Source organism: Natrix helvetica (assembly GCF_964273705.1).
Source record: "Natrix helvetica genome assembly, chromosome: 1".
In the NCBI taxonomy this organism is placed as follows: domain Eukaryota; kingdom Metazoa; phylum Chordata; class Lepidosauria; order Squamata; family Natricidae; genus Natrix; species Natrix helvetica.
The window spans coordinates 28,594,579-28,716,443 of record NC_138548.1 but is presented as its reverse complement, the minus strand read 5'-3'; the positions used below and the strand labels follow the sequence as shown (position 1 = coordinate 28,716,443).

General features: G+C 42.8%; 1 protein-coding gene across 1 annotated transcript; it reads left to right on the top strand.

The window, feature by feature from the left end:
* Positions 1 to 49,218: 49,218 nt before the first annotated feature.
* LOC309384041 (maestro heat-like repeat-containing protein family member 2B) lies at positions 49,219 to 119,113 on the top strand (the record flags this gene model as incomplete). The annotated part of the gene is made up of 45 exons (XM_081937200.1): positions 49,219 to 49,261; positions 54,012 to 54,148; positions 56,399 to 56,561; positions 58,595 to 58,693; positions 59,850 to 60,001; positions 61,577 to 61,717; positions 61,896 to 61,988; positions 62,694 to 62,822; positions 64,216 to 64,302; positions 64,674 to 64,743; positions 66,511 to 66,627; positions 67,180 to 67,253; positions 68,836 to 68,958; positions 72,274 to 72,384; positions 73,841 to 73,979; positions 75,470 to 75,510; positions 76,799 to 76,931; positions 78,554 to 78,600; positions 81,820 to 81,927; positions 82,292 to 82,411; positions 83,451 to 83,576; positions 85,334 to 85,486; positions 87,553 to 87,579; positions 89,806 to 89,928; positions 90,947 to 91,026; positions 92,197 to 92,332; positions 96,723 to 96,818; positions 98,827 to 98,928; positions 100,087 to 100,210; positions 101,555 to 101,664; positions 102,319 to 102,471; positions 102,955 to 103,109; positions 103,674 to 103,836; positions 105,928 to 106,115; positions 106,319 to 106,456; positions 108,049 to 108,160; positions 109,957 to 110,103; positions 110,154 to 110,236; positions 110,456 to 110,702; positions 111,542 to 111,697; positions 113,035 to 113,166; positions 114,996 to 115,101; positions 115,442 to 115,507; positions 117,317 to 117,489; positions 119,051 to 119,113. 45 exons carry the CDS (start codon positions 49,219 to 49,221, stop codon positions 119,111 to 119,113), a joined length of 5,286 nt encoding a protein of 1,761 aa, XP_081793326.1.
* Positions 119,114 to 121,865: the final 2,752 nt, after the last annotated feature.

The following is a 121,865-nucleotide window of genomic DNA, read 5'->3' as shown; positions in this document are numbered from 1 at the left end:
GGCTGTAGAGAGATACCTGCAAACAAAAGGATCAAGGCAAGTGAGCACAAAAGCAGTCCGTCCCCTCCCGTCCCCCCAGCACATACGCGGCTCCTGCAGGTGCAGGAGACATAGACCAGGTGGCTGAAAAGCTCCTTTTGTCTGAAGCTGTCAGGGAGGAGAAACCGATTCATCTCCTGCCCGATTCCGAGACTCTCAGTTGTCTCAAGACATCTCTCACTCTTCATCCCCCACCCCCCACCCCATGCCACCCACCCCAAATGGCCCAATCAGGAAGTTGGCAATGGCACGCCTATATACTAAGCTCCATTAACGTGGTCCAAGGTTTAAACACTTCACGTTGAAAGTGGATAATTGCTGTTGGTGAGGTTTAAAGGCTGACACAGGTGCCTTTGAGGAAAGGTCAGAAGTCAAGTGTCTTTCTCCTGGAGAGACTCTTTCTGGTTTGGTGTCCTCTCACCCACCCCACCCCCAGCCTTCATCCCCCCCCCCACCAACCTCCTTTAAAAAAAAAAAAGAGAGCAGATTTCTTTTTATCATCAAGAGGCCCCCGCGAGGCTTGTAAAAACTGTTATTCATTTGGACGTGCATGTTCTGAATAAGAGAGAAAAATGATACCACATGTACACCCGGTCCCTTGAAAGAAGACCCCCTCCCCAGCAAACCTGCACCCTGGTGGTACAGATTGTCACCCCAGCACTCTGCAGGCCCTGCTAATTAAGTCATCCACTTTTCAGCCAAAGCAAAGATGGGAAGAGAGTTCATTTCAGGGTAAAAAGGGCTCCCCAAAGTGGGGGTGTGTGTGGAGAAGCAGCACTTTGAAAATCTCTGATGTTTTCTGGCAAGAATAGAGCTGAACCAGCAGCTGGTCGATTAATGTTTGCAACAGGTTGCATCACCCCATGTCTGGTCTTTTATACCCCATGCTTAGATATCACAGGCCAAATTCATCAAACTCTAGAATTCAAGAGTTTGAAAGAGCTGCACAAGGTATCAAGGGAAGCGTTTTGCTGGAGGCAAGAAATCTACAACGAGGATAGGTAAGCAAGTGCCTTCTAGACCTTTAGGAATGCATTTCCCATAAATAGAAGGGAGAGGAGAAATATGAGAGAAAGAAGGAGTGGAAAGAGGAGAGAGGAGAAGGAGAGATGTAGGGGAAGGGGAAGTAGAGAAGAGAGGGATGGCAGAGGGAAGAAAGGAGGTAGGGAGGAAGAGAGAGGGAGAGGAGATAGGATGGAGGTGAAATAGGGTATAATATGGTGTATTGAAAGCAGAAGAGCAAATGATAGCAGTTCTGGATCAAGGGAATGACATAATAATGGACAATACAAAATAATTTCTGTTCTGTTCTGTTTAATTTCTGTGAAATTAAAATAAAATAAAATTTAAATTTAAAAAAACTTTTTCAAAAAAAGTAAGAAATACATTTCCCATGATCCTTTGCCTTTGAGTATTTTATCTAGACCCGATGGGTGATGCCAACAAAACAATTAGAGAGTTGTTTAGCCCTGTCCTACTGTCTCTGGGAGATAGCTATCCAACCTGTTAACTGTTTCCAGCAAAGAACTTGCAAGATAGTCTGTTCCATTTTCAAGTGATTCAAAAAATAAGTTCTCAACAGTGTCCAGACTTTGATTTTAATCTTTCCCTGTGATGCAGTATTAAAGATGTTCTGTGTGACTGCCTCTAAGCTATCTGAAGTCTGATATCAAATCCCTCTCCTTAATCCTTGGCCAAATCCTTTTTTACTTGGAATGTAGACCCAGGCATGGGATAGAAACAGTGTTAGTCACTCTACTTCACCATGTCCCAACCCTGGGTAACTTACCAAACATTGGGCAAAAGTGGTTTTTCTTTGGGAAGTGACACAGGGATCCATTAATCAACACAATGGAGACATTTACATTGACTTAAAGATTGCCCTATGTGCTAAAATATATTCAAACTCTCAAAGTATCCCTACTGAGATGAGAATTACCAATGGGAATTTGTTAAAATGCTACAAAGATCATTCAATGATACAGTTTTTAAAAATAATTCAGGTAGTCCTCAAGTTATGACCAAATCAATCAGTGACCATTCAAAGTTAAAATGGTGCTGAAGGAAGGGACTTACAACTTGTCCTCAAAGTTCAATAAGACTTTCTGATCAGTGATTTTCGGTAATGAAGGAAAAAGTTTGGCAAGCACTGCTAGTTAAATGCCTTTATCTGAATGGGCTCTGAAGGGGAGAGTGCGTCCTTTGCCATGGGGTTTTATTGGAGCAATCATTGGTGTTCAATACTGTTTACTATGGTATTCATCTGGACCACCTCTGGGAGAAGATTCTTTAGCTCTTGAGTTGTTATTGTTGTTAGTTGTGAAGTCATGTCTGACCCAACTTTCACAGCTATACATTGCAACCGAGAAAACCACTCTTGAGTGGGTGGTTCTAATTGGTAGTTATAGACCTCTATAGACCTCCATATAAAGGAAGGGTAATTGAGTAAATGGTTTTTCCAGGGTGCAGTGCTACAGGGTTCGGTTCTCTTCCTGATACTATATAATATCTATACTGCGAAAAGTCAACTGTCAATTCAGAATGACGTATCATCAGTATGGCAACAATGTTCAATTGTCTCACCATCCCACGTCATGTTAGAGTTGAGCTAATGATGAGAGACTGTTAGAAAGCAGATGGGAAAAACAAGTTCAGAATAAATCTGAGCAAGACAGAGTTGCCATTTCTAGGACCACAAGCTTCAGCATTAGTTCTAGACACAATTAAAGGTCATTACAAGAAGTCCTCCTGCACTCATGACTGTTGCTAAAAGAAAAGGTGGAGGTAATGCACAGTTATGTTCCTTTACAGACCAGGGGACTTTGGCAGAAAATGAATTACCTTTATCTCTACACGTCTGGATTACTGCAGCTTGCTGTACGTGGGGCCGCTCTTGAAGACCATTCAGAAGCTACCACTAATGCAGAATGCAGAGATGAAGCAGTTTGATGGTTGAATCTGTTATTGCAGAATGTCATCTGTTTGTAGTTTCTACACTGGTTCCAGTGGGATTTTAAGATTAATTCATGGCACTTCTTAGTACAGTGAAGGCTAACTTTTTACGTCAGCACATGTTGACCTGCATGCTGGAAATAACACACAAAACCATCCCATGACGAACATGCGGCCTTGCTGTCCTTTGGAAGTGGGGGAATGTTGAAACCCGGAAGACCAGTGTTCTGTTGTGCTTGTGCATGCCAGCACCAGAACCTCTGGTTTCTGGCGCATGCACACACCCGCTGAACAGCTTACCATCGCGAATGCCTCCCTGGAAACAAGAAATTTGGGTGTGTGATGGAATGATGCTCTTCCAGGTTTCATGCTCCCACGTGCACGAAGGCCAGCTGGCCGGCATGCGTGTGGCCACAGGAGCATGGAAGAGGAGCCAGTGAGGCCGCACATCCTGCATGGGATGGCCTTGCATGCCACTTTTGGCACATGTTCGATTTGCCAACACAGGCTTAGTATTTATCCATGGTATACTGCCAGGTTACATTAGAGACTGACTTGTCCAAAATCAATTTTTTCTCTCTCTTCTCATGATGGAGAAGTTTTGAACTAGAGTGGATCTGCTCAAGGCTTCTCCATCATGGGAAGCAAGAAGCATGCGGGGTGGAAAGGCAAGTCTTCTCAATGATTGCTTCAACACTATGCAATATGCTGTTCCAGAGATACAGTTTGCACCCTCGCTCTTGGCATTTAGGAAAGCAGTCAACACTATTCATTAAAACAGGCCTTTGATGTCAAGGCCCAGCTGAAAATATTAAGAAGCTTCTTGTTTATATTAACTAAATGGGTGGAAATAGGTTTCTTGGAAGGGTTGTTTTTATGTTTTATCTGCTGCCCAGAATCCTGCAATGTAATAAATACATTGATATTTATTTAAATACAAATACAATAGCAGAGTTGGAAGGGACCTTGGAGGTCTTCTAGTCCAACCCCCTGCCTAGGCAGGAAACCCTATACCATTTCAGACAAATGGCTATCCAACATCTTCTTAAAGACTTCCAGTGTTGGGGCATTCACAACTTCTGGAGGCAAGCTGTTCCACTGATTAATTGTTCTAACTGTCAGGAAATTTCCCCTCAGTTCTAAGTTGCTTCTCTCCTTGTTTAGTTTCCACCCATTGCTTCTTGTTCTACCATCAGGTGCCCTGGAGAATAGTTTGACTCCCTCTTCTTTGTGGCAACCCGTGAGATATTGGAACACTGCTATCATGTCTCCCCTAGTCCTTCTTTCTCTTAAGCTAGACATACCTAGTTCCTGCAACCGTTCTTCATATGTTTTAGTCTCCAGTCCCCTAATCATCTTTGTTGCTCTTCTCTGCACTCTTTCTAGAGTCTCCACATCTTTTCTACATCGTGGCGACCAAAACTGGATGCAGTATTCCAAGTGTGGCCTTACCAAGGCATTATAAAGTGGTATTAACACTTCACGTGATCTTGATTCTATCCCTCTGCTGATGCAGCCTAGAACTGTGTTGGCTTTTTTGGCAGCTGCTGCACACTGCTGGCTCATATTTAAATGGTTGTCCACTAGGACTCCAAGATCCCTCTCACAGTTACTACTATTGAGCAAGGTACCACCTATACTGTACTGTGCATTCCGTTTTTCTTGCCTAAATGTAGAACCTTACTCTTTTCACCACTGAATTTCATTTTATTAGATAGTGCTCAATGTTCAAGTTAGTCAAGATCCTTCTGTATCTTAAGCCTATCTTCTGGAGGGTGGGCTATTCCTGCCAGCTTGGTGTCATCTGCAAATTTGATGAGTTCCCCATTTATTCCCTCATCCAAATCATTGAGAAAGATGTTGAAGAGTACTGGGCCTAAAACAGAGCCTTGGAGTACTCCACTGCTGATAAAATTTATTGGCATGTTTTCTTCCATTTCCTTATAATACTTGCATTTCTGATTCTTCACCCTATTTTGTAAAAGCTTGGTTACCCCTAGCAATCTATTTGTGAAGAAGATTAGATTTTTTTTTTTTTTTTTGGTAAAGGCATTGCTTTGGTTAACACTTTTTTTGTCCTCAGAATTTTGGAGGCAATAGAAGAAGAAGGAACACTTTGATCCTGAAATGGACCCATTTCAAATGTTCTGGAACTAGATCAACAACCAATTTTAGGGTTGGTCCACATACAGAACATTCGAAACACCTGTTTCAAGATTTTGATCACATTTCCATGAGGGAACATTTTGTACCCTTCTAGAAAAAGGTGCCAGTTTAAAAAAAAAATCTAATAGTGGTGGCTCAATAGCTAAGATGCTGAGCTTGTTGATTGAAAGATCAGCAGTTTGACAAAATACGGGCCCGTTTTTGTGAAAAATGGGCCGCTTTTTACATATTTTTCCCCACCCCTCCCCAAGGAGCACTCTACAAGCCTCCTAAAGGCTATTCATGCCCTTTTTTTAATTAAAAAATGGGCCAATTTTCTGGAAAAACAAGCCATTTTTGGGAGGTCTGCAGACTGCAAAAACTTTTTTTTTAAATTTGCCTCTTCAAAATCTTGGTAAGTATAACCCAGGGTCCAGGGCGGGCCCACTTAAAAAAAACAAAAACAGAACCGGTTCACAGCACTACGGTTCGGGAGAACCAGTCCAAACGGGTAGGAACCTACCACTGTTCTGAAGAGACCTTGACAAAACGGTCCATGGGCACTTTCTCCCTCATCATCACATGGACATTTGGCTATTCCAGGAAGGATCATGAAGAAGTCTCTACTCTGTAAAGACTCAAGAGCTACTCAGATGCTGGACTTCCTAAAAGTCTGGCGTGGGAAAAATAGAAGAGGGCCATTCTGCACATTTTAAAATCTAAATGCAAGTTTTGCTCAATGGTCTTTACAGATTTCTTTTCCAGGGGAACTACAAATACTAGCTGGACTTTCAATTCACCCCAAATCTGCAGGTGTAAGGAATTGAGATTCACCTCTTAGCAGGATCCGTGCTGAAATTCTGTTTAATTGCTCCTGGAGAAATCTGAGCATGGAGCCAAATAGCTGTGGCTTCTTTTGCTTCCTAAGACTTCTCATTGATTAGATGTAGCATTCCTCCTAGTATTTTCCTTAAAAGAGTTTGCCTCGTTGCTTGTTATTTACAGTGAAACAGGAACTTCACTTCTGGAAGAGCAAAAGGTTGGCCTGGGGCTTCTCTACTTGCTGTTGGTCCTGCCCCATGACAGATTGACATTAACCATGCAGGATCCTGAATTAACCTGATGGGCCACAACTTGCTAGACATCTAAACTGCAGTCATATGTTTGTGTGGTACTGAGTTTGTCTGACCCCTTAAATTAGTGCCACCTGGATGAGCCTCAAATGTAGCATTTGGCAGCATGTCAGGGAAACTCTCCTATTGTTTATGGCCCCTTCTCTTCTAAATGGTAAGATAAAGTTTTCTGAGTGTAAAGTGTCGGGTTCTGCCTTTAAGAAAGAAAGAAAGGAAAAAAGGAGGATTTCTTTGACAGATAAGACTCCCTCTCCAGGTTTCAAAAACATTTGAACATGTTTTCTGCCAGCACCTCATCTGTCTCATCCTTTTATCCATTATCTCACTTGTCTGCTTGCTCATCAGCTGTACTTGTTTGAACAGTCAGGCCTCAGAAAAGCTCTTTGGGTCAGATTCACGAGAGCTGCCGGGATGGAAAGTGGAAAACTTCTGCAACCTGAAACAGTCAATTAAAGTAGACAAATTGCACTGTAGTGATTATATGGTCCTTTCTATGATGCAGAGTCCCGATATTTTGTATCCTGGATCTTTAGGCACACTAAGTCCTCCTTAAACTCCCAGGACTGTCCACAGGTTTCAACAAAATTATAATATTAAGTAGCACAGAAGAGGATAACTATTAAGCCCAAAGGGAGCTTTAATTTAATGAGTAGGTGTATATTCCATGTTCGAGGGACGCGGTGGCTCAGAGGCTAAGATGCTGAGCTTGTCGATCAGAAAGGTCGGCAGTTTTGTGGTTCGAATCCCTAGTGCCGCATAATAGAGTGAGCTCCTGTTACTTTTCCCTGCTTCTGCCAACCTAGCAGTTCGAAAGCATGTAAAAAGGCAAGTAGAAAAATAGGAACCACTTTGGTGGGAAAGTAACAGTGTTCCGTTCACCTTTGGCATTTAGTCATGCTGGCCACATGACCACCGAAAAGCCTTTGGACAGCGCTGGCTCTTTGGCTTTGTAACGGAGATGACCACCGCCCTCTAGAGTCGGGAACGACTAGCACATATGTGCGAGGGGAACCTTTTCCTTTACCTATATTCCGTGTTCTATTCAGAAGCTCAACACAGTCTGTACCAAAGGTCTCCAACCCCTGGGCCACAGACTAGTACCAGTCTGTGACCAGTTAGGAACTGGGCTACACAGCTGGAGGTGAGTGGTAGATGAGCAAAACTGAGACTATTCCCCCCCCCTCCACTCCACAGAAAAATTGTCTTTCGCAAAACTGGTCCCTGATGCCCAAAAGATTGGGGATGCCTGGTGTATATTACTTAGTAATTCCTCTTCCCATTTTTCCCTACAAGAATCCTATCAAGTACAGTAGGTTGGACTGGGAAAGAATGATTTGCCCAAAGTCATTCATTGTGCTTATGTGGTAGAAAGTGGAAGAGATACTGGTCCATCCTACTTCTACTCCAATACAGTGGTGAAATTCATTTTTTTTTACTACAGGTTCTGTGGGTGTGGCTTGGTGGGTGTGGCATTGCTTGGTGGGCGTGGCAAGGAAAGGATACTGCAAAATTACGGAGACCTGGTTGGGCCATGAGGGGGGCTTACCCCTCGTGGAAATGTGCCCACCAGGATACCGTGCATTCCATCAGCCTCGGGCGTGGTGGGATAGCGGTAATTATACGGGAAGGTCTGGAACCGAGAGAATTCACTGTGCCACAGATATCCGGGTGTGAGTCTCTTGGTGTGAAATGGGGCCCAGGGAGTCAGTTGGGCCTGCTGATTGTATACTTGGCTCCTCGCTATGCATCAGTGGCCCTGCCAGACCTCCTCGAGATGATTGCGGGGATGGTGGTTGAAACCCCCAAGCTACTAGTTGTGGGGGATTTCAACCTGCCGTCGGCGGGCGAGTCATCCGAGGTGGCTCGGGAGTTCATGCCTTCCATGACAGCCATGGACCTGACCCAAATAATTCAGGGCCCCACACACGAGGGAGGCCACACGCTGGACCTTATCTTTGTCTCTGGCCAGTGGAAGAGTGATCTGGGAATAGGGGATTTAGTTATTGCACCTCTGTCATGGTCAGATCACTCGCGTCTCCGGCTTGACTTCCCAGGCGCTACCCCCCATCGCGGGGAGGCGGACCCAGAAGGTCCTAGATGGTTCTGCCCCAGGCGACTGATGGAACCTGATAGGTTCCAGACGGAGCTTGGACCACTTCCTGTAGCCCTGACCCGCGCCTGGATGGAGGACCTGGTGGCCGCATGGAACAGTGCAGCGGCCGGGGCCTTGGACCGGGTTGCGCCTTTGCGGCCTCTCCAGTGGCAGCGAACCACCCTGGCCCCTTGGTTTACCGAGGAGCTAAGGGTGATGAAACGCCACAAGAGATGCCTAGAGAGCAGATGGAGATCCTCCCGCTCCGAATCTGACCGAACACAGGTAAGAGCCTACTTACGGACCTACCTTGTGGCATTAAGGGTGGCCAAGCATCGATACTGCGCCACTCTTATTGCGTCCGCAGAGAACCGCCCTGCCGCCCTGTTTCGGGTGACCCGCTCCCTCCTTTTACAGAGGCAGCGGGAAGCCCCTCTGCAGGGTAGAGCAGAGGAATTTGGGGAAAATCTGCAGGACATCTCAGTGATCCAGGGGAGACATCGGAGGTGAGTCTTGAGGGGCCATTCTGGGAGGAGTTTGACTCTGTTGCCGCCGAGGATATGGACAGGTTACGTGGGCAACTGCGGGCCACCACATGTTTACTGGGCCCGTGTCCCTCCTGGCTTATACTGGCAGCCTGGGAGGTCACACGAGGCTGGCTCCAGGGACTAGTGAACGCTTCGCTGAGCGAGGGGTCCTTGCCGGCCGTCTTGAAAGAGGCGGTGGTGAGGCCCCTGCTTAAGAAGCCTTCTCTGGACCCAGTAGAGTTAGCCAATTATCGTCCTGTCTCCAACCTTCCCTTCCTAGCAAAGGTTGTAGAGAGTGTGGTGGCGCAACAGTTCCCTCGCCACCTGGAGGAAATTGATTATCTAGACCCGCGCCAGTCCGGTTTCCGGCCCGGTCACAGCATGGAGATGGCTTTGGTCGCATTGGTGGATGATCTCTGGAGGGCGAAGGATGGGGGTTGTTCCTCCATCCTAGTCCTGTTAGATCTCTCAGCGGCTTTCGATACCATCGACCATGGTATCCTATTGCGTCGGCTGGAGGGGTTGGGGGTGAGAGGCACCGTATTGCGGTGGTTCTCCTCCTACCTCTCCTGTCAGACACAATGTGTGTTGGCAGGGGAGCAGAGGTCGACCTTGAGGCCACTCACATGTGGGGTGCCGCAGGGGTCGGTCCTCTCACCTCTCCTGTTCAACACATACATGAAGCCGTTGGGCGAGATCATTCGAGGGTTCGGGGTTGAGTATCATCTGTATGCCGATGATACTCAGTTATACATCTCTACCCCGAACCACCCCAACGAAGCCGTCGAGGTGATGTCCCGGTGCCTGGAGGCCGTACGGGTCTGGATGGGTGACAACAGACTCAAGCTCAACCCTTCCAAGATGGAGTGGCTGTGGCTACCGGCACCCCGCTTCAGCCAGTGGGTTCCATCTCTGGCCATTGGGGGCGAACAACTGCCCCCCGTGGATAGGGCGCGAAATTTGGGCATCCTCCTAGATACCCGGCTGTCGCTGGACGACCATGTGACGGCCGTGGCTAGGGGGGCATTCCACCAGGTTTGCCTGGTGCGCCAATTGCGCCCCCTGCTGGAGCGGGACGCCCTTCGCACAGTCACCCATGCCCTGGTGACGTCTCGCCTGGACTACTGCAATGCTCTCTACATGGGGCTCCCCTTGAGATGCACCCGAAGGCTGCAGCTGGTCCAGAATGCAGCCACGCGGGCAATTATGGGCAGTACTAGGTACTCCCATATAACACCACTCCTGCGTGGGCTGCACTGGCTACCTGTGGCTTTTCGGGTGCATTTCAAGGTGTTGATTATCACCTTTAAAGCGCTCCATGGCTCAGGACCTAGTTACCTGCAAGATCGCATCCTACCCCACACATCCCTGCGACCAATTCGCTCTCACAGAGAGGGACTCCTCCGGGTACCATCCGCTAAGCAATGCCGGCGGGCGGTGCCCAGGAGTAGGGCCTTCTCTGTGACGGGCCCAACCCTCTGGAACGACCTCCCCCCGATATTAGAATCATTGCTGATCTCCGCTCCTTCCGTAAGAAACTCAAGACCCACCTGTTCCAATTAGCTGGCCTGGCCCAATCACAATCATAATCATAACTCATTCCCCAACCCTCCTGGCCGGTATTTTAAATTTTAAATTTTGGGGTATTTTAATTGGTTTTAATTATTAGCTTATTTCATGATCATTGTACAGACTTTTTGTTTAATTTGTTTTTTTCTGTGATTTTGTACTTTTGTTGTCTATAGTGTATCTTATTCCTGTCTGTACACCGCCCCGAGTCCCCTTGGAGAAAGGGGGCGGTTTATAAATCGAATAAATGAAATGAAATGAATGAAAATTTCCATTCCCCTCCCACTCTGGGGCTAGTCATTTGCCGGTTCTCTGAACTACTCAAAATTTCCACCCCTGCTCCAACACAACCACTATATTATACTGGTTATCCCCATTCCTTGGGAAATCATGTTAACTATATTTAATGAATTTAATTTTACTTTTCAATTTAATTGAGTTGGGTGGGTTGTTGTTTTTTTGTCCTGGATCCGGTTTGGAAAGATGGTTCAGAATGCAAATTTTCCCTTAGTTAAAGGTCAAATGTGGCCATATGCATAAAATGGCTTTGCCCTTCTAGTTGTAAATGTCTATGAAGATTCTCCATTATCCAGGTCATGTTTGTCCAAAAGGTGCTTTTCAAAAAGGCAATTGGACTTTCTTGTGTTTTTTTTTCTTGAAAACATTCCACTTCTCATCCAAGAAGCTTCTTCAGTTCACTTCAGAAGAAGCTTCTTGAATGAGAAGTGAAATGTTTTCAAGATAACAACCAAGAAAATCTAGTCACCTTTTGGAATCCCACCCCATGTCCTGAGATCCTGTCCTCCTCTCCATTGAAGGGATTTCCAACATTAATTCTGCTTGTAGTGTTTGCTATCATTTGTAACTCCTTCACTATTCATAATTTGTCCCCATCCCCTACTAATGTGTTGTTGTAAAGGATGTGCGCTGATGAGATTCCACATAAGAAGGTATTTGGATGTAATAGGAATATCCAAAGATTATTTCAGCAGATACATTTCCAGTGGGGAGGGGTATCAACCTATTCTCCAAAGCACTTGAAGGCAGGACAAGATGCAATGGATGGAAACTAATCAAGGAGAGAAGCAACCTAGAAATAACAAGAAATTTCCTGACAGAACAATTGATCAGTGGAATGACTTGCCTTCAGAAATTGTGGGTGCTCTTAACACTGGAGGTTTTAAGAAAAGATTGGACACTTCCGGTTCCGGCGGCTACGGCGACGGGCAAGCCTTTGCCCGCTCCCGCTCTCCCGGTGGGCTTCCCCCGTTCTGGGGGGGCACAGGACGCCCCGGAGGGGCGTCCTGCCGAGGGAGCGGCTCGCGGAGGGTCCTAGCATTGGCGGCGGCTGGTGGGGGCTCCTCCGCTTCGCTCTAGGCACCGGGGAGCAGTATCGGAGGGCGCGTAGGCGTCTCGCCCCATGCCAATCGGACAGCATACTTCTGAAGGAAGCAGCGGCGGTATGGTGAGAGGCTTCCTTTCTTCACTCCCTTGCTTTTTGAATTGATGGACTTTGTCAGTAATTTCAAAAGCTAAGCTTTCGGATTATTTTTGGAGGAGTGGCTGGAGGGAGGGGGATTTCCCCCCCCCCTTGGACAAGCGGCTTGAAAAATTTTTGCTCTCGCCTCCAGGGGAAGGAGGTGGGGGGAGAGCCCACTAATGATGCCTCACCCCAGTAAAAGTGCTTTTCATTGGACTTAGTTCCAGAACTTATTGATGATCTGAGAACTTTGTGAACTTTTAAAACTTTTTTTATGCCTCTGAGCCCAAAGCTGGCAGGGCAAGATGGCACACTTCCGTTGTCTTTATGAACTTTGAAATTTGACTCCACCTTCAAAAATCAGGCTTCCGGTCTTTGTCTCCGTGTCACCCAGAGGAATCTCTTGTGGATTGTCATTTTTTGAACTCTTTGGAGAGAAAACTTTTCTCTATTGCTACATTGACTAAAGAGGTTCCCAGCTGTCTGGACCATCTGCCTCCTGGCCTCATCTGCCTGCCCTACTTCTCCAGCTGTCCAGTCTCTACACTGACTGATCTCTTTGTTTCATAAACCATGTCTTCAAAAAGACCACCCCCTGGAAAACCTGGCTTTGCTGCTTCTGCACCGACATCTGCAACATCCAGCCCTGCTACACAGTCAAAGATTACAGAACTGATGCAACCTAAGAGTAAAGAGGTGGATTTGCAACAAATGCTTCAACAACTCATACAGGGTCAGGAAGAAATTAAGAAACAATTAAAAAAAATGAAGGAAGAAATTAAAGAGAATAAAGTCCAAATTTATAAGAACTCACAGAGACTGGACCTTGTAGAGGGTGGGGTGGCGGAGGCGAGGGGGGGGTAGAGGCTTTACAGAGGGGAAACAAAGAACTTGATACTCAACAAATGAAAACAGAGTTTGAGAGAATGTCCTTTTATCTTAGATTTCAAAATGTCATAGAAGCAGATGGGGAAAATATAAGGGACATTATGACCAACATTCTAGCTGAATACATACATAAAGATAAGCAGCGGATGGAATGGGAGATAGATCTGGCTTATAGAGTGAATTCAGCATATGCCAGAACACATAATGTATCCAGGGAGGTTCATATTAAATTTCTTAGGAAAAGCACAAGAGATGAAATTCTGGGTGTACAAAGGGGGCAGACACTGACATACCATGACAGGGAGATAACCATCTTGAAGCAGATCTCCAAAAAAATTAGGGAGAAAAGGAAAAATTATTCGCAACTGGCGAATAAACTATACCAGAAGGGGGTGTGGTTTAGATGGTTGATGCCTGAAGGGATGCTGATATTCTGGGAGGAGACAAGAATCAGAATCAATACACCCATAGAGGCACAGGCCTTTATGGAAAAAAATAAAGTCCACCTAGAAAAAACAGAAGACTCTACAATGGTCATACAGGACACGGGAGGGGCCGGAGCTCTGCCAGCAGGGGGTGATGAGGCAACATCAAGAAAGCTCAGATCACAAAAATGAATAAGAAAACCACATTGTTATAAACAGAACGAAAGTAATAATGAAATTATATCTAGTCTATATATTATAATTGTATAAATTGATTGAAAATTTTCTTAGATCTAATATGCTGACTTTACATGATCTTGTATTAATATTTTATACATAGATTTATCTTATGAGTTTGGAGGGAGGGGGCGTCTGCCATACTTGCAACTGCCAAAATTTGTATACCATTCCACTTACCCTTTGCCCTATAAATGTTTTTAAAAAACCAATAAAATTTTCTGGAAAAAAAAAAAGAAAAGAAAAGATTGGACAACCACTTGCCTGAAATGGTATAGATTCTTCTGCTTGAGCAGGGAGTTGGACTAGAAGATCTCCATGGTAGCTTCTGACTCTGTTATGCTATTTTGATTTTGCACAGTACAAAGACATCACACCAAAAGAATCGTAAGGTATTCCCAAGTGCACAAAACATTTAGCAAAGCAAGGTTCCGTAATTATCCTATAGGGCATTTGTTAGATATTAGCATATATCGAGATAAGTCTCCCCTCTGGTCCGCTACTACAGCGGGAAACAGGTATCCCTCTGATTGGTCGAGGGGCGTACCCGATCCCTATAAAAGGGGAACCCTCCGACCGCAGAGCAAGCTGGATCACTACTACTACTAATAAAGAGCTGTTAAGTCACTTCGTGTCCGCAGTCTGTCTCTCGTTGCCCAGATCTAACATTGGCGACGAAGGTGGGATTGAGAGACAGATAGGACGAAGAACGCTACCTCCAGAATCTCCGGATTTGATCCAGCCCAGGAATTCGGCAGTAATTCCGACAGCCATCTCAGATCACCGCAGCGCGGCAAATTCAAACTGAGAAGATGGCGATGCATGCTCCCCCCGCTCCTTTCGACCCAGCAAACGACGAATGGGAAGCTTTCATGATTCATTTCGAGTGTTTCCTCGAAGCAAACGAATTCACGGGGATCACCGACGCGAGGAAGAAAAACATCTTCCTCGGCTACTGCGGAAAGGAAGTCTTCAATACGGCCAGAGACCTCACTGCGCCTACTCCAATACAGGCAGTATCGTGGACGACGTTGCAACAAACTCTGCAAACTCATTACGCGCCAAAACCTTCCCGCCATGTCTGCCGCAAGGAATTCAACATGAGGACCCAGAAGGCGGGAGAATCCATCAATCAATATGTTGCAGCCCTACGAAAAGCAGCAGCTCACTGCGAATACAGGGATTTGGAAGAGCACATCTTAGAGCAGCTCATCTGTGGGATAAGAGACATTTCGTTGCAAAAGAAGCTGTTGGCAAACCCGAATTTAACCCTACAGACAGCGTTAAACGAAGCAAGAGCGTCAGAATCAGCGGAGAAATCATCGGTGACCATACAACGAGGGGCCAGCGTAAACCAGCCAGCACCGAGACAAACCAGAGTTCACTACGAGGACACAAGCCCTGACTACGAGAATCCCGAGTTCGAGGACAGTCACCTAATGCAGAGCAGTCACTTGAGGCCTGGGGGGAGACCCGGATCCCGTTTGCCGCCCTGCGCAAGCTGCGGAGGGAATCACCCCAGGTCTACTTGCAGGTTCAGGAACGTTGTTTGTTCGCACTGCAACAAACTTGGGCACATCGCACGAGTGTGCCGGAGCGGAGTCCCTGCCTCACGGCAGCCACCCATGTACCGCCAACAGAAGCCCAACCCAGGGGCTTGGCGAAATCAAAAAGGGCGCCCAGAGAGAAATCCACAAGTGTTTACCCAGAGAGAAAATTTCCAAAGAGCTGAACGAGCGTATTCCCAGAGAGATTACTCACAAGGAAGTGAGTGAGCGTATCCCCAGAGAGAATACACACAAAGAGCTGAAAGAGCGTTCTATCAAGACGCTCAACGAGAGTATTTTCAGGATGTTGACGATGAGATAGAGTTGACCCAGAGAGAGGAGTTGCGAACGTATCTCACCACAATACATCAGGTCCGCCCTAAGCGGCCAAAAAGGCTGAGAGTCACAGTCCTCTTGGAGGGCTCACCCTGCGAGCTAGAAGTTGACACAGGATCGACCCTGACGATCATTTCATGGGCATCCATGAAACAGGCTATCCCTAGCCTCAGAAAGAGCCAACTACACGCTCCAGACGTCCTGCTACGAGACTACCAGGGGAACCAAGTCCCCATCGTGGGCCAAGGCACATTCCACATCCGTTTCAAGGACATCGAAGCCCAGCTGCCCGTGACCATCGCCAGCGCGCCATTGCAGAACCTTCTGGGGCTTGATTGGTTTGAAGCCCTGGGGTTAGAAGTCACCGGAATCAACGCCGTGAGAAACAGCAGCGCTGAACAGATTTTTAAGGAGTTCGAGGATGTGTTCAGCCCCGGTCTTGGTAAGTATGTGGGTAAACCAATATCATTCAATTTAGACCCCAAAGTGGCGCCAATCCGACTTAAACCGAGACGAGTGCCTTTTGCACTCCGCCCAAAAATAGATAAAGAAATAGATAAGTTAGTGGAGCAAGGAATCCTTGAGCCGGTAGATCACGCGCGCTGGGAAACGCCCATCGTGACCCCAGTCAAACCAGACGGATCAGTCCGCATCTGCGCGGACTATAAATGCACAATTAATGTCGCGCTACAACAGAGCGCATATCCTGTGCCAGTAGTACAGCACTTATTGCACTCGTTGGGGCCAGGAAAGGTATTTGCAAAGTTAGACATGGCACAAGCTTACCAGCAACTGCCAGTGGATAGCGCCACAGCGGAGGCCCAAACTATAGTGACGCATAGAGGAGCATTCAAATGTAACCGGCTACAATTTGGCGTAAGCATTGCCCCAGGATTGTTCCAGAGCGTCATGGAACGACTTTTGCAAGGGATACCAGGAGTCGTCCCCTATTTTGACGACATCTTGGTGTCCGCTGCAAATGAGGAGCAATTAAACAAAAGAGTCAGATCTGTTTTGGCCAGAATCAGAGAAAAGGGCCTCCGCCTTAAAAAAGAAAAATGCCAAATTAACGTGCCTAGCGTAGAATTCCTGGGTTATAGAATCGATAGTCAGGGAATACACCCCACTTCAAAGAAAATTAAGGCGATCCAGGACGCCCCCACACCACGAAATCAGACCGAGTTGCAGGCCTTCCTCGGATTACTTAACTTCTACAGCGTTTTTCTGAGGCAGAAGGCGACCGTTGCTGAGCCACTACACCGTCTACTCCAGAGGAACGCACCATGGAAATGGGGACGACCCGAAGCTGCAGCGTTCGCCGGGGTAAAGCGCCTGCTCACCACTGACTCACTGCTTGTTCAATACAGCCAGACCCTACCGCTGGTATTGACCTGCGACGCATCACCTTTCGGAGTTGGAGCAGTCCTCAGCCACAGGATGCCCGATGGAAAAGAAGCACCCATCACGTTCTACTCCAGGACTCTTTCATCGGCCGAAAGGAATTACAGCCAAATGGACAGGGAAGCGCTGGCTGCCGTAGCGGGAGTAAAGCGTTTCCATGAATACCTCTACGGCCGCGATTTTGAACTGATCACAGATCACAAACCGCTGTTGGGACTTCTGGCGGGAAACCGCCCCACTCCGGTCTCCCTTTCTCCTCGCATGACCAGGTGGACTGTTTTCCTGGCTGCGTATTCATACAAATTGATTCATCGACCGGGCTCCACTCTTGGACACGCAGACGCACTCAGCCGTTGCCCATTACCTGACATTCTGCCAGACCCCACTCCAGAAGTACCGGTATTGCTCATTGACTGTTTGGATTCAGGACCGGTTTCTTCCTACGATGTTGCAAGGTTCTCCTCTAAAGACAATTTAATAAAACAAGTTCAAACTTGGGTTTGGAGGGGGTGGCCGAAGGGAAATGTGGGCCCGGAATTCAAAATGTTTTGGTCAAAACGGGACGAGCTCTCAGTGCTACAGGGATGTTTGTTGTGGGGGGATTGAGTTGTCATTCCGTATGCTTTATGTAAAAATGTATTAGATGCTTTACATATGGGTCATCCGGGGATTGTTAGAATGAAGGCGTTAGCAAGAAGTTACGTGTGGTGGCCAAACATGGACAAAGAAATAGAGGAGTGGGTGGCCACTTGCGACCCATGCCAGGAATCGAGACCAGCACCCCCGGAAGCGCCCGCCACAGAATGGGAGAAACCCAAAGCACCCTGGTCGCGAATACACATCGACTTCGCAGGGCCATTCCAAGGTCAGACTTTCCTTATAGTTGTGGATGCATACTCAAAATGGCTAGATGTAGTCCTAATGACTTCAACCACGGCAGAGGCAGTCATAAAGGTTCTACGGCGACTTTTCGCCACCCATGGCCTGCCAGATCTCCTAGTATCCGATAACGGGCCCCAATTCACGGCCATGCAGTTTGAAACATTTTTAGCAGGTTTGGGAATTCGGCATGCCCTCGTCGCGCCATTCCATCCAGCATCAAACGGACAGGCGGAGAGAATGGTGCGATTCGCAAAAGAGGCCCTCGCTAGGATGGGTCCGGGTGATTGGCAAACACGCATTGACCATTACCTCCTAATTCAGCACATTACCCCAAGCGCAACAACGGGTAGGAGCCCCGCTGAACTACTCATGGGTCGCCGCCTACGGTCTCACCTGGACCGGCTTCACCCGAATTACTCTGCCACAGCTCCCCCAGACTCTACAAGCAAAATCCGGTCTTTCAGAGTAGGGGATTCAGTTTACGCCCACAACTACGCAGGGGGAACATTATGGATGCCGGCAAAGGTCATTGGCATCACGGGTCCACGATCGTATCTGCTGGAACTAGAAGATGGGCGAAACTGGAAAAGGCACATCGATCAACTTCGGGGTCGCCTAGCACACTCCGACCTTCAAAACGAAGATGAGAGTTTCCTGTCTACAGAAAGTCAGCCACGCAAAAGCCCCATCGTAGGAAACGACGACGCCGGCGAGCCAAGCGTGGGACAAGACAACACGCACGAAGCAGAGAAACCCCCAGACAACGCAGCCGAACAGACTCCTGAACGCCCGAGCAACGAAGGCACAAGACCTCTAGAACGGGAAACAGGAAAAGCACCCGATCCTGCAACTACTTCGAACCAACCCGCACCCGGTCCTGCAACCACTTCAAACCAACCCGAACTACGACGTTCCTCCCTGAGCAAGACAAACACCCACATACCTAAAAGACTATGTTACCTACCGCAACGTTCCATCTAGGAGGGGAGGGGTGTTAGATATTAGCATATATCGAGATAAGTCTCCCCTCTGGTCCGCTACTACAGCGGGAAACAGGTATCCCTCTGATTGGTCGAGGGGCGTACCCGATCCCTATAAAAGGGGAACCCTCCGACCGCAGAGCAAGCTGGATCACTACTACTACTAATAAAGAGCTGTTAAGTCACTTCGTGTCCGCAGTCTGTCTCTCGTTGCCCAGATCTAACAGCATTCAATCTTAATTATCAGCATTAAGGAGAGAAGAAGAATAAAACAGTGATGGAATGATCAGCACTTGTCTTGGAGGCCCAGTTGCACCTACAGAAGTCAGCTTCCAGTAGCTTCTGGAAATAGTGAAAGGAAAGAGAAAGTCTCAAGTATGTTAAATCACGGAATCCATCATTCATTTCCTGGCATGGCTTTGGATGCTCTAAGCTTTTCTCCTCCTGTTGGAACCAACAGAATTTTTTTTTAAAAGGTGGAGTTGAGGGTGGGAAAAATAAATTCCACTCCTTTCCAGCTCCTGCTTTGGCAGAATAAACTGGGTGGACTTTGGATGTATTTATTGGATACTACTATTGTAGTTCAGTGTACTTCAGATTTGGCTACCCAGACAGAGACTAGAGTACAGTAGAGTGGTGTGGAGTGGCGTGGTGTGGCATAGAGCAGAGCAGAGCAGGACAGAACAGAACAGAACAGAATCAGGAGTGGGTTCCGGCAGGCACTACCACTGGTTCGCTTGTGGGCGTGTTGTGTGTGCGCGCACACTTGATGCACGCACAGTGCAATAAAAATTGTTCTGCGTATGTGCAGAAGCAAAAAAGAAGATGGTGGTACCTATGGTGCCATCCGGAGAACCGGAAATTCCCCTGAGATTGGAAAATATTAGACTAAATATTTTATTGGTCCAAGTGTGATTAGACATAAGGGATTTGTCTTTTGTGCATAAGCTCTCAGATGTGTATTAAATGAACATTGTGCTCTTTAAAGAAAACCCAACAAAAAGAAGCTTCTCTCGTTCTACTTTATCTTGAAGTACGTGAGAATTTGGCAATCATGTCAAGGTTGGATATTGCAACTTTCATAAATGTGTGCTGCAGTGGTGCAATTCAATTTTTTTTACTACCGGTTCTATAAGGTGTGGCTTGGCGTGGCTTGGTGGGCATGGCAGGGGAAGGATACTGTAAAAACACTATTCCCACCCCACTCCAGGGGAAGGATACTGCAAAATCCCCATTCCCTCCCAATCAGCTGGGACTCAGGAGGCAGAGAATAGAGGGGGGGGGGCAGTCAGAGGTGGTATTTACCAGTTCTCTGAACTACTCAAAATTTCTGCTACCGGTTCTCCAGAACCGGTCAGAACCTGCTGAATACCACCTTTGGTGTGCTGGTTATAAAGTCCTCAAATGTTTATTACATGACAGCAACAGTCATAAATTTGAGGATTAATGGTAAAGCTACTTTTTTAGTGCAATCCTAAATTTGAATAGTTGCTAGATAGGGCAGTGGTTAACTGAGGATTACTTGTATAGTATATAATAAAATTAACTTTTAAAAAGAAACCTAACTGGTTACTAAGAGAGAGAAAAGAGTATGAAGAGAAAAGCAATTAAAGAACAAAACCATATACTAAGAATTCTATGTATCTCAGTGTATAGACATGTTGACTAGATGACTATGGAAATGTATTTGGACAACACTGGCTTCCTCAGCTAAAAAATAGAGATGAGTTGGATACAACTGGACAGGGGAAGCCTTCACCTTTACCTTTCAATAAGAATAAGCAGTCAAAAAGTATATTACAGATCAGCATTTAATAATGCAACCACGAAGATTGTGGAAAAGATACTAAATTTTATTATGCATCTATACCTACAAAGTTCAGGATCGTCCAGACCATGGTATTCCCTGTAATATAAAAGCAAACATTGGACTTTGAAGAAGCAGGGTGGGAAAACTATTGATTGTTTTAAACTTGGTGTTGGAGAAGACTTCTGAAAATATCATGAAAAACCAGCCAACGCAACCAATGGATCATTAAACAAATCAACCCAGAGTTCTCATTCAAAGTACAAGTGACCAGGCTCAAATTTTTCCACTTTGGACACATCAGGTTAAAAAGCCAGTTCTCCAGAAAAGGTTCAAAGGTAGGAAAGGCGGAAGGTGGAAGGAAAGAAAAGGGATGACCAGCGGCAAGGTCAATGGATTCAGTTGCAATAGTGATGAGCACACCATTCAAGGATCTGAAAGAGCAGGTTAGGGAAAGATTGTCAGGGTGAAAATCTACCTACGTGGTCCCAAAGAGCATAAAATGACTTGATAATCGATCAATCACAATAAAAGAAAGGAAGAACAAAAAAAAATAAGATTTATCGATTAACTGTTTTTTCTGTATAGACTCTGAGTGGCTTTCCATATTAAAAGCCACCCTTTCAGAAGGGTCTGTGACAATTCACCGCGGCCAGCTCACCATACAACCAACTCATCGCAACTATCTTGTGGTGAGTTTTTCCATTTCACTTTCAGAATGCCAGGAGCTGGAAGAAGTAGGTTCCATGCCTACTTAAAAAAATAATCAGTTAAAAGCAGATCACATTCTGACAGATGTTAAACTCTTTCCTTTTAACAAAAATCTGTCAGGCTCTTTGGATTGTCAAGCTCACTTTTTTGTTTGGCTTTCAGATTGGCTGGATGATTACAATACAATAGCAGAGTTAGAAGGGACCTTGGAGGTCTTCTAGTCCAACCCCCTGCCTAGGCAGGAAACCCTATACCGTTAGTCTCCTGTTTTATTCTAGCTTTCTTCTAGATCTGTGATGGCAAACCTATGGCAGGCATGCCCAAAGTGGCACACGAAGCCATGTTGCCCGGCACGCGCTGGGCGACATGCCTGTTTTTCTTCCGGGTTTCTGGTGTGCTTGTGCATGCAACAATCAGCTGTCCTTTGCATGCACTGCAGTGCCGAAAACCGGCCTGTGCATGCACGCTGGCCAGCTGATCATTGGGCGCACATGTGCGCTAGAATCCGGAAGTTCAGCTTTTCCAGAGTGCAGCCTTGACAAGTGCGTGTGCAAGTGCAACATTTCCATGTGACCTTATCGGCACTCAGTGCTGAAAAGGATCAGCATCAATGTTCTACATGGATGGATGTTTTTTTAAAAAAAGCTGTTTGTTTTAGTTTTCATTTATTGCCTTATGGAAAGACAGCTGGGAAATTATTATAAATTATTCTAATGAATAAATAACTTGCATTCTCCAGCATGCAATCATGCACAAAAATGGGAGAGTGTCTACTTTGCTTAAAACAGATTTTCTTCCCTTCTGTTCACATAGCCATAGAGGTCGCATGGCCGTAAAGAATGAGTTTATTAAATGTAAGCAAATGTAGACTTTTTTCATGAAACCACCCTTGGATCCTTTGCTTCCCTTACTATAGGTATGATAAAATATTTGCTTTTATCCAAACTGTTCCTGCTTTCCTTGCATAATAACTTCAGCAGCTGTTCAAGAATTTGATGCAAAACCTGGATGAATTCAAATGCAGATGTGTGAGATGAAAGATGAGAAGTTGTGTTAGAGAAATCAGTATATATTTGGGCTCAATTCTAGCATATCTTCCTCCGTCTTTCCAAGTTATTGAGTCCCCGAGAAACAGGTTTTTTAATATGCAGATCAAAGCTGGATGGCTCTTCCTACACCCTCCGGTTTCTTCTATCTTCTCTGTTTTATTTATATTCTGAAATTAGATTATCCCATCTCCTTTTCCACCATCCTCTCCCAAAATTGGTTTAACAGGAATGACTGTTTCTATTGGAAATGATGTAACCTGAATTTCTTGTGTCAAGCTAAAATTTTGGCCGGATTAATAGTATCAGACCACACACACACACACACACACACACACACACACACACACCATGCAGTGGACAGGAAGAGGAGAGATACTAATGTGTCCTCCAGCTCACACCCAAGTACTCATAAACTTGGATTATGCCTTTTTCTGTATAATGTAATATGGGGAAATGATTCAGGGGGAACTCCAATGTGTAGAGTGGGAACATTTTCTTCCTTCCCAGTTTCACCTCCTCCAACTCTGGTCAGTTTATTGGTTCCAGAAAAAGGCCCTTTCAGCTCTAATGGCCTGGGTGGCATCTACTGGAAGCTTCTAGTCCATGACTTGGCAATTCCCTTCTCCCATTATTCTTATTTACCTAAGTATAATTTCCATTGAATGGCTCAGCGGGAATTATTTCTGAGCACAATACATAGCAGTGCTCTGCAAAACTCATAAAACAATCAGAATTCTGATAATTGGGGCCCATTTGTACTTTCTCGGTGTTGGGGGGGGGGGGGGGAAACAACAGCAACAACCACCACCAAAAGTGGAAGACTAGCAAATATTGTAAGAAACGTTTTTAAAGAAATTTTGGAGGCTCCAGGAGAAACTGGAAGGTGGATGCATTAGTGCAGTACTATATTGTGGGAAGGAACAATCTAAAATATGGAAGAGAGTTGTGAGTGGTAATTTAACTAATTGGTTAGGATTTTACAGAGGCGATAAATGGTTAAAATAATAGGATTTAGTTGATTATCAGTTCTGTGTTTATTCATTTCTACATTATTCTTTTGAATTGCTTGTATTGTTGAGTATCCAACACTCCGCCAAATTTCTCAACAGGAAAGTTCATACTATTTAAACAAATATGTCCAGTTTATATAGTTGATGACTGTTTTTGTTTATGAGACTCAAAACTGTAAACTGAACACTAAGTTCAAAAAGCATAGATCTAGAATTAGATCCCCAATTAGCAAATAACCACAATCAACTATACACTCCCTGAACAACAACAATAATAGTAATGTATATTATTAACAATAATAATGTATAAAGAAAATAGTAAGAGAAGAAATATCTGACCTTGATGAATCTAAATTGCCAGGACCTGACAGATCATGTCCCAGAGCTCCCGAAGGAGCTGGCAGATGTTTCTCAGAGCCATTGTATCATATCTTTCAAAAATCCTGGAGCACCAGGGAGGTACTTGAGGATTGGAAAAGGGCTGATGTAGTTCCTATCTTCAAGAAAGTGGAGAAAAATCAGACCCAGAAAACTGCAACCAATCAGTCTAACATCAATACCTGGGAAGATTCTGGAAAAGATAATGAAAAAACAGATCTGCGAACTACTGGAAGCAAATAAAGTTAAAACTAATAGCCAGCACGGGTTTGTTAAAAACAGATTCATGACAAACCAAGCTTATTTCATTACTTGGCAAAATCACTAAATTAGTAGGCCAGCGAAATGCTGTGGACATCGTATACTTAGATTTCAGTAAGGCATTTGACAAAGTAGAGCACAACCAACTTCTTGATAAGCTAGAAAAATGTGGAATAGACAACATCACCACCAAATGGATTTGGAGCTGGCTCACAAACCATACTCAATGAGTAATCCTTATTGGTACTACATCCACATGGAGAGAAGTAAGTAGCGGGCTACCACAAGGCTCTGTCTTAGGCCCACTACTCTTCAATATCTTCATAAATGACTTAGATGAGAGAATAGAAGGGGAACTCATCAAATTTGCAAATGACACTAAACTGGCAGGAATAGCCAAAACTCCAGAAGACAAACTCAAGATCCAAAAAGGTCTTGACAAACTTGAACAATGGTCCCTAGCCAACAAAATGAATTTCAATGTGGAGAAAAGAAAGTTTCTTTAGGCAGGAAAAATCAAAGGTATAAGTACAACTTAGGTGAGACCTGGCTCAAAAACAGTAACTGTGAGAGGGGCCTTGGATTCTTAGTGGATGGTCACTTGAATATGAGCTAGCAGTGTGCAGCAGAAGTCAAAACAACTAATACAATCCTGGGTTGTATAAACAGAGGTATAGAATCAAGATCATGTGAAGTATTAGTACCACTTTATGAAACCCTAGTAAGACCACAGTTGCAATACTGCAACCAATTTTGGCTACCATACTACACAAAAAGATGTTGAGACTTTCGAAAACGTTAGAAAGAGCAACTAAGATGATCAAATGCCTGGAGACGAAAACATAAGAAGAACAGCTGCAGAATTTGGGTCTGGCTAGTCTAAAGAAAAGAAGAATTAGGGGTGACATGATAACAGTATTCCAGGGCTTGAGTGGCTGCCACAAAGAAGAGGGGGTCAAATTATTCTCCAAAGCACTGGAGGGCAGGACAAGAAATAATGGTTGGAAACTAATCAAAGAGAGAAGCAACCTGGAGTTATGGAGAAACTTCCTAACAGTGAGGACAATTAACCAGTGGAACAGCTTGCCTCCAGAAATTGTGGGCGCTCCATCACTGAATGTTTTTAAGAAGAGTCTAGACCGTCACTTATCTAAAATAGTATAGGTTCTCCTGCTTGAGCAGGGGGGGGGGGTGGACTAGAAGACCTCCAAAGTCTCTTCCAGCTCATTCCATTCCATTCCAACCACATCTATACAATGAAGTTCTCAAAGATTATTCAAAAGAGAGAGAAAATAAATTTTAGGAAGATTTCTATATGGGATGGCTAGTTTCCACTCATTAGCGGCAATATACTAGGACTGGGGAGTATGAAGTGTGAAGTCCAACATATTTGGAGTGCACTCACTTGGGAAAGTTTAAGGTGTTAAATGTTCTATCCTCGACTTACGACCGGACGACTAGCAACAGCCAAGCTGCGTCTTAGCCAATCTTTTATATTAAAGCGGCTCAGTTTTTGGCAGAAACCTGGAAAATATGTGACAGAGACATGATTTGGGGCTTTAATTTCCATGAATAACAACGAACAGATCTTCATCTGAATCCAGTGTTATTGATAGTAATTATATAGATGACCCATTGTACCATAAGCAGTATAGGCACATGGGTTACTGATATTGCAGCAATATACAGGTTTACCTGGCAGCTTCAACTTCTCACCTTTGCCCTAGGGTTCTCTCCAGAATCTGAAGTTTCACTTACAGCAGTAGAGAAGCTGCAGAACTTTCTGTGCTCTCTCTCTCTCTCTCTCTCCAAAGAGTCAGAGTCCACCTGGGTATTTTGTTACACATCTGCTTATCTATTTTGCTTGTCAGAACGGCATATTTTCCCTTGATCTGCCATGGGAAACTCATTTAGACCAAGCAGGAAGGAAGCTGCATTGCAGGCAAGTGATGAAGGACTTGGCCCAAGACATTTTCCTACTCTTCCAGGGCTTTAACCAGAATTGTGCCACCATTGCGAATAATGAAATCCTTTTAAGTGCTGAGGTCACCAGCAGCATCCACTGGAGGGATGGATTACCCATTGGTTACAATGAGCGCACTTGCCCAAAGTCATTGAAGCCCTCAAGAGTCTATTAAAAAGCTTTAGACACACACCATTTTTTTAAATTGTAAATTACAGAGCCAATACAGTCTCTCAAATGCAAATATTTATCTATAGATCTTTCTTGGAGGCTGATCTAAACGAATGACCCAAGGCCTGTAAAAAATTTAATCTGGCCATCACCACATGAATGTCAAATTTACTTCACATCCCTTCTCTGTGATAGATTTTTCTGAGGCAGTTTTGACCTCCAATTTGGGGCATATAAGGCATATTTAATTGCTAAAGTGATGCCTAATCTACAGCAGGATCTGAAAAAGTCTCTCCAGACAGAGATGATCTTTGGTTTGTTTGCCAGGCAAATGGTGGACTAATACTCTTTCAGTCCAATGAATCATTCTTTCTCTTCCGTGAAGTTACCAGTTGGGAGAAAATCAAAATGGACATCATTTGCTGACTCAATCCGCCTCCCCACCAGCTACCCTATCATTTGTGATAGACTATATGGCCTAGAGATTGATGAACTGCAGCACCAATCAATTCCACTTGGGACCCTAAATGGTGAAGGATTCTGGGAATTGTGGTTCTACAGCCAGGTGCCATCACAGTACATTGAACTTTGACTCTCACCAATAGTAGTCATATGCGGGTCAAGAAGCAACAGTGAAAACTGGACATGGAACCACTGATTGGTTCAAAATTGAGAAAGGAGTCTGGCAAGGCTGTATACTGTCACTCTGCCTATTTAACTTATATGCAGAGCACATCGTGAGAAATGCGGGGCTAGCTGAATCAAAAATTGGAATTAAGATTGCGGGGAGAAATATCAACAACCTCAGATATGCAGATGATACCACTCTAATGGCAGAAAGTGAAGGGGAACGAAAGAGCCTCTTGATGCAGGCGAAGAAAGAGAGTGCAAAAGTTGGCTTGAAACTCAACATAAAGAAAACTAAGATCATGGCATCCGGCCCTCTAAATTCCTGGCAAATAGATGGGGAAGACATGGAGTTACTGACAGATTTTATTTTCCTGGGCTTTTCCAAAATCATCACAGATGATGTAGCCAAGAAATTAAAAGATGCTTGCTTCTGGGGAGGAAAGTTATGGCAAATCTAGACAACATACTAAAAAGCAGAGACATCACCCTGCCAACGAAAGTGCGTATAGTCAAGGCTATGGTTTTCCCAGTTGCAATGTATGGCTGTGAAAGTTGGACCATAAGAAAGACTGAGCAACAAAGAATTGAGGCCTTTGAACTCTGGTGTTGGAGAAGACTCCTGCGAGTCCCTTGGACTGCAAGGTGATCAAACCGGTCAGTCCTAGAGGAGATCAACCCTGACTGCTCTTTAGATCAGATCCTGAATATGAAACTCAAATACTTTGGCCATCTAATGAGAAGGAAGGACTCATTGGAGAAGAGCCTAATTCTGGGAAAGACTGAGGGCAAAAGAAGAAGGGGATGACAGAGAATGAGGTGGCTGGCTGGAGTCACCGAATCAGTAGGCGTGAGATTGAATGGAATCCAGAGGATGGTAGAGGACAGGAAGGCCTGGAGAAACGTTGTCTATGGGGTAACGATGCTTTGGACACGACTTCGCAACTAACAACAAATAGTAGTCCGCATAGTCACTGGCAGAGAATTCTGGAAAATTTACTCCAAAATATCTGGAAGATACTAGCAATTGCTCTTATGCATTAAATTGCAAGACTTTTAAAAAACATCCTTTTTCTGCTTGATCGCCTGAAACGGGTTTCAGGTCATCCTAGCCTAGGTCATCTGTTTTTCTCTCATTTGCACAGATGTTTGTTTCCTAATCAGTGGGTTCAAAACACAGCTGATGCCGGAAGCCATGTTCTAAGCCATGTTCTTTTTTGAAAGATGCCTCACGTGGTCTGTGTATTTCTAGACTTTGGATTTTTCAAGTGTGACATCTTTTATCCCATTCTTTCCTCTGGCAGAGGGGAGAACATGTGGCTTCCAGATTCATTTTCCACCCGAAGACAAAGCTGTATTTTAATGGTCCATTTCCAGTTAAAGTCTATACTTTAAACATTTGCCCCCAGATGCTGTGGGATCTGACAGGAGAAATAAATTAAAACAACAGAGGTAAGCACTGAAAGAACTTATACATATGTTTGCTTCATATCAAACGCTTGCAATGTTGGGTTAGGGAGCTCCTTAATGGAATTGAATTTGGATCAAATCTCACCCTGCTTACAGGTAGGCATCTGTACAGTGGTGGAATGCTGCCGGTTTAACAACCAGTTCAGTGAGTGCGTGCTTCATGCATGCGTCACACATACCCGCTCGCCTAAAGCACTTGAGCACAGCGCAAAACATCCACCATTTAGAACCTCGCTACGTACCTTCCAAGTCAGCAACGGTAAGTAGAACGGGAGGGGTGACAAATCAGCTGTGCCGTGAAATTGAGATGAGTTAGAAAGCAGGAAGTAAAGGACAGGATAGGGCGGGGCAGGTGGCTTGGGCCAACTGATCGGCAGAGCTACCGGTTCACCCGAACCGGCCTGAACTGGCTGAATACCACCTCTGCATGCCATAGATAATGAGAGAGGTGACCTTTGGGACAAGGATTATTTTGTAAGCCAAGAGAGTTATATAAGAGGGAAGAAAAAGTAAAACACAATCAGACTTGCAATATTTTACTATTATCGTCTATCTCAATAAAGATGGTAGAGAGAGGAAGGAAGATGACCTTGAACGAAATATGCAAGAACCATTACCTAGATCAAAGAGGTTGATGCATTTTTAAGTCTAGATAAATGAATTGACATTTGGAAAAGGCTGAGGCAGACACCACCCCGATTTACTGGAATATAAGAAGGGGGTGGAACACATTCAGGCTGCAAGATTCTGTTGTTACAGCCAATCTCAATAAAACTAATTTTAGCCTTCCTATGATTCCTTGACCTGGTCTATCTATTGAGTTGAGAGTATAGTTCGATTATTCTAGAGAAATCTGTCTCCTGTTCTGTCTACCCAAAAGGCTGGCATCAATCAATCTGATTGTAGCCCTTCAACTGTAGAGACTTAGGCCACATCTGTACAGTTGCTTTGCTATGCTTTCTGCTTACCCCAAAGCTGTAAGAAAATTAGACTGCCCCCATAGAATACCCTTATTATATACCTGGAAGGAACCACAACTTTAACATGTCCCATTTTAAACCTCATGACTCATGGTTCCTTTTGCTGAAAGTTCATCATCATCTTACAGTAGCCAATGTAGATACAGTCTTCTCCGGTTGGCCTTTCTGTTCTGACCTAGGCTTCCTGATATAGTAAAAAGCATACACTTAGACCCCAAACCCCTCTTTTTATTTCAAAGGCTGCGAATTATGTTCATTCACAGCCCATAATGAGTCCCAAATAGTTGTAATGAGTCCTACAGTAGGCTGCCAAAGTCTTTCGGGATAAGGCTGATAAGCATCCATCTTTATCTTCCTTGAAATGCTGCCAAAGACCTAGCTGACAATTAGCTTGTAAGGCCACATGAAACAAAGAGTCAAAACAGAGCTTCAGAATGTAAACTGACCAGCATGAACAAAGTTGATTCCTGAGAAGGCTCAAGTGCCTTTGCTCTTCCTTTATGCCCTATGGGAAGGTCCAATTACCCCCAAGCCTTACTCCCTAGTCATCCCTTTTGTCTTAACTGTTCTTGCCTTCTGGCAACTCTGCGCATGCGCACACTGGGAACAGGGAGAGCCTGTTCTTCTGCCTCGCTGCTGTCTGACTCTGGAGGCTCCGGAGGCAGCACATAACTCCCAGAGGGCCCTGGCCCCCTCTCTGCCTCCAATGCAGAGCTCTCGTCCGAGCCTTCCCCAGACTCCAGGACTGCCCATGCTCCTCCCCAACTTTCTCATTGTCCAACTCTGCTGCCAGCTCCGCAGGCCACTGGCGGACTACAACAATTGCATAATGCTGTGGTTACCCATTCCACTGATTTTTTTTCTTTTTTCTTTTCCATTGTATCACACACCTATTGAACTTCAAAAAGCAACCCTTGACTATATTGCCTACTGAGCAGAGCAAAGAAGTTTCTCATAAAATAATAGGACTAGAAGAGATGTTGGAGATCCTTCAGTTGAAGCCTCGATCTAGATGAGGAATCCTCAGATCATCCCAGACAAACGGCTACCCAACCTTTGCTTAAAAACCTCTAGTGATGGAGGAGAATCTGGACATTCCTCCTTAATTTGAGTATCTGTCAAATTTATCATTCTTGTCCTAACCTTGGATTCTTTGGAGAATCCACACTCCTGTGACAGCCCTTCAAGTATTAGAAGACTGCGACCATGTTTCTGTGGGACTTTCCTTCTAGGCAGAAGTTCTTCTGCATATTTGGCTGCCATATAGAGGCATCGAATTTGTGCAGACTCTGGTTAGTGCTGCTGAACATATGGAATTTCAGAAAGGGGCTTAGTTACAGGATTTGGTGTAGGAGCTGTAAGCTACTCTAATATGAAGTCAGGAAACAGCGAGGAATGCTACCTTATATTGGTAGGGCAAAATGTTGAAAGTCTGCCCAGGTTCTGTATGCCAACCTATTAACCATAGCAAACAGATTCATATCAGGCTTATTTTGTGCTTCTTTCTCACATGTTCTCCTTTCCCAGGACACAATAACCTAATTGCACCATTTGTGTGTTGATATTGCAAAGTTTATACGGTCATGTTGGTATCATTGCTGCTTGCAATAAATGTCTGAGCATCTATTAAACAATTTTTCATTTAAACTAGTCCAGATAAGTATTGCTGGACCAGCTGCAGCCTATGGGTGCATCTCAAGGGGAGCCCCATGTAGAGAGCATTGCAATAGTCCAGACGGGACGTCACCAGTGCATGGGTGACTGTGTGAAGGGCGTCCCGGTCCAATAGGGGACGCAATTGGCGCACCAGGCAAACCTGGTGGAACGCCCCCCTTGCCACGGCTGTCACATGGTCATCCATCGACAGCCGGGCATCCAGGAGGACACCCAAATTGCGTGCCCACTCCACGGGGGCCAGTTGTTCGCCCCCGATGGCCAGTGATGGAACCCACTAGTTGAACCGGGGCGCCAGTAACCACAGCCACTCCGTCTTGGAGGGGTTGAGTTTGAGTCTGTTACTTCCCATCCAGACCCGTACGGCCTGTTATAATCTGTTATACTCCTGGAAACTTCACCCAGTGGAAGTTATATTTTATATCTGTTGCTCATACTGAGTGGGGATTAGAAAAAAAAGGCATATTTTACATTTGATACCCATACTGAGAGAGGACTAGTTATACAGGGCATATAGTCTGCAAGTTTAATCCTATTTTATTGCATTAATTTTAATATCTCCAGAAAGATGTACCATATTAATTTATACAATTACACAAATTAATTTATATAATTAATTTATAATTATATCTGCAATATCAAATATGAGGTTGATTTATGTCTCTTTAAACAGAGTATGTATATCTATCAGCCTTGTCTGTGAGAATAAGAGAAGCACAGGGAGTTAGCTTAAATTTTTAAAGCAAACACATTTTAAAAATCTGCCGCTGGCCATCTAAGCAACTCTAAAAATGCCTGGTTAAAATCTGACGAAGAATGGCTGGTTTGTTTATTCATTCCCCCCAAAATAAAAACATGTACTTCCAGTAAAATAAAAATATAAAGCATGCATGCATGCAAGTGCGCAGACACACAGATACACACAGTCTTACACTTTACATACAATTATTCATGAAAATTATCTCACCACAGGTGGGAAGATATCCACCTCAGCCACTGCAGCTTCCCCATGAAAGTGCCACTTAAAACAGGGGTCTCCAACCATGGCAACTTTAAGACTTGTGGACTTCAACCAGAATGGGCGTTGAAGTCCACAAGTCTTAAAGTTGCCACGGCTGGAGACCACTGACTTAAAGGATCCAGGAGCACAAGTTTAGTAGGATTGTGACATGGCGCATAGGATTGTGGCATACCTTACCTGTCTCCATTGGGACATAGCTTACCTGTCTCAGATAAAAACCAGGAGGGTTTTATCTGAGACAGCACCAGACCCGTGAAATGGCCTCTCCTCCCACTGAGAGTGTCTTCATTTCTAGATTATTTTAGGTATCTTTCACAAACACTTAATTTTTTATTAAACATTTGCTACCATGTACTAATATTTGATTTTTTAAACACACATTTTAATTTTGAAAAAAAAAGCTAGATAACAAAGTATATAAAAAGTGTAATGCTATTTTATAATTATTACAAACTGATTTGGACCTTTTTAACATGAGAAGCAATATGAGATTAGCTTTAGTAAACATGGATATAAATAAGTAAATATACAGGCCTTAATCCAAATCCATAGTTTAAAGGAGAAATGTCTCCAAAATTTTCTCAAATTTCCAGGTTAGTAATTTTTCAACACTCATAGTCCATGCTTCTCCATTCTACAAAAATTAATCAACTATCTTGCACTATCCAACAGTAGTAAATATATCCACAAATTAGCATGGCTGGTACCATTACATTTCCTTAACGTTGGTCCTAAATTTAGCAGACTGGTTCATGATCACCAGTGGATGAAGAAGATAAATGAGATTTGAGTGGGTCGCACTTTAAAGGTTTGTCAAGGACAAACCTCTCTTTCAGAATACTTGATTTTGTTTTCCATTGAACAGGCATTTGCAGTTATTTTGTGTTATTCTTTGCAAGTGTTTTTCTCAAAATCAAAATTTTGTACTACATGATCATTTTTTCAAAGCAACCTTTCTGTGGGATATAAATCAAGTGACTAGAGAAAGAAGGGAAAGCATTTTTAAAAGTAAAAATTCAAGCAAGACTTCTTCTGGAAATAATAATTTGCTCCCAAGAATTCAGAGGCCAGGAAAGGACCAGCAGTCATACAGCAAAATGTTTTATTTTTCTCTATGTGACTTTCAGGAAAATGCCAGTAGGATGTCCCCTCTCTCATGAGGAGAAGGTGCAGGTGGAAGAAAGAGACAGTCCATTTCTGCATATACTGTATATTTTTTGATAGCCAAAGACCCTCCAGGCTAGTATTTAGTTCAAAGACCACCACAGTAGACAGTGGTGGCCCCAGGTACCAGCCAGAGGAAACCCAGATGTTCCTGGCAGGAAAAAATAACTAATGGATCTGGCATCTGAACTCAGCAGCTGCCAATAGGCAACTCATCTGCAGCTGCAGATGTTACTGTTGTAGCTGGCACGCTCCGGGGAAAGCAAGGAGTGTAGAACAAACCTGACACCCCAAGAGGATGTGTTTTCGGCTTAGCAAAGCACATGTTTTATATGCCCTCCCAGATACTGGGGCTTCTTAGAGGAATCCCAGATGTTTCTCAGCCCCTTAAACAAAGGCCTGTTGAAAGAATTCACTTTGTAGTGGCTTTGAAATCTGTGGCTCTTACCATGAAGCTCGGCTTACTTTACTTTCTACTTTTTGCTAACTTTATTTTTGTCTTTCGGATTTGACTTCGAGGTCTGGATAGTGGCACATTTGCTGCGTGAACCCTTAGTATTCATTCACTAGAGCATTAATGTACTTGGTTGCCCCTGCTGAAATCCAAACCAGCTGGCATCATATTAAACCAACAGGCAGGCAAGGAGGAATATTGGCAATCTTGACAACTGCACAAGAGTGACAATAAACTAGGAAAGCCTAAAGTAGCCCTCTACCCATGCTGGCTGGGGAATTCTGGGAGTTGAAGTCCACAAGTCTTAAAGTTCCCAAGTTTGGACACCCCTGGCCTAAAGGCAGCAAAGTGAAAAAGGACAATGGAAAAGGAAATATTAAAAGCTTGCTATATTTCTTCATGCATATCATTATTGATAATAATGGATAATGGAGGGGGAGAGACTTGGCAAGGGAGGAAACAACAACAACAATAGCCAGCCATCAACACTCTAATTAACAATTAAAATCCACACACAACCAGGCATCATATAAAACGTTTCCCGAGGATGGGCTCCAGCACAAGCCTGAAAGCTTGGATACATCTTTGGTTCCTGTGACTAAGCCAGATTGGACCCTGCAACTTTATCCTGGGACACCTATATTTGCCTTCATTTCAGGGAGGTCATCGTCCAAAATCCTCCGGGTGGTGCCAAAATAGGGAATACTCACTAGCCCAATCCTATTGTAGGAAGTTAGCACCCACCCAGTGGTGGTTCCGGATCCTGGTGCAACCGGTACGGTTGTCCACCACATGAACGCGCGCAGCATGCACGCACACTCATGCAGGGCGTGCATGCGTACTTACTGCCCGCAATGCTCCGCAATGCCTCTAGGATGCTTCAGCTGCTTGGCGGAGCGTTGTGCAAGACGCTGTATGCTCCATGCACGTAAGCCCCGAACAGCTCAAATACAGGTAAGTAGCACGGGTGGGCCCTCCGGAGCACCGTACTGGAATGGTACCCAGTGCTCCCAGCAGGCACCAGTATGCCCGTACTAGGGCGTACCGGTCGTATTCCACCACTGCACCCACCCCACTCCAAGAAAAATGAAATGTCTTAGGAAATATTAAAAGGGCAGAATATTTCCCCTAAAAGGGAGGCAGAAACTCAGCCCCCACCATCCTCAATAGCCCACAGCAAATGTCCTCACTTAAGAGATGAAGAGATAGCTAGGTCTATTCACAGGCAAATGCCCTCAGCCAAGATCCAACAAATGTAGGATTAGCCCTCTACCCATCTAGCAACAGAACTCACCACATGGCACCTGGGAAGATTACATCATCCAGCAAGGCTCAACCAAGCTTGGGATTCAAAAACACAACCTACAAAGTTTCCCCTGCATGGCCCCATGGGAGTCTAACAACCAATCAGAATACAAGCTCAAATTCAAAAACCCAGAGAGGGCATTAAACCCAGGAACTCTCAGCATCTCTTCCCTTTTTTTGCCAAGGACCTCAAACCATGTGATCCTGTCCACCATTAAAAACCATCTTTCCAAGCAGCCTCCATATTTCCCGCGTCTTTTATCCCACTTGGAACTGAACCCAGATGGACATTTCTTCCAACCTTATGTCTATTTCTCCGTAATGCAATTTCATCCTTGAACTTGCAGATCTTCTAGCCTAGGAGCATAACAGCATCCATCTAAATTAATGTTTCTCAACTTTAGCAATTTTAAGGTGCGGAGTTCAACTCACAGAATTCCCCAGTCAGCAGGAGTTCTGGGAGTCGAAGTCCACACAACTTAAAATTGCCTAGATTGAGAAACACTGGTCTAAACTGGTCTAGTGGAAATGTCACAGTACTAGGCTGCAATCTAACTGAACGAGTTACCAGAGGGAGCTGTTTGAAGCAGAGGAAGCAAGATCAGTCTCCATGTGAGCAAGCCAGATCTGGACTTGAGATGGGTAAGCATTTCATCTGGTTCATTTTTTTAAAAAGTACTTGCTCAAACTCACAAAATTCTTTCCCTTCCCAGGGAGGGAAAAATACAAGAGAGAGAAAAAAGGCAAGGGTGGGGAGGAGAATAGAAATACAACAAAGATGATTAAAACAAAACTGACAGATGTTTCCATCCAGGCAAACTGTCCTGAGTTCTTAATCTTTGCAAATGTAGGTCTGGTTCCCAAAATATTTTGATGTAATCATGCCCTCCCTTGCTGATTTATACAATACAATACAATACAATACAATACAATACAATACAATACAATACAATACAATACAATAGTAGAGTTGGAAGGGACCTTGGAGGTCTTCTAGTCCAACCCCCTGCCTAGGCAGGAAACCCTATACCGTTTCAGACAAATGGCTATCCAACATCTTCTTAAAGACTTCCAGTGTTGGGGCATTCACAACTTCTGGAGGCAAGCTGTTTCACTGATTAATTGTTCTAACTGTCAGGAAGTTTCTCATCAGTTCTAAGTTGCTTCTCTCCTTCATTAGTTTCCACCCATTGCTTCTTGTTCTACCCTCAGGTGCCTTGGGAAATAGTTTGACTCCCTCTTCTTTGTGGCAACCCCGCTCTCTACATGGGGCTTCCCTTGAAATGCACCCGGAGGCTACAGTTGGTCCAGAACGCAGCCGCGCGGGTAATTATGGGGAGTACTAGGTACTCCCATGTGACACCGTTCCTGCGCGAGCTGCACTGGCTTCCTGTGGTCTATCGGGTGCGTTTCAAGGTTTTGATAACAATCTTTAAAGCGCTCCATGGCTCAGGACCTAGTTACTTGCGGGATCGTATTCTGCCCCATACATCCCTGCGACCAATCCGCTCGCACAGAGAGGGCCTCCTCCAGGTGCCATCCACTAGACAGTGTCGGGAGGCGGCGCCTAGGAGTAGAGCCTTCTCTGTGGCGGGCCCAGCCCTGTGGAATGACCTCCCTCCGGATATTAGGAATACCTCTGACCTCCGCTCCTTTCGTATTAAGCTTAAGACCCACCTATTCCAAGCAGCTGGCCTGGCTCAACTTTGATCTAACCATATCGCTCCTGACGGGTTTTTAATTGGGTATTTTAATTATATTTAATTATTTAGGGGTTTTTTAATCACTGTATTCTAATTGTTTTTTATTCATCAGCCGACCTCCTCCTTGTGTATGTCTCGGTATATGTCTCTGTTATATGTTTGTTTTGTCCACATATTTATTTCATATGTTTCATTGTACGCCGCCCCGAGTCCTTCGGGAGAGGGTGCGGCTAAGAAATAAATATTTATTTATTTATTATATTATTTATATTGGAACACTGCTATCATGTCACCCCTAGTCCTTCTTTCTATTAAACTAGACATACCTAGTTCCTGCAACCCTTCTTCATATGTTTTAGTCTCCAGTCCCCTAATCATCTTTGTTGCTCTTCTCTGCACTCTTTCTAGAGTCTCCACATCTTTTCTACATCGTGGTGACCAAAACTGAATGCAGTATTCCAAGTGTGGCCTTACCAAGGCATTATAAAGTAGTATCAACACTTCAAGTGATCTTGATTCTATCCCTCTGTTGATGCAGCCTAGAACTGTGTTGGCTTTTTTGGCAACTGCTGCACACTGCTGGCTCATATTTAAATGGTTGTCCACGAGGACTCCAAGATCCCTTTTGTTAGATCTGTAGTGAGGAGACTGAGGCAGCTGTCAGTTCAACAGGTTTATTAACAGAACAGGCTGACAGGAACGAACAAAACGCGAGCCGGCTGACAGCTATTTATACTTACAGCTGTCAGCCGGTAAACCAATAGGAACCCTTGAATTCTCCCGCCGGCTGGAGTGCGCGCCTTGGCCAATCAGAGGGCTTCCTTCAAACGCCCTCTGCTGGCCAGGCTCTTCGGTATTCAACACCCCTTTCCCCCGGATTGCGCATGCGTAATCGTCCAAGTAACTCGGCCGTCTGCGCACGCGTTGGGAACGCCTCGGCATAGTTGGTATGGTGTCCGAGGCAGAAGGAGTGTCGGCTCCGCCCTTGTGACGAGGCGCCGGAGGAGCGGCCGCAACAGGCCCAACCCTTGGAGGTGGATGGAACAGAACAGGTAAGGAACCAAACGCACCGGGAACAATCTGCGCCGACTCGGAGCTAGGATTTTGTGTTTGGTTGGGCCGGCAGGCGGCGTTGATAGGGCCTGGCTGTTTCTGTCCACTGGCTGCAATTGCTGGAACCTCTGCCGGTCGTCGCCGCAACAGGTCTACATGGCGCCTCCAAGATCTCCCATCGTAGAGGAGGACCCTGTAAGAGCAGGGTCCTGTTACATCTGAGATCTTTCCGGGTACCCATTTTGGCTCCCCTGCAAAATTACGGGCGAAAACTTCCTCCCCCACTAGAAAGGACCTCGGGGGGGTGGAGGGGTGAAAAGGAGGGGAAGAACAGAGGGGATGCAGGCGGTCCAAAGTAGATCTGAGGCGGCGACCCATTAACAGCTCAGAGGGAGCTTTTCCCGTGGAGGAACAAGGGGTGGTGTGTTGGGTACGGAGGTAGGTGTGGATGCGTTCGGGCCAGGGAAGGGCTGCCATACGGGCAAAGGCATCCTTTGCAGAGCGTACGGCACGTTCCGCCAGGCCATTGCTGGCCGGGTGATACGGTGAAATTGGGGCATGGCGGATGCCCAGGGAGGTGAGGAATGAAAGGAATTCAGACGAGGTGAATTGGGGCCCGTTATCGGAAACGATAACATCGGGCAGCCCATGTGTTGTGAAAAGGGAGTTAAGAACGTGGATTGTGGCGGCGGAGGTGGTGGTGGTCATGGGGAAGAGCTCAACCCATTTTGACCACGCATCCACCACGACCAGGAAGGAGTGGCCATCGAGGGGACCCATGAAATCGATGTGCAATCGACTCCAAGGGCCCATAGGTTGCTCCCACTCGCGGGGAGGAGCGGTGGGGGGGCAGCCTGCACCCGCTGGCAGGCGGAGCAACCTTGCACATAGGAGGCGATGTCAGCATCCATAGACGGCCACCAGACATATCCGCGGCCCAGGGCCTTCATTCGGACAATGCCTGGGTGGCCGTCATGGAGGCGAGACAGTACAGAGGCGCGCAGGGAAGAGGGAATAACGACGCGGGAGCCCCAGAGGAGGCAATCCTGCACTACTGAAAGTTTGCAGCGGCGGCGAAAAAAAGGCAGAAGGAGGGGATCCTTAGAGTAAGCTGTCCATCCACGAGTTACGGCGGCCATAGCGCGGAGGACTACAGTGTCGGTCGCAGACGCCGCAGCTATGTCCGAGACGGACATAGGGAGAGACAGTTCGTCAATGAGGCAGACCTTAACAGTAGGAGCCGGGTCGAGAATGAGAACTGGCAAGGGGCAGCGGCTCAAAGCGTCTGCGTGGGCTATATGGCCGCCGGGGCGATAGGCAAGGGTGTAGGAATAGGCAGAAAGGAATTCAACCCATCGCAACATGCGAGGGGACAGGATGGGAGGGGTGGGGCGATCGCCGTCAATGATGCCTAGAAGCGGCTTGTGGTCTGTAATAAGAGAGAAGGGACGTCCATACAGGTAATGGTGGAAGCGCTTTACCCCCGCAACGGCAGCCAGCGCCTCCTTATCAAGCTGGCTGTAATTGCGCTCAGGCCTTGATAAGGTGCGGGAGTAAAACGCTATGGGACATAGGGAGAGGCATCACAAACTAAGGTTAGTGGAAGGGACTCGTCGTACTGGGCGAGGACTGGAGGAGAAGTGAGGGAGTGCTTGACAGCCGCAAGCGCTTGCGCCTCGCGGCTGCTCCAGCTCCAAGGGGCCTTGGAGTCCAAAAGGCGGTGAAGGGGCTCGGCCAGGGAAGCTTTGTGGGGAATGAAGGAGGCATAAAAATTTAGAAGCCCCAGGAAGGCTTGTAGCTCCGCTTTAGATTGGGGTGGGGGGGCAGCTAGGATGGCGTCAAGTTTAGCTGGGTCGGGGTGGATGCCCGCGGCATCGATGCGGTAACCGAGGAAGGTTACGGCAGAAACCCCCAGTTGGCATTTTTCGGCCTTCAAGTGGAGTCCCGCAGCCCGGAAGCGCTGTAGGACAACACGCAGCGTCTGAACGAGCCCCGCAGCGTCGGGGGCTGCGATCAAGACGTCGTCGAAGTACGGGATGACCCCGGGAATGGCATGGAGCAGGCGCTCCATTAATCCTTGAAAAATTCCCGGGGCCACACTGACTCCGAATTGTAGCCTGCGGCATTTGAATGCCCCGCGGTGGGTAACTATCGTCTGCGCAAGCGCGGTGGGCTCGTCCACGGGCAGCTGTTGATACGCCTGTGCGAGGTCTAGCTTGGCGAAAATGCGCCCATTGCCTAGGGAGTGCAGGACATGCTGCACCACGGGCACAGGATAGGGGTGCGCTTGCAGGGCTTTATTTAATGTAGATTTAAAGTCCGCGCAGATCCTCACGGATCCGTCGGACTTAAGGGGCACCACTATTGGCGTTTCCCATGGGGAGAAGTCTACGGGTTCCAGTATGCCTTGGCGGAGAAGCTTATCTAGCTCCGCGTCTACCTTGGCTTTAAGAGCCAGCGGCAGGCGGCGAGCCTTCAAACGGATGGGGGCTATGGAAGGGTCGAGGTTTAGGGAAATGGGGGAACCTGTATAGCAACCCAGGGAGGGGCTGAAGACGTCAGCGAACTCAGTTAGGAGAGAAGAGAGAGAAGTAGAAGAGGGCAGAGGAGAGGGAAGTAGGGAATGCACCCCCGCTATTGAGAGCCCTAGTGCCCTAAACCAATCTAGGCCTAGCAGAGAGGACAGAGGGTTTTTTACGATGAGAAGCGGCAGCCTGGCGTGGCGGGAACCATAGGTAACGTTAAAATTGCCACAGCCAAGCAAGTCAATGGGGTTCCCTTGATAGTCACGGAGGCGACAGTCTGGGGGCAATAGGCTAGAGCGCCGGATTTTAGGTAGCAAAGTGTGAAATGTGTCCCATGACATGATGGATCTAGCCGATCCCGTGTCCACCTCCATGGAGGTTGGCACTCCCTCTAAAGTTATTGGGAGATGCAGCTTACCTCGGCCCTCCGCAGAGGAAGAGGCCGAGTCCACCAGCCATTCAGGAAAAGCCGTGGCCGGGTCGCCAACGGTGAGGAAATTTTGGCGACGGCCAGGTAAATGGGCTGGATTATGGGAAGGGAGAGGAGGTTGTTGCGCGGGTCGTCTGTCAGGAGGCGCGGAACGGCACACGGCGGCCAGGTGGCCCTTTCGGCCGCAATTGTGGCAAAGGGCTTGACGGAACCGGCATTGAGAGCGTTGGTGGCGGCCGCCACAACTCAGGCATTGACGTTCGTCTCTGGTGGAGAGTGACTGGAGGCGGTCGACGGTCTGATCGACTTCTGTACGGAAAGCAGAGGCTGTAGAATGTGCGTAGGAGGCGGAGGAAGCCGTGTAGGGAGAAGGCGGCACATAAGCAGCATGAGGGTGCTGGCTGAGGTGGCTGAAATCCGGGGTGGATTGGTCAGCCATTTCATAGGCTCTAGCATCATCGACCGCAATTTTTAAAGTCAATTCTGGTCGTGCGAGAATGCGGCGATGCAGTTTTACGTCGCGGAGCCCATAAATGAACTGCTCCAGCAGCGCCTCTTCTAGGTCGCTGAACTCGCACAAGCTCGCCTCAGCTCGGAGAGCAGCGACGTACTGGGCAATGGTTTGGCCCTCTTTCTGGATGCACCGACGAAAGTACTGTCGCCGGGCGAAACGGGATGGCGCGGGCTCGTAATGGTGTTTGAGGAGAGTCATCAGGTCGTCCCACGGCAGCGAGTTTGCTGGTTCTGGGGCAGCAAGAGCCCTAGCAGTGGCGAACATCTCCGCGCCGCAATAGTTAAGGAAGATGCCGCGTTTCCTCTCCTGAGAGAGGCTGACGAGGTCATGGGCTATGAGGAAGCAGTCGAATCTTTCGAGAAACGCTTCCCAAGCCTCAGCCTCTGGCCTGAAAGGCGAAAAGGCCGCGTTGGTAGCCATTGGCGGCACTACAAAAGGGTCCGTGTCGCCCGTCCTCGTCGCCAGTGTTAGATCTGTAGTGAGGAGACTGAGGCAGCTGTCAGTTCAACAGGTTTATTAACAGAACAGGCTGACAGGAACGAACAAAACGCGAGCCGGCTGACAGCTATTTATACTTACAGCTGTCAGCCGGTAAACCAATAGGAACCCTTGAATTCTCCCGCCGGCTGGAGTGCGCGCCTTGGCCAATCAGAGGGCTTCCTTCAAACGCCCTCTGCTGGCCAGGCTCTTCGGTATTCAACACCCCTTTCCCCCGGATTGCGCATGCGTAATCGTCCAAGTAACTCGGCCGTCTGCGCACGCGTTGGGAACGCCTCGGCATAGTTGGTATGGTGTCCGAGGCAGAAGGAGTGTCGGCTCCGCCCTTGTGACGAGGCGCCGGAGGAGCGGCCGCAACAGGCCCAACCCTTGGAGGTGGATGCAACAGAACAGGTAAGGAACCATAATGTAGAACCTTACACTTTTCACCATTGAATTTCATTTTATTGGATAGTGCCCAATATTCAAGTTTGTCAAGATCCTTCTGTATCTTAAGCCTATCTTCTGGAGTGTTGGCTATTCCTGCCAGCTTGGTGTCATCTGCAAATTTGATGAGTTCCCCATTTATTCCCTCATCCAAATCATTGATAAAGATGTTGAAGAGTACTGGGCCTAAAACAGAACCTTGGGGCCCAGTACTTGGGGTACTTTAGAGTTACTACTCCCTACCTGCATCCCAAGATCCAGCCCCATACCTTTATCAGCTATACACAATTCACCAAAACACAATATCACACATACACATTCTAATATTTTGCAACATGCATCAATGTATTCAAATATTTTTTTTTCCTTGGGGCATCCCAAAACCAAATATAAATTGAGGATTTAAATTAAATTAAAATTAAAATCCAACACCTCCCCCTGCTGGTTTCTTTTAACCACGACATCAGTGAAACCTCTGAGCTCAATCTGTTCTGTAGATTTAGTAATTGAGGAACAAATGACATTAATGATGATCGGAGGGGGGAAAAAAGGACTGTGTAACTTGAAGCATCTCCAAAAATGAGCTCCAGGTACTAGCTACACCAGCAGATCCTTTGGGGCAAACATTAACTGCTTCGGCAAACCCAAATCTTGGACATGTTCAGGATATATTTTCCCATGTTAGGACAGTTATATTTTCATCATCCTTGAAAGGTAAATGAAGGATTGCAGCTGGGAAATAGAAAGCCTTGATGAAATGCCTGATCTAGGAAGTTCTGCATTGAATTAAAGCAAAAGGACCACTTAGAGGTAAAGATTTTAGGTTGACAGTGTAGCCTTTCTCCAACTGTGCTGCTACAAGACTCAAGTTCATTGGCTTAACAAGAGGCCAGATGGAAAAATCAAGGCAAAAATCTATCCATTGTTGGAAATCTTATATTTTGTTTCCTGTGACATTTACATTTGTCTCCTTTTTTTGTACCACCCAGGAATGGCTTTACTTAAAAATCATGGATACAGAATTTTGACATATTTTCATATATGGAAACATTCATACACATTTGCCTGCCTTTACTTCTTATATAAATGTCTTCCTCGTATAGGCTCAAGGAATTTTCCCCATATACTTTAAAATGAGATTTCCCCTAAACTTGGGGATCTTTTTTATATTTGGTACTATATTGCAAAGTATGGCAAAGTGTGGAAGTTGGAGAATTTACATTCCATTGTAGGAAAGCTGCATTTAGTTGGGTTTCAGTGGGGTGCAGACTATGCAGAAAGGCCTCAGAGATTATCCAACACATAGTGGCATGGTGTAAGATGCAGTCAGGAACAGCATACACTGAATGGCACAAACAAGTAGCTGTGCATTGTATATAGGAACATCTGAATAGTGCCATGAAGGTGAACCTATGGCACGTGTGGCAGAGGTGGCAAGCAGAACCCTCTCCGTGGGCAGGCGTGCCATCACCAACTGTTCTTCTGGTTTCTGGCATGCATATGTGGGCCGGCCAGCTGGTCTTTGCAGGTGCCGGAGCCCTGGAAATCCAAAGACCAGCTGGCTGGCATGCATGTGCACTGGCCAGCTGGTCTCCGGGTTTCCAGGGCTCCAGCGCATGTGAAGACTAGCTGGCCGGCATGCATGCACATGCCAAAAACCAGGTGGCCAGCGCATGCATGCACACTGGCCAGCTGATCTTCAGGTTTCTGGGGCTCTGGCATGTGCATTCCATTTTGGGCACTCAGTGCCGAAAAGCTTTGCCATCACTGGTATAGTTGTACGAACTAGATACTCCCAAGTCCAGCTGGGAGATCCCACAGAAAGAATGAGCAGTCTGAGATCCTGCGGGGCTTCCAGATTCAGATAGATATGCAGGTACAAACCAATCAACCAGACATCATAGTGGTAGACAAGGACCAGAATATAGCAGCAGTTATAGCTGTAGTGGTGCCAAGTGACTGCAACATCAGGAAGAAGAAGCGTGAGAAACGGGAGAAGAACCAGGGCCTGAAGGAAGTGCTGGAGAAGATGTGGGTGTCAGGGTTCCAAATAATACCCCTTAACACCGGTAAACGCCAAAGTGGTCCCAGTGTGGTAGGAGTACTTGAGGCGGTGACTCCTAAGCTGGGAGATCCAACAGCTTAGGCTCCAACTGATCCTAGGAACAACATCAGAGCTCTCTCTCTATATATAGCAGTGGTAGGTTGCAGGTGGTACGCCCTAGTACAGGTGTACCGGAGCCTGCCCAGACCACCGGGTACTGTTCCAGTACGGTGCTCCAGAGGGCTCACCTGTCCGCCCGAGCTCATTACCTGTTCTTTAAGCCTTTGGCGCTTCTGTGCATGCGCATGGCATGTACGGCACCTGCGTGACCCTCCGCCGAGCAGCTGGAGCGTCACGGAGGCTTGCGGAAGCGTCGCAGGCAGATACACCGCATGCTGGTTGGAATGGGATCCGGAACCCACCACATTTATATATATATTAGTCTTATTATTAATATGTATTTATATTACAAGCCAACTTCCAGACCATACAGGAAATAGCATTTTTTGTGTGTGTGTTAGGGATCACTATGCATGAAACAGTTTATCCACATGTTCTTCCTTCTCAAGCCCATGGCAAAGGCAAGCACACCTAAAGTGATGCAAGGTTCACCCAGCAACAACTTCTCTCTCAAGACAGAGAAGATGGCTGTGTCTAAACATGGAGCTCTGAACGATGACATCTGGAGAGCAGGCCAGCTCTCTGTTCAGAAGATCCACATCAAAGAATCTCAAATAACTTGCAAAGAACATCCCGGAGGGGACCCTGGCCTTGCAATTCACGTGCCAGGAGACTCGTGATTCAAATGAAAGATAATGCAGTCACCATCTGTCTGTGAGAATGACAAGAACGGCCTTTGGAGAAAGTTAATAGAGAATTAACACTCTGGGTTAAATGCAAAATGAAGCATTTGTCATGGCTCAATATATCAGTCTGGACAGTTACAATCCAAGTGGGGGCTTTGCATGGATCAACTTCTGGAAGAGTGTGTATGGTAGGAGTGTGCGTGCGCACACACACACACACACACACACACACAGAGGCTTCAGTTCCCCTACTAAAGGTTACACAGTGATTAGTGGCCTCTTTCTAGCATTTAAAACTCACTATCACAATGGCTTAGCAGTTAAGACTCTGAACTTGTCAGCTGGAAACCTGATGGCCTAGGTTTGAGACCCGAGTGTTGCAAGATGGGTGGGTGCCTGTCCTGCCCCTTAGCTCCTGCTTACCTATTAGTTTGAAAGCAAATGCAAGTAAATAAATAGGTACCACTTCAGAGGTGGGTTCCTACCAGTTCGGCCAAGTAAGTAGTAACTCGGCCACCCACGTCTCCAAACTGGTTCTATTGGTGGGGCCTATGGTGCCGCCATTTTGTTTTTTGCTTCTGCGCATGCGCAGAAGCTATTTTTTTCACTACTGTGCATGTGTGCATAACACGCATCAAGTGTGCAAGTGCCCGAAGCGCATCCCTGAGCAAACCGGCAGTAAAACAATCTGGAACCCACCCCTGTACCACTTCAGTGGGAAGATGACAGCGCTGTGCAATGTCATGCTGGCCACATGACCACAGAAATGTCTTCAGACAGCGCTAGCTCAATGGCCTTGAAACAGAGATGAGCACTTCCCTCTACAGTTGGCACAACTAGAGTAAAATTCACACGGACTCCTTTATGATGCCATAGGAGGTCAATAAATGACATAATTTGGATCAACAATCAATTTAGATGCCTTCATTTAACGCAAAGGACACACAAGTGAAACTTATTTGTAAGAAATCTGAAAAAATCATCCACACAAAGTGCGGAAGACATTTAAGAGCCTTGCTAAAAATCAGTGTTTCTCAAACTTGGCGACTTTAAGTCCTGTGGACTTCAACTCCCAGAATCCCCCAGCCAGCATAGCTGGCTGGGGAATTCTGGGAGTTGAAGTCCACAGGACTTAAAGTCGCCAAGTTTGAGAACCACTGCTAAAAATGTTCACAGAAATGATTAATTTTAGCTAATATTCAATAGTAATATACTTTTTAAAGAAACTTTCCCCTTCTTCAAAATCATGTGGTAGAGTGGTCTCTGTACTTTGTTAGCTCCTTCCCGTCTGCTTTATTTCCCTTTGTGTTTAAGCACACAAAGTACAACAACCCCCATATATGCTTTCTAAAATGTGGCACTGAGCCGCACTTTTTTGCATCTTGTTTCCAATTTTCATTTTATTAAAGACATGTCCTAACTTCAATGTACATCACAAAGGGGAAGAATAAAGCCACTTGGATTGAGTGCAACTGAGAGAGCTGGAGAGTTGAGGCAAAGGGAAGAACAAGGAGAAGATATTTATTTCTTTGGAGCAGGGCTCTCCAACCTTGGCAACTTTAAGACTTGAGGACTTCAACTCCCAGAATTCCTCAGCCAGCTTTGGAGTTGAAGTCCACAAGTCTTAAAATTCCCAAGGTTGGAGAGCCCTGCTTTGGAGAGATTGGCCTGATGTTCAAGAAGAAAACTATCTCATGATTCCATTCTCAGAAATGCTTTCTGAGTCCTGGGGCTGAGCTGTAGAGAATTTTCACTTTGGAAAATTTTCAAAAAATGTTCACTTATTCTTCTTACAATGTTTTAGGGACACGGTGACTCAGTGGCTAAGACGCTGAGCTTGTTGATCAGAAAGGTCGACAATTTAGCAGTTTGAATCCCTAGTGCTATGTAACGGGGTGAGCACCTGTTACTTGTCCCAGCTTCTGCCAACCTAGCAGTTCGAAAGCATGTAAAAATGCAAGTAGAAAACTAGGGGCAACCTTTGGTGGGAAGGTAACAGCATTCCATGGGCCTTTAGTCATGCCGGCCACATGACCACGGAGATGTCTTCAGACAGTGATGGTGTCAGGTTTCCGAAAGATGCCTAATTAATTCATGAGCCTTGAGCCAAGTTTCAAAATAAACCCAGTAATTTGTTAGGAACACCATTTTGGCAATACCCCATTGCAGTCAGATATGACCTCATTTAAATTATAGCTGAACTTTGCCCCTGTTTTTCCCTCCCCTCAGCCTGTGTCATAAATCACATTCTCCAATGAGGTGCACGCCTCACAAGCCTGCTGTAATAATCTGAGATCCGACTCTAGCTGAAGGTATGCGTGGAATGCGCTCTCCCCCTTTCCTCACCATGGCAACTTGATAACAGACATGGAAATGCTTTATGATTTGACAGCTGGCTCTTCAGCTTTGAAACAGAGAGGAGGAGCACCCCCTAGAGTCGGGAACAACTAGCACATATGTGCGAGGGGAACCTTTACCTTTACCTAATGTTTTAGTATTCATCCCCATCATCACAGGCACACATGCTTGTATCTTCCTTGACAAGTCAATCTTACCTATAGAAAAAGAAAGTTGCGGTAGAGTGGTGGCAGATATCTAGTGAAAGTACATTCACTTAAAACATCTCTCCTTAATCTGCACTGACAAACCATTCCTAATTAAGGGTTGATAGACTGGATATTTCTACAAATACTTTCCAGAAGTCCTCATTTTCATATATTGTCAAAAATGGAGCTATGAGAGGGTGCAGCATTTATGAGATATTTACACACTTCATAGGGATTGAATCTACCCAGTTTTGAGCCATATGTGAACATATGGCACATGCTTTAAAAAACGTGGGTGTATGTGGCTGATAAGATTAGTTCACAACTTTTCGTTTGTGGTAGAAATAACTTTATGACCACCATAGTGCTAGAAATCTGGGGTGGGGAGAGGGACTTTTATAAGCTTTGGAGAACATGACTTCATTTTTTAGGATTCAGAGAGTATCAGATCATGGATGTTATTAAATTTACAGTCCTTGGCTTCTAAAAGGTCTTATTATTTATTCATTGACCAGTGACTAGAAATGACAAAAAATTCTTAGTGTTTGAATGAGATCATGTTGGCCTTTGCCAATTAAAACAGCATCATGATGTTGAAATGTAATGATTTAATTTGCACAGTGATAGTGGAAGGCAGATGAAAAGACCCCTATAAAAATTCTTCAATCAGAACTGGCGGGCCTTTAATCATTTGGCTGATCCATTTTCTTCTTCTTCTTCTTCTTCTTCTTCTTCTTCTTCTTCTTCTTCTTCTTCTTCTTCTTCTTCTTCTTCTTCTTCTTCTTCTTCTTCTTCATCATCATCATCATCATCATCATCATCATCATTCTCAGCTCAAGCATTTGCCACCAGAGAAGAATTCAGAAGTTGTCTGTTTATTTAGGCAAGTATTCAAGATGATGATGATGAAGAAGAAGAAGAAGAAGAAGAAGAAGAAGAAAAAGAGGAGGAGGAGGAGGAGGAGGAGGAGGAGGAGGAGGAGGAGGAGGAGGAGGAGGAGGAGGAGGAGGAGGAGGACAAGGAGGAGGGGGAGGGGAGGAAGAGGACGAGGAGAAAGAGGAGAAAGAAGATGATGATTGGAACTGCCTCTATTCTCAGGTGCCACTTTAATAATTCTTAGGTCCTTGGTTGGAACTGATCTTACACTCTAAATCTGATAATACTGGGTACCACAAGAACAACAACAAAAACTTGTATGCTTGAGCTGAGAATGTGTTCCAGGATCTAAAATTTCATTTGAGATGTTTTACAATCTGAATCAAATCTGCCAATGTTTAGATAAGTGAGAAATGTGTATTTTGAAAAATGAAGTGGGTAATGCAGGATATGGAGAAAGACCACAGTACAAAGAAAAATTCAAAGCAAACTTTGCTCAGTCACAAGTATTGAAGGTGTAATTTTCCAATCATGTGTGCAATATACCTTGAAGCATTAGATGAGGCTCAATCCTTTCCAGCTTTCTACCTCTGATAGTAGTTAATGAGATGCTTTTGTAGGAGCATTCAAGCAGAATAAGATATGGTCATTGGAAGGAAAGTATACATACATATTGTTTAGTTTCTTGTTGTAAGCTGCCCAGAGTCATTTGGAGTCAGGCAGCCTATAAATAAAAATAAACAAAACAAGAACAAGCAAGCAAGCTATACAGTCCAGCTCACGTGAAGGACATCAGGATAGGGTCACTCCTTCACACTGTCAACAATCCCAAACTGGCTGAAGTCTGTTCATTGGCCAGTGTAAGGCACATTAATAAAGGATGACACCATCACCCACATCACAATAAGACAATTGCTGGATTGTTATTGGGTTTTTTTAAAACTTCAACTGCAATCCTGGGTATATTTATTAGGGGGTAAGCCCCACTGAGCTCAACAACATTTACTTCCAAGGAGTAAAGCACAGGAGTGTTTTTTTTTAAAAGCTAGTAGATAGACAAGCCAGTTGCAGTTAATTTAACAACACTTCAGACCTGTGAAATGAGCAGGTTCATTGGCAATGTTCATAATCGATCCACCTTTCGATTTAAAGATAAGGAAAGGTAAGTGGGACTAAGAGATGACAGGACTTTTTAAGGGGGAGACATAGAACAAAACAAAATTTCATTTTTTCCAGGACCACAGAAATTAACAGTAAATACTCAGTGTTCCAGTGGCTTCGGCGTTTAGTCATGCCGGCCACATGACCACAGAAATGTCTTCGGACAGAGCTGCATCTTTGGCTTTGAAACGGAGATGAGCACCGCCCCCTAGACTCAGGAACAACAAGCACATATGTGCGAGGGGAACCTTTACCTTTACTCAGGGATGAGATATCTCCTTTCAGCTCATGTTGAAGAACCATATTAATATAGGACACTTCAGACAAATATGTTTTTCTTTACAAATATTTTATTCAACCCCTTCAAAAATAACGACTTTTAATTATTATAAAGGTGTCACCCAGAAATCCTTCAATTCCCAATCAGTACCTAACATGGTATTGCAAATATTTTTAAGACATAAAAACTCAAAGTTCTAAAAGAAACAAAAGGAGAAAAGAGGTAATTTTCAAAGAGACTGTAAACAAGGAAGAAAATAACAGATGTTTTGCTGAATCAGACCAGATATCTATTGAGTTCATCTTAGGGCATTTGAATCGATGGGTGGCTAATGCAAAGTGTGTGTCATATTGTGATGGAACACACAAAGTCTGCAACAAATCTATTTGCAACAACCTGGATAATATTTTATCATATAATAAAAAGGAAAGAAAAAGCCAATCTAGCTTTACTGAGAACTTAGCAGAGAATCCGAAATAATTTATATTTCTGAGATTCGTTGTTAGAAGGTAAGAATTGCACTCTAAGGATAAGCCAGTATATGCCTCCTCTCTGGTGGGTTGTGGGTAGACAGTATGGTAGCTTCCAAATTGGAGATTCTAATTTTCTAACAGAAAACTAACTCATGTCTATTCTTGACAAGGATCTATGTCTTTCAGAAAAATATATATATTCTCTTGAATTGCCATTCTTCTGTCTCCATATTTCGACAAGCCCTAAACTGGTCATTACATTTTTAATAATGTAATCTGCCTTGCATAATTTTAATATTTTTTTCAAAAGTTCAGTCTATTTGTGTGGAGATCACTCCATTCCAATCTCCCATCATATACCAATGTTGATTTAAGCCTCCTAGTCTCTCCACAAGTCCTTTATAGAAGAATATTTTGTCTTCATTGGGGACATAAAATCCCAATATCAGAGTCTTGGACCCATACAAATTAATTTCCATCGCAACAAATTTACCATCATTCAATACAAGGTCTGGTTTTAGTTGATGGTTTATGAAATGGCAAAATGTTCACTGTGTGACATCACAATGCAGGCTTACTTGAAATGTAAAAAAAATGTTTCAAGGCAAGTACACAATGGGAATAGTTTTCATGGCAATATTACAATTTCATTTGCCCCTTCATGCCAACCACCATGCCTCCAATCAAAGGAAAGCAGAACAGGAACAAAGCAAAAAACAAATAGGGAGTAACTGGGTTACTACCAGTTTGGCCCGGTTTGGCCGAACCAGTAGTAGCTTGGCGGCCTCGGTCTCTGGAACCGGCAGTTACCCAGGACTGCCATATGCCGAACTGGTTCTCCGGGTGCTGCCATAGATGCCACCATCTTTTTTTTTGCTTCTGCGCATATGCAGAGCAATTGTAGTTGTATTGCGCATGCGTGCACAGCACGCATCAAGCGCAGACACGAGGCATGTCCCTGAGCGATCCATCAGTAGTCTCTGTCGGAACCCACTCCTGATTTATATACTACCCATCTGACCAATAAGATGATTCTGGGCGGCTTACAAACTACAGGAAGATAAATACAAAAACAATTAGAATTTAAAAAGTTATATAAAAATTAGAACGAAGTGACAGGTGGCACAATGGTGAGATGATCTCATCCTGTCAGCCGTTTTCAGCAAGGAGTGCCAACAGGCAAAACTAAATTTTGAGGGCAGGAGAACAAGAACAGATGAAGACTCCAGGAACAGAATGTTATAGATGGAAGGGGCCACACTGGAAAAGGCTCTTCTCCTAGATTCTTCCAGGTGAAATTCCTCAGAGCGAATAGTAGAGCCACAGTGGTGCAGTGGTTAGAGTGCTGTTACTGAGGCTACTTCTGCTGATCACCAGCTACCCGCAGTTTGGCTGATCGAATCTCACCAGGCTCAAGGTTGACTCAGCCTTCCATCCTTCTGAGGTGGATAAAAGAGGATCCAGATTGTTGAGGGCAATAGGCTGACTCTGTAAACTGCTTAGAGAGGGCTGGAAAAGCACTATGAAGCGGTATCTAAGTCTACGTGCTATTGCTATTCCTATTCGCAACAAGCTCCTTCCACTGATGAGTGAGGCAGGCTATTCCCATTGTGGTGAGATGGCTTATCAGGTCCTCTGAGTTCCTTTAACATTATTCCTGTTCTTCATGGCACTTCATGGCACAGGACCTAGTTACATGCGGGATCGCATCCTGCCCCATACATCCCTACGACCAATCCGCTCACACAGAGAGGGACTTCTTCGGGTGCCGTCCACTAAACAGTGTCGGGGGGCGACACCCAGGAGCAGAGCCTTCTTTGTGATGGGCCCAGCCCTGTGGAATGACCTCCCCCGTGACATCAGGATGACTTCCGATCTCCGCTCCTTCCGTGTACAGCTTAAGACCCACCTTTTTCAATTATCTGGCCTGGCTCAACCGTAGTTTTTTCTTATTCCTCCTGACAGTCCTTTTAAATTTTAAATTGTGTTAAATTAAATTGTGTTATTATTAAGGGGTATTTTAATGACTGATTTTTAACATTGTTAATGTGATGTAATTGTTACATCCTCCGTGCATGTATGTCTTTGTATATGTGTGGATTTGTTGTTTATGTGTTTGCACATATGTTTTATGTTCTATATGTTTTATTGTACGCCGCCCCGAGTCCTTTTTGGAGAGGGAGCGGCTAATAAATTAAAAATTATTATTATTATTATTATTCTAGTGATCAATAGAATGAACAGAAGAAAAAAGCAAAGCTTTTGGAGTTGCATCTCCTATAAATGACATTGCACTACAGACTGATGAATCCAAGCAAAAATGCAATATGACCACTTTCTTCTCTCATAACCTTTACAGACATTAATTTGATTTTCTGATGCCTGCTGAATATACCTTCACTTGCCATTTTTTGAAATGGTGCAGGTGATAATGAAAAACAATTTCTTGTTGCAGTCGTTGTTGGCGTTCTCTCACGGCCAATAGGCCATTTTCTGGAGAATTACTGGAGTTCTTACTCTGATATTACTTAGCAAGATTGCTTCTACTGTTTACACCGGGGATGATGGTGGTTTTTTCCCTCTGCTGCTGTGATTTTAGAGAAAATCCTTTGGTTTTCCACCTTTAACTAGTATTTTGGGTGGCATTTTAGGGGTGAATAAAATTCCATACTAGGAACAATGGAGAATTCATCTCAATAGATTACAGACTAACAGAGTTTAACAGAGTTGGAAGGGACCTTGTAGGTCATCTAGTCCAATCCCCTGCCCAAGAAGGAGACCCTATACCATTTCTGACAAATGGCAGTCCAATCTTTTCTTGAAAGCCTCCAGTGGTGAAGCTCCCACAACTTCCAAAGGGAAGCTGTTCCATTGCTTGATTGTTCTCACTGTCAGAAAATTTCTCCTTATTTCCGGGTTAAATCTCTCCTTTTTCAGTTTCCATCCATTATTCCTTGTCTGGCCTTAAGGTGCTTTGGAAAATAGCTTGACCCCTTTCCTCTCTGTGGCAGCTCCTCAAATAGTGGAAGGCTGCTATCATGTCTCCCCTGGTCCTTCTCTTCACTAGACTAGCCATGCCCAATTCTTGTAACCGTTCTTCATATGTTTTAGTCTCCATCTCCTTAATCATCCTGATTGCTCTTTTCTGCACTTTTTCTAGAGTCTCAGCATCTTATTTATAGTGTGGGGACCAAAACTGGATGCAATACTCTAGATGTGGCCTTACTAGGGCTTTATAGAGTAGTATTAGTACCTCACTTGATCTTGATTGTATCCCTCTGTTAATTCAATTTAGGATTGCATTGGCCTTTTTTTGGCTGCCACTGTGTACTGCTGGCTCATATTTAGCTGGTTGTACACTAAAGCACCAAGATTCCTCTCACAGTTACTGCTATTAAGCCTGGTTTCACCCAGTCTATACTGTATGTTTTGGTTTTTCTTGCCTAAGTATAGGACTTTATTTTTCTCTAGATTGAATTTCATTTTGTTAGGGCCCAGCCTATTTTCCAGGGTGTTACTTATTCCTGCCAGCTTAGTATCATCTGCAAATTTGGTAAGTTCCCCTTCTAATTCCCTCATCTAAGTCATTTAATGCAATGCAAATAGAATCTTGCACTACAGTTTTTTAAATAAAAACTTTACAGAAAAAGGCAAAAATACCAATCTTTTAAATCAACCTTCCCCAATATGAAGCCCTCCAGATATGTTGATCTGAAGGCCAGTTTAAATATTCCAGCAGGCTATGAAAGCATATCAAGATGCCAAGTTAGAAAAAGAAGACTTGGTGAAGAAATATTGGCTCCAGTGAACTTGGAGAAACATCATATTATAAATTGCATCTCTTATGTCAATTCAACATGTTCTGAAGTGAGTCATAATTCTAATAATATAAACTGTCTAACACAGCTTTAATAGTACTGTTGTTATGGATCTTTGTTATGAGCAAATCAGGCACTCTTCTTGGGTGACACTCCAAATTCTTCTTTATTATCTTTCAGAGATTTATGATTACATCTACTCCTATTTGGAATGCCTTCAGAATGCTGAGCAAGCTGCTCAAGACATCAGCATGATGGCTGGGAAACTTAATGTCAAGTTGGCCATCAATATTTTGGCCCAGGAGATGGTAAATGAGGTAGGGCCTATTGCATAAAGCCAACACCAGGGTGAGTCAAGGCTTTACAGCACACTTTATTTGGAAAACTCTTCACTCTACAGAGTATTCTATTAGTTGGGAGAAAAGAAGAAGCTAAGCACAGAACTGCCATTTTCAATGGCAATCTAATACCCTTTCTATGGTCTAAGACAGTGGTCAGCAAGCCGCGGCTCGCGAGCCAAATGCGGCTCTTTGCACATTTTAATGCGGCTCTTCAGTGTGCCGGGCGCCCGCTCCCCCCCCTCCTCTTGGGCTTCGGAGGGAAGCTTCTGCAAAAGCCGAGTGACAAGTCTCCCAGGCTGTAATTTGCCGAGCTGTACGCGCGCGCCTGTTTTCCACGGCGTGGAGCAGCGGCGAGATTCTGTGTGTGTGTGAATGAGACAGACAGACAGAGAGAGGAACAGAGAGAGGGAGTGAGGGAGGGAATCAGAGAGAGACTGACAGACACACACACACAGAGAGAGAGAGAGACAGAGAGGGGGAGGGAGGGAGAGAAAGATAGACAGACAGAGAGAGACACACACACAGAGTGAGTGATTAAGTGAATGAGTGAGAGACAGACACATCCACATACATAGAGTGACAGAGAGAGAGGAAGGGAGGGGAGAGAGACAGAGGGAGAGACAGACACACACACACACACAGAGAGTGAGTGAGAGACAGACAGACAGACACACACACACACACAGAGTGACAGAGATGGGGGAAGGAGGAGAGAGAGACAGACAGACAGATAGACACCCAGAGAAAATGACAGAGGGAGACAGAGAGGTAGGGAGGGAGAGAGAGACAAAGAGCCAGAGAGAGAGAGAAAGAAAAAGAAAAAAAGAAAGTGGGAGAGAGAGATGAAATTATAAACAACAACATACAAACCTGACTTACTCAAACTATCCAAGGAAATGCAAGGCCAATGTTCACATTAGTGGTTGTGACTTTGTCAGTCATTGTCAGGATGTAATTTTCTCTACATTGTAAGGCAAATTTTACGGAATTTAACGTTATCGATAAATAATATCGTTCTAAAGTTTTTGTTTTATTAGTTGTGTTATTTGTATCCTCCCGACCTATGTGGATACTTGCATGCAGAATATTCTCAATAAAAACTTATTGAAACTAAAAACAGTGTACCATCCTATGTATTTTCGGTTTTAAAAATGCGGCTCTCAAAATAAATTTCAATCGTGGTTTTGGCGAGATTTGGCTCAGTTGAAAAAAAAGGTTGCCCACCACTGGTCTAAGAGGAAGCTTCTTGCCCAGCAAGGACATTTTTAGCAACAAGGTCAGTCCAAGAGTGATGAAAACAGTTTATAGGTAGTCTTTGACTTAAGGGACATGATGGCTCAGTGGCTAAGACGCAGAGTTTGTCCATCAGAAAGGTCCTCAGTTCAACAGTTTGAATCCCTAGTGCCGTGTAACAGAGTGAGCTTTCGTTACTTGTCCCAGCTTCTGCCAACCTAGCAGATTGAAAGCATGTAAAAATGCAAGTAGAAAAATAGGGACCACCTTTGGTGGGAAGGTAACAGAGTTCTGTATACCTTCAGCATTTAGTCATGCCCGCCACATGACCATGGAGAGGACAGCGCTGGCTCTTTGGCTTTGAAACAGAGATGAGCACCGCCCCCTAGAGTTGGGAACGACTAACATATATGTGTGAGGGGAACCTTTACCTTTATCTTAGTCCTTGACTTGCGATCACAAATGAGCCAAAAATTTATGTTGCTACATGAGACATTTGTTAATTGAGTTTTGTCCCATTTTACAAACTTTCTTCCTGCAGTTGTTAAGTGAATCACTGCATTTGGTAAGGTAGTAACACAGTTGTAATATCATAAATATGATCAGTTTCCAAGAGTCTGAATTTGAATCATGTGACCATGGTGATGTTACAACAGTCGTAAGAATGAAAAACGGTGATTAGTCAATTTTTTCAATGTGGTTGTGAACTGAGTGAACTGTCATAAATCAAGGAGTACCTGTAACAGAATAACAAAGTTGGAAGGGACCTTGGAAGTCTTCTAGTCCAGCTCCCTGCTCAAGCAAGAGATCATCTACCATTTAAGATAAATGGCTGCCCAATCTCTCTTTAAATGCCTCCAGTGATGGAATACTGTTCGATCTAGTTCATGTTAGCATTCCTTCTCCTTATTTATTGAGAGATAACCTCATTTTAATGGTCTTGAAGAGCTAAGTGGCTGAAAATAATTCCATTTTCCCTCCCTCCCTTTGTAGGAAGTGCCTCTGAAAATCAGTGCCCAAGCCAGCATGATCCTTCTAGCTCTGGCCACCTCTCATTTCAATGATGTCATGTATGAACTTCAAAGGAATATGAAGACTGGGATGCTCCCGCATCACATGGTACTGACCACTCTAGGACACCTGGCATCTCACTATGGTATAGCATTCTCTGGCAGTTCCTTCTTCACTGTTGGGTGTTTTGTTTCAGGCAGGTACTGAGCCTTTCTCTGTAAGACTGGAGAATTAGAGGTATCTTGGAGTCCTAGTGGACAACCATTTAAATATGAGCCAGCAGTGTGCAGCAGCTGCCAAAAGAGCCAACACAGTTCTAGGCTGCATAAACAGAGGGATAGAATCAAGATCACGTGAAGTATTAATACCACTTTATAATGCCTTGGTAAGGCCATACTTGGAATAGGGCATCCAGTTTTGGTCGCCATGATGTAAAAATGATGTTGAAACTCTAGAAAGAGTGCAGAGAAGAGCAATAAAGATGATTAGGGGACTGGAGACTAAAACATATTGAGAATGGTTGCAGGAACTGGTTATGTCTAGTTTAATGAAAAGAAGGTCTAGGGAAGTCAAGATAGCAGTGTTCCAATATCTCTGGGGTTGCCATAAAGGACTCAAGCTATTCTCCAAAGCACCTGAGGGTAGGACAAGAAGCAATGGGTGGAAACTAATCAAGGAGAGAAGCAACCTAGAACTAAGGAGAAATTTTCTGACAGTTAGAACAATTAATCAGTGGAATAACTTGCCTCCAGAAGTTGTGAATGCTCCAACACTTTAAAGAAGATGTTGGATAGCCACTTGTCTGAAGTGGTGTAGGGTTTCCTGCCTAAGCAGGGGGTTGGACTAGAAGACCTCCAAGGTCCCTTCCAACTCTGCTATTGTATTGTATCACAATTGAGCACAAAAGTCCTGTGGCTAAGCAAGTTCATTGTTAACTGTCCCATTTTACAACATTTGCCACAATTGTTAAGTGAATCCCTATTCTAGGGATATTCTATTCTATGATCTAATATGCTGTGCAAACTAGTCCCAAGGAATGATGTAAACCAAATCCTATGAGGTACAACTTAAGGATGAGCCACATTTCAATAAAAACGTTGAATTCAGAATGATATAAAACAAATGGTTGCTCCCCACTTAGGCCAGTAATTCTCAACCTTTTCTTCACCCCAGACCCCCTTTAAATTCTTTTGTGACCATGGACCCCCAAGTCTTAACTCAAGATTTAAATCAAAATATTTCTTCAAGCCTTTGCGGACCCCCTGTGATGACATTGTGGCTCCTCAGCGACCCGTGGATGACAGGTTGAGAAACACTGATTAAGGCAATAGAATTGAAATTAAAATTATAATGACTAAATAGCATCCACATGTATATAGACAAACATTGACATTAAATATGCAATTTTCCAAATCAGTAGAGAAATTCTTCCAGTGGTCTTCATCACTGTACATCCTGTTTAATTTCTGGATGATTTTTCTAATTTATATGTAGTCTTTTTATTATTTCCTCTAGCCTTTTTTCTTACAATCATTATTTTAAAAGAATGGATTCTCGATATTTCCAAATAATTAGTTAATTTTTTAAAGGGATGTCAGGTAGCAACATTTGAGGAATGATCAAGAATTCATCATAGAATAACAGAGTTGGAAGGGACCTTGGAGGTCTTCTATCCAACCCCCTGCTTAGGCAGGAAACCCTACAACACTTTAGACAAATGGTTATCCAACATCTTCTTAAAGACGTCCAGTGTTGGAGCATTCAGAACTTCTGGAGGCAAGTTGTTCCACTGATTAATTGTTCTAACGGTCAGGAAATTTCTCTTTAGTGCTAAGTTGCTTCTCTCCTTGATTAGTTTCCAAGAGCACCATCAGGTTTGATGATGGGCTCCATGCAATGTGACATCAAGCCTTCCAGCTCCTTTCTTCTATTTCAAACTGGCAAGATTGCTGCTGCTCCTTCTGTCAGTAGAAAAAGGAAAAGCCATGGAATGATGTAACAGTTCAAAATATATTGCATTTATGTGGCCTCATAGTTGGCTGAATCAATTAGCCTTGGAATGGGCAACTAGTTGGAGATGGTTAACTGGAATAAGGAGAGCCCTGCCTCACATTCTTCATGGTTACTTCACTCATTAGTATCTAACAGACATGTGTATGTTTTTTTTCATTCCTGCAGCACTTAAGTGTATCCCATTTTTGTCTTTAACTTTTGTGTATATAAGAATGATTCTAAGGATGCCCATGATAAGCCATATGAAGGAATCAGTGTGTTATGGTAAGTCACAAAATGTTCTCCTTTTTTTCATTTAGCCAAGATAGTCAATTCTTCCTTAAAGGTTAAGGTGTATCCTTCCACCATTAGTGTTAATTCTCCACTTTAATTTATTCACTCCAACAGTTAATAATTAATTAAAAATAATTAACCTGATTTTCCATCCAGGAACTATTTCACACTTTTGAGTGGCAGAAGTAGAATTTGCAGAAGTCAAATTCTGGGTAAATGTACCTAACTTCTCACCCAACTTATGGTAAATGTATGGAAACGCCTGGACTTGCCCTCCAGTGTCAATCTGGCTCTCTTTCAGAGACATTTAAGTTGTATCCTGGATCTCATCCCTCTGTTCAACTATTAGCTTCCTGTTCTTCTACTGCCCTCAGCCTTGATAAGCAGAGCCATTTGTTCTAGTCTTTCATCAGCTTGTACCACATATCCAAAGAGTGTGAATTTCTGCTTTATAATCTAGCAGAGCTGGCTGGAGAATTCTCGGAGTTGAAGTCCACAAGTCTTAAAGTTGCCAAGTTTGAAGACCTCTGATCTAGCCTCTATTAGCTTAAGGTTTTATTGTCTTCAACAAAAACATACAATGGGTTGAATTTTCAGACTGATTCGGGTCTGAACATTCCTTTTTCTCCTGGTTTGCACAATCTCATGCTTGTCTGGGAACATATACACAAAGTAAAAATAAATGCCAGCATTGAACAACTGTTAGCAATATTAGCAATAGGTCCTTTGCCATTTTAGGTGCATGCCAGTAGGTTGCCTATCAGTCCAAACACTTATAAGAAAAACAAAACAAAATATTTTAATTTCTATACATGGAAATCAACGTGACAAAGATCAAAAGATAAGATTCAAATCAGAAGAAAGAAAAAGAATCCTGCTGCAAGAGAATTCAAATAGTGAATAATTTAGCAGTGACATTTAATATAACTAGATTGGAAATATCAATGCAAATATTGGAATTATAACTATTATAATGATTTTGTTGCCTTATTGGTGAGAGGGGCAGGATGTACATTTAATAAATTAATGAATAAATAAATACATTTTTCTGGTTATCCTACTGTGCATGAACTACTGTACAACACAAGTAGATTATTCCAGGAAAATCACCTCTTGGGTCTTTTGCTTCTTTCTGTTTCATTCACAGTTATGGAAAGTTTCTGCACTGCCATAAACTTTTACTATAAAAATTGGAAAATGTGCTCATTCCCCAGAGAGGCCGAGGCCCAACTCTGTGCTCCTGTCATTCCCATCTATCAGTGTCTGGTTAGTGACTGGATGAACGATGAGGAAACAAAAGTAAGGAACTGGTCAATTTATCTTTAGTTCTTTTTTTTTTTTTTCCAAATGAGGGTAATCCTATCAATTCTAGATCAATTGGTCTGTTATCAGTCTTGGGAAAACTTTATGCAAGATATTTGAATGAAAGATTATCCTCTCCCCTTGAGATGACATAAGCCAGGGGTGTCCAAACTTTGGAACTTTAAGACTTGTGGACTTCAACTCCCAGAATTCCCCAGCCAGCATAGCTGGCTGGGGAATTCTGGGAGTTGAAGTCCACAAGTCATAAAGTTCCAAAGTTTGGACACCCCTGACATAAGCCAAGTGTTGCTCTTTTTTATTTATATTACTTTAATATTAAAAAATGGTGGGAAGAAGAAAACGGGGTAAGGAAAAAGCAAAAAACAGCAAAACCAGCAGAGGGGAAAAAAAAGAGAACCAGAAAAACACATTTTTACATAGACCAGCGTTTCTCAACCTTGGTCTTTGAAGATGCTTGCTGGGGAATTCGGGGAGTTGAAGTCCATACATCTTCACGTTGCCAAGGTTGAGAAATGCTGACATAGGCAATTATTTAGCCTAACTTTTAAATGCATCCTTACATTGTCAAAACTGGGTCATCATACTGGATTATAACAAAATGGACTCATGGCTACACAAAAGAAACATGAATTTTAAGGCACCAAAAGGAAGTGGAAAATGTTCTTCCACCCCATACATTGTTTTTTTTTTCATGCCTGTTCATTATTAGCAGTTGTAAGTCCAGTGAGCATCTGATCTTCTCTCTTGTTTTTCCCTGGGTCTTGAATCTCTGATCAATCAGAGAGTAGGTTGTGACTATCAAGACCATCAGGGCAACCAGTCACAAAATGAGTGCATGGCAATATCACAATCAAAAATTAAAAATAAAGGGAGATAGTATTGCTGTTGTTTTGAACACAGGCAAGAAGAAGATGGACTGAGAACATTTTTGACCCTTTTTGCAGACTCAACTTTCTCCCCAAAGAGTTCACACATGGATACGCTGTAAAAACCAGAGCAGAGAGCCTCATGTGAAATATGTATAATTTATATTCTCCAAAACACCTGAGGTTAGGACAAGACACAATGGGTGGAAACTAATCCAGGAGAGAAGCAGCTTGGAACTGAGGAGAAATTTCCTGACAGTTAGAACAATTAATCAGTGGAACAACTTGCCTCCAGAAGTTGTGAATGCTCCAACACTGGGCGTTTTTAAGAAGATGTTGGATAATCATTTGTCTGAGAGGTTGGACTAGAAGACCTCCAAGGTCCCTTTCAACTTTCTATTCTATTCTATTCTATTCTATAAAATGGCAGCCTGATTGTGAACTAAATGTCTATGAAGATTCTCAGTCCTCCAGATCATGGTTGTCCCAAAAGAGTTTTTTTCAAGAGGTAGCTGGATTTTCTTTGTTTTTCCTTGAAGACGTTTTGCTTCTCATCCAAGAAGCTTCTTCAGTTGCCTCTTGAAAAAGCAGCCTGATTGAGCTTTCCCAGAGCTTAACATAACAGCTCTCAATGTGAAGTTCCTCTCAAGATTCATGATGAGGGCATCTGTTTGCTTTTCCGTAGGTGAAGGAGGCGTCAGTGAAAGCCCAGTGGCCAATGCTAGGCGTCCTGGTTCGTCGTATAGAGCAGCAAGATGAAATTATACGGAACATTCCCAAAGTCCTTATGGACAGCAGAGTTCTTGACTCTTTCTACATAGCCAAAGTAAGCACTTCCAGCTGTGAGGTGACCAGGGCATGAGTGACTCTCTGAAGGGGCCCCCCGATCTAGGAAAGAGCACAGCTGGTGCGCCAGATGATGCTATTAATTTTACTTTAATGGTGAAGCTATGCATGATTGCTCCAATGTACATTGCCTAATAGATACGGCTTCCTGTTTTTAGAGGCTTAACCTTTTTTTGGATGTCTGTGAAGAGTGTAAACCGCCCATACCGAAGAAGATATTCCAGGCCCTTTGCGACTTTGTATTCAAACAGGTAAGAAAATGTTTTTTTTGAGGGTGTAATAAGGAGATACCTATTATAATGCCCCGCCAATAGATCCAAGCCATGTGGTTGATCTTTCATGCAGCAAATTATGATCTCACCATTAAAAAAAAAAAGCCAAGCCAAATAGCTGGTATTCCATGCAAACGGCTCCTGTGTGATTTGAATGAATTTTCCATGAGCCTTTCAGAAATGTTCAGCTAAATGACAAGCTAGCTTTTCACCAAGTGGATACCCCCAAGCCCTCTTTGTTCAGTTTTGATATTGAAACTACTTGATCAAAAATTCTAAGACCCTAAAGTGAATATATAGGGACATGGTGGCTCAGTGGCTAAGACGATGAGCTTATCGATCAGAAAGGTCAGCAGTTCGGCGGTTCGAATCCCTAGCGCCACGTAACGGAGTGAGCTCCCGTTACTTGTCCCAGCTTCTGCCAACCTAGCAGTTCGAAAGCATGTAGAAATGCAAGTAGAAAAATAGGAACCGCCTTATGTGGGAAGGTAACGGTGTTCTGTGCACCTTTGGTGCTTATTCATGCCAGCCACATGACCACAGAGACTGTCTTCAGAACAGCGCTGGCTCTTTGCTTTGAAACGGATGTGCCAGGAGAACCTTTACCTTAAAGTGAACACAGGGTACCACAACAGAAAAGAACAATCATGTTTTTTCCTATTGCTATGTCTTGCTCTGTTCTAGGTTCTACCACTCGATACTCCACTACAAAAGAAACCCCAGATGTTTTCACGACAGGATTGGAAACCCAACATTCAAATGACCGCTATGGAAAGGCAGGAGTCTGAAGGGGAATCGGCTATGTGTGATCTGGTGGGTAGTACATTGTTTTGTGATGTGTTGAAACCAGACAGGGAGCGTGATTAGAACATGTCACCTATGCAGCCACCCCCAATGGAAAATACAATTCAGTGCTTATTTAAGTGTGATATTTGTCTTGACTCTTCCCCCAAGTACTGGGATAAGATGAAGTGATGGCTAGTCAGAGGTTTCAATGGGTGCCAGACTTTTATTTTTTAATATTTATGATTTTAATAGTTTTATTTATTACACTTATATGCTACTCATCTCACCATCAAGTGACTATAGGTGTCTTACAACAAGATAAAAACAGCATAAAGTATTAAATAACTTTAAAATACAAAAGGTAACTAAGGAAGGAAGGAATATACAATGTAATGGAGGGACAGGGTTTTTTAAAACCCATTAACCACCTCTAGTATGAGATTTCCTCATCAGGACCCCAGGCCAATTGGCAGAATCAGGTTTTAAGGCCAAGGGGGTTGAAACCAATATCTCCCGGAGGGGCACAATATAATATGTTTTCTATGTTGTTTTGATTCTTGATGCCCAGAGTTTGGTATAAGACGAGTGGCTATGTAAATGTTTTAGATTAAATAAATACATTTAATGTAAACAGATAATTTTCCCTCAGTCTGGAACTTACTGAGGAAAAAGGCACCTGCCAACTATTAATTATCTTGAAATCACTATCAGCAATTCATTTAATACTGGGGTCCTCAAACTTTTTAAACAGGGGGGCAATTCACAGTCCCTCAGACTGTTGGAGGGCCAGACCAGCAGGGTGGATGTGGCTAGGTGGTCATGTGACTGGGTGGGCATGGCTAGGTCATGTGACTAGGTGGGCATGGTCAATTTAACAGTCCATTGAACAATACACACAAATTAAACTTCAATTTGTTTTGCTCCTTTTATTTGCTTTTGTTGGCATGTTGCTCTTTTTGTTGCCTTTTCTTTTTACTAGATCATTTTTTTCAGTTGTTTAGGAGACTAGTGGTCCTCTTCAGGAAATTCAGTTTTGCAGCGATTCTTCTCAGCCTCAAGGAGCTTGAGAAATATCTCTCTCTCTCTCTCTCTCTCTCTCTTTCTTTCTCTCTCTCTCCCTCCCTTTTTCTTTCTGTCTCTCCCTCTCTCCCTCTGTCTCTCTCCCTCTCTCTCTCTCCCTCTCTCCCTCTGTCTCTCTCCTTCTCTCTCTATCTATCTTCTGGAGGTGGGGGAGGTGAAAAATGGGCCATTTTCGCCCATTTTTTGGCCTCCTGGATCATCTGTGCACCTTGTTTTTCACCCCACCCCCACCTCCAGAAGCATTATGCAGGCCAAAAACACGCAAAAATGGTTCATTTTGTGGCCAAAAATGGGCCATTTCCACCCATTTTTTTGCCTTCTGGGGCATTTGTGCACTCAGTTTTTCGCCTACCCTGCCTCAAGAACCTCTCTGCAGGCCAAAATTGTTGGCCTTACTTTTCAGTTCCAACCCATGGGGCTCCTGAAGGTAAGTCCTTTGCTCGGCCAAAGGGTGGGTGGGGCAATGTGAGCGGGGCAGCCTCATGGTCCTGTGCGGGCCGGATTTATGGCTTTGGCGGGCCACATGTGGCCCCCGGCCGTAGTTTGAGGACCCATGATTTAACACAACTTCTTTCCAAGTGGATGAAGCCTCCACTTAACTTTACTACCAAAAAAGAGAGAAAAAAAGTGGAAAAACTGAGAGATGGATTTGATCTGAAGCTCTACCAAAATTACATAAATCTACAGGTCCCCAACAAATCAGATTGTAAATTAAGTTCTGAATATTGTGCAAGCTAGCATATAGTATTTGGGAGCCAAATTAATTAAATAAAGATATCTTTGTCATTTTCTTTACAGTCTTGTTATGAACATCAAGAGATCTGCAAGGATCATCGCTCTATGCTTATGGATGCTTTTGGTCACCTTGGTAAGGATCAAAATCATGGAAATGGTTTCTACAAGTATTATTTTTTCTTGGTTTTCATCCAAGTGCCAGACCTCACCTAGATGCACAGAGAGTAACAAATGGATTTCAGGTGTAGGACATACCCATCAAGATGTTATAGTGTATGTTGCAGTGGTGGGTTGCAGGCGGTACGCCCCGGAACGGGCGTACCAGTGCCTGCCAGGAGCACCGGGTACCATTCCGGTACAGTGTTCTGGAGGGCCCACCCGCCTGCCCTCCTTACCTGTATTTGAGCTCTTCGGCGCTTCCGCGCACGCGCTTGGCACATACAGCGCCTGTACGACACTCCGCCGAGCAATTGTAGGCATTGCGGAGGCATCGCAGGAGTTAAGGGCGCATGCGCACGCTGTGCATGTTCATGTGGTGGAAGTCGGGCCCCGTTGCACTATACCAGTTGCACTGGGATCCGGAACCCACCACTGATATGTTGGGTCATAGAATGCTCTTGTTCAAGGTTTCTTTCAACCATGCCCTGTTCCAGGATACTCCACTTCTTAGAATATCTTTATTGTCACTTTGAATGTACACTAATAGGCATACATTAAAATGCATTTTTGTTGCATACAGCTCTCAAAGGGTCACCACCTCCAATATACATTACATAAATGACCAAAAAATAAATAGATAAAAACAAATAAAAAATTATGCATATACATGCATACCCACATATATTATATGACACAAACAACACCGTCTAGTTTGGCCTCCATTTCTCCCATTCCATTATTGGTTAGTTTTCTCCAAGAGCCACAGTAATTCCGTGGTTATTGACTATGTTCTCTCTTCATTGTGCTACTTCAAACATTTATTTTCTTCCCCTCCCCACCCCTCCCCTCCTTTCTCCTCCCCTCCACCACCAATAATTTAGAGAGTTTTTTTGTTCTCCTGATGCATGGACCATGCAATTTTGACTACAAATTGTTCAGAAGACCGATTTGAAGAATTGTCTATGCATATGCATGTCTGTCTGTCTGTCGGTCTGTCTGTCTCTATCTATCTATCTATCTATCTATCTATCTATCTATCTATCTATCTATCTATCAATCAATCTATCGGTGGGCTGCTGGCAGTTTGAACAAGTTTTTCCCATTCTTTGTGGTTTGGAGAACTGGCAAATCAAACCACTGGCTGGGCCCGCCCCGGTCTGTTTTTGGGCTATTTTCAGCCATTTTGGGGCCATTTTCAAGCCATTTTCTGGGCTGTTTTCCAATCAAAATTGGGCCAAAAAACACCCCAAAACAGGTTCTTTTTAGGCCATTTTCAGGTTGATTTTCTGGACAAATTTGGTTTGCAGGCCATTTTCCAGGCGAATTTTGGCTGGAAAAACAGCCTGAAAATGGTCCAGAAACAGCCTGGTTTTGGGGCATTTTGGGGCCATATTTAGGACATTTTTCGTGTGGTTTTCAGACCATTTTGGGGTTGTTTTCAAGCCATTTTTCCAGCCAAAATTGGCCCAAAAATGCCCCCAAAACAGGTCGCTTTCAGACTGTTTTTCAGGTCATTTTCAGACCATTTTCCCAGCCAAAAGTAGCCTAAAAATGGCCTGGAAATAGCCCCAAAATGCCCCAAAACAGGCCATTTTTGGGGTGGTTTTCAGGTTGTTTTTTGGGCCATTTTCAGGCCGTTTTTCTAGCCAAAATCAGCCCGAAAAATGGCCTGAAGCATTTTTTGGGCCATTTCTGGTTGTTTTTCTCTTTCTCATCTTTCTCTCTATCTCTCATTTTTCAGTCTCCTGCTGTCCTATTGATGCACAAGACTTTCTGCAGAGTCAGATGAAAGATGCTGCAGAAGATATTCGTGTTGGATTCTTAAATAATTTAAAAATGATTGTCAGCCATGATGAGAGTAAGTGGCAAGTACTACTCTCCAAAGAAGCTCTTAGATACCAAAAAGAGAATGCATCACATTTACACAACACCTTTTACTTTATGCCCAAACAATCACTGGCCCTGCAATTATTGCTATATTGTTCCCAGGAGGTCCTGCCAATGTGAACAACAAGGAAGGATGCTGTGAACTGTAATTCAGTTACACCTTAAAGGCCAATGCCCCAGGTCTGCTTTAGAAAAAAGAGTGGATGGATGTGTGGATTTAGTTATTTTGTTATTAAACCATCACCGTACTGAGATTCACCAAGGAATGCAATCAATAACTCAGATGTTATGGAACAATACATATCTGCACGTTAAACTTTAAGCAGGAAGTAACCAAACTAAACAGAAGCACATTCATTTATGATTATCCTTCAAGCTTCCTTTGTTTTCAAACAATTAAATAAATGCTTGTGTGTTTAGAGCCTTTTGTTGCCACTGTGATTTAAATTTTAAACAACTGGGAGTCAAATTACTCCTTGTTAAATCCCAGTTCAATTCATGGGGAATCTTTGATTATTTTCAGTATATGAAGCAAGAAACAGAAAACGTCCAGTTGTGGAAGCTGTGAAATGCCTTCTGGATGACCATAGTGAAATGGTAAAATAGTAGAAACCTATGAAAAACCAAACTAATTCAGTCCAAAAGCCTATGGAAAATTGCACCAATTCATGGCAGGGTAATTCAGAAAACTTTCTTAAGATGGAATTCTTTTTGGAAGAAAACCTCCTTGGTGATAGGTATAGTCCTTGTATAGTTTTTGCCTCATTTAGCAACCATGGGCATTTCAGACAGCAGTGAGAAAGTAACTTTGCAACTAGTACTCTCTTTTTACGATCTTTGCAGGTCTGTAAAGCAAAGGAAAGTCAAAGTAAAATTTTAAATTCATGATATTTCACTTGGTGACACTTTGCTTAACGACTGAGTTACTGGTCCCAATCTTGGTTGCTAAAAAAAGCACCCCCTGTGTTGATAAAGACTGGGGATAAATGGATTCATCAAGAATGTTTTATTAAGTTTGCACATAGTCTTGTTTAATTGTGCATGGGATTTTTTTTTAGTGCACTAGCCGATAACTTGGCATTGCCTGGGTATTTATTTATACTGGGGAAATGTCCGGACCAAACATAATTTCTAATGTTGGATTGTCCCCTTACCACAGGGAGCCCCCTTGTGGAGTACTGTGAAGCTGTTACCATGGCAACTCTATTGCACTGCACAGTAGGATCCATTTTACAGCAGTACAGTAGAAGCCATTTAAAGGCACAACAGGCTGCATCTTAACAGAACCCCCCCCCCTCCCCAAGGGGCTTTAGGGGTGTCTTACCCCCCACAGTATTTATCTCCAGAGAGTAAGTTTTTTATGTACCACGTTTGGTTGAAATTGCTTGAGACGTTCCAGAATTATGCTGGAACATGCACACACATAGATAGATGATAGATAGATAGATAGATAGATAGATAGATAGATAGATAGATAGATAGATAGATAGATAGATAGATAGATAGATAGATAATAGATAGATAGATAGATAGATTGATTTAGATTTTTGTCAATTTTTATCTTTTGTCTTTTCCCCAGAATTTCTTGAATTCTTCAAACACTTGGCTGCAATTCTAACTTTTGTTGCCAAATTAAAGTGTATTTATTTCTATATCAGATTTAAAGACTGGCAACTGCACTCTCACAGCAACTAATCTGATAGAAGAACAAATGATTCAACATGTGTCTGGGTGATCAAATTAATTGTATTTAATTCTAATTAAGTGAAATTTAAAATTAATATAAATGTTCAGGTCCTACTGATTTCTTTTGTCCAAGTTCTGCCTCCTTTTCTAAGTGTGGACCATCAAAAAAAAAAAAAGTCCCCTTGCTCCCAAAGGATCATTCTAGCAATCTTCTGGGCTAGTGTTCTATTATTTGTCCAGGGGAGAGGAATATTCTTTGCAGAAGTATTGAGCCCTACCTATCCTGATTTGCATTGTGAACTGGTTCAACCCAGTCAAGGCACCTTTCTCAAAAGACTACTGTCATTATCCTCTCTAGCATGGCTATATACTCATCATTTGGCAAAAGTTTATGAAGGCTAGTTATGGGGTCCTATAAAGATTCTGCAGCATTCAAATGTAATAATTACCATCCTCACCATCTACCTCATCATCTTCTTTCGTTCTTTGACAGGTGAGGAAAGCTATTCTGTGCTTTATTAAAGAACTTCTTCGCTCTCAGAGTGTCGAAGGCTGTGCTGTGTGGGATATGGTTGACTACATCTTCAAGCAGTTTACCGTGTCAGTCAGCCTGTCAGTGAGTTGAGCACCAGTAGTAGCACTTAGACTTATATATTGCTTCACAGTGCTTTACAGCCATCTCTAAGCAGTTTACAGAGTCAGCATATTGCCCCCAACAATCTGGGTCCTCATTTTACCAACCTCGGAAGGATGAGCGGCTGAGTCAACTTTGAGCCTGGTGAGACTCGAACTGCTGAACTGCTGGAAACTGGCAATCAGCAGAAGTAGCCTGCAGTATTGCATTCTAACCACTGCACCACCGCTGCTCTAGATGCCTACCTAGATGTCAGGGTTCTAAGTAATAGATTCATAGCAAGCAAAACTTCGAGTCAGCTGGGTTCCTCAAAGAATAGCTTTATTGGAAATATCATATTGACAGATATATGGTGAAAACCAACTCTGAGGGTTCCCACGGTTTTCGCCTAATTAAAAATAAAAGTTTTTAACTTTCTCAAAATGATCAGCCACATGGTCTAATCACGGCTCTGTCTGGTTGTCTGGTGACGTCACTCCTCCTTCCTCCAACCAGGTGTGAAAATATCCTTGGTTCTCAAGAGAAAGTATTTTGTTTTGGCTACAAAGTCTCCATTATCTCAATTCCCCCCTCCCTATCCCTCAGCTCCAGTGGGGCAACATTGAAGCTCCTAGATCCGTGATGGCAAACCTATGCCACGGGTGGCGCGGAAGTGGCATGCAGAGCCATTTTTCTGGGCACCTGAGCCATTGCCTGTTGCCCTTATGGGTTCTGGTGTGCCAGCCAGCTGGTCGTCATGTGCATGGGTGTGTCAGAAACTGGAAGAGCAGCCACCCAGTGCGCATGCGCATGCCAGGAAGATGATATTCTGGTTTTCGGTGCACGCATGCACATTGGCGACCTGGCCTTCCAGTTTCTGGCATGCATGCATGTGTGAAGGTCAGCCAGCCAGTGCGCATGCGTGTGCTGAAAACCGGAAGACCATCTTCCTGGCGTGCATGCACACCGTGTGGCTGCTCCTCCAGTTTCTAGCACACATGCACACACGCGCATGCATGCACTCCTGTTTCGGCACTTGGCGCTGAAAACATTTGCCAACACTGTCCTAGATGGCTCTGGTCAGGTCAGTTTCAGGGTTGGCACTAGACTCTATACCACTGGATAGCTAAAATATTTTTAATCTGGAAGCTACAAAGTATGCAGGAAATAGGTATGTCTAGTTTAATGGAAAGAAGGACTAAGGGTGACATGATAGAAGTGTTCCAATATCTCAGGGGTTGCCACAAAGAAGAGGGAGTCAAACTATTCTCCAAAGCACCAGAGGGTGGGACACGAAGCAATGGGTGGAAACTAATCAAGGAGAGAAGCAACTTAGAACTGAGGATTTGTGAATGCCCCAACACTGGAAGTCTTTAAGAAGATGTTGGATAGCCATTTGTCTGAAATGGTATAGGGTTTCCTGCCTAGGCAGGGGGTTGGACTAGAAGACCTCCAAGGTCCCTTCCAACTCTGCTATTGTATTTCATTGCATTGTATTGTATTGTATTGTATGAGGGTGGAGGCTGCTGACTTTCTTCAGGTCTATGCTGAACTATGGTCTTTTTATGGAGCTGCAAATGTAGACGTGAATCCTCCTTGGTTGATAGGAATAGCCCAGTCCAGGTAGAACAACCATCAGCCCACACATGACAGTAAAAACAAAGAATAAATAGTTTTCCATGTGAAAAACTCTTAAGATACCTGGGAAATTTTCACAACAGTCACAGCAGTCTATTTCTGGGATGTTGGCTCATCTATTTTCAACATTTCAGGGTTATCCATTTTCACAAATTCTATTTACTACCTTCAAGAAGTTGTACCAAACACGTCTATGACAGTATTCCACTTTGATCCCTTTTGCTTATGTATCAGTATTAGCTTATTTTACAGATAGTCCTCGACTTACAACAGTTCATTTAGTGACCTGTTGTAGCCCAGCAGCGGCGGGCTGAGCTGTTGGTGGACTCTGACAGCTCAGACCATTATGGGACTGCTCTGGAGGATGAGGAAGACTCTAGAGAGTGTTTGGAGTCAGAGCAAGAACCAGAGAGGCCTGTTGGCCACCAGGTGGCATCTGAGTCAGGGAGCAGTGAGGAGGAACAGAGGGAGGTTGTCCCTGATGTGCGTGTATGTAGAGCTGAGAAGAGAAAGGAACAGCTGTGGAGACGACATCATAGAAGGAAGTAAGGACAGCTGGCTAAGGGTGTGGCCCCTCCCAAAGAGTTTATAGGTGGAGCGACGGGAGGGGAATCTTTGCAGGAAACAACAGTCCATTTTGCTAGCTGTTGAGAAAGCATTCCGTAAGTTCTTGAAGATAGATTTATACAATACAATACAATGCAATGCAATACAATAGATATCTTGGTTCTTGAAGATAGATTTCTAGGCTCCTAGCCAAGGGGTGGCTTTATCTATGTAATAAGCCTGTGTCTGCATATTCATTGGAATCACGGGACAGAACAGTGACCCTTCAAAGTTACGATGTCACTGAGTTATGACTGTTTTTCACACTTATGACCATCGCAGCATACCTACGGTCACGTGATCAAAATTCAGATGCTTGGCAACTGACTCATATTTATGCCAGTCACAGTATCTGGGGGTCATGTGATCCCCTTTTGCGATCTTCTGACAAAGTCAATGGAGATGCCAGATTCAGGACTGTGTGGTCAGAGTTGGCTGCTTCTTTGGCTGCCTTGGCTCATTCAGAGGGCCTTCCTAGTAACCATGGGAACCATTTCTGCTGTCCCTGGCAACCATCACCTGAGCTGCCCACCTCATTCTGCCTAATGCAGGGGTGTCCAAACGAAGCACAACCAGGAGGACTAGCTATGTCTTTATTGTAGGGTTGCTTGCAGGTCTGAAAGTACCCCTACCATCCCTCACTTCTACTCTCATGAAAATGTGGGAGGGTCCCTTCTGTGAGACTTTCATCACCCTTCCTCCTTCACTCAAATTACATTTATTACACTGTGGTTTGGACCATAGATCTCCAACCTTGACAACTTTATGACTTGTGGATTTCAACTCCCAGAACTCCTCAGCCAGCTGGCTGAGGAATTCTGGGAGTGGAAGTCCATAAGTTGTAAAGTTGACAAAGTTGGAGACCCCTGGTCTGGACTCTTCTTTTTGTCTTCCAGTCATTTCCACATACCATTATAATAAACCAGTACCTCCTGTGTAATATATCCTAAGTCAGATCCATTGGCATATTTCTTTAAAACTATTGAAATTAATATTCAGGTTGTCTTTTTTGAATGTAACCTTACAATGCATCTTCTTTGTCCAATTACTCTCTCCTGCATGTTGCTATCACAGGGGAAAGACCCTGTTGCAATTCAAAAGGAAAAGTTAAAAGAGGAACATATTCAAGATATATGCATTGACGTATTGGAACATGTGAATGCTTCTGCAGAAGGAATGAGTAAAGTAAGTATCTTTCATGTAGAGTATTTTAAAAGAACAAATGTTCCATTTAGTTCATTCGTCATGCTGCTTAATCAAATTATCTGAAAAATGTGGAAAAAGCAACATTTCCCTCCTGTTCTATTTTTGGACGTGTCTGTACTTTCCTGATACTTTGTTATTCCAGTCAAAGCACTGAGTAATTAAAATAGGATGTTAACAAAAGAAAAATACCACTTGCGATGTTATTAAATTAGTGAAGTTTTTAATAGTATAAATGGATTGAATAGAATAAAAAACATTCTATACAGTTATTCTGGTAGCATTAAAAGATGCTTGCAGTTACCTATTTAGTGATGGGCCTGATGGATTTATAGTAAGATTTTACGGAAAGGCATCATATATTTTTTCTTGCATCATATATCTAGGGGATGAATGCTGAGTCTCTAACTTTGTTTTTACACAGTAGGGCCATAGCTTTTGATTCTTCTTAAATAGCTGCCTTAAATTTCATGAGGCTTCAGTCTTAAGCATAGCTCTTGCTATTGTTGCATGATAATTAAATAATTCTGCCAGATGTTGGGCAGTTCAGTTGCATGGTTAATTTTATAATCTGTTAATATTAAACATGCATAAAAGCAGAATGAAGTCAGAATTACTGACTTCATTGAAAGGTTTTGCTGTCTGGTGATGTTAAGAAAACCAGATCAAAGTGAAGGCAATATTTCCTCCCTCGACCACATCCATCAAAGGAAAAATAGCATTTAACAAAGTGTTGCTTATTCTTCCCACTTTTCTGGAAGAAATGTTTGCTTTCAAATACGGGTAATCCTTGATTTAGGATCATAATGGAGCCTGCCTATAATGGTTGTAAGTCAGGATGCTCATAAAGTAGATCCGCCTCATGACTGACCTGATTTTGCAACCTTTTTTGTGATGGTCATTGAGCAAACACGGGGGTTGTTAAGCAAACACAGCAGTTGTTTTATGAACTCATTGTTTGCCCTGGGGTGTTTTTGCCGAAAAGTGAAATTAAATATTCAGTTTTGCCAAAAAAAAAAAGTAAATCACAATCACTTGATTAAGAGATGCTGCAGATGTTTGTCTTGGTTTTTTCTTTCTTTCTTTGTTGCGGTTTTTTTTTTCTAATTTTAAAGATAAAAATGTTTAATAAAAATTACTTTTTAAAAAAGAGAGATGCTGCAGATGGACATACAGTAAGTGCAGGTTGATTGCCAAGTATCCAAAATGCAGTCGGGTGACCGTGAGAGAGGCCCCAGCCATTGGAACTTCAGAACTGGATCATAAATACCTTTTAGGAGGGAACGGTCCATCATAACTTCAAACAGTCAAAACAGCCACTAAGCGACTAGTCATAAATCAAGGATTATGAGAATTCAGTTCAATCCTAGAAGTCTGGTAGAAGAAAATGGATTGTGAACAGAATAAATACTGACCCTCCTCTACCTTCTTTCTGCAGGCTCTGTGGCCCAAACTCTTAGTCTTTGTGGTGCCAGCTCCTTATACGCGCACTCTGATCCCCCTCTGCAGATGCTTGAAAGAGCTGTCCATCCTTCGGCCAGATGAATCGACTCTTTTCCTGGGCTCGTGTAAAGGAGGTTGGTGAATGGCAGATAATATTGTGTAGGATTAAACTAAGGTGGGCCATATTTTTGCTTGTTTTTGCCCTCCCACCCCCCCAGGAGCACTCTGCAAGTTCCCCCCCCCCCAAGGCTATTCATGCCTTTTTTTGAAGAAAAAAAGGGGGGGCGTTTTCGTGAAAAACGGGCCATTTTTGGGAGGTTTGCAAGTGCAAAAACTTTTTTTCCTTTTGAAAAGCTCTTTAACTGATTGATGAGAATTACATTGATCAAGTGCTGTACCATTAGAAACACTTACCTATCTACTGTGTTTCTCTCTATTTCTCTCTATATATCCCTCTACCTACCTACCTACCTACCTACACACACACTCTCCCTACCTACCTACCTACTGTATTTCTCTATCTCTCTATTTCTCTCTCTATCCCTCTACCTACCTACCTACCTACCTACCTACACACATTCTCTCCCTCCCTCCCTCCCTACTGTATTTCTCTATCTATCTATCTATCTATCTATCTATCTATCTATCTATCTATCTATCATCTATCTATCTATCTATCTATCTATCTATCTATCTATCTATCTATCTATCTATCTATCTATCTATCTATCTATCTATCTATCTAGCCAGCCAGCCAGCCAGCCAGCCAGCCAGCCAGCCAGCCAGCCAGCCCTGATTCGATTCCCAGTAAGGGTATGGCTAGCCGATGAGACCTAAATAGGTTGAAATAGATCTATACCAGTCTCCCTTTATTTATTTATCAGCAGAAATACAACACAAATATAAAAAGGTAACATTAAAAATAAATATATGGTTTTCTGCCTGGATGGTCCTCTGTAATGAGCCGAAGGATAGAAAGAGGGAGTAGTGAGCTTCCTCCCATATTTGGGCATACCAGGGGTTGTAACACAAATATATACATACATACATACATACATACATACATACATACATACATACACACACACACACACACACACACACACATACACATACACACACACACACACACATACATACATACATACATACATACATACTGGTTTTGTTGTATTTGGGTCGACAGAAAGAGGGGGTAGTGAGCTCCCTCCCATATTTGGGCATACCAGGGGTTGTAACACACACACACACACACACACACATATCCCTTTATCTACCTACCTACCTAACTACTCTCTCTCTCTCCCTACCTACCTACTGTATTTCTCTCTCTTTCTCTCCCTCTCTATCTCTCTATCTACCTACCTACTTTTTTTTTTTTTACAAATTTGCCTCTTCAAAACCTTGGTACGTCTTATACTCCTGTGCATCTTATACTCTGAAAAATACGGGTAGGTACAAATTTCTGTATCATTTCAGATTTTGAAGCAATTAGAAGGGAATTCATCCTTCTTGAAAATTATCCTGGAGAGCAAATTTGGGAATTATATGAAATGAATAGCAAAACATTACTGCATTCTTTCGAATCTTCTATAACATATATTTGTTGCTGTTCTCTTTTTAGTAAATCTTCCAAGTGCCCAAGGATTGGTAGCAAGGCTTCTGGTGAGCAATGCTTAAAATAAAATATTCTCCTTTTCAAACTTAAGTATAAATAATTGTAATATGCTAATAATGCAAGTATTAGATTAGATAGACAATGTACCACTCGAGGTGGCACAGTAGTTTGAGTGCAGTACTGCAGGCTACTTCAGCTGAATGCTAGCAGCATTTTGGCAGTTCAAATCTCACCAGGCTCAAGGTTGACTCAGCCTTCCATTCTTCCGAGGTGGGTAAAATGAGGACCCAGATTGTTGGGGGCAATATGCTGACTCTGTAAACTGCTTAGAGAGGGCTGTAAAGCACTGTGAAGTGGTATATGTCTAAGTGCTATTGATATTGCTATTAATATAGTAACTTCAGAAGAAGTTACCATATTACTGTGTTACTGTGTATTATTTCTGGTGTCAGACAGACATGAATTTTGGAAACTTGATATTCATTTCAAAAGTAAAGGAATCCATAGCAAACCAAGATCAAATTGCTTCTTTTTACAAAGACTGTTGATCTGTATTCTGAAGCCATTTTGAAGTGACACAGATCTTATTTTGCTGACTATTGTATTGTCACCGTAAAGGGTAGATTATTCTAAAATTACTAGAATAAATCAATAGTATTGAAATAATTGAAAAATATTTGTGAAAGTATGCTTTTTGTATTTTCTTTTACATTCGTCATATTCTGGGAAGTCTTAGCCCCTAGCAATAAAATGGCATTCTGAAAGCAAACCTTCTAGAGCAGTGTTTTCAAATTTGCCCATTTGAAGATTTGTGAACTTCAGCTTCCAGAATTCCCCAGCCAGCATGCTGGCTGCAGAAATCTGGGAGTTGAGTTCCATCTTAAAGTTGCCAAAATGCTGTTCAAAAGTGACATTGTACAATTATATCTTCAAACATCAGATACAAGAAAGCAATGATGACATTTGTATGATGACATCATCGCTGTATATCATCATTTGTTGGGAGGGGCATTGTAGTTTGTTGCAGACCCATTGCCTTCTTTCATATTTCAGAAACTGGGGACAGGAGATTCACATTTGATTGCTGATGTCCCAATACTTAATCCTGCTACCTATAATATTTACATCACCACCAGGTTCTTTGGATAGTATGAAGCTCTACTATCATGGCAAACATTCAATTAATTGGAGATTATGCATGAATTGCTGCTTAGCCTTAATAAGGTTTTAGTCCCAGCCCCTGTTTAAGATTTCAGTCTTCAAAACTCATGTATTTATGCTTTATATTTAAAAATAATTCTGGGACTCCAACTCTGTTCTATTTCCCACCAACAGGTTTTGGCCTCAAATCCTAACCAAAGAGGTGGCTGGGCCCTTCAACTTTTACACATCCTCCATACCAATATCCACCCAGCAGTCAGAAAACTATGGGCAAAACAAATCCCCTTTCTTTGGGAATCCTTCCAAGGTTAGTAGATGATGAAAATAAAATGATATAATAAAATGATTTGATTGATCCATTCCGACTGTCACCCATCCTAATCTTACTTGTTCTACTAAAGTTCTTTGTCTGCATGGCAGGGACCCAAATGGCATGACTTGAGGGTCACATTTAGATCATCAGTGGTCCTCAGAGTCAAAGTACATGCAACTAAACATTTAGTCCTTCTTGGTTTGGGAAGGGGGAGGATAAGAGGCAGAGTGGTGTCTTAAGATTTGCAGTTGCATAAGACATTCCTGTCATTGAAAATTCTTGAAATAGCAAGAAAATCAAATGCAGCCAAAAAAAGACACTGGGAAAGTGGGGTGTGGGGGAGACCAGGCAGCAGTCAGTCAGAACTATTAATAACTACTATGACGATAATAATAATAATAATAATAATAATAATAATAATAATAATAATAATAATAGGCACATGGCCTACAACACACCTGACATAACAATAGTTGAAAAGAAAAAAGTATGGTTTGTTGACATTGCAATACCTGGTGATGCACGAATTGAAGATAAACAGCAAGAAAAAAATCACAAAATACCGGGACTTGCAAATTGAGGTTGAGCGACTGTGGAAAAAGAAATCATGTGTTGTCCCAATTGTAATTGGAGCCCTTGGAGCAACACCTAAAGGGCTACCTTGCCATTTGGAAATTCTAAATTGACCTGACTTGAACATTCTGATTCTACAAAAAAACCCACCCTACTTGGAACAACTTATATCCTCCGACGTTACCTTAACAGTTCCTAGGTCCTTGGTTAGGACTCGAGCTGTTAGGCTACCAACCAGCCCCAAAGGCTGTGAATCTCACCAAAGATTAACCACATAATTATAATAGTAGCAAGAATAGGTAGATTCACATAAATCTATGGGGATTCTCAATCATCCAGGTCATGGTTGTCCCAAAGGTGCTTTCTCAAAAGACAACTGGACTTTCTTGGGGTTTTTTTTGCCCTTGAACACATTTTGCTTCTAATCCAAGCAGTTTCTTCAGAATGTTTTCAAGTCTCATTCAAGGCCTTTTCGTATTTCATTTAAAGGCAGCCAAGGAAGAGGCAGCTCAACATCCCCAATGTCTATTAGCTTCAGGGTTACCACCACCAACTCAGCAATCAAAACCAGTTACTCGGGCAGCAATGCTGTGCTTCATGGAGGGAGGTCCAACAGCAAAAGCATATGCTCCTTAGATTGCAACAGCAATCACAAGGTCTCACATTAGGTAGGAATATTGTAAACCAACAAATAATTTGTGTCTTCAAGTCATTCTTGACTCCTGGTGACTGCCTGGACAAGTTCCTACAGTTTTCTTGGCATGTTTTCAGAAGTGGCTTGCCATTGCCTGCTTCTCTGGGCTAAGATAGAATGACTGGTCCAAAGTCACCCAGTTGGCTTTTTGCCTAAGGTGGGACTAGATCCCACAATCTCTTGATACTAGCTTGGTGCCTTATATTACACCAAACAAGCTTTCATAAGTAAATAGTACTTTACTATATATTATAAGTAAAGTACATGGACTATTAGTTTCATGCTTAAAATGAGGTAATGGGTAAATGTCATAATCCAATGAAACATTTATTTTTCTCATTTCTTGCAGGAAGAATAGAGACCAGCAGAGAGCAATGGGAGCAGAAGTTGCTGCAGGTAAGATACTGGTACTTTTTCAATGGACACAGGCTTGTTACTCCTTGAAGAGCTGTGATACACTCTCCACCATAAATGAGGAAGAGAAAGTAGATGAAGAAGAAGAAGATGGAGACAGAGAAGTAAGAGGAGGAGGAGAAACCCACAGGACTTTTATGAGTAAAAATGTAGATGAAGGATTGCTGTATGTTGCCTTGAACCTAACCCTAATTCTAACCATTGTTGTTAGTTGTGAAGTCATGTCTGACCCATCACAGCCCCATTGACAACGTTCCCCCAGGCCTTCCTGTCCTCTACCATCCTCTGGAGTCCATTTAAGCTCAGGCCTCCTGCTTTGGTGACTCCATCCAGCCACCTCATTCTCTTTTGCCCTCAATCATTCCCAGCATTAGGCTCTTCTCCAGTGAGTCCTTCCTTCCATTGTGACCAATTCTAACCATTGGTCACTGGCTAGTTGTAGAGAATATCCAGGCGATTCACAATTTTATGGTATGCTACTTCTGTTGCTAGAAAAATTAAATTACAAGAGAATTTTTGATGCATGGACTGCAATGGTTGAAGTTTTGTAAGCTTAGGAGTTTTTGGATTAGGACTTCCATGCTTTGGAGCCATTGATTTGGGACATACATTTTCTGCTTTGAGGAAATAAAAGGAGAAAGTTGTGCTATAATTTGAGAAAAAACAAGGTCCAACAAACTCTTATTTTTTCTTTTGTTTTATTTCCTTTTTGTCCCCCCCCCTCCCCGATAGATGGTTTGTCTTTAAATCATAATATAATGGCATTTAAATCAGAAATTTTAAAAGCCCTTTAAAATTCATTCACTGAAACTCATTTTCTTAAAAATAACTGTTCCCTAATCAGTGATATACTGAGCCCTAACTATATAACTTTACAACTTCTTTGACTACTTTTGTTTTTTTATATAGAATTTTTTTTCAAAACAAACACAACACATAAAATCTTCTTTCTTTACATACTGTAGAAAGTGTATCAGTTGGTTACAAAAGGTTTTCGTGCATCTCTTTAACAGTCATCAAGCATTATTCATATTAACTCAAGTATTTTAACTCAAATATTTATACATATTATCCTTATACCTCCATTTTTATTTGACTATAATTATTTAAACGTCCTTCATCATAAAATATACCAAGATTTAATACATAACCACATGCTGGCATTTCATTTAATATTTCTGAAATCCTCCAATAACACTGAATCCTTATGTCCTACTCTAACTAAACATCCATAAAATTTAATAGCAAACTTTTCTAATCCTCCTTTCCAAATCACTGTTAGCAATTTTCATCTAGTTTCCTTGTATTATACATACATACATACATACATACATACATACATACATACATACATACAGAGAGAGAGAGAGAGAGAGAGAGAGAGAGAGAGAGAGAGAGAGAGAGAGAGAGAGGTGTTGTCATCATTGTCCCTCTTTTATTTGACAATATCTTGTATCATAACATTTTTCCCCTGGTAATCAAAGCTTAACTGTATCTAACTTAATTCTTTTTTTATTAACTTTTGTATATAATCCCAAAAAAATCTAATCTTCCTTTCATGGGTACCATTCAATATTCATATCCAGTTATTACTTATCATAACACTATGCATTGTATACATTATTATCATTATCAATTATTTATTTAATTATATCTATTATTACTAAATTTCCCTAATTTTAGCTAGTTTTAAGTTATATTCTTCCATCTATCAACCTGTATCTTTCCAGTAACAAAACAATCTTATATATTCTGCCATAGTATTTTAGCTCAGATATTTATACATGTTACTCTTATACTTCCATTTTTATTTGACTATAATTGTTTAAACATCATAAAAAATATACCAAGATTTAATACATAACCACATACTGGCATTTCATTTAATATTTAAAATCCTCCAATGTCACTGAATCCTTATGTCCTATTCTAGCTAAACATCCATAATATTTAGTAACCAACTTTTCTAATCCTCCTTTTCAGATCACTGTTTGCAATTTTCATCCAATTCTTTATATTGTAAAAATTATATTGTTATTACTTATCAAAATACTACACATTGTATACATTATTGCCATTATCGATTTTTTCTTTAACTATATCTATTATCACTACATTTCACTAAGTTTAACTAGTTTTAAGTTATATTCTCTCCTCTATCAACCTGTATCTTTCCAATAACAAAACAATCTCATATCTTCTGCCATTTGTGGTACCAATCCTCTAGTCATCTTCTTGCTCAGCTTTGTATGGACTTCTCTTAGCAACTCCTTGCTTGTAACTCCTTCTTTGACTACTTTTGGATATTGTCTATAGAGATTCTCAGTCCAGACCATGGTTGTCGTAAAGATGCTTTTTCCAAAAGGCAACTGGATTTTCTTGGTTTTTCTTCTTTGAAAACATTTTGCTTCTCATCCAAGAAGCTTCTTTAATTCTCAAAACCAAAGAAGCTTATTGTAGGAGAAGTAAAACATTTTTTAAAAGTCCAGTTACCTTTTGAAAAAAAGTGCCTTGGGATACTTTTTGATATTACAGCTTTGCATTATTTCTTTCTCTTTCACTGGTCTGTTCCATTTTTTAAAAATGATTAATTAAAAAAAAACAAAATTGATAAAGAAGCATTTTTTCACTGCACTTTTTATTACCAATTGATTATTTTTAGTTTCTGTTTTTAACATTTCATGTTCTGTTTCTGTTTTTAAATTCTCTTAGCCCCTTGAATAAGGGATGCGGTGGCTCAGTGGCTAAGACACTGAGCTTGTCGATCAGAAAGGTTGGCAGTTCGGCGGTTTGAATCCCCAGGGCCACGTAACAGAGTGAGCTCCCGTTATTTGTCCCAGCTTCTGCCAACCTAGCAGTTCGAAATCATGTAAAAATGCAAGTAGAAAAATAGGAACCACTTTTGTTGGGAAGGTAACAGCGTTCCGTGCTCCTTTGGTGTTTAGTCATGCCGGCCACATAACCATGGAGCCATCTTTGCTTAGCACTGGCTCTTCAGCTTTGAAATGGAGATGAGCACTGCCCCCTAGAGTCGGGAACGAGTAGCACGTATGTCCGAGGGGAACCCTTTAGCCCCTTGAGTGCTCTACAGAGTAGAAAGACCTAACTGCTTGTGTGATTCATGATAATATTAGAGCACAGGGTTGCTTGGTCAGTCAATAACATCGATAACCCAAAACACTTGATTGTCTTTATTCATAGTTTCTGAGAAGATCTCTGGAAACCATTGATGATAGCACATGGACTCAGAATTTGAGTAGAGAATTAGAAAGTCAGATGACCAGTTATGGTGATGAGTCAACTGAAAAGGTTTGTTTGTTTGTTTGTTTGTTTATCAGTTCCTCGCTGAAAACAGCATTTCTAATTAATTTGTTCAGGACTTACATATGACTTGAAGCTTTGGTTCTCATATATGAGACAATCTCTTTTACCAGCTATTTAAGACACCAACATAAAGGGTTTTGCTTAGTAGTAGACATTTCTTGCTGTTTGTGGTGGTCTATGTTTGTGTGACTGCAGCATGTGTTTTGCATTTTTTGCTGTTGTAAAATGGGGAATTATCATGCTCATGTATTTAGTTAAATAATACTAATTTCAATTTTACATGCAAATTAATTTTAATGTTGAGCAGCCGTTATACGCTCTCCTTTTTCACTTGTTTTTTTTTCCCCAGAGTTTCCTCTGTAAATGTTGGGGAATTTCTCTGACAAGTTGTGAGGATTTAACTTTTGTTCAGAGTACAATACAAAACTTGATAGAAAACGCTGATTATATGAAAGCATCTGAGAGAGATGTAAGCTGCCTGTTTGAATCTTTATTTCTTCTCTATTGTTGAAATTATGTTTCTTTATTTTAGCTGGTGATTGCACACCTGCTTTTCAGCCAAGAAAAGGAATTTTGTGGTTTTGTGGTTAAGCAGGGCCTGGAACCCCCCAACTTCTACATCTAGAATTTTTTTTAAAAAAAACACACAGCTTTTAAAAACTGATTAACACGACCATTTCTGTGCAAGAACAATATTTAAGAGGTATGGTGAGCTGAAGATGGTTCTATGACCACCATAATGACCAAGGAACCAGTGAATAGACCAATTCTCTAGAATCTCTCTGGATAAGGAGAGTATGGGAGATTGCCCACATGTGCTCCAGTCCAGATGTCTTCATGAGAAGACTATAGGATAACAATTTTCTGCAGATTTCAGCAAGAGAGACAAGATTAGTCAAAGTGGACACTTTGTTTGCAAACCTCACTTTCTAATCCCCTTCAGAAATTGCTCATTAACTATTTCAGAACAATTAGACCTTAAGAATGACATATTTGAAAATGCTGGGTAAGTCTGCCTTCGATCCTGAATGGGAAAAAAATTCTAATCATAAACTTAAGAATTTAAGGAATCCAAAATTTAAAAAATCTAAATAAGATTTAGATTTTGGAAAGTTATAAATGGGCTATGAGTCAGATAAAATCGGAATATTGAAAATTTTACAATAAGATTTTGGATTACTTATAAACAAACAGCTTCTTGGAGGAAATCGATTCTGTTTTGGCCTTTGCAAGGCACAACAAGCATAACTTTTCAGAAAATGCTGAGGTTTCAAATGGACTCATGTGAAAATTCGGACCTTTGGTTGAACGAATCACTTTCTCAGTGAGTGGACTACATGTTCCACTAAAACAGACTTCTCTAACTCCTTCTCCAATCCCAGTTCCAAGCATTGGAACTAAAACTTTCAAGAATTCTTATCAAGTACATTCCCAACATATGAATTTTCCAGGAAAGCTGCAGGACTCATCATTCTGGACAATATGGGTTTTTTTTTCTTCCTTTACAGAAAGTCATCCAGATTCTGTCCTTTTCTGCCATGGGTCATTTGGATCTAACATTGGCCATACTTCATGAATTTGGAGCTGGGGTACACTTGACAATCAAGATGTCTATGATTATCAATCGCTATAAGGTAAATGAGCTGGTAGTTCAGCTCTAATGCATGTCTATTCAATAGTATGTCACATACATTGAATTTAATCTGTACTGATCTACTTCCTCTTTACAATATATAAACAACATTCTTCTTTCAACCAACCCCTTTTTTTCACATCAGAATTTAAGACCCTTGGGGGGAAAGTGATGGTTCACAAATTATTTTCAGTGATGTGTACTGCTTGTATCACTAGAATTCATTAGTTGGAGACTTACTTTATATAAAGCCATGATTGTTTTACCATGGTTTACTGAATAAACTATAAATGGTTGTCTTTTTCACATGTTCAAGGTTCTAAGTTCAACCAGTATGTTCAGCCAATGCCAAATAAACTGCATTATAGTTTATGTGCAAGTCCAGCCAAGGAGCCTGAAGTTCCATCAAGGACAGGAAACTAAACTTGCCAATTAGAGATTTTGTTAGAAGAAATTAGTAGGGCTGCTTTGCAAGAGCCTGAAACAGGCATAGTTGCTTTAAAAAGTCACCAAGTGTTACTGCATTCTTACATACTCTGAAGTGAAGATCGTTCTTAGAACTAAGTCAAAGTATTGGCTTACCCTCTTTCCCTGAAAATAAGACCTCCCCGGATAATAAGATCAATTGGACTTTTCAGCGCATGCAGTAAAATAAGCCCTCCCCTGAAAATATTGCAACACAGCAGCAACCATGAGGTGACCACGCTTGCCACCTCCTTCACCTCAAAAATAATAAGACCGCCCCCAAAATAAGGCCAAGCGCTTATTTCGGGGGGGGGGTCTCAAAAGAAAATAAGACCCTGTCTTATTTTGGGGGAAACATGGTAGATAATCACCCTCATGATTGCCATTAACTTATTATTAGGAAGCAATTATTATCTCCTTGTATTTTCCAAGGAGAAAAATACAAATTAAAACTAAATATAGCTGTAAAGTGATTCTGTAAGCTAAAATAGTGTTTTGCCAATTCACATTGATAATTGCTCCAAGACACCTGAGGGTAGAACAAGAAGCAATGGGTGGAAACTAATCCAGGAGAGAAGCAACTTAGAACTGAGGAGAAATTTCCTGACAGTTAGAACAATTAATCAGTGGAACAGCTTGCCTCCAGAAGTTGTGAATGCCCCAACACTGGAAGTATTTAAGAAGATGTTGGATAGCCATTTGTCTGAAATGGTATAGGGTTTCCTGCCTAGGCAGCGGTTGGACTAGAAGACCTCCAAGGTCCCTTCCAAATCTGCTATTGTATTGTATTGTGTTGTGTTGTGTTGTGTTGTATTGTATTGTATTGTAATTGCCTGGGGCCACAATAGCAATAGCACTTAGACTTATATACCACTTTGCAGTGCTTTACAGCCCTCTCTAAGTGGCTTACAGGGTCAGCCTATTGCCCCCAACAATTTGGGTCCTCAATTTACCCACCTCGGAAGGATTGAAGGCTGAGTCAACCTTGAGCCTGATGAGATTCGATCTGCCAAATTGCAGGCAGCTGGCAGCCAGCAGAAATAGCTGCAGTACTGCATTCTAACCACCGTATTAGACAATAATTTTATATAGAAAAAAACTACATATTTTCTACAGAAAACCAGAAGAAGGCCAACAAAAAGAATACTAAAGGGGTATGGGCAATAGTTGGCTGAAATCTATGGAAAAAGGGAAAAAAGAAGATCAGTTTAGATTAAAATTAAAATGTGAGGTAAGGAAGCAACCAAGCTGGAGAAAAGCCTACTCTGCCTCTTAATTTTTTATGTTGATCAGGACTACTACCGAGGTAGACGAAGCTACACCCATCAAACTTTGATGCTTACCTATGGCAAAGTGGCACTGCGAGCACCAAAAGAGCTCCTGCTCTCAAGGGTGGAAGAGAGCATAATGAAAAAAGTCCTCTACCATTACCGGAGTAGCTGTCAGGTAAGTTCAAGACCTTTGACTCTACAGTTGACATTTTGTTCTGACCCTGCCTTAGCAGAAACAAGAAACACTCCTTGTCCTGAAAAAAACCTCTTTATTTATCTCCTATGAATTAATAGGATTCACACCCAGAAATTCCAGGCAGGAATCCTTCAAAGAGTTAACTGCAGTAACAGACCTTATTAGTTCTTTGAGATAATTGCCAGGCCAGGAGCTTCCAGCCACAAAGCTGTAAATGAAGTTCTGGCATGCAGTCTCTGAGGCACGAAACACAATGAGTCAAATCTTCTGAAATCCGAATGGTTGTCTCCCATAACCACCACTCCCCTTTCCTTCTATTTATTCTTCAGCCAGGGAGGGGCCATTTAGCGTCACGTGTGCCTTTCTTCCTAAGTCGACTCCTTGTCCTCAGTTGTTCTCCTCTCCTAATAGCTCTGTGCATACCTGCATCTGGAACAGGCCCCAGCTATTCTTCCTACTCTATTTATCTCAGCTTCCATAGGCAGCTGCCTCTCAGGTGGCTGGGATATCCATTTGTCTAAAGTGGTGTAGAGTTTTCTGCCTAAGCAGGGGGTTGAACTAGAAGACCTTCAAGGTCCCCTCCAACTCTATTATTCTAAATTCTAAATGTCAGATGGCCCTGGCTATATCTCTGCTTCTGATGCAGAGCATCCACCAGAGCCTTCCCCAGACTCCAGTACTGGCCCAGGTTCCTCCCCAACCTCCTCCTCATCCAAGTCTGCCACCAGCTCACTGGCAGCTTGTGGGCCACAACATATTTTACCAATTTTACTTTACCAAGTTTTACCAATGACTCACCTGTTTCGATTAGCTGGCCTGGCATAATTATAAATGTTACATCCATGAACTCCTGGTAGTATATTCTCATCTGGTTATTTTAAGGGGAATGTTTTAGTTTTTAATTGTTTTTAGGGCTAATTTTTAGCCTCATATTTATTCTTCTGTACAGTACTCTTAATTTTAACCTCCTCCACGTATATGCGTATATTTATAGATATTTGTATTTTATCTGTTATTTATTGTGGACTGTACACCGCCCCCAGTCCCTTTTTAGGAGAGGGGGCGGTTTAGAAATACTAAGAATAAATAAATAAATAAATAAATAAATAAATAAATAAATAAATAAATAAATAAATAAATAAATAAATAAATAAATAAATAAATAAATAAATAAATAAATAAATAAATAAATAAATAAATAAATAAATAAATATTTCATGTCTTTTTTGCAACCTTCGTATCTTTCCAGTAAACTTTGTGGTCTTCCTTTGCTTGGCTAAAAGGGAGGGCTTGTGGGTGAGTGACTAAACCTGGACAATTCTTCTAGAGCAGAAGAGAGAAGAGTAAAGTTTTACCAATGATTTGTTGATGTAGAAATGGCTAGTTTATGCTATTATGTAAAAGTTAAAAGTTGAGGTTTGATGTTACTATCTTATTCTAGTGCACCAAAGGGAGTCAGAGGTCAATGCCTTTTCTTTCTTTTCCTCTTCCTTTCTACACTCTTCTCTTCCTTTTTTCCCCTCCTATTTTTCCTATTATTTGTTTTCGTATTTTTGTATTTTATATTGTAAATTAATAAAAAGAACAATTTGGCAAGAAAAAAATAGAGTAGAGCATCCTGGGCTGGTTAGATTCAGGTGTCAGTCAACTTCCTATATCCTTATACCACTGCAAATGCTTGACACTTCGAGGTGGGGCTAGAAATAGCATAATCTTCTTGGTTTTAGGATGGAGGTGATGGTGGGATGATCAAGACTCATCTACTTACTGAATCAAATTTCTGCTGATCTTTGGTAATTGCAGCAGCATACAAAAAAAAATACATTGTTTAATGGTCTGTTGCTCTTCAAGGCCGCCACTAATTACAGTCAAGGAATGGCACTACAACTTGACAGAATTCAAGAATCATAAACAAATTGCATAGCAGTAGAACCTCACCTGCATTTTACTAACTATAGTAAGATGAATGGGGGAAGCAGGGAAAAGATGGACCACCTTCTTGGGCATGTTATCTCATTCTCCTGGGATTCTTGTTTCCCTTTCAGGTGCTGGGCCTCAGTATTGAAAACAAGGTAAGTCATAAAAGTTCCGGCCTTCGCTGACACAAACAGATTAAAGTCTGTTGTGTCCTTATTCTCTTCAAGAAAAAGGGAGGATGGGAAGGGTATTAGTGCCTGCCAGCCCAAAATGTAGACTAGACTAAGAAACCAATGTACATCTGTTGGAAGTACAATGATTTTAAATTATATATTTAAATGCTGCCCAATTCCTAGCAACAAAAGTCGGAATGTGCTTCCTTCCTTCCTCATATTGCCTTTCTGTGATCTAGGAAGGGGCCTCTCTGAGACTCTTTGTAACTAGATTCTTGAAACAAGCTCCATTATTTGAACACTCTCTTGGTTGCAGCTCTTCTTCCTTTCAAAACCATTCCATATACCCTCTTTGGTATCAGACAAAGAAATGACCATGTCAGGGTTTTTTTCAACCAATCCTCAATCCTATGGAAGAAAATTTGATTCCTGAAAATAACAATCCTGTGTGGAATGCAGTTTTCATTTCATTATGAGGTGACTATTGGCTATGTATGTGTTGTGGCCTGCTAGTGGCCAGTGGAGCTGGCAGATGATTTGGACAGTTAGGAGGTTGGTGAGAAACATGGGCCAGTCCTGGAGTCTGGGGAGGGCTCTGATGAGGACTCTGTGTCAGAGGCAGAGATGTGGCCAGAGCCGTATGCCAGTTATCAGCTGCCTTCAGAGTCAGACATCAGTGATGTAGATGAACGTGTGGAGCCTGTTCCCAGTGTGTGCATGCACAGAGTTGCCAGACGAAGGGAACACCTAAAGAACAGGGGTCAACTTGGGAGTAAGGCCACAGGTGGACAATGAATGGCCCCTCCCAGAGGAAATAAAAGAGGAGCGAAAGGGGAATGGAGTTTGCAGGAGACAATTAGTTCGCTTAATTGGTTCATGACTCCGAGGCTCCTTGCCAAATTTTGCAGATATCGGCCTGGCAGCTCTCCAATCCACATAAGGTCTGTGACTGTAAATCCTCCCCTGAAAGACTTTGCTGGAAGTGAATGAGCAGAATTCACAGTAAATTAATAAAAGGGTTTTTTGTTAGGACAAGGAGTTTGCTTCATGCTCTTGGGAAGCCTAGGTCAAAACAGTACGAATGTCCTATTGGCACTTCCCTCTTTATTACAAAGGAGCTGTGTATGAATGTTCTCGCTTTCATTGTGCAACCATCTCTTTAGTGGTGCTGAAGTGCCTGGCTTCCCCTATATTGCAGTAATTCAATGCAGAGGAAAGACATCAGAGGAGAACTCTGATAGAATGTGATGGACTGGATTCCCAGGAGGGAGGGGTGCCTTCCAAAGGAGTAAGAGGCAGGTCAGTTTAGATAGTTTGGGAAAAAGAGGGTGAAGACAGCCCCTCACTAATAGTTCCCGGAGGATATACTATACTTGTAGACCGTAGGGGTGCATCAGTTGACAAGATTCTGTCTATGTGGAATAATAAAACTACTTGGAAGAATCGCCACTGTCTTTCTTGGGTTTTGGAGCCTGGTAAGAACTCTGCCTATCTGCTTTGACTTTGTGTATGTTTGTGTGACTGTGTTTGTGTTTTCCTCTATGTGTTGCTGTCACTATAAACAGAATGTTCCCCTTTCTCGGCAGAAATTCAGAGAAATCATTTCATTTCTTTGCCCATAAATTTATTGAAGATGTTTGAAAGACCTCTTGTGTCTGATTACAGTGTTGGTTCAGTATTGCTAATCAGTAAGTGAGTGATTAGTGATTGCTCTGTTTCCATGCAATATCTAGTTTCCTGATAGCAATAGCAATAGCATACTAACTGTATATACTGCTTCACAATGCTTCACAGCTCTCTCTAAGCAGTTTACAGAGTCAGCGCATTGCCCCCAACAATCTGGGTCTCATCTTCATTTTACTGACCTTGGAAGGATGGAAGGCTGAGTCAACCTTGAGCCTGGTAAGATTTGAATTGCCAAATTGCAAGCAGCAGGCAATCAGCAGAAGTCACCTGTAATACTGCACTCTAACCACTGCGCCACCGAGGCTCTGATGAACCTTATTGGCTAAATTTACAGTCGTCTTTCTTCTGAGGAGGAAAGAAATCAGACAGCTCATCTTACTGTTATCTTCACAGTGAATCTGTTTGGGTTTGTTTGAGACAGGTTCGCAGCCACCTATACAACTTTACGAGTAAGGATTTGAATCTCAGTTCCTAGTCTAAAATTCTAACCACACTATCACGCTGGCTCTTCTGCTAATGTAGGACATGAATCTCAAACTAGCCCTTGTTCAGAGTACAACCGATATCTGCCAAGCTATCCATGAGACTCGGAGCTTTCAGAATTTCACCTTAAGTTGCAAGAAAGAACTTCTTGGTATTTTGTTGGTGAGTAAAATCAATGCTAGAGAGATGTAGATGTCCTTCCTATACCACTTCCTTTAAAAAAAATGAAACAGTTTCAGTAAATGCCATTTTTAAGACTATACATCTATAAAGCTGTCCTTTAAATACTTCTCTTAATCACATTATGGGAATCCACATCCCTTCAAACTGACTTCTTTCCTATAATTGTGGCAGCACTGATGTTCTACTCTAAACTTCAGAAGACCATTACTGAAGGGAAAAGGAGGAGGAGGTGGTGGTGGTGAAGGAGGAGGAGGAGGAGAAGAGGGAGGGCCCTAAATACTTTATATGCTTTCAGCATTTGATCACTTTTGATGTGTAGACGCTTAGTCAGATCTATGAAGGCATGCCTAATATAAATTCAAGCCCATGGCAAATTTGTCAAATGGGTCATGATACCAATTTCTTCCCAGCTTTGCAAGCAATTCTAGACTTGATTTGCAATGAATAATACTGTTTCTGTGCTTTTACTCCTTCTGCAAGCTTTAAGTAAATCTACAAAATATTTATTTGTATCTGTTCTTCCATTGCCTTACTTATTTTTTTTTAAACCCTAGTGCAAAGATTATAAAAGGATTTTCTTTTTAAAATCACAGGGCATTAACCAGAAATGAGCAGAATCAGATTTTATTCAAACTGGCAGAATTGTGCTCTTGCTCCAGAAATTGTCTTTATGGTAGATTTAGGCAAATGCAGTTAAGTTCTCTTCTAAGGAACTAGTTCCTCTGAAAAAAATCACATATATCTTCTTCATCCTTGCCTAGATGATTATAGTATTCAAAGCCACCCACTGGCTAGCTTTATGAAGTGTAACTTCTGGCAGTCTAAGATATGGGGACTTCAGTTCCCAGAATTTTTGAACATCGCTGCTGCTGCACTCTGCCCAAAGGCCATTCAACTGTAGGAATGCTGCCAAAATTCATAGGTTTTTTTTGCGAATCCCTTTGCCCATGGTGTACTTTTCATTCTTTTTGTCTTATGTATGCTCTTGCACACTCAGGATTTCATTAGAGAAGAACCACTGGATTCTTTGGCAACGCCCCTTCGTCCCAAAGCCATCATTGCTATGGCATTCTTGAGGTAGATATTTCTAGTCCTTGGAAGGTTTATATGGTTATATAGTAAATATTTTATTTCATGCCAGATTCCACATTTGTGACATGAGATTTTGTACCAAAAAATCATAGATCAGTCTTGCCTAAAATTGGACATTCCCTAAACGCATGGGGATTGCAACTCTTAGAATTCCCAGCTGACAAATGGGTGGGAATGCAGGAGTTATGGTTACAACTCATCTGCGGAAAGATGGCCTAATGTTTGATGAAATGTTTTGTGACAGGAAGTCCATAGAAAGATCAAGGGGATAGTAATAGATCAAAACTAGACAAAACCTTGACTAATCTCACACAATCCACAATACAGGTTGTCCTTGACTTACAACTACAATTGAGTCCAAAATTTCTGCTGCTAAACAAGACATTTATTAAGTGAGTTTTAGCCCATTGTATAGGACCTTTCTCACCACAATTGTGAATTGGATCACTGCAGTTGTTCAGTCAGTAACACGGTGGTTAAATGAATCTGGCTTCCCCACTGACTTTACTTGTCAGAAAGTCGCAAAAAGTGATCAGGGTCAATGCAACCGTCACAAATATGAATCAGTTGCCAAGCACCTGAATTCACATTTATCACTGTCGAAGTTTCCTCACGATCACATGATCATGAGGAAACGTTGACAGTGATAAATGTGAAAAACAGGCATAAATCACTTTTTTTCAGTGCCATTGTAACTTCGAATAATCGTAAATGAACTGTCAAGGACTATCTGTAATCTGTATTTTATTGTTCACTCCTTAAGCAATCACTTGCAAATATACAATTATTTCTGAAAAGCTCCTTCCTTTCCCATGTCCAGAAAATCCCTAAAATACTAATTTATTTTCATACAATGCCCTCCCAAGTTCTATCACTAACCTTTATTTTCTCTTGCATCATGTAAGGTGGTAATATAGTTCTCCCGTCTTTCAAGAAAATATTTTTATTATCTCAAAAAATCAATGTATATCAGAGCATAGGGAAAAAAAACAAAGGGAAAAGGACATGGAATTCCTGCATGGCATGCCCTGCAAATTCCCAAGTTTTGTCTTATTCATTGTCCAGATGACAGTTCAAGTTAACTATTCTATTAAGGGCTGATTTTTAGCCTTCAGCTTTAATATATGACCTCTCAGCCCATCTTTCTACGGGTAGCAAATTGAAGCCATCCTTGAACATGGAGGACATTCGCAATCTCCTTGATCAAAGCATCAAAAGTTTGTTTCCCCTCCATCCCCTGGAGCAGCTGAAAGAAAAAGGAGAGACAGAAAGGGATGCTTTATATATTGAGGTAATTGGAGGGAGTTTTTTTTTCCCTAGAAACTTTTCTTTCCCTAGTCTGCTAATGGTTTTGTGGGGTGGGGGGAAACCTCCAGTTCACCCCTGCCTGATATAGGATGCTGGTTTAATTAAACCCTCTGCTTTGAGGATAAAATGATCTGATTCTTAACCATAAAAGATATCAATGTCATATCCAGTCCAGTCATGCCTTCCCCATGCATTTGTATCATTCCTAATCATCTGGCTAAGTTATTAGATCTCTCTCTCTCTCTCTCTCTCTCTCTCTCTCTCTCTCTCTCTCTCTCTCTCTCTCTCTCTCTCTCTCTCTCTCTCTCTCTCTCTCTCTCTCTCTCTCTCCCTCCCTCCCTCCCTCCCTCCCTCCCTCCCTCCCTATCTATATATATCTATATCTATATCCAGTGACGTGCAGTCAGGTGAGGCAAGTGAGGCACAGCCTCACCACTCTCATCATGAAAAAAAAAGTAAAAGGAAAAAGCTGAGCTAGTTACTGCCTCACCGTGGATGACTCTGCTTAACTGTTAAAAAAAGCTGGAAAAGGTACATGTGGGTTGGAGGGAGGGGGAAGAATTCAAACTTCATCCTCCTGGTGCTGTGCAGGGCTTTGGGCAAAGGCTGGAGGGAAGGGCCCTGGCTCGCTTGTGCTCTCCCTCCCCCAGAGTAGTTTGATTGCAGGCAGAGCCAGGTTGTGGGGCCAGTGTGTGTGCTACAGCATGGCTCTTTGCCTGGCTTCCTGCCTCCTCCTGTGGTCTCCTCACTGGTGCTCTCCCTCCCCAAGTGTAGTGACTTCCTCCCCAGGCCCCCATTCATTTCTCTCTCTCACACACACAGCTGGATAAAACTATATAAAAATCTAGCCCAGCTTCACTGATTACAAGTTTGAAAAGGCAATGTGGCTCCACCTGCAATCAAACTACACTTGGGGAGGGAGAGCACAAGCGAGCACTGAGGAGACCACAGGAGGAGGCAGGAAGCCAGGCAAAGAGCCATGCTGTAGTACACACACTTCCCCCCAGCCTCTTTCTTTTGGAAGGCTCAGATCGGCTCCCCTCCGGCTTCTCTGCCTCTCCTCTCACCCCAGCCTGCCAGCAGGAGGTGGTAGGTGGGCTTTATTGTGTTCCAGGCATTTCCCACCCAGACAGCAGGCTGCATTTGCAATGGTGGAGGTGTTTGGGAAAGGCAGCAGGGGAATGGGGGGGGGGCAGAGGAGCTGCTTTCAAGCCACTGGAAAAGATATCCAATCCAACTTTTGTGTGTGTGGGGGGGGTTGTTTGAGAGTGAGTGAGAGAGGGAAGGGGTAGGAGTGATAGTCCAATCCAACTTCTCTCTGTGTGTGTGTGTGTGTGTTTGAGAGAGGGGGAGGAAGGGAGAGAGGGAGGAAGGAGGGGAAGGAGAAGAAAAAGAAAAAGAAAGAAGGAGCAAAGGAGAAAAACAAATGCTGTCGCTTTAAATTGGAACTGAGCATGCCTGGCTGTGGAATTCTGGGAGTTGAAGTCCACAAGTCTAAAAATATTTGAAACTCAGCACTGTGTCAGTGCCTCACCAGTCATAAACCTCACCGCACGTCACTGTCTATATCTATATCTATATCTATATCTATATCTATATCTATATCTATATCTATATCTATATCTATCTATCATCTATCTATCTATCTATCTATCTATCTATCTATCTATCTATCTATCTATCTATCTATCTATCTATCTATCTATCTATCTATCATCTATCTATTATCTATCTAAATGGCTATGTGTATGTATGTTCCAGCATAACTCTGGAACGCCTCGAGCAATTTCAACCAAACATGGTACACAGATGACTTGCTCTCTCTCATTACAAATACTGTGGGGGTAAGACACCCCTAACACCCCTCGGGGGGTGGTGGTGTTCTGTTAATATGCAGCTTGTTGTGCCTTTAAAGGTCTTCTACTGTACTGCCGTAAAATATACATACATATATATATATATATATATATATGTGTGTGTGTGTGTGTGTGTGTGTGTGTGTGTGTGTGTGTGTGTGTGTGTGTGTTACAACCCCTGGTATGCCTAAATATGGGAGGAAGGTCACACTCCCTCTTTCTGTCCCTCGGCTTCATCACAGAAGACCATGCAGGCAGAAAACCATATTTTTTTATTTTTAATGTTGCCTTTTATATTTGTGTTGTATTTGTACTGATAAATAAATAAAGGGAGACTAGGATAGATCTATTTCGAGCTAATTAGTTCTCATCAGCTAGCCATACCCTTACTGGGATTAGAACCCAGGCTGTATATATCTTAGGCAGGAGTCTTAACCACTAAGCCACGGGTTCTCTTCCTTATCAGTTGAGCCAGGGAAATAAGTATATATTTGTGTTACAACCCCTCGTATGCCTAAATATGGGAGGAAGGTCACACTCCCTCTTTCTGTCCCTCGGCTTCATCACAGAAGACCATGCAGGCAGAAAACCATATTTTTTATTTTTTTAATGTTGCCTTTTATATTTGTGTTGTATTTGTACTGATAAATAAATAAAGGGAGACTAGGATAGATCTATTTCGAGCTAATTAGCTCTCATCAGCTAGCCATACCCTTACTGGGATTAGAACCCAGGCTGTATATATCTTAGGCAGGAGTCTTAACCACTAAGCCACGGGTTCTCTTCCTTATCAGTTGAGCCAGGGAAATAAGTATATATTTGTGTATATATATACACACATGTGTCTGTGTCTGTGTTACAAATATATATATATATATATATATATATATACATGTGTGTCTGTGTCTGTGTGTCTGTGTGTCTGTGTCTGTGTGTGCACACGTGCGCGCGCTCGCACTCACGCGTGTGTGTTTTCCAGCTTAACTCTGAAACGTCTCAAGCAATTTCAACCAAACTTGGTACACAGATGACTTACACTCTGGAGAAAAGTACTCTGCGGGGTAAGACACCCCTAAAGCTCCTTGGGGTGTGTGTTCTGTTAAGATACATCCTGTTGTGCCTTAAAGTGGCTTCTATTGTACAGTGTAGTGGAGTTGCCATGGTAACGGCTTCAAAGTACTCCACAAGGGGGCTCCCTTTGGCAAGGGGGAATATCCAACATTAGAAATTGTGTTTGGTCCAGACATTTCCCCCCTATAAATAAATACCTGGGCAAAGCCAGGTTATCAGCACTAGTGACTAATATATCTCGGAATGGCATCAAAGTGGAAAAACTAATATAGATTATGTTAGCAATAGAATATGTGTAGTTTAGGACTGAACTGCAGGGTCCTTGGTGTTCTCCGAGCGTGGTGGTTTTTCTTGTAAACCTTTCAGTAGGTAAATCATTCCCTGCTAGTAGGGAATGGGACTGCTCTCATTTGATATACTAGTGGTTTGCCCTCTCAATCTTGGTCAATATTGTTTACTGTGAGCTTAACCCCACTCCCTACTCAGACTGATGACATCACCTACTTGGATAGTGAAACATCTACTAGAAAACAATCAAGCTGAAAGAGCAGCAATGATCCCCATAGATTTTTTTTTTCAAAATTGCCTTTCTACTCAGGGTTTGATTAGTCAAACATTTTTTTCCCAAAAACTCTGAAAAAAAATAAATCGATGGATGAGCAGATGGATGGAGAATGTGTGCATGTACAAGTGCGGGTTTGTAAAGAACAGATTCCAATGCAGGTTCACACATAACCTTGCCCGCTCGATGTGTCTTCCTATTGGAGAGAAGAGTCCAGTGGTGGGTTGCAGGGTACACCCAGGTGCGGGCATGCCGGAGCCTGCCCGGAGCACCAGGTACCGTTCCAGTACAGTGGTCCCGGGGGCCTGCCCACCCGCCTCCCACCCACGCTCCTTACCTGTCCTTTAAAACCGTTGGCACTTCCCCACAAGCACATGGCGCATACAGTGCCTGTGTGATGCTCCGCCGAGCAGCTGGAGCATTATGGAGGCTTAAGGAGGCGTCGCTGGAAGGTAAAATGCATGCATGTGCTGTGCACGTGTGAGCGCACACTGGCACGTTCATGTGGAGGACGCTGGGGCCCATTGCAACTGTACCGGTTGCAATGGGATCCGGAACCCACCACTGGAAGAGTCAGTGTCTTTTCTTCAGCAGAATGATTCTTGGGGAGATAATTCTGAGTGGGGGAAAAAACTATTTTCTCAGCAAGAAAATAATTAACACCTGCAAGACAAATATAGGAACTTTGAAAGGGGACCTCGAGATAAGGCCAGATCTCTTCCCTAGGCAGATCTCTCTCTCTCTCTCTCTAGAACCATTAATAAAGTTTGAAAACAAATAAGTGCTTATGGTGAGCTAATCAGAAGAGAATGGTCCTCTGTTGGATCTTCTAATCTTATATCTAATTTGGCTCCTAGACCTCACCATTTTTATTGTGTTTTTAGTCTCTCTACACTGATTCAATGGATGCTTTTGGGAAACTCGTGAAGAGCATGGTTGAGGAACACACAACGTCTGAGCTAATGGATGAAATGTTCCAGGTAAGTAATGTTTGTTTGCTGACATTAGGTAATCTGGAAATTGCAACCCGTTTAGTTGCTCAGCATATTTTCTGATTTGTTGATTTCCAGTTAGGATTTCATCACATTCTGTATACAAAAGATTGGTCCTATTGCAACTGGGCACTGAATCCAACTCATATCATAGTACGATAAAAAAGATAAAATCATTTGGGCAAGACAACATCCAGGAAAAGCTAGCTATCATAACACCACACGATGGGTGACTTGAAGACTGATTTATTCATTATAATTTTTTCCCCATCTGATTTAAACACTTCCTAGCAGGAAAGCAAGGTATCAATATTTGAAATAAAAGTAAGAAATTATTCCTGCATTACTCAATCTATTAGGACCATCATAACGACTAGTATTCATTCTTACATTCAATAACAAGACACAAATACTATAAAAATAGCAATCTGATGTTAGCCCAATAAACACATTTTCAATTAGACCAACATTTTTATATGTGCAAACAAATGTTAGTCCTGAAGCATGACATTTCATGAAATGCAATCATACTGCATTTCAAAGACTATTTCTTCACCCAATCCTCAATAAATCTGTCAGACAATTGTTCTAAAAACTTGAAAAGCTATATGTGCGCTAACTTTATATATTATATTATTGCCTATTACCCAACAATAGACCAATGCCAATAGTTTTGTCCAAATACCAGTGCTTTTAGTTTTTTTTAATGCCTCATAGAAAATACTAAATTTATTATTATTTATTGTTATGTTATCCCCCATAATCTACTCAGACCTATATTCCTAATGTCTACAGCTTGATTCTCTCTCCCTCATCAAGAAAACACATACTCCCATAGCCAAGATGGGAGAAAAATTAGAAAGCTTGAGGGAATTCTATTATCTCCAGTTGGAGGTTTTCCACATCTCATTTCATCTCATATCATGCAAGTTTCTAACAGAAGCAAAGGGTGGTGGTTTTTTAAATCTTTATTCATTATATATGACCCTTCATCCCAAAAGGTCTTCCTCTCTAGATAGCAATGTGGGAAAACCTGATTTTAAAAATGGAATGAAATATATATATTTCATATAAAAACAAATATAAAAAGGCAACATTAAAAATATGGTTTTCTGCCTGGATGGTCTCCTGCAGTGAGCCGATAGGCAGAAAGGGGGAGTAGTGAGTTCCCTCTCATATTTGGGCATACCAGGGGTTGTAACACAAATACTATTTCCCTGGCTCAGCTGATAAGGAGGAGAGCCTGTGGCTTAGTGGCTAATACATCTGCCTAATATTTAATACAGCCCAGGTTCGAATCCCAGTAAGGGTATGGCTAGCTGATGAGAGCTAAATAGCTTGAAATAGATCTATACTAGTCTCTCTTTATTTATTTATTAGCACAAATACAACACAAATATAAAAAGGCAACATTAAAAATATGGTTTTCTGCCTGGATGGTCTCCTGCAGTGAGCCGATAGACAGAAAGGGGGAGTAGTGAGTTCCCTCCCATATTTGGGCATACCAGGGGTTGTAACATACATACATACATACATACATACATACATACATACATACATACATACATACAAATGGCTATGTGTGTATGTGTATGTTCCAGCATAACTCTGGAACTCCTTGAGCAATTTCAACCAAACGTGGTACATAAGTTACTTACTCTCTGGAAACAAATACTGTGGAGGTAAGACACCTCTAACCCCCCCTCGGGAGGGGTGTTCTGTTAAGAGCCTGTTGTGCCTTAAAACGGCTTCTACCGTACTGCCTTAAAATGGCTTCTTGTGTACAGCACTGTGGAATTGCTTCACAGTAGTCCACAAGGGGGCTCCCTCTGGTAAGGGGAAAAATCCAATTAGAAATTTCAGCAACGTTCATGGAAGAAGGGATAAATAAATACCCAGGCAGCGCCAGGTTATCAGCTAGTAATTAATGAAATTACTGGAAAAAATTATGACAGATTCTGATATCATCCTTCCTGTCTCCTTGTTTGATCAACAGCTCATAGACCCTTGGTTCACTGAAACAGAATGGAGCAGAGAGCGGGCATTGCAAGCTATTTTCCATGCCCTTGTTGCATTTCAGGAAAAGGTTTATCTCCCTGTGAGTTATCTACTCTTCTTCTTGCTGGCAATCTGTGAGGGGCCAAGAGGCTCCTCATTCATCTGGAGCCTATATTGCAGCGATGGTGAACCTTTTTTGGCTCGCATGCCATAAGGGGAAGGAGCACAGGGGGGGGGTCATGTGTGTGCATGCCGCACCCATAATGCAATGTGCGACACCCCTCAGTGTGTGGAGCATGAGTGGAGCATGAGAGGTGCTCCCCCCATGTTTTACATGCTTTTTTCACCCTCCCCAGGCTCCAGAGGCTTTATAGGAGCCTGGGAGGGCGAAAACAGCCTCCCCCGCCCCTCTGGAGGCCTTCCGGGGCTTCAGTTACCTTCAGGAGGCTAAAAACGACCCTACGCTCGTATGGTCATTTTTAGTTTTCCGGAGACTTCAGGGAAGCCTCCAGAAGGTCCCTGAAGCCTCCTGAAGGCTTAAACCGACCCTACGAGCAACCCGGAAGTCCATTCCCAAACTTCCGGTTTGCCCATAGGGCCGGTTTTTTGCGCTCCGGAGGCTTCAGGGAAGGGCCTCTGGGGGGGCTCTTTTCACCCTCCCCAAGCTCCTATAAAGCCTCTGGAGCCTGGGGAGAGCAAAAAAATGGCTTTAAAAAAGGCTGAATTCAGCTGGCCAGCGCGCACATGTGCGCTGGCCAGCTGACAAGGCAACGCCTGTGCCCTGGCAAATGGCTCCGCGTGCCACCTGTGGCACACGTGCCATAGGTTCGCCATCTCAGCTATCTTGGAATCCAATATATCTGTACATCTGTTGAACACTAGGATAGACCATACTGGCTTATTCTTTCAGTTTTGGGGTGTTTATCTTAAATGAGCATTAACCAGGATGACAGAAATATGAGAAAGCCTATGTTCAGAACAAATGTTTGTTTAAGTTATACATACGCACATAGGTACTACTTTATACTATGTCCTTGAAGAAAAGTGGCATTGTTTACATGAGTTGGATTGATGGGCAAACTTGTCTAAGGGCAGTCAACCTCTCTGGCCTGGGAATCAGGTGTCATGCTCTGACCAGGGAGGAGAGAATTTCGGGAATGAAAAATATCCAATCAAAGAAGAAATTTCTGGGCCAATCTCAAGCAATAACAAATGTTTAGCCAAATCTCCAATCAAAGCTTTCCTCCTCCTTTGGCAGGAGGGAGAAAATTTTCAACAATTTGGATCCCGAGTTGCATTCCTAGCTCCATACACCTGTGACAATTCCATCCAATGCCGGCAGTGGGCCGCCCAATGCATCACCTGCCTCATTCGTATACAAGGTAAGGGCATGAAATGAGCAAAGGGTCTCCAACCTTTGTTTTCTCTCCTTTGCACGAATCAAAGGCCTAAGGACCAGTGAACCAAAGGCATACAGTTGACACTTACCTCATCAACACAACTCTAACGGCAATAGGATCAGGACTGAGGGCTGGGAAGATATGGGTGGTTTAGAACATTTACATTTGCTTAATTTATATTTATTTATTTATAAAATTTATACAGTCACCTACTCACTCACAGCGACTCTAGGTGGCTTACAAACAATAAAAAAAAATAGCATAGAAAATTAAAATAAATGAATACATAAATAAAATAAAAAACAATAACCTATTACCCTTGGTGACAACACACAGTCAAATAAGGCATTTGATGGGCTCCCTCACACCCTGGAATCCCCAAACCCACTGACAAAATCAAGTCTTCAGATGGCCTGGGGAACCCAGAGTGTGAGGGAGCCATCAAAATACTTGTTTGACTTTGTGTTGTTGCTGGGGTGGGTGGTTATTGTTTTTATTTATTCTTTAAAAATATTTTCATATTCATTTTTTTCCATTGTTTGTAAGCTTTGAGTAGATGACTATATAAATAAATAAATAAATAAATGTGTGTGTGTGTGTTTATGTGTGCATGTGTGTGTGTGTGGCTGTGGCTGTGGCTGTGTGTGTGTGCGTGTGTGTGCGTGCTCGCACTCGCGTGTGTGTTTTCCAGCTTAACTCTGAAACGCCTCAAGCAATTTCAACCAAACTTGGTACACAGATGACTTACACTCTGGAGAAAAGTACTCTGTGGGGTAAGACACCCCTAAAGCCCCTTGGGGTGTGTGTTCTGTTAAGATACATCCTGTTGTGCCTTAAAGTGGCTTCTATTGTACAGTGTAGTGGAGTTGCCATGGTAATGGCTTCACAGTACTCCACAAGGTAAGGGAGAAAATCAAACATTAGAAATTATGTTTTGTCCTGACATTTCCCCCCCTAAATAAATACCCAGGCAACGCCAGGTTATTGGCAAATAGATCAGATCTTCAGTGATGGAGACTTTGCTTCCTCAAATCTCCTTTTTAGAGTTCACTGTCAGTTTTGTCTCTCTCACTGTTGAGTCTTTAGATAAAATGGTTTTGACACAAGTTCCTCCTTTCATCTGCAAGGCTGGATCATTCTAGCAGATCTCTGCTGGAGATCTCATTCTAATAAAAAGCACCTATGACTCCTGGAGGAATGTTAGTGGATGATTCTGTCTAACATGAAATAATCACTCAAAACCAAAACAATATTTAGTCTTATATTTAATAACAGGAGCGAACTAGTCAGAAAATGGTTCAATTATTCCTCTCTTCCTTCTCTCAGCTAGGTCACAAGCTACGTATGTAGAAGACAAAGAAATGGAATCTGCTTATGCTAATCTACAAACAGAGGGTTTTGGGGACCTTCTCAGGGCATCTTCCAAAATGGCCAAGGTGATTGTGGTTTGGGCTGACAGGTTTTCTCTTTTGGGGGGCAGGCCCCCCAGGATACGGAGTAAAATGCTATCTGGTTCTCACACACAGACCTGGGTACTTCCCTTCTACCATCTATCTCTCACTCTCTTCCTCCCTCCTTCCCTTTCAAGATTTTGGGTAGATCAAAGCAGCACTTAAAGCTGGAATCTTTGCACATCTTAGGGAGAAAATGATGAGAATCAGGAAAGGCCTGCCAAGCTACACTTTCTTAACATAACCTATTTGATCATTCTGGGAAAAACTCTCTTTGATCCCTACTTTAGGGAAGTAAAGGAAACGGAGGCTAGAAGATGGTTCTCAGTAGCTCATACTCTGCAGATTGTATTAGTTCGCTACCTGGTTGCATTCGGGAAGATGCTGAAGATGTTCAGTAAAACATTCTCAAAAATTAAACTTTACAATCTTGTTGTTTTTATTGATTAATTAGATGGGGGTTGTTTGCTTAATTGACTTAATTGTTGCTTTCATTTATATCATAGGCGTGCCGTTTGGGATATATCACATAAACATTTCTAACTGTAGCGAAATGTAAATTATATAAATAAACAAATGAAGCATGCACCAATTGATGAGCTATAGATTTCTTATGACCTCATCTATTTATATTGACAGGTGGTCAGTGCTTATTTTCCACCAGATCAAGGTCTTGATTTTGTCGCAAGCATCCTGGAAGTTTTAGTATCTGGAAACAAAATGTGTGCCATTGCTGCTGGTCACTGGCTCCTAACCATCCTTCAAGATTGTGGAAATGCAATGGAAGGACAGGTGATTCTTTGCCACAATATGAACCTTTTAAAACATTGCTTCACGTAGAGTAGGATGGACATTTTTTTAGTGGCCAGATGTTAGTTCTAACACATTATTGAAGGTCAAGTATACAGTGGATAGAGCAGGATTTTTCTCCTGTCCCAGATGTGGGATGGAGATTTGGCAGGCAGATTCTGATATATCTATTTATGTCACCAAGTATTCCTTATTAAGGATGGTTAAGACAAGATACTCTTACATTTATATAAACTTTCTAAGAATTGCAGTTAATCTAGTTACAGTATAACAGAAGCAGTCCATTGTAGTTCTAGAACTGTACACAATTTTCAGACCGCTTTAGAAATTCCTATGGAACAGATTAAATATCAGGCATAAGAGCCACTTGTTAAATTTAAGGGAATGACCCACGTCCCTTATGTGCAATTATTATTTGATGTGCTTAACAAATGGGAGTGCAGGTGTCGATGTTGCTCCTTCTAGATCTCAGCAGTCCTGGATGTATTCTACAGTCACTTGCCTATCATCAAGCAGGATGACTTGAGACAGTTTCTCATGGATGCCTTGTCCATTGTAGCTCATTTTCATTTGGATGCTGTGTTTAGCAGCCTATTGTGCCGGCGCCTTCCAATGGATAGGTATGTGACCAAATTTAAATCAAGATCTATAGTTGTTTGAGAAGGTGACTTCTTTATGTCTCTACGGATCCAGGGAACCTTTAGATTTCAGTTAGTGGAGTTTAAGGAGGCGAGTAATCAACCTTTGACCTTAGATTCCTCTTTGTACCTAGATTCCCAGGGGAGAGAAAATACTGGGAAAATGGAATCACCATTTTTGAATGTTTAGATTATATTAACCTCTCAGGAAATGCTACTCTTGTATATCAACATCTGACTGACCTTTACTTTTTCTAAATAAAGGGAGGGTGCAGAGGAATCTATTTCTTGCATACATGCCATAACTTGTGTGCTTAAGACTGAGATGTGTATTTTGTGTCAAGAGTAGCTATAAATCTTATGCATATTCATTGGCATCAAAACTGAAATATCAAATAAGCGAATAAGTAGCACTATACATTCTGCCTTACATTACCTTGGTACCCCATATAGATGTTGACAATGCGTGTTGTATTTTTTGAATACAAGCTTTTGGTGCAAAAGCTTATCAGATGATGCTTTCCTTTTTCCCTTGCTGAATTTTAGTGAGACAGGTGAACTTTGGAGATCTCTGGGTAGAGATGTATCCCTGGCCTTGCTCATCCTTCCAAAACTAGCAAGCAGAATAACAAAGCCCACAGACTCAGAAACAATTTTGCACTTCACCAACGAAGATATTGTGGAATTTGCAGAAGAAGAGCCTCTCAAAGTAAGTGAGATAGAAGAAAACCTAGGTTTTTTTTTTTCTGTGAATCTTTTCAAGAAGACATTAGGGAGATAGGCTGAATTATTCTCCAGGCATTCTGAATGGCATAAACATTAGAGAACTTGAGTTTTTTGTAATAGGGTTTCTTTTATTCTGAGTGATTCCTAGAAAAATGGAGATAAATAATGTGACTGCTGAAAGATGTTGAATTATCACAGCTGAGCATTGGCCTCCATCTAGGTAGTCAGTTTACTAACACTCTCAAACTCCAACAAACAGTGTTAACACAAAAATACTGGTTGGTTGGCAGTGACGTTCGGTGAGGTTTATGGCTGGTGACGTCATCAGGAAGGCCTCAGCCTGCTGCACACGTGGTCCCATTCCCTGCCTTCCTGAGTCAACATGAAGGGGACCGCGGAGCGTACTCTGCACAGCTTGTGCTCCGCGGTCCCCTTCAGGAAGGCAGGGAATTGGACCATGTGTGCATTTTCCCCTTTCCCCTTTTTTTCTTTTCATGATGAGAGCGGTGAGGCTCTGCCTCCCCTGCCTCTCCTGACCGCACGTCCCTGTTGGTTGGTTAGTTACCATCAATCAATGCTAACAAATGTTCTCAGGTAAGGATATGGAAAGAAATATACAGAAGACACAAAAGTTGGTTGAAAGATGGGCAGCTATATACCTGTGTTTCCCCCAAAATAAGACAGGATCTTATTTTCTTTTGACCCCCGAAATAAGCACTTGGCCTTATTTTCAGAGAGGTCTTAGTATTTTTGAGGTGCAGGAGGCGGCAAGTGTGGTCACCTCATGGCTGCTGCTGTGTTGCAATCTTTTCGGGGAGGGCTTATTTTGGGGGGAGGGATTATTTTAGCTCATACACTCAAAAGCCCGATTGGGCTTATTATCTGGGAAAACAGGGTAAATGTAATAAATAAATAAATACAAGTTCCATTTCTGTAAATAACACCAGTTTTTGAAAAAGGACTAATGTGGTGCTGTAAAGAGAAATGGCACCTTGTCCTAACTCTTAATCTAAAAATTCCAAAGTGTCCACTACTCTTGGCAGGAATATTGAAACTGCATCGGGCATTTTTCCTAATCATTTTCCTTCTGTTCAATAATTAACATTTAATCTTTTATTTCTATAAATATTTGATGAGATCATGAATTTTGTGGGACTCTCTTCTCCCAAGAAGTGCAGCTCACACAGCTTTTATGACATTTTGCCACTAGGCCCATCATCTGTTTTATTGAGCATCTATTAGGATAAATATTGCTTCTGATTTTCTGTGCTTTATTATTTTTATACCTTTGTTCTTCATTAAAGTTTTACTTTTGTTTGTTATTCTTACCTTAATTTATTTATTTTTAGTGAAAGGAGGAATATAAATAGAATAAATACATTCATAAATCCAAGTGTTTTTAAAAAATTAAAGTGTCCCAAGAATGGAGAGAAACCACCACACCGGTCCTGGGCTACTGAGCCTGACCACACTGCAATACTTTGGGGACAATAAACTGACCTTTAACTACCAATCCAAGGCACTATTTCCATTTCTTGAATCTGTGGCTTGTCTGTGAATCTGTTGACTTAGAAAATAAAGGGTATAGTTTAGGAGTAGCTGCTGCTACTGCCGGTTCGCTCAGGGATGCGCTGAAAGCACCCTATGGGATGCACACTATGCATGCATACACATGCACACTGCAACAAAAAATGCTCTGTGCAGAAGGCAAAAACAAAATGGTAGCATCTATGGCGTTGCCAAAAGAACTGGATCAAGGGCATGGCAGGCCTAGGTCGTTTCCAGATCTAGCGATCCAGCTTCCTACTGGTTCAGCTGAACCGATCCGAATATCTCTGGTGTAGTTAAGGTTTAGCCTCCGGAGTTCACAAATATCCCTTCCAATAGCATTGAGAAAAACATTGTCCTTCTTATATTGCCTGGAGCAACTTTTGGTAAAACCATATGATTAGGGGAAGGGTCCTCACAAAGCCCAAATGTCCATTACATTAAGCTTTATCTTCCACGATTTGTTTTGCTTTCTCAAGGATTGGAAAGAAAGTTCCATATTTCAGTCTCTTCTTCCTTTTCCCAGGCCACCTGTGCCATCTACGAAATCCTTTCTGTTCTGCAAGCGAAAAAAGCCCTCCAACAGGTGTTCCCAGAGCTCTTTTGTGCTCTGCTGTGGCAGGTCAGCAAAACTTTGGGGCAAAAGATGCCTTTATCTGAGGGCCGACGGAAGCTGTTTGTAAGAGAACAACTGTCTGAAGGCAACCCATGCAGGTAAATCTTCCTCTCTCAACCGCTCATCTTTTCTTTTAATAGTGGAAAGAGAACTTCTTATAAAGTAAATTTGCTTCCATCAGAAGATTTTCTGCGTAGCATGACCAGGGCAGACATAAACTGTTATTGTTAAAGGTCAGTCTTAACACACAAGCAGAGTGGGCTGGAGGTTTTTGATATTCCATGTTCTTTTTCTTGGATAGACTCTCTGTGTCAAGCCTGAAGGCTCTAGTATTAAAGCTCACCTGTGACCCATCGTTGGCAGAAATTAGAGAAGTGAGTATCTGGGCATTACTCCGAGATCCTAAAACCCACCAGGAAGGTGTCTGCCTGCTAATACGGTAAGAGAATTGTCAGTGATTACCTAGTGGCTTTAAGTACAGGGACAATAGAGCTCTTTGTACCAGTTTTGGAAAACACAGTTGAAAGAGTGAGTTAATTCATTTGTGTGTTTCTTCTGGACACCGGCAAACTGATGCTGAATTATATAAGCCTTGCTCTGACTCAATAGCATAACTTGTCTTGCATTCTTAAGCTTTCCATAAGGTCTTCGCTCACCATTTCCCCCAATATTTAAAGGAAAATATTAGCTACATCAAAAATCTTTAAATAAAAATCTTGAGTTATTTTAACTATGACCCTAGTATTAGATATGGATGGATGATAGATAGAGATAGAGATAGAAATACTGTATTTTTCCGACTATAAGACACACCAGAGTATAAGATGCACCATGATTTTGAAGAGATAATAAAAAAAAAAGGTTTTTACACTCTGCAGGCCTCTCAAACCCTCTGCACTCCTCATTTTTTGCAAAAAAAGGGGGGGGGCATGCAGAGCTTTGCGAGGCTTGTAGTGCTCCTGGGAGCTGGGGGAGGAATGAGCAAAAATGGTCCATTTTTTGCTCATTTTTGCCCTCCCCAGCCCCCAGAGACAGAAAGAAACAGAGACAGAAAGAGACAGAGACAGAGAGACAGACAAAGACAGAGAAAGAGACAGAGACACACACACAGAGATACATACATACATTGATGCTCTCTAGCCACATCATCATCCAATTCTTGTTTTCCCTCTTTTCTCCAATTGGTCTTAATTCTGACCCTGTATTGGCAAATATAAAAGGAATACAATACATGCATACCAGTGGTGGGTTTCAAAATTTTTTAGAACCTCTTCTGTAGGTGTGGCCTGCTTTGTGGGAGTGGCTTGCTGGCCATGTGACTAGGTGGGAGTGGCTTGCCAGCCATGTGACTGGATGGGAGTGGCTTGCCAGCCATGTGACTGGGTGGGCATGGCCAACTTGTAAAATGTGGTGAAACTCACTTAACAACACTCTTGCTTAGCAACCAAAATGTTGGCTCAGAAACTCTGGCATTTGAAGCACGCAAGTCTTAAAGCTGTCAATTTACAAGACCCTTGCACCCCTAACCCTTTAGAAAAAAAACCCAGGGGTGTTGAAACTTGACAGCTTTAAGACCTGTGGACTTTAACTCCCAGAATTCCTCCTCTCGCTCTTCCTCTTGATGATGTGCAGACGGGTGGGGGGAGGCAGCTGGAACCGGTTCTAAACGGCACTGTAGATTTGTGGAACCTCTTCTATAGAAGAGGTTAGAACTGGCAGGAACCCACCCCTGATGCATACCATTTGCATATCCTGGGAAACTGCACAACTCCTCCTGACTCTAAACAACACTCATAGCAATGGAGAAGGAGAACATGGTGATGGCTCTACAATTGAGTTGCAAGTAGTAAATAAGTTTCACAGACAGGAAGGGAAGCTGCAAGGCAAGAGACAGTTAGCATAATAAACAAGGAGTAGTAATCAAATTCTTCCAGGGAAAGGTCTTGTCACATATGATGCTGCTTTGGACTAAATGAGTTCTGTTTTGGAACTTGGCCCATATCACTAAAGCAGTCTTTCTTTATCTTTCAGTTGTTTGTTTCAGAGTAGACTTCTTCACTACAAAACTATTCAGAATATCCTACCATGGATAAATTCAGACTCCCAGAAGCTCCGACTAACAGGAACTGCCTTTTTGACAGAAGTAAGTCTTAGGACCTAGAATGCTGATAGCCTTAAAGGGTTGGAGACAAGTTAGCAAGAGAGGGGACCTTTAATTTACATTTATTTATTTAGTAATTCATTCATTCATTCATTCATTCAATTAGCTAGTTAATTAGTAAATCAAATTTATGTAGCCTCTTGTATGAAGTGACTCTGGGTAGCATGGGCAGCATGCAACATTAAAATAAAACAAGAATATAGTCATTATAAAAACCATTATTATAAAAACAGCCATTATATAAATATAGACAAGTTATTTTTAAAAATATTAAAATATTATTAGTAATTATACATCATAAATGGAGTACAATAAATAAATCACCTACATATTTTCTCCACAACTTTGAAGGCCCACAGAAAAGAGTGAGACCATTTTTTTCTCACCATTTTAAACATGGATTTTAGAGCAGGAAGTCTATCGATGTAATATTTATTAATTTATTACTTTTATTGTTTTTATTTTACTATTTATTATATTTTATTTATAGTCACCATAATACAAAAAAAAAAAGATGCAGAGACCCTAGAACAGGGGTGTCAAACTCTATTTCACTGAGGACTGCATCAGAGTTGTGTTTCACCTCGGGGGCCAGGGTGGGCGTGGTCAGCTTGATGTCACTCATGTCAGGGGTGCTGTGGTGGTTCGGGTGCTTTGCCAGTGAAAACGGGCTCCTGAGCTCCATTTTCGGCCACGACTGTGTCCTGCAGCCCTCTGTGAGTGAAAACGGAGCTCGAGAGGGCCACTGGCAGAGGCATGATGAGCTGGTCCTTCGCTGTTTTCAGGGTAGAGGAGAGATCTAAGTACTCCATGGGTCGGATCCAGCCCACGAGACTTGAGTTTGACACCCCTGCCCTAGAAGGTGCGCAGAGAAGAGCAACAAAGATGATAGGGAGTCTGGAGGGTAAATTGCACAATGAATAGTTAAAAGAACTAGGTATGTCTAGCCTAATGAAGAGCAGATTAGGGGTGACATGATAGTTGACTTCCATTATCTGAGGGGGTGTCACAGAGAAGACAAGGTCGACTTGTTTTCCAAAGCACCAAAAGGCATGACAGGAAGCAATGGATGGAAGCTCATAGAGAAATCCAATCTAGAACTAAAGAGAAATTTTGTGACAATGAGAATAATTAATCAATGGAACAGCTTGCCTCCTGAAGTTGTGCATGCTGCATCACTGGAGGTTTTCAAGAATGGACTGGACAACCATTTGTCCAGGGTGACATAAGATCTCCTGCCTTGAGTAGGGGGTTGGACCTTTCCAGTCCTATGATCCTATGACCTCAACTCTTCCAAACTTTAGCAGAAAATGGACCAAAACTTGGTGGCATGTATTCGGCTTATTCATGCATGAAATGCTCCAATCTTCGCTACCGTTTCAGAACTGGGAGGGTGCACATGCTTACTTTGCTCACGTGCGGCACTTCTGCGCATGCGCAGAGCATCCATGAGGATGTCTGGGCAGGTGGGTGGAGCCTCCCACCACTGCCACTACCAGTTCGCCCGAACTGGGGCAAATGGGCAGAATAGCCATCTCTGGGCTTGATTTGTGCTCTGCCCCTAGATATTCTGTTTTTTGATCAGGAGTTTCCTCTTCAACCAAATCTAAAATTGCACCATTAATATTATTAGAGTAGTGGGTTTTATCAGTTGTGACTTATTTATATTTTATCCTAGCCTGTTAGCTATTTCAATTACCGCCTGTATAGATGAATTGGGGGGGAAATGAAATTACCTAATGTTGGAGCATGATATGAAACACACTGACTTATTGTAGGTGATTCAAGATCCCATCTTGATAGAAAAACTGCAGATAAAATCTCTCCTTCCAACCATGATGCTAAGAGCAGGAGACTGGGATCCTGGCATCCGACAGATGGCAATCCGCAGTCTTGGGAACCTTCTCCTGGTGGCTCCTGACAAGGTGAGCTATTGTCTGTTGAGGATGTGTAAAATGTGTGAAATGTGTCAAAGGCAGACACACGCTCTTGCCCCTTCAGTGAAATAGATCTAGAATCAGACACTGGACTGTTGACTAGGAAAAATGGGCATGGAAGGTATTCGTTCAATATTATTGCCTGCACACAGAGAGGGTTCATACTACATAGATTGCACAGCTGATGACTTAAGCATGTGATTTAAAACCAACCACTTTGATTTGGAAATCACAGTTTGGAACAGTGAATTCAAGCAACTATAGTTATTCAACAAACTAAACAAATTATGGTTTAGTATGATATACAATATCAACCTGATTATGGTGTCTGTCTTGATAGATCCCACAAATGTGCTGTAAAATCTTTTCCTATGGGTATACTCACAATTACCTTCTTACTTATATCCTTACAGATGAAAGGACAGAAGAGGACCATTGTAGCTGTCCTCATTGGAGCTTTGTATGATGAAAAATTGGTTCTGGAAAGTCTCAGGTTGCTGGCTCTGATTTTCCCACGCCTGAAGGGGAAAGATGTGGGTTTCCTATTTAAGGACATTTCTCTGAAGACCACATCATACTTGGCAGATGTAAGCAAAGGATAGAGCTCCCTGTTTAAGAACTGCTGAGAGAGCCAAGACCTTCACCAGGGTGGTATTCAGCCGGTTCGGACCAGTTCAGGCAAACCGGTAGTGGCAACCTGTGGGTGGGCTATCCATCCACCCCGGCTCTACGTCGTCCTATTTAGCCATGTTTTCTAAGCTGTGCATGCATGCAAGCTGTGTGTACAAACAAAGCACATGCGCAGAAGGCTTTACACATCTGCGGAAGACACGCTTCTCTCTCTCACAGTTTCGGTGTGCGGCAAACCGGTGGAAATATTATATGAAACCCACCTCTGTCCTATACCCAGAATATTACTAGGTATGGTCCTAAGGAGGTTGTTTCTTTAGTCTTAACAAAAAACAGGCTTAAAAGATACTGAAAATTGTTTCTCACAAATTGCTCATCATACATACAAAGTCCAAGCAGCAGTGCCATCTGAGTAAGGTTTGGGAGTAAGTATCTAAGGCCCTACTTAGCTTAATTAATGTTCCATCCCTCAACACAACAAACTGTTTCCCTACACATTGATGTACACAAAAGGAAGTTCATTATCATTAAAGATAAACTGCTAAATTCAAAGTAAAATTTCATAATTGCGCAATTGATAGTTTTACCCTTCATGAATGGATCTAATTCCCATTTGAAGCCACCTGTTATCAACTGTTACTGTGGTAACAAATGCCACAATTTAAGATTTTTCAGGGTTTATATGTGAATCTCCCTATGGTTTTCAGCCTAAGCCCAATGTTTTTTCTGCAGCAATATTACAAACCAGGAAGTCTAAGCTTTTGGGAAAAAATGTGTCTTTTTTTTCTGGCTGTAGGACAATGGTGACCTGCGTGAGGCTGCACTATGTCTCTTTGGCATCCTGGCTGCTTGGACAAAGTTTAGATACAAAAGGTTTTTTACTATCCAAGCCAGAAATAATTTGGTGTCCCTTCTAATACACCAGCGTGATCCCAATCCCAAAGTATCTGAGGTAAGTTCCAGAGTAAATTTTGTATTTGATAATCCTTAAACATGAAAAGAACAAAAAAGTTTGTTATCTCATTGGAAGCTGCATAGACTTTGATTGTAACTCTCACCCAGTGGTGGGTTGCAAATCCCATTCCAACTGGTACGGTTGGAACGGGGTCAGTGGCGTCCACATGGATGTGTGCAACATGCACACACACACGCACAGCACACGCATGCGTTCAAACATCTTTGTGATGCTCCAGCTTCTCTGTGGAGTGTCACGCAGGCGCTGTATGCGCCATGCACCTGCGTGGAAGCGCAGAAGCCTTTAAACTCCGGTAAGGAGCACAGGCAGGCGGGTGGAGCGGTATCTGGTGCTCTGGGCTGCCTCTGGTACGCCCGTACTGGGTCGTACCGCATGCAACCCACCACTGCTCTCACATCAGTGTGGCTCAATTCCAATCCTCCTCCTTACCACTGTCAATCATAGCAATACCCAGCTAATTTAGGCCAGGATTCATTTTAGTTCTGCATTTTGATTGTATTGTGCTCAACCACCAGCTCCCAAATGGCACACAAACAGCACGTGGAGATATAACCGCATCTCATTATTGCTCCCCTGCAACTGTGCAATTCAGTTTTAGTTTATCAGTAAATCATGGTTAAGCAAATTATGGTTTGTTTAGCTGTATGAACACAATAATTAAACTGCTATTCTTGAAGCTTCATGATGACTTGGAAGTATTGGGGCTAAACAGAAGTTGTCCTGGAATTTTATAGGGGCTTTTTCTTCCAAAAGCCAGCACCACTCAATCTTCCCTGACTTTGGGGAACATATTCTGAAATTTTTGGGTTAGACTAGGGATTGGCAACTTTAAACACTCAAAGAGCCACAAAGGTCCTAACCGGAAGCCCCTCTTTCCATTCTGGAACCAACCGGAAGTTTGGTTCCCCCACCATAGAGTCTCCTCTAGCGCAGTGTTCTTTTTCCTCTACCTGTCCTAACGGAAAGCCCTATCAATTGTGGAGCTGAACAGAAAACCCGCCCCTTCCCATAGAGTCTCCTCCTGGCGCACTATGCTTCTCCCCCCCCCCCCCGCCAAACCGGAAGCTGCTCTCATAATTTTGACAGGGAGCCACAGCAGAGGAATGAAAGAGCCATATGTGGCTCTAGAACCACAGGTTGCTAACCCCCAGACTAGACTGGTGAGAAGTAGTGAATTGAATAAAAATAAGAGTCACTCCAAGAGATGCGTTGTACCTAAGTTTGACAAATGAATAAATAACAAGTTATTCATAATTTAAAATGCTTGCTACCATTACACATGATTTGTATAAGAATACCGCTATCTTTTTTAGGCATGCAGGACTGCTTTTCTGCAGTGCGTGAAGTTTTTAGTGAGAAGGAAACTAAGAATCTATATTGAAGAACTTTACCATACCACTAATTTAACTCTTCCAAATCTACATACTCATGTATGCAGGCAGATGGTAAGAGAGAGATATCCTTGAATTAGCATACTCTAAAAACAGGATAATTGTTGAAGTTGGTCTGGTCATTCAGCAAATCTATACTAAAAAACAGTTTCTTTGCTTCCATAAGCTTGCCACCTTTTTGAGGAATTACAAAATAAATAACATTATTTATTTATAACATAAATAAATAATTACAAACAGGGTTTCATTTAGTCTCTTTCAGCATCTCCATAGTGTTTGGAAATCTGATGAGAGGATAGGGAAACTAGAAGCAAACAAAGATACTATGTCTTTCTCATAGCCTACCTTTTTATTGGTTGGGTAATTATATCAAATTTGGAAATGAGTAGAGGTGGTATTCAGCAAGTTCCGACCAGTCATGGAGAACCGGTAGTGGAAATTTTGAGTAGTTCATAGAACCGGTAAATACCACCTCTGTCTGGCTCCACCCCCATCTATTCTCTGCCTCCCGAGTCCCAGCTGATCGGGAGGAAATAGAGATTTTGCAGTAACCCAGCTGATCGGGAGGAAATAGAGATTTTGCAGTAACCCAGCTGATCGGGAGGAAATAGAGATTTTGCAGTAAGTTTTCCCTGGAGTGGGGAGGGAATGGAGATTTTAAAGTATATTTCTCCTGCCATGCTCACCAAACCATGTCCACCAAGCCACACCACGCCCCCCAAGCCACATCCACAGAACCGGTAGTAAAAAAAAATGAATCCCACCACTGGAAATGATGCAATGGCTGGAGGATAGCAAACACCATAGTATCTCGTTGATAAGATTCAGTAGTTCTTAACCAGCAGGCACAATGGGCAGAAACTAGTACCTGTAAAATGAACTTAACAAGGCAAATGCTAGCTCTTCCATTTGGTAGGAAAAATCAACAGCATGAGTATAGAATGGGGAGGGGGGATCATATTGGTTAGCAATAGAGGAATCACAATCTGATTATGAACCAAGAATGAGACATACAGTTGCTACAAATTCAATCTCAGATTGCATCAACAGAAATGTCAGTTGGAGGTATTGGCTATCTTGAACTTGAAACAGAGAAGACTTTAGGGAGATGTAATAGCTGTCTTCAAGTTTCTGATCAATTAATTTGATTTTCAGAATTGACTGGAGAAAAAAAATGCTTCTGCCTATTACAAAAGCGTTCAAAATTATCAAGTGGATTAATTTTGCATCTAAATTGGAGAGTCAATCAGATCGTGCTCAGATCAAATCTCCAAAATAAATAAATATTTGCAAAATTATCTATAGTCGTTGAGATGATATTTTTGTTTTAACCCTACTGCCACATAGAGCAATATAGTTTCCATTGAAATGAGATTGGCCAGAACTGCAAATACAGTAATCTGATGTGAGACAATCTGTTCCATGGTAAAGTATAAATCACCCCAAACTTTTAAATAAGAAAATAGGAAAAGTCTGATTATTACTAGCTGGAAAATGAAGAGTCCTGGGGAATATAGCAGTTAGGGTTAGATTGTTCTATATCAAATCCTATCAATCAAAATAAGTATCTATATTATATTATTGTAAACCACCTTGACAGACAGACAGAGAAACAATTCATAATATAATATATATGATTTTAAAGAGAAATATTTAGTAGTGGAAAATCTGTTTTAAAAATGTGTTTTATAGAATATGGTTATAAAAAGTTACCAGAATAATGTGCAGGAATAATAATGCACAGGAATAATACAGGAAAAATAACATCATAGTGGGATGTGTTTAACCATGGCTTCAGTAAAGAAAGATTTCGCGTTTCTGCTTTATGTTGGTCTTTGTTGCTGCAATAAATAAAATGCAATATTATTCTTGGTAAAATTTAGATTGAAAATACCAACCCAGAAATGAGGAGAGAACTGTTGAAAAAGACAATGATCTATTTCCAAAGCAATTGGGAAGAGATCCAGATTAGAGCTCTTGAATTAACAGGTAAGAGACAAGGTCTGGTAAGAAGATCTAGGGTGCTTCAGCAAGGTTCATAAAATCAATAGAAGGAGAAATTGAGTGGAAAAACAAAAAGAGAGGTGCCACAGTGTAAGTTTTAAAAGTTTTAGGGGACTCAAAAGTTTTAGGGGACTACATTTAAAAAATGCTATAGGCTTATTTCTACAATTCTTCCATGCTGGTCTATGATTAAGATTCTAAAGATGGAGGGGGGGGGGAGGATCCCAGAGATTGGTGGCATGATTGTTCTTACCGTAGTACTTCTTACATGTTTTAAAAGATTGAAATATATTCAAAATTTCTTTCCCTTTTCCCTTCCCTTCAGAAATCATTCTGGAAAGTATGCAGATAGCAGACCTGGATGAGCCTATTAAGCAAGTTCTGCTGACTTGTAAGCAAAATGAATGAATGGATGAATGAATGAATAATCTATCTCTATACCTATCTGTCTGTCTGTCTGTCTGTCTGTCTGTCTGTCTGTCTGTCTGTCTATCTCTTGAATAAACAAATAAATATATACACAGCTGAGTTTATAGTTTCCATTAGATCTAGTCAAGAAAGTTAAGAGAATAACAGAGTTGGAAGGGACCTTGAAGGGCTTCTAGTTCAACCCTTTGCTGAAGCAGGAAACTCTGTATCATTTCAGACAAATGGTTATCCAATCTCTTCTTAAAAACTTCCAGTGTTGGAGCACCCACAACTTCTGGAGGCAAGTTGTTCCACTGGTTAATTGTTTTAACTATCAGGAAATTTCTCCTTAGTTCTAGGTTGCTTCTCTCCTTGATTAGTTTCCACCCATTGCTTCTTGTCCAGCCTTCAGGTGCTTTGGAGAATAGCTTGACCCCCTTCTTCTTTGTGTCAGCCCCTGAGATATTGGAACACTGATATCATATCACCCTGGTCCTTCTTTTCATTAAAGTGGACATTTTTTATAGGCAGTTATAATTATTAAAAAAGAGAATCGCCTTGATCTTTGGCATAGACCTGAATCTTTGGAGATATTCACACACATAGTTCTTAAAGCATGTGTGTTTTTTCTTAGACATGGACAGTGATTGTCAGCATCAATGCAATGCTCAGAACTCCATGTCACTGGGAGTTGGGCAATATGCAAATTCAATATACCCAACTGAACTCAATAACACTCAATAAATCAAAATCTCAAGCTATTATTTGTAGCTACAGTAGATCCATTTTTTTCTGATGTGGACAGAATGGCAAAAGCAAATCTGGAACCTCACAGGCAAAAGACAGAATCCAGTTCAACTTGCATATAATGTTGCCAAAATGAAGACAACATTGGCCCAGGTCCACTCAGAATTAAACCATGGTCTCTGGCCAAGTGTTTGGAGTGGCAAAAAGGTACTGCAGTACTGCAGGCTACTTCTGCTGACTGCCGGCTGCCTGCAATTTGGCAGATCGAATCTCATCAGACTCAAGGTTGACTCAGCCTTCCATCCTTCCAAGGTCAGTAAAATGAGGCGTCAGATTGTTGGGGGAAATATGCTGACTCTATGACTAAACCATTTAGAGAGTGCTGTAAAAGCTCTATGAAGCGGTATATAAGTCTAAGTGCTATTGCTATGTTGCACAATAAAGGGAGGATAAGACCACCTATGAATAACCCTTTGCTCTCCTCAGCCAGAGATTTTAAACGACATATTATAAATAATGCAGTTGCTCTTTTAAGCCTGAGCAAATATTTTCTGGGATCCTTTCTCATGCGTCGTATAAGTGATAAGCTTTTGCTAGTCTGCCTAAATGAGTCTGTGTGGTGCAGTGGTTAGAATACAGTATTGAGGGTTAACTCTGCCTGCCGCCAGGAGTTTGATCCTGATCGGCTCAAAGTTGACTCAGACGTCCATCTTTTCAGGGTAAAACGAGGACCCAGATAGTTGGGGGCAATTGCTCACTCTGTAAACCACTTACAGTGTGCTGTAAAGCACTAAGAAGTGGCATGTAAGTCTAAGTGCTACTGCTAAGTGCTAAATGTGTAAATAAAAGAAACATCTAAGTTTTCATGAAACCAACAGGAGGCGCCTGCTCACAAAATCTTTCAGCCTTAAAAATGTTCAATGGTTGTTTTCAGGATCATGGTGGAAGAATTGACGTCATCTTAAGATAGAACAAATATTTGCCATATTTCTAACATTGTTGAAGATCTGTTCCATTGATGCCATTCATCTGTTCCTTCTTTCAGCTCTTGTGAGGCTTCAGAAAAATGCTAGCTATGGTTTCAATGAACATTTAGATGTGCCCCAGGCGAGTGCCGCTGTGGAAGCTTATATCATCCAAAAGTGGGGAGAAGATTTGTCTACAACAGAATCCTCTGTCAGTGGAAGCAACGAAAACCAAGGATCTAATCTGTCTTCTGTAAGTCAGCTTGGAACAACTTTAGATACCATACCAGTCTAGGACTTGTAATTTTTCTCCTGTGAGTATGGCCATAGCATCAAGGCGAATAAATCGTTCCCTTTTGTTTGGTTAACTGGTAAATACTAAGCACTTTCCCTCTCTGTTTTCCACGCATTCCTTCTGATTCTTGCAATAAATACAATAAAAGAAGCCATGTCACAAATGCTGGTTTTTGCTTTGACTTAGCTCACTAAAACTCTTTTAGATGTGTTTTTTTTTACTTCTTTTCCATACATTTTTAAATGTCTGCAGGAAAAGCTGGTACCAGTCACTGAGTTGTCAAAAGTAAAAAGAAACAGATTGAGATTTACAACAGCTAAAATAGAATAGTTAAGGCAATCACACCATACACTGGCATGAGAGACAGGACCAAAATGTTCTGATAGTGTTCTGACCCAGGCTTTCTTAAAAAGCAAGAAGCAGAGTCTTGGTCTGGCAAAACCCCTTTTATTTACATGACTGTGAATTCCTTTCATTCACAGTCAGCAAGGCTTAGCAAACAGTCTTTCCGGGGAATAGTTATCAACATGAACCTTATCTCATTTGGAGAGCTGCCAGATAGTTTCCAAATGCAGGGCAAGGCAAAACGTGGCACAGAGTCTCTTATAGTCACAAACAGAAATTTCCACTCTTGAAATGACCAAAGGAACAAATTGTTTCCTGCAAAAGCCCACTCCCCATTCGCTCCTCTTTTGTTTCCTATGGGAGGAGCCAATCACCTCCAAGGTGTGGCTTTACTCCTAAGTCGACCCTGCTTTCTTAGTTGTTCATGTCTTCGGGCAGCTCTGCGCATGTGCACACTGGGAACAAGCTCCAACTGTTCCTTTGCCTCACTGCTGTCTAACTCCCTCTCTGCCACCAATGCAGAGCTCTCATCTGAACTTTCCTCAGCCCCCAGGACTGGCCCATGTTCCTCCACAACATCCTCACTGTCCGAATCTGCTGCCAGCTCTGCTGTGGCCGCTGGCAGGCCACAACAGATAGAAGGCCAACTGTGATCATACATGTATGCAGGTGAAATAAAAGTCAAGGGAATAACATCAGACTTTCCTACAGAAATGTAGTAAAACAATCAGTGGTGAGGACTGGTTGAAGTAAGAAAATGATGTGATATCTTAAAGCAGGGGTATCCAACCTTGGCAACTTTAAGAACTGTGGACTTCAACTCTCAGAATTTCCTAGCCAGTCATGCTGGTGAGGGAATTCTAGGAATCGAAATCCACAAATGTTAAGATTGCCAAGGTTGGACGCCCTGGTACTAAATGTGTGAAAGGGAGATAAGCTCAGAAGAAATGTACAATAGATTCTTGGCCTCTCAGGGCTCAGTCAATCCATGGGTTTCCTTCTTTTTCAGCTCCCTTTCTTCACGCAACACTGCCCTTCAGAGATCAATAAAGTATTAAGAATCAGTAAAGGACGATAAAAACCAAGCAATGATTTTATATTGGTTTGGGAAGATTTCTAAGAACTGGCTCACATCCCTGCTTTATTTTCTCCCCTTTTCTGTTCCCTATCTTAGATTAGCATGCTGAATTTTGTAAATGTGTGCCAGTTTGAGAGCCAGTTTTTGTGTAGTGGTTAAGGAGTCAAGCTAGAAAGCCAGAAGCTGTGAGTTGTAGTCCCAATTTAGGCACAAAGCCAGCTAAGTGACCTTAGGCCAGTTCCTCTTTCTCAGCCCTAGAAAAGAGTCAGCGGCAAACCACTTCTGAAACCTTGCCAAGAAAATGGCAGAAACCTGTCTAGGCATTTGTCAGGAGGTAAATGAGCAGGAAACGGTGGTGCGTATTCAATGGGCAAGAGATTATTACCGTATTTTTCAGAGTATAAGACCCACCAGAGTATAAGATGCACCATGATTTTGAAGAGGTAAATTTAAAAGAAAAGCTTTTGCACTCTGCAGGCCTCCCAAGCCCCCTGCATGCCTCATTTTTTGCAAAAGAAAGGGGGGCATGCAGAGGCTTTGGGAGGCTTGTAGAGTCCTCCTGGGGGCTGGGGGTGCAAAATGTCCTGTGTTTTGCTCATTTTTGCCCTCCCCAGCCCTCAGGGGCCCTTTGAAAGCCTCCCAAACCCTCTGCATGTCCATTTTTGCAAAGGGGACGGGGTTTCGGTAGGCCAAAAATTGCTGTATTGAGTGTATAAGACACACCAAGATTTTCACCCTCTTTTTTGAGGGAAAAAGTGTGTCTTTTTACACCAAAAAATACAGTAGTTCCTTAGCAATAGTGATCAATCCAACAGGCATGATACATGATGGTCTCCATGAAAGGCGTCGTCCGTGTGGAGGAGTGCTGCGAGTTGTTGAACGCAAACTCCGCCACGGCGAGGTACTCCGCCCAATTGTTCTGCTGCTGGTTCACGAAGCAGCGCAGATATTGTTCCAGAATCCCAATCACCTTCTCCGTCCCTCCATCGGTTTCGGGATGGTGCGCCGAGGACAGACAAACTTGAACGTCAAGAGCGACCATCAGCCCTTTCCAGAACTGGGCCGTGAATTGTGTACCACGATCGGAGACAACCCGGTCAGGTAGGCCGTGCAGCCAGAACACGTGCTGGAGGAACATGCGGGCGGTGGCGCGGGCTGTCGGCAATCTCCGGCAGGGGATGAAATGCGCCATCTTGGTGAGCATGTCCACCACCACTAGGACCGTAGTGAAACCGGACGACGGAGGCAGTTCCGTCAAGAAGTCCATGGACACGGCTCCCCAGGGTCTGTCCGGGGTCGGCAATGGCTGTAGCAAGCCTGGAGGAGCTCCCGTCGCTGATTTGGCCTGTCGACACTGCACACATGACGTGACGTACGTCTGCACGTCGTGTCGCAGGCGAGGCCACCAAAACGTACGGGAAACCAGGTGCAAAGTTTTGAACAGGCCAAAGTGTCCCGCTGCCGGAGTGTCATGACATTGGGAGAGAACCAATCCACGGAGCGGTCCTGCAGGCACGTAGAGCCGATCCCGATACCTCAAAAGGTCCTCGTCAAAGGTCCACGGGGATGTCGGCCCTACCTCTGCCCGCCGTTGTTCTACCCACTCGTCGTTTCGCTACGCATTCCGTATCAACGACCGTAAATCCACGGGTTCCTGGATTGCAGCGAAGGACTCGACGGGTAGGACCGTCCGGGGGAGCAGTGAGTCAGCAGGGTCTGAGTACTCCGGCTTTCTAGATAGGGCATCCGCCCTCTGGTTCAAGGCACTGGGGATATACGTGACCTTGAAGTGGAACCGGGCAAAAAACAGAGACCACCGGATCTGGCGCTGATTGAGCTTCCGGGCTGTTGACAAAAACTCCAGATTCCGATGGTCTGTCCGGACTTCGACCTGATGCCTGGCCCCCTCCAGGTGATGTCGCCAGGCTTCGAACGCCGCCTTGATAGCCAGCAACTCCTTCTCCCAGATGGTATAATTGCGCTCGGAAGGATTGAGTTTCCGAGAGTAATAGGCGCAAGGGAAAAGGGTGCCATCAGGGGCGTGAGCCTGCAATAACACCGCCCCCACCGCGATGTCGGACGCATCCGCCTCGACTACAAAGGGGCGATGGGGATCAGGGTGTTTCAAGATCGGCTCCTTTGTAAAAGCGCGCTTCAAGGCCACGAACGCTTGTTGTTCCGTGGACCCCCAGTGAAACGGCACTTTCTTTTGCAGGAGCCGAGTGAGGGGCGCGGTCAAGAAAGCAAAGCCAGGGATGAAGGACCGGTAGTAGTTGGCAAACCCGAGGAGTCTCTGACATCTTTCATCCGTCGAGGAGATTGCCAACTTCGTAATGCCTCCACCTTGCCTGGCTCCATCGCAATTCCTTCAGGGGATATACGGTGCCCCAGGAACTCGATGGTGGTCTGCCAGAACTGACACTTCTCCAGCTTGGCAAACAAGCGATGCTTTCGAAGGCGCTGCAAGACCTGACGCAAGTGCTGTTGATGATCCTTCCGAGACGTAGAGTAGATCAAGATGTCGTCCAGGTAGATGACGACAAACTGATCCAAAAGGTCCCGAAAGATATCGTTCATAAAATGTTGGAAGACAGCTGGGGCATTGGTCAACCCGAACGGCATGACCGTATACTCAAAATGTCCGTATCGGGTGCCAAAAGCTGTCTTCCATTCGTCCCCCGCCCTGACTCGAACCAGATTGTAAGCTCCACGTAAGTCCAGTTTTGTAAACACCACGGCCTCCCGGAGCCGCTCCAACAACTCGGGAATCAGAGGCAATGGGTAGCGATTACGGATCGTGATGGCGTTCAAGCGCCGGTAATCGCAACAAAGTCTTAGATCCCCGGTCTTCTTTTTGACGAACAAAACCGGGGCAGACAAGGGCGAAGACGAAGGCCGGATAAAACCCCGG